Below are 105,825 nucleotides of genomic sequence, written 5' to 3' on the forward strand. Positions count from 1 at the left end.
CTGGGAATGGCAAATGGGATTCTGCTGAAGGACCAGGAATTCCAGGGATACAGGAGCCCAGAAGCCAGGGACACTCTGCACATCATCTGGCACCGACCTCTCCAGAGAGCACAAGCTGTGCTGTCACATTCCAGGGCCAACCACAAATGGGAATTCTTCTCACAAGGAAGAATTTCTTCCCTATGTCCATCCCTGCCCTCTGGCAGTGGGAGCCATTCCCTGTGTCCTGTCCCTCCATCCCTTGTTCCCAGTCCCTCTCCAGCTCTCCTGGAGCCCCTTCAGGCCCCTTTAGCCCTCTGAGCTCTCCCTGGAGCCTTCTCCTCCCCAGGTGAGCACCCCCAGCTCTCCCAGCCTGGCTCCAGCCCTGGAGCATCCCCAGGGCCTCCTCTGGGCTCTCTCCAGCACCTTCATGTCCTGCTGCTGTTGGACCCAGAGACTGAAGTTGCCACCACCTAATGTCATTTCCCTTTTTTCACTGCTCCACTCATTTCCAGCTCTCTGCAAGTTTTTCTAGCAATACCCCTCTCTTTTCCCCTCATGCCTCGATAAAGATGTTTAAAGGGGTTTGGGTAAACAGCAGGCTCCTTCCAGCTCCCACCAGGAAAAGCTGGTACCTCCTCTCCCAGCTCTTCCTTTGCACAGGGCTGACTTGAAAAGCCCATTTGTAGCACAAGTCTGTGGGCAAGTTATGAAAGTACTTAGAAAAATGGGGACACAAAGTCCAAGTCAATGAAGTTATTTTGTGCCTCTGCTGCAAGAGCAACAGCTGAATTCAGGACTGTAGATCCTGGCCCCACATCAGGGCTAAAACTTATGGGAAAGTTCAGGCATGTCCTAAGTGCAGACCCAGGAAATAAAGGCCAGCCTTGTCAGGAGCAAGGTGCTGTGTTACATCTCTGTTGGGTCTCATAAAGAATACATTCACCCTTTGGCAAAACCAAGGCTCTTTATCTTCATCTGTGAAGGAATCTGTCTGACAGTTCAATACTGCCAACATCAATCCATCTGTGATCATGAATCGGGCTCCAAAAACCATGGCATTGGCCTGCAAATAACAAAATATGGGCGTGTTCTGTTTGTCTTCTGGTTCCTGAGTCTTTAGGTCAAACTCACTTTATGTTTTCTGGGCAATCAAGAAGACAAGACAATTCCTTTTTTTTTTTTTTTTTTTTTTTTTTTTTTTTTTTTTTTTTTTTTTTTTTGAGAATGAAAACAGAATCTCCTACAAACTACTGAGTAAATAGCATGGCTCCAATAACATTCCCCACCTTGCAAGCCCTGTGGCTGGAGTGTGAGCTGGCCGGGCTGCAGGCTGGAGGAGCTGGCTGCACACTGCACCTTTCCTTGGACGTTTGTAGCCCTGCGTCCCTGACGTTTGATCCAGCGTGGGCGAGGAGAAATGCACATGAGAGGGATGTCAGCTGCAGGCAATGGAGCTGGAAACCCGCAGGACTCAGAATTGCTGGAAGCTGGTCTGCAGGAACTGGGCTGCAGGAGTAAGTCCTGTTCGGGAATGGAGGAGCTGCTGTCCTCCTCGGAGTGAGGGGCCCGGAATTGCCCCCAGGATTCGAGGTGCCAGCACCAGGACAGGCAGTGCCCTGGTCCTGCTGCCCCCCTGGTCCTGCTGTCCCCCCCGCTGCTGGGACAGGCTGGGATGCTGGTCAGGCAGCTGCTAATCCTGTTGTTATCAGCGTGCATCCTCCATCACCCTGCAGAGAACACCGCAGAAGAGCTGAACAGAGCAAAGTCCACATTTTCCTTGTGCCACACCTTCACACAATTCCCATCCTAAGCCTGAAGCCTCGTGGGTTTCCTCTCCTTGCGTGGGGATTCGAAAACTAGAGGGCAGGATTAGGTGGGCTATTGGTAATTAGGAATTGTTCCCTGTGAGGGCGGGCAGGCCCTGGCACAGGTGCCCAGAGCAGCTGTGGCTGCCCCTGGATCCCTGGCAGTGCCCAAGGCCAGGCTGGACACTGGGGCTGGGAGCAGCCTGGGACAGTGAAGGAGTCCCTGCCCACATGAAGGGGGTTAGAATGAGATGAGCTTTAATGTCCCTTCCAGCCCAACCCAGCCCACAATTCCCTGCTCCCATCCTGCCGGGTGATCCAGCTCCTCACGGAGGTCTCCTGAAGGTGACTGTGTTTGGGGAATGTTCATCAGAGTGTTCCCGTGGACTCCTTTCCAATGTGTGAAACTCCACCTTGCTGGAGAGCAGGCAGGTTTGAAGAGCTCTAAAGCCACACCTTTTTGAGGGTTTAAGGCAGTCAATGGCTGGTGAGGCTTAAGAAGGTAATTTACCAATGGAAGCATGTAGTCCAACCTGGAATGGGAAAACTGGTCATTTTTTTAGAGTCTGAGCATGTTGCCAAGCACAAACCCAAATAAAGCCTGTAATCTGTGCAAACCAGCGATACAGAGAGGACAGTGGCAAGTGATTCTCCTCCAGGCATGAGATCAGCAACCAAGCAAGAGGCAGGGCTGAAGAAAGGCTGACTAAAACAAGGGGGAAGGATAGAGAGGAAAAATGGGAGAGCACTGCGCCATGGGCCCGTCTGTATCTCCTGTATGCACATGACACGTCCCACCTGCACCCCGGGAAGAGATCTGCCTGGCTAGGGCCAGCATCATCGCTGGGAGGAGAAAACGGTGGTGGCAAGACCCTGCCAGCTCCTCGGGAGAGGCGGGAAGCAGAGAAACGTTCCCTGACAGCCTGGGCAAGGCTGAGGTTTTGGCTGGGGACGGCAGGATTTGAGGCTGGAGCCTTGCACGGGCTTAGGATTCCCTCTGCAGGCCAGCCCTGAGCTCCGCACATCCCGAGCCGCAGAACCACAGAGGGCAGTGGAGCAGGAGGAACCCCAAAGCTCCCGCAGTGCCGCCCCCTGCCCCGGGCACCTTGCACTGTCCCAGGCTGCTCCAGGTCCCGTCCAACCTGGCCTTGGACCCTTCCAGGGATGGGGCAGCCACAGCTTCCCTGGGCAGCCTGGGCCATGTTGGGATGATTCTTCTTGTAAAATATTTCTTCCCAGCCTTCCATTTGATCCTGCCCTCTGGCCGTGTCAAACCATCGCCGCCTGTGGGGCTTTGGGCTGGAAGACAAGCTGGAGACACAGAAACCAAGTTCTGTCCAGGGCAGGCTGGATGTGCAGAATTTGGGAGTACAGCTGGCAGAGATCCCTTCCCAAACCCAGCGTGCCTAGGACTCTGCAGAGGGCTACAGCTCTGCACAGCTCTTTGTCCTACACGTGCCTTTGGTGGGGAAGCGTCTCCTACTGCCACGTTCTCTGTCCCTCCCCGGGGCTCCCCAGTGCCCAGCTCCCGGGCCAGGCTGATCCCGGGAGCAGCAGCGTTGTGGGGATTTCAGGAACAGCACTCTCCATCTGGCTCTGGCCAGCAGCAGCATCCACAGGACAGACACACAAATTGCTGGACTAAGTCCAGTCCCAAACCGCTGCCATAATTTGTCTTAATAAAGTCAGTACGAGTGCTTTGTTTCACGAGAAGCAACTTTTTTGTCAACTGGCGTTTCGTGGAGCCCACAACAGCAGGGATCCACATGCTGGTATCCTTCTAGTCATTCAACAGCCAGAGACAACTAAAGATAGACGTGTGGGTGAGACAGAAAGTTAATGATATCCCCCAGCGAGTTCCTGGCACAAGTGCAGAGGCTGTTTCTTGGGCATGAATCACCCCTTCCTCTCTCCAGCCAAGGAGAGAGGAGCCTGCTCAGGGAGGCTCAAAGGTGTAGGGCTTCACCTCTGCCTCTGCAGCCACATTTTCTCTTCTGCCAACCCAACGTAGCTAAGAGGCTTCACCAGAGAGGGTGCTAAAACATGATGGATAGACAGATTAGTTTGGTGGCCCAGTAAAGAGATGAAAAGCAGAAGAGAAGTGCAAGAGATTTCCATAGCAACTGGTGCAGAGGCTCTGCCTCCTCTGGTTCGCTCTGAGTCACCATCCATGGTGGTTTAACTCTGGCTGGACGCCGAGTACCCACCAAAGCTGCTCCGTCACTCCCCTCCTCAGCTGGACAGCGGAGGGAAGACTGAACAAAAGGCTCCTGGGTCGGGATAAGGACGGAGAAAGACCAGGCACCTGCTGCAATCACGGGCTGGCAGAGCTGGAGGTGTTCACGTGGGGAGAGCTCAGAGCCCCTTGCAGCACTTGAAGGGGCTCCAGGAGAGCTGGAGAGGGACTGGGGACAAAGGGTGGAAGGACAGGACCCAGGGAATGGCTTCCACTGCCAGAGGGCAGGGGTGGATGGGATGTTGGGAAGGAATTGTTCCCTGGGAGAATGGAAAAACCCTGGCACAGGTACCCGGAGCAGCTGGGGCTGCCCCTGGATCCCTGGCAGTGCCCAAGGCCAGGCTGGACAGGGCTGGAGCAGCCTGGGACAGTGGGAGGTGTCCCTGCCATGGCAGGGTGGCCCTGGGTGATCTGTAGGGTCCTTCCAACCCAAACCATCTGTGATTCCATCCTTCGTCCTCAGCAACCGGGCGGCCGGCCCGTCCCGACAAAGAGCGGGACCTTCCGCGGCACAATGAATATTCATGATGGGCGTGGCCGGCGCGGAGGCGGGAGCGGCGCGCGGCGCTCATTACTATGCCCCGCGGGGGGCGGCCCCTCATGAATTATGCGGGAGGGGCGTGGCCGCCGCGGCCCTTCAAAGTGTGGGAAGATGGCGGCGGCGGCGGCGGGTGCCGGCGGCCGGGCCGCGGTGCGGGGGCGGCGACGGCGGGGCCGGCCCGCGGCCGAGGAGGAGCAGGACGCGGTGGTGCTGTCGGTGGCCGAGTGCCCGGTGTGCCGGCAGGCGCTGGTGGAGGCGGTGACGCCGCCCTGCCGCCACTCGCTCTGCCTCGCCTGCTTCCAGCGCTGCCTGCAGGGCCCGGGCCTCTGCTGCCCGCTGTGCCGCAGCCGCCTCTCCACACGGGCCCGGCGGCGGCAGGCCGAGCCCGCAGCCAGCACGGCGGCCGGAGCAGCAGGCGGGGAGCAGCGGCCGCCGGACCAAGGTGCGGCTGCGGCGGCGGCGGCGGCGGCGGCGGCGGCACCTGCGCCCCCCCATCCCGGAGCGGGAGGGGCGGGGGGCGCGGGGCGGGGGCGGGGCCGGGGGCGGGGCTCAGCCCGGTGGGTTCGCGGGGGCTCAGCCCGGGGGGGCGGGGCCGGCGCGCGGGAGGTGCGGTGAGCTCGGCCGGGGGGGGGCGTGGCCGGCGCGGGACGTGCCGTGAACCCGCGGGGGACGGGGCGGGGCCTCTTCCCGCGCGGGGGCGGGGCCTGGGCCCGGGGGCGGGGCCCGGCGCCGGGGTGCGGTGAGCCGGCGGGGGCTCAGCCCCAGCGCCCCCTCCCCGCTCGGGCTGAGCCACCCTGCTCCGGCCTGTCGGGAGTGCAGGGCACGGAGAGCATCCTCCCCCGGGGGGAATGCCGGCCGCGGCGGGGGTTTCCCCACTTCCTCTGGTCTTTTTGTGGTAACTTTGGCCCAAAAAGTGAACGGTTCCGACGGCGCTGCCAGGAGTTGGGCAGGTTGGTGCAGCATCAAGACAGGAAGGGTTTTGCACCACGGGAAGTCCTAGTGGCTTGTTGACATAAAAAAAGTCCATCATCCCTGTGTTCATGGCTTTTAGCTGCACGTTTCCTCCCTGCCTCCAAAGCCAGGCGCCTTCTCAACTCCTCGAAAACTGCTCCTTGTGTTCCCTTCAAAACAAATCCTCGTCTGAGACAGTGGCATTGCTCTTTCCCGGTGGGAGCTGCTGGCGATGCCCACCTCGCTTCTGTCAGAACTCGGGATGCTCTGGGATCTGTTGGTTGGAGAGGTGTTGCAGCACAGCCCACTTCAGCAGCATAGCAGTGCTGAGGGGAACGCTGTAGGGCAAACAAGGATTTAAGCTACAGATAAACATCCTTTTAGCCCAACCCGTTCCTTTCCCAGCGTTGCTGGTCTCCCGCCTCATGCTTGTGTCAGCACCCTCTAATTGGCTGTGGGAAGAATTGGCAGGATGAGCTTAAACAGCTCAAATTGGTGGTTTGAACTAACCCCACTAACCTGGAAGAGATTTGGGAAGCCTTCACACGGAAGGATTTGCTGAATCCATGAACAGATGAGCCATCCAGGGGCAGCTGAGCTGCAGCGCTGGGAGCGGTTCCTGCGGAGGAGGGACAGTGGGAGCTGCCCCAGTCACCCTCTGCTCCAGGGCAGTGGTGCCAGCCGTGCTTAAATGGACTCCTTGGATGAGAGTGTCCAGCCGTGCTGCAGGAATGCTTGTGCAGTGTCTTAGCTGGGCTTTTGAAAGCAGAATTAGTTTTTATTCTCTCCTTATCTTGAGCTGTGTGAGATGTGTGCGGGACAAAGGGGAATGGCTTCTCACCAGGTTTAGATGGGATGTTGGGAATTAAGTTCTTCCCTGTAAATGTGCTAAGGCCCTGGCACAGGGTGCCCAGAGCAGCTGTGGCTGCCCCTGGATCTCTGGAAGTGCCCAAGGCCAGGCTGGAAGGGGCTTGGAGCAGCCTGGGACAGTGGAAGGCCCATGGCAAGGGGTGGAATGAGGTGATCTATACAGTCCCTTCCAACACCTGCTGCTCTGTGCTCATCCACTGAGCCAGCCATCTCACCATGGAAGACATTATTATGTGATTCTGTTATCAAAAACTGATTAAGCTCAGGTATTTAATTAAATCCCTTAAAATGTGCAAAGTCTTTAAAACTACTCGGTATGGCCAGTTGACATACCTTGATTATTCCAGCTTAAACAGGCTCATTAATCAAGGTTTCATGTCCCAGTTTTTGTTATTCCCTTTGGGATTTCTTCCACAGCAGTGGGCTCAAGGAGCTCTCAGAGCCTGGCTGAGGCTGGGGATTCTGCACTAGGTGGCCAAATAGGTGCAGAGTCAAAGTCCTTGTCATGACACTTGTCAAACAGAACTGGGTAAAAATCAGCAGAGAAACACACTGCCTGGCATGGGCTGGTTTTGCCTGAGAGCTCCTGGGCATCTGATTCCCTAGGAGCTGTGCTGCTGCCTTCAGCCTGGCCCCAGCTGCTGCTCCAGAAGGAGGCAGGTGGCCCACGGCTCCCACGTCCCCTCTGTGGGCATCCCCAAGTTCCGTAGAGCACCTGGGAAGGCGCCCTAGGTGCTGCTGTAGGGCCAGACTTGGAGCTAAAGCTGCAGTGCTGGCTGCAATGCTTTGCTCAGTGAGGTTCCTTATATTAAAACAGTTGCTTGGTGAAATTCTTGGAAGGCAGAGAGGAGCAGCAGATGGGAGGCTTGGAGACTGCGGGTGTGTGTTTGAGGATTCGGCTGGCCAAGGAGAAGGAGCAGAATATGTTTGCAGCGAGGTGCTCAGCCTGATTTGTGAGAAAATGGGTGCATTCACATTTCAGAGAATCAGATTTCTTTTGTTTCTCCCCTGCCCAGTAGCAATGCACAACAATCACTAACTGACGCTCGTGCAAGAGGGGTGGCGTGTTTTTGCCAGACTTGTAAAATTACTTCCCCCTCCTTCCTCCCAGTCCTTTTTTGGCAGTGGCTTTCCCCTTTCCCCGCTGGACCAAACCAGTCTAGTTCTTGAGCATTTCCTGGTGTTTCCTTAAGTTCCTGTCATTTCTGTTGTTCTGTGGCCTGTCACTAGTTGTGTTTTTGTTTCAAGAGCACAGCGCTACAAGTTTGGAAGTGGCAATCCCAAAGAAGCCTTTCCCTGTCTCGGGAAAAGCAGTGATTTGCTGCCCACATCAAACTGATTAAAACTGACACCATCCCTTTTTTCCTCCTTGTCACGGTGTTGTATTGCTGGTGGGATGAGTTAAATTTAAGATTTCCTAGGAAGATAGGATAGGGTGCCTCTCTGGGGGCAGTAACTGTGCTGTGAGGCTGTCAGAGGGCTTGCACCTCCATCTTTTTTCTCATTGTCCTCTCTCCAGCGCACCACAATACTTAAATTATCCCAGGGCTAACCTCAGTGGTCAGTGTGAGAGGCATGGCAGTGGATCATTAACTCTTGGAAAACAATTTTCCACTTGAGTAGTGGTTAGACCTGTGCTAGGGTCAGAAAATTCCTAACTTCTTGTTTTGTGTTTTGAAAACATTTAAGATTTCATCCTCAGCTGCAGGTGTTAACTGCCAGGAGTTAAAAGGAAAAGCAGTGAAAAGCTCAAGGGAAAGGGAAGCTGCAGAGCCTGCTGAAAGTTTCCGTGGAAGCTGGGGGCGAGGGGGATTCGCTCCTGCTGGTGGCAGAGCTGGGACTTGCCTGATGGCATCGGTTTGGCAAACCCCAGGAGCTTCTGAAGGACTGTCAGGGACCCGAAGGGTTCTGAATCGAGTTCAGCTTTACTTTTAGTCAGCCCATGTTGCTGAATTCGCCAGATGGAGGTTTCTGAGTCTCCTGCCAGTAAATTTAAAATGTGCCGGTCAGGAGTGCGGCTCCACGGAGATGGTGTGTAAGACACACTTCCGAGCTGGTGTGGAAAGGATGGGCTCATTCAAGGGGATTGAGGCTGCAAGTCAGATGCCTCTTAAAAAGAAAACCAGTGTTAAATAATTAGAAAATCCTTTGTCCTCTCAAATAGTGCAGAAATCAGTTATTTTTTCCAAGACTGAGCACAATAGGATGCAACTCTTGACTGCCAGCATAAGAAAGCAGGATGCCAGGTTTGATCTGCTACCATGACTGTTTTGGTGCTCTCACCAGGCTGGGAAGGAGCAGCCCTCCCAGCAGCCCTCCCAGCAGAGTCAGCTTCATTCAGGAGCCAGTTCTGTTGACCCACAGATCACTTGAGAGGAAGGGCAAGCACGAGATTTGCTGCAAAATCAAGTAAAAAGCCTTTTCTTCCATGGTTTTGCCTGCTTTGTTGTTGTCCTAGGCTGTGGCACACATTGAACCAGCTGAGCAGCCTTGTCCTGGACCTGAGCATCCAGAACAGGTAGGGAAGGTGTGCCAGAGGTGTGCCAGACATGCGATGCTCTGATCACCTCAGCTTCCTCCCAGTTCAAGGACTGGTCCGGTTCCACTTGGAATGGTTCTGTGCTGACAGAAGCATCCTTGGGTGCAGCACCCTTCTGCCCTGTCAGCAGAGGGGATGCTGCCCCTGTGCCCAGCCCTGGAGGCACCTCTGGGTGCTGTGTCCAGCTCTGGATCCTCAGCACAGCAGGGCCAGGAGCTCCTGGAGCTGAGCAGGGGCCTGGAGCATCTCGATGCGCAGGAAAGGCTGAGGGAGCTGGGGCTGCTCAGCCTGGAGAGGAGCTCCAGGGAGAGGGGCCTCAGCCCTGGCTGTCCCCGAGTGTCCCTGGCTGTCCCTGTGTGCAGGAGGGGCAGAGCACGGTCCAGGCTCTGCTCCAGGCCCAGCAATGGCACCAGAGCCACAGGCAGGGACTGAGCCCAGGAAGTTCCAGCTGGACATAAGGAAGAACTTCTTTCCTGTGCAATGACCAAGCACTGAACAGACTGCCCAGAGAGGGTGTGGAGTCTCCCTCACTGGAGATATTCCAGACCCCTCTGGACACAATCCTGTGCTCTGGGATGGCCCTGCTGGAGCAGGGAGGTGGCACCAGGTGACCACAGTAGTCCCTGCCAGCCTGACCCATTCTGGAGTTCTGTAGAATGCAGGTGTACATCACTGCATGCATTTTTGTTTTCATCTCTTCTATACAGAGTTGGAAATTTGGGGCTTATCTCTTTTTGACCCATCTGTAAAATATACAAGTTGGTGCATAAAGATACTGTTGATAAAGTTGCCTCCACCTGGTGTTGGGCCCCTTTAGCTCAACCACCACAACTTAGACATAAATGTTACTCCATTATTTAAAATTTCCTCCAGCTTGCTGAGCCCAAGTGAGAAATGAGAGAGTTGAAGTGTCTCCCTCGGGTTAGCTTGTGCCCTGGAGGGGAAAACTCCACCTTTTTAGCTCTGGAGACAAGCCTTAAACATCGAGGAGTAATCGAAGTTTGCTGCAGGCCAGTTACAGATTGCTGCTGCTCTTGGGACTGTCTCTGTGGAAATTTCAGCTTGATAAAGTTCACCAAGAACTGGAACTGCTCAAGGACACAATTGAAAAAACATTTTGGGAAGCCAGTGGAAGGTTTCCAGCATGGCTGGTTGCGGGCGCAGAAGCAGGAGCAGGAATGCAGCCTGGCCTCCCCAGCATCAACATCACTTGGGATTTTTATCACATGTGTAGGGACACTTGGGATGTTTTCCTTTGAAAACAAGCCTGGCTCGTGCAGGCATGTGGGTACAAGGAAACAGCAGCTCTTTTATGAGAAGAAAGGCCTTATGATCTATAATGTTTGCTTCCCTGAGATGCTTTTTCTGCCTCTGAATGCTAAAGAAAGGCTGTGTGATTTGTGCAGCTCCGGCATTGCCTGCGGAGTTTGCACTCACCCTCGCCGCAGGAGGGACTGCAGTTACAGGGCTCCCGTGGAATTTTGGAAGGGGAAAGCAGGACAAACGGGATTTCATCAGTCTGGAAGTGGCATGTTTGGGCACCGGGGCTGTCCCCAGGGACAGGGGAAATGTGGCCGTGAGCCAGAGGATGCCCAGCAAAAGTCGGCAGCTGGGTGTTGGATTCACCCACCCTGGCCTCTGCCTTTCACTTGGAGCCAGACAGAACGTAAGGGAAGTTCTGTGAGGGGGGCTCAGCCTGGAGAAAAGGAGGCTCAGGGGAGACCTTCTGGATTTCCACAGTTCCCGGACAGGAGGGGGCAGCTGCAGGGGGGTTTGGGCTCTGCTCCCAGGGAACAGGGACAGGACAAGAGGAAACAGCCTCAAGCTGTGCGTTCACTTTGGGAAGCAGGAGGAATTTCTTCGCTGGAAGGGTGGTCAGGCATTGGGGCTGCCTAGGGAGGTGGTGCAGTCCCCATCCCTGGGGGTGTCCAAGGAACAACTGGATGGGGCGCTCAGTGCTCTGGGCTGGGTGACAAGGTGGGATTGGTCACAGATTGGACTCCATGGCCTCAGACGTCTTTCCCAGCCTAAATAATCTTGGGATTCTGTGAAAACATGTAGTGGAGCTGCTGGTTTATATCCTTTAATTTTAGCAGGGAAAGGAGGTACCCCTGATGTTTCCTCCTTGCTCGAACCTGCTCCATCCTGACCTGTATGTAGTACGTTGGGATGATGAGCTGTGCTCCACCCTGCCTGGAATACTGATATGGACAGAGCCAGGATGGTTGTCCAGGGGTTGTTGTTTTGTTCTGGTTGTTCCCTCTTGCCTCCAGGCTCCTCCAGCTGAAGTGCAGCTTGCCCAGACTTGCACTGCACGGAAGTGGGAGGGAGCTTTGAGGCTGATACAAGCAAGGGACTCCTTTGGGAATAAGAGACTGCAGGGATGGAAGCTGAGCTATAACCCTGTGCCAGTATGCTTTTGGTTTCTGGCTTCTCGAGGGGAGAGGGAGGGAGTGGGAGCAGGGCAGGGAGCTCCTGCCAGACAGAGCATGCTGCCCGCTCAGCTCCAAAACCCTGATCTGGGAGTGCCCTGCAAGCGGGACAAAGGCTGTGCTTGCTCAGTGCCCTTGGCACAGGGGGATGTGGAGGAGGCATTCCCGAGCAGACAGGGAGCGTTCCCGATCCCTGGCTTCAGCGGCACAAGGGCAGTGCTGTGAATTCGGGGTGCGCTGCTGGCAGCCTGTGTGCCGGGGGTGTCTGCCTGCAGCAGGCACCTGAATCCTGGCTTTATACCCGGGACTCGGATTCCCTGTCCCTGATGCCCGGCTTTATTCCCTGTCCCTGAAGCCTGGCTTTATTCCCTGTCCCTGAAGCCTGGGTTTATTCCCTGTGCCTGAAGCCTGGGTTTACTCCCAGGACTCGGATTCCCTGTGTCTGAAGCCTGGGTTTATTCCCTGTGCCTGAAGCCTGCTTTATTCCCTGGACTCAGATTCCCTGTGACATCTCCGGGCTGTTACTTCATCCCTGTGTTTACATCCTCCCCGTGCTCCCTGATTGCTTAACTGCTTGTCAAGGACCCTTGAGAATCTCAAAGGAAACTCGGGAAGTGCAAAGTGGGATTACTTGGCCATCCTCCTCCTCCTGATGTTTCTGTATGTTAAACAGAGCTGTGATAGCAGTGGCAGAATATAAGCATCTGGGCTTGGAAAAAGTGCTGCAGAAGCTCTTGTGCAGCCTCTGGAGATCTCACCCTTTTTGGGAAATAATGGCCAACACCAGTTATCCTGTATTAAAAAAATATTTCCTTTTTTTCCCCTTTTCTTTCCAGACTTTATATTCAGAGCACCCATTAAATTAAGCAAAACAGGAGAACTCCGAGAAGAATATGAAAGCCAGCTAAGGAAGGTCAGTATTTTGGCTAATTGTGTTTCTTCTTCCAGAACAACTTGGATTTCCTGCAGGAATGCCATCCTACCTGTGGGGAAACCTGAAGGGCTCTTTTTTCCTGTTCTTTAACAAAAGTCATTTATTCTCTTTACACCGTTCAGCCAGTTCAGGAAATGGCTGTAATTGAGCATGTGGAAGCCAAATTTTGCTGTCTTAGTCTGCCTTCCAGAACATGGAAATGTACCTTCTTTGGAGTGACTGTGTGGTTGTGGATGTAATTCCATAAAGGCTTCTGCAGCATAAGGCACCTCCTTCTCCTCAAGCATTCTTCTCCTCAAAAACAAACTATTCCAAACTAGAGCTTTCTATTTTTTTTTAGCCAAGAATAAAATGTCAAAAAATGAGAGAATAAAGGCTTTTCAGCTGGTTTGGATTTAAAGTCCATGAAATTTTTTTTTAGATTTTTGATCTTTGTGATCTTGTTTTCCCTTGAGATGGGTCCAACCCCTCACTGGTTATTTTACCTGCTGGGCAAAAGGAACCTGAGGGGTTTTTCGTTGTTGAAGAATTTTCTTTGGGTTTTCATTTGTAGATCTCAACAAGTTTAAAAAGAGCTGGGACACTGATTGAGTTAGAAAAACAGCCTTGTCTGAGTAGGAAAATAGGTGATATTTCAGGTAAATAACTAGTCTGGGAGACGCATATGTGTGAGGAGAAAGTTAAAAAGCACGGAAGGGTCTTCCCTTCTGCTTCTCCAGGTATGGAATTAGCAGTGACACTGATGGGCACTGTCACTGCAGGTTACTAAGATAGCTTTGGCTGACCATTTCATTAACTGATTATAGGAATTGCAAACTCTTCTCCAACTGAGGTGCCTTGCCAGGAGGGCAGGGACACTTTGTGTGCAAAGTCACGGGACATGGGGCATTTTCAGCAACAATTCTCTTATCAAATTTAAGGAAGCACATTTGCAGCATGGTCTGACTGCAGCTGAAAAGATTTTTACATCTACAGCAAAAAGATACCATGTGCAGTCCAGTGCCAGCCCTTCTCCCTTCCCTTCCAGTCAGAAGGAAATACTTTGCCATGTTTCTAGCATTTGGGCATGTTTTTGTCTTGTTCTTGTTCAGCCTGCTGCCTTCCTCTTCTTGCCCCCTGCCAGATGGGAGATGGGTTTGTTCCCCCTGCCAGCTTACACTTGCTTTTTGTGAAGCTCAGCTGGAAGAGCCATGTGGGAGGAGATTCTGTGAATTGCCATCTAAGAGGAAATGGCAGTGAGATTTTGCTGGTAAAATGACAACTGATGACGCAGTCACACTGTTTCCTTATTCACAGAATCAGAACAGAATCACAGAATCCTTTAGATGGGAAAAGCCCTCTGAGATGGAGTCCAACCGTTCCCCCAGCACTGCCAAGGCCACCACTATCCCTTGTCCCCTCATGCCACATCCACAAGGCTTTTAAATCCCTCCAGGAATGGGGGCTCCATCACTGCCCTGGGGGCTGTGCCAATGACTGACTACCCTTTTAGGGAAGGAACTTACCCTGATACCCAACCTAAGCCTCCCCTGGTGCAATCTGATGCCTTACTTCTTGTCCTGTCACTTTTTTCCTGGGACGAGAGACTGACTCTCATCTGGCTCTACCCTCCTGTCAGGAAGTTGTAGGGAAGCTGATCTGAAAATTGTCACTGTTGCTACTTATCAAGAGATTCTCTGAACTTCTGAATCAGGGAGGACTCAGGTTTGGGAATCTAAGCTTGTGTATGATTTGATTTCCTTCCCTGTCTCAAGACACGGGGTTTCATCCCAGCTTCCCTGCCCATGGAGTGGGGATAACCTGGGCTTTCCTCCTGAGGAAGGGAAAGGAGCATTTCCAACCCTTTTTACATCTCCCAGATGTGAATTGTTTCATATATCTGAACTCTTGACCCGCTTCCCCACTTTTTGCAGTTGAAAACAAAGTGGTGCCATAATTATGTACTGAAGAGATTTTATTTGACATGGATTATCTCATAGCTTGATTTCCTCAACTGGCTTTCAGAATGAGATAGATATTTGCTGTCTGTGCAGGACAGCAGGATTGGGTTTTCCTCTTTTGTGCCCTTGGTGCTCTTGCATGTTATGTTTTTCCAGAGGAGGCTGTCCTTTCTGTGCACTAAAACCCTAACTCATCCTGTCCAGCTGTCTTTCTATCACAAGCAAGCGTGTTGCTTGTAAGCACACACAGGGGGAGGGAAACTCCTACCTGAGGCATGTGCTGACATGCAGCTTCCCAGAGCCAGGGCAGACGGAGCAGGCAGCAAACCCAGACAGCTCGTGGAGGGAGGAGAAGATACCAAACGTGAGTTTGCCAAACTTGTGGGATTAAATGTTAGTGTCAGGAATGGTGGTCCTGAGTGAGCAATTGCTCGTACAGCAGTTTTCCCCCCTGCAGCTGCTGTATCCAAAAGAGCTAAAATGAATTTTCTGAGAAGTGTGCTGTTCACAGCAGCTGCTGGTCCTGCATCCAGTATTTCAGAGATGCTGCTCAGATAACATGAGGTCCTTCTCCCAAGCTACCTGTTTCACACTGCATTGTTTCAGTTTCTTGTCCTCCTATCTCAGCACAGCATTGCCATGTCTGGAAGGAAATTCTCTGGGAGACAATTTACATTAAGGCTACTTCAAATTATTATTTTTTAAATTAGTACAGATTTTATCAGTAGAGTTTGGTTTTTCTTGCATTAATTCTGGACCTATATTCTTTTTTGTATTTGTTAATTAGGATTAGGATCCTGTTGTTGCCTTTTTGACTTCACTGTCAGCAAAGCTTGGGTTGTCACCTCACACTAATTGTGCCATGAATTTTCCCAAAATCCTTAAATATTCCTGTGTGTTGTTGCGTATTCTTGAGTCTTTTGGTTTTATAATTTAGCCAGAAAAGTGAATTTTTCCATATAACTTTCTTCCACATGAGAAATACAGGGGGGACATGAGTGCTGGGTGGTATTTCAGCCAGCCAAAAAAAAAAAAAAAAACAACTTTATGATACATTTTGATGTGATTTTGTTTTTCAGATGCTTCAAAAAGGCAGAAATACTGTTGACTTAGAGCAGACTACTCATCATGTCTGCATCATGTGGTCACAATCTCTGTTAGTCAGACATTGTTGTAGTTATTGCTTGAGATTATTAATAGATGAGGAATTTAAAGATACATCTTAAAACAACTCTAAGCAAGGAGTCAAACCGGTCTTTGAAAATATTTGCTGAACACCCACAGTCAGCCAAACAGTGGAGTTTTTTCCTGGTTTATGCCTTTTTTCCTCCTTGTTTTCCTCCTTATTTCTCTCTTCCTCATCTCTGGGGGCTTGGATTCAGTAGGATTTGGGTCTTTCCCAATCTGAAAATCACAATGTGCTTTTCCTGTAACGCCTCCTGAACTCTGTTTTCTTTGTCACCCTCATGTCCATACTTCTGAGGTTTTCCCTTCCTCCAGCAGGGAAGAAAAACACCAAATGTTTTTGGAAGAATGAGGAGTTGTTGCATCATCCCCCACTGCCTTTTTGAGTTAGGGAGCTTCTTAAGCACCTGAGATGCCTATGCCCAAATATGAGGAAAAGCCCAGGGATATGAATTCCTGGTGCTGTGGTTCATGAGCAGGACAAAGAGGTGTCAGTCAGAGGTCTGGATAGCTTCTGCATGGAGGGAGGATGGAGGAAGGAGGGAGGGTCTGCTCTATATGCAGGTACATGTAGACTTTTCCTGGGCTGTGTCTAAGTTAAGGAAGAGGCAAGACACAAGCTGGGAAAATGGCTGGGTGATGGAGGGAGAAGGGATCTGGTTACCCTGGGCAGGGACAATCAGAGGTGCCAAGCCTGTTCCTCAGGAAAAGGTAGTGGAAAGGAGGAGAAAAGGGGTCTTGTTGGTTTTCACAGCAAAGTGATGACAGCAAGTCTGAAAAAAAAAAAAAAAAAAAAAAAAAAAAAAAAAAAAAAACAAAACAAAAAAAACCCACCAGCCTGGCAGAAAAGGGGAGTTTGATTCCTTAGGTGAGGAGCAAAAGCAAAATAGTGCAGCAGGACAGGCAGCCCATCAGAGTCCATGTGTCCCAGATCCCGGCATTCCCTGTTTGAAACTGAATTCAGGCTTTGAGCCTGGAGTCAGCTGTCAGGGGAAAGGTGGCCTCTCTGGATCCCCTCCATCCCAACACATTGGTGAAACAATGGCATTTCATCTCTCATGTAGCTTTCAACATGGGAATTGCTGCACCTCACCTTTTATTTTAGATGCTGCTGCTTGTGTGTCTGCCAAATTGTGTGTGCTGCATGTCAGGCCATTGGAAGGCTAAAACTGAAATATCACAGCTTGCTTGGAACTAATGTTGCACATTTTTATGTGTAGTATGATCACCTACAAGTCGAGAAAAGCTTTTGTCTCTCTATTTTAGAAATTCAGTGGCAGAGAAGGCTTTGCCCAGCCCTGGGCCTCATGGTGCCTTTGTTGTTTTACAAAGAAGATAAAATCCATGATACTTCTGTATAAAACACAAATGTGGTATAGAAGCAAACCAGTCTTCACATTATTGTCAGAGGGAGGCAGTGGCTCTACCCTGGAGTAGAGAAATGAAGGCACAAAATTAAATGATATGACCAAACTCGTGGTCTTTACACTCTGCAAGTGTAGGACTTCAAATTACAACTTCTCTACTTCTCTTGTTGTTATTTCCAGCTGAGAGAAGAGAAAATACAAGAAGAAAAGACATCTGAGGATCTGATTCACAAGTTCATCCTAGATGACATGGATGTAGGGAAAAGAAAAATGGAGGAACAGCAGAAAAAAGATGAATCTGTAGTGCTGAAAGGGAACCAAGACTGTGTAAGTGAGCTCATGCTTCTCCTTCCTGCCCACATATCAAAATTTTCATTCTTTGGCTTTCCAGGATTCCTTGATTGAGTTTTTATAGTTTATTAAGTCCATGAGCTGGCAGATTATGAAGATCCTTGTTAACGAAAACTGTCTTCTGAGGTCTGTTATGACTGCAGGTGGTGTTCTAGAGGTTTCTGTCCCCCTTTTTACCCTCTGCTCTGTGACTCTTCCTAACACAGCAGATCCCTACAGCTTTGGGGGTGTCCTTGGTCTTCAGGCTTATATGCATTTCCATGAATATTTCTCCATGAATCTTCTGCAGTGAAGTTGTACAACTGAAGTTCAACACATTCTTCATCCTGACTTCTGCCTATTTCCCATTTCATTTGGGAGGCTCTGCAGGAAATGCTCTTAAAATTTCCATTTAATAAGCTGACCCATGGGGGCTGAGTAACCAACACTCTGTAGTAACCCGTATTTTAGATTTTTCCCACATTTTCTTGATCAATAAATTACCTTTATTTGATTACTAACAGCTATATATGGGAGCTATGTGCTTGTTTTTGTATTATTTATGCCTTATGACCTCTCAGTATAATCAGAAATGGGGCATTTGGGGATCTTCAATGCTTTTGCAAGAAAGAGCTTTATTTTCCAAGTTATTCTTTTTGTTGTACATGTCAGCTAACTGTTCCTTGATTGACTCCAGTTTCCTGAACGTCTCTCGGATTCCGAGAATGAAGAACCATTCCAGGGCAAGCAAACACATCGGTCAGCTTTTGTTTCCAAGACCAGTGCTTACTCCTTTGCTTTCCTTTCAGGGTAAGATGCTGAGACTTTATTTAATGTCCTTTAAAGATGTTCTTCCCGTTTGTTCTAAACACGCCTGACATGCTCTAATTCAAATGGTGGTTCCAATCTAAAATAAGTGATTTTTTTTTTTCTGGAATTTTAGAGCAGGCTCATTGGTAGAACATGGTGTCTGTCTGATTACTTCCTACCTGGAAGTTAAGGAAGTTAATGTTCATCCCATGAAGGAGAAAAATCATTGCCTGTAGATTTAAACCATTAGTCAGAAATCAGAATTCTGTAGGATGAGCTCAAGAGTGCTGGTTCCCTTCTGCAGCACAGATATGAAGGGACAGCATCAGCCCCAGACTCCCCGGAGGCTGTTGCTTGACACAGTGGAAGCAGCTGAATAACCAGGTGTGTTTCCACGTGAGAAGCAGAGGTTTCCCCAGCTTCCTCCTCGGCACTGACCCCAGTTCACTGTGGGCCATGGGCAGAGGTGTCCGTGTTTCAGTGCGGAGCTCCTGAACGCAAATCCAGGACTCCTGGATCCCTTTTCTCTGAGGGCACGGGAAGTGTCTCTGCCAGCCAGGTGCTGCCAAGGCTGATGCCTCTCCCACAGGTAGCAACTGCCAGGGCTGTTGAGCTGGTTGTTCCCAAGGTCACGCACAGTCTCCTGTTCTCACCCGTCTGCTTTTCAGGAATTTAACTTCCAAGGTGGAGAGGAGTCGGAGCTGCAACGACACCATTCAGGAGAGATCCAAGAGCAGGCAGAGATCAGCCCCAGCCACCAAAACAAAGGTACAGGCAGCGTGTGGAAACAGGTTCCTGTGTGTAAATGTTCTTATCTGAGGTTACACAGCACCAGTAATCTAGAGATATAAAATATGGGCTTTGTGGTGCTGTGTTATCGCCACGGGGCCAATCGCCTCCTTGTGGCTCCCAATAAAACCTGCTGGGTTAGGAATTGCTAAACAGAAAAGCAGGCAGGTGTCAGGGTTCTTGTGTAGCATTGGAGGCTAATTGGAAATTGAAAGGGTTCTCATCAGGCTTTTGTTTTGTGATTCATTTTCTTTTCAAGGCTGAATCCCCAGCCAGGTAAAGAAATTTTTTTTAGATGTTTAGGAAAATAATCTTCTCTTCCTTTCCCTTTCTCTCCAAAGCTGTTTAAACAGAGCAAAACTCATTGCTTTCCTGACATCAGGGTACATTGGCACTTCCATACTATAGCAAATCCAAAGGCCTGGTCTTCATAGGACCATAGAATGGTTTGGGTTAGAGGGGAATTTAAAGCTCATCCAACGCCTTGCCCTGGGCAGAGAGACCTTCCACTATCCCAGGTTGCTCCAAGCCCCATGCAGCCTGGCCTTGAACACTTCTAAGGATGGGGCAGCCACCCAGCTGCTCTTGCTAGGATGTTACCTCTTCTTGTGCTGACACCCCTCCTTCTTGGGATCGGTTTCATCCCTGGTGGAGAAGGAGAGGGTTCAGATCCAGAGATCCCACAGGGAACAGACACCTGTGCAGTCTGCCACCTGAGCTGATGGGAGCTGGACTGAGCCCAAAGTGAACATCCATAACTTACCTTCCCTCCAAGGACTGTCTTCTTTTTTAAGAGGATGCCTTATGGACGTGACCAATTAGATTTCCAGCACAGGGTATTCCAAAAGCTTATTTTGACCTCAAAATAAATGTATAGAAAAAAGCTTCATTCAGACTAAGCATGGAAAGGCTGTTATTGTACACACTAGCTGCTGGATAAAACTATTTCATCTCAGTGCTAAGAAGACCATTTGCAGTTGTGTGTGTTGTCTCCTCTGTGATTTATTTGTGCCAGGATTATGCCCAAGTGTAGCAGCATGAGATGACAAGAAATGTTGCTCTTAATCAAAGAATCATCCAGGTTCAAAAAGACCTTCAGGGCCATCAAGTCCAACTGTCAACACAGCACCACAATCACCCCTAACCTGCATCCCCAAGGGCCACATCCAGGCACCTCTTATACCTGGGCCAAGTCCTTATTCTTTCTCTCCCACAGCTTGGAAGGGAGCAAAAAATAATTTGGAGATCATTTCCCTTGAGGAGCATGGTTTCCTTCAGCCAGGGCAGTGCAGTGCCTCCTGGCTTCTCCTTGTCTTCACAGAATCATCCAGGCTGGAAGAGACCTTTAAGGTCATCTAGTGCGGCCATCAACCTAACACCACTAAATGGGCAGATTCATCCAGGTAAAGAGAAAACACATTTCAAGGCCAGGTTGGACAGGGCTTGTAGGAATCTGGTCTAGTGGAAAGTGTCCCTTCCTATGGAAGAGGGTGGAATGAGATGGCCTTTAAAGTCACTCCTCACCCAAACCATCCTGTAACTGTGTGATTTTCACAGAATCACAGAACAATGAGGTTGGAAGAGACCTCTAAGATCATCAAGTCCAACCTGTGCCCTAACACCTCAACCAGACTATAGCACCAAGTGCCACGTCCAGTCTTTTTTTAAACACATCCAGAGATGGTGATTCCACCACCTCCCTGGGAAGACAATTCCAGTACTTTATTATTCTTTCGGTGGAAAATTTTTTGCTAATATCCAACCTGTACCTCCCCTGACGCAGCTTGAGGCTGTGTCCTCTTGTTCTGTCAGTTTTGCCGTCAGAGTGGTTGTTACCTGTGGCAAGAGCAGCTCTTAGACGGAAATAAATGTGGCGCCCAGCTGGTGCTGGACTCGGCAGTCTGCTGCTCGTGTCCCGCCTGGGCCGGGGCAGGTGCCGCAAGCAGCAGAGGCCGTGGGGCACACGGACAGCCCCTGTTCTCCCGCTCTCCTCCCGCGCGCCGTTCCCAGCCGTGCTGCCTTGCCTTGCAGGTGCTGCCCGCCGCGGGCGCGTCGACGCCGCTGCTCGGGGTGCTGTCGTGCGCGCAGAACAACCGCTGCCTGTCCGCCCCGGACCTGACGGCCGAGAAGCGCCTGCTGCTCAGCGCCGTGTCCTCCCTGTCGGCCCTGCACCGGCCGGAGCGCTCCATCAGCCCCGAGAGCAACGACAGCATCTCGGAGGAGCTCAACCACTTCAAGCCCATCGTCTGCTCCCCGTGCACCCCGCCAAAGAGGCTGCCCGACGGCAGAGTCCTGAGCCCCCTCATCATCAAATCCACCCCCAGAAACCTGAACCGGAGCCTGCAGAAGCCAACCACCTATGAGGCCAGTCCTAGAATACTGAAAAAATGGGAGCAGATATTTCAGGAGCGTCAGATCAAAAAGACTCTCTCTAAAGCAACCCTCACATCCTTGGCTTCGGAGCCTGGGGAAGACGTGGTGGTTCCTGACATCACGAACTCCGGCAGTTGCACTAAAGAGCAGCCACAAGCGCAGGAGGATCACCTTCCACCTGACACAACAGGAGAGCCTCGCCCTGAGCTGGATTTCTTCCCTTCAGTCAGTGAAATGAAGCTGGGAAGGGGAAGTGAGAAGAACAGGGGTTCACAGGCCTTAACCGCTGATGACGGTGCTGCTGAACCAGATGTGAGATCAAGTGTAACCTCCCTAAACACACGAGTGGCTGAAGTCCCTGACCTAAAAGTGAATACATTCATGGACAAATCCTGTCTTAGTCTAGGCCCGAAAGTGCTGAGCAGGAGACTCATGGGCATCAGCGCATCGCTGCCTGACAACAGCGCGCTCGCAGTCCCCATCAAGCCACCGGGGAAAAAGCAGCTGAAATACCTGAACAACAGTGAGCTGATCAACGTGCAGAACAGCACCTGCAGCTCCGTGGAGAACATCATCGGCGAGCAGCCACCGCTGCTGCGGCGGGGCCGGAAGAGACGCTGCAAAACAAAGCACTTGGAGCACAACGGCTCCGTCAAAAGACTGAGGCACGTGGCAGGGGAGGTGGGCCTGCCTCCGGAGGTTCGGGACGTGGAGCAGAAGCTCCAGCAAGAGGAGGAGGACAGGAGGTTGGCCCTGCACCTGCAGCGGATTTTCGACAGCGAGAACAGGACCGTGGATAGGCGGAAAGTCCGTGTGGATCGGTATCTGCTGCGGTCCAAGAGCACTCTGGGTGCCAAGTAGCACTGCTGGACGATGTTGCCTTTCTAGAGGACGATGCGGTTTATCAGATTATCTTATAGGAAAACTATTTTTTGCCCTACTTCACCCACGCAGTTGTTTTTTGTTTCAGTGGTAAGACATTTCTAGGTCCAGTTCAGAGAGAAGCCAGCGTCCTTTCAGATTTAAAAAAAAAAAAAAGAGAGAGAGAATGAGGAAAAAAAAATCCTCCAGTCCTCTCTGGTCCGTTGGTCTGAAGGAATTGTCTGTTGTCCCTGTGAATACACTGCAAGGCCTCCACAGGCAGTCAGGCACACCTGGGATCCCCAGCTAGGAGGGTTGTGAACGTGGGGTATGAGGAGCATCCCATGCCAAGAGAAATCTGAGCTCTGCTCATAGAAATTGTCTGAGAGTCTTCTCCTCTTTGCCTGACCCATTTTCTCCCTCAGGCTGCATCTGGTTGTGGGGTCAGCCTCTTATCCATGCTCTATATTTCTCCTGGGGAGTCCTAAACAGAGCCCCCCTGTAGTATTTCCAAATGAATGTATCTCACTGTCTGCAGCAGCAGTACAGATCATTCGTCACTTTCTTGAAGCAGAAAGCCAAATGCAGTGAAAAGAAAGACCTAAAATAAGGATTTTACTGAAAAACCTGATAGGGGTTTGTAATTTCGTGTTCGTGACAGGGGAGAGAGCTCAGGTGGAGCAGCTGGAGCCACACGCTGAGCACTGGGACCCAGGGAGCTTTTCTCCCAGGTTTCCTGTTCTTCCCTATAGAATTGAAGAAAGGGAAACGCTGGCCAGGGAGTTTCTGGAAGGATGTCCTCCCAGCTGCCATGTCCCTTGCTCAGTTGAGAGCTGTCTCAGCACAGCTGAGGCCTGTCCTTCCATGTCCCAGAGGAGCACATTGCTGTGCTCTCCAGGCAGCCGAAGGGATGGGAGCCCACCTGTCCCAAGGGCTGCCCTGCCCTGCTGCAGCTTCCTGGCTTCAGGCTCAAACCACTAAGAAAGCTCAGGTGAGTGATGCACTAAAAACTTCCAGGCATGAAGCTGCCTGGAGCAGAGCTGGCTCAGAGCCTGGGCTTGGTGGAGCGTGTGTTCTGTGCCCAGATGCGGCAGGCCCTCTTCCATGGATTAATTTCATGGATTGTTTCCAGTAACGTAGCTCCAAAAGTACCCTTCCCACTCAGTCCTTGGCAGCTGCCTTGCAGGGTATTCACGGGGACCCTCGAGGCCCATGGCAACCCTTGTCGGGGGCAGGGGTTGTGGCATTACCTGTCCTGCCCCCCCGTGTCCCAGGTGCAGGGGTGTTCTTGGGATGAGCCCAGTGCAGGGGCAAACTTCCCTATGGATCCTGTGAAGGGAGGGCAGCCAGTGCACATAAATAGACGGATCTGATCTAAGGCAACTGCATTGCCCAATTTCCTCTATCTAAAAATGGTTGAATTTTCTCCCTCCATCTTAAACAGTCAAAAAGAAAACAGGAACTGGTTTTCTTTTTCACTGTAAGGACCCTGGCAGGATTTTTTTCCCCTAATTGAACTGGATTTAAAAAAAAAAAAAAAAAAAAAAAGGAAAAAAAAAAGAAATCTTATATTTTATTGGGTAAAATTTATATATTTTAAATACTATATTTCAACAGATCGACACTTTTGTTTTGAGAAATCTTATAGCAATGATTCCATAATATATATCTCTATCTCTGTATCTCCTTGCCACACAAACTTCTGGATGGTTCAAGCTGTACCTGGGGCTGGTGACACCCGGCCTGCTCTGCCTTCCTGGCACTCCGGGCCCTCTCCTGCGCCGCAGCCTCAGCAGGTGCTGCTTGAAGCAGGCGCTTTTGACCCAAACCAAAACCTGCTCCTCTGTCCAGCTGTGAATCAGAAGGAAATTATGGAATTAGAGCCTTGACTGGACCCAGAAGAACAGCACAGAGAGAAGTAGTGATGGCCTGGAACTGCCCTCAGAGCTCAGGAGGGAAAGCCACAGCTTCAATTTGGAATCCGTGCTGATTTTCCCAACGTTTTCAGCTACAATATGCACTTCCCGGGTGCGTTTAGATTTAGAATTATTTTTACAGGCCCCCTTTCCTGCGGCTCATCCCTGGAGCCCCAAACAGACTTCCCTAAACAGTTTCCTTTTTTTCTCGTGGTGTTTGTGGGGGTTCAGCTGGGCCTGGGCTGCTTACACCACAAAAAAAAATAGATTTACACACTGAATGTATCTTTTCTTTCCCCTCTTAAAACAGATTTCACAGCCCAATGCACTATGCCAGTGTCTTAAATACCTTCTTTTGAAAAGATTTCATAAATATTTAGGGGTTTGTGCGTTAATTTCCTGATCCCAAATCCAAGCTGGGCAGAAGTGTAGGAGGCAGTGCCTGGGCTGGAGCTTGTCCCCGGCCAAAAAAAGCTTCATGGGACCCCTCATGCTCCCGGCTGCCCCCAAAACAGAGATCCCCACTCCCCAGGCATCACGCACAGGCCATGGCATCTGCGTTCAAGGAGACCTTTGGATGTGGAATCACAATCATGTTGTGGAAGGGTTGCGGCGATGCAAAGCCAGGACGAATGTTTTATTACTTTAACACTCTCCATGTTTGTGTAAGCTTGCAAAAAGCAACAAAAATTGTAAATAATTACACTCAAAAGAGCAGGAGTACCCAGCCTCTCCCCTGTAAAGGTCAGGAATGACACCACCTTTGCCAGAAATCATGCCAGCTGAGAAGGAAAATGCCTCCTGCTGAACGGTGGATGCAGCACGAGATTACACAAAGTATTTATTCACACTCCTCTGAAAGTCCTTTGTAACCCTCAGCTGCCTTCCCTCCGGGATGAAGGCATTCCTTGCTGGCTGTGGGACAGCACGGGCATGGGAGTGTCCTCCCAAAATGTCTCACCCGGAGGGGCTGAGGTTGGTTCCGTGATGGAAGGACCGTGTCTGCCAAAGGTGCCACCGACTCCCAGAAAGTGGCTTTCTGACCCTCTGGAGCTCTCTGCCCAGGAAAAGCCGTACAGAAAGGTCCGTGTTCGGAGTCAGCGAGATGAGATAAATGAAGGAAAAGTGCCAAAAGGGATCATGCCAGGTGATTGTATGACGTTGTTCTATATTGTCAGTATTTCTCTTCCAATGCTATTGTACATGCAGTGCACAGCAGTCACCAAGTGTAGCTTGAACAAGCGCTTCTTTGTATTTTCTCAGCAAAAGCAAAGGGGGAGATCGAAGCCTTAAAGACTCTCACTGAATTTAGAAAACAAGCCTTTAGCAATGCTGCGGGCCCTCGGACAGGACAGCCCTGTCCCGCCTCCCGCTTGTCCGGCGGGAGGTTGGCCAAGAGCTTGTCGCACAGCTGGGGGGAAGCGTTCCGGGAGAACCTGGACCCTCTGGCCCGGTGGGGGACGCGGGACGGAGCCCCACGGGCCGTCCCGGGGAGGGCAGCGCGGAGCCGGGCGATCCCCGCGTGCCACGCGCGCCTGGCAGCGCCCTGTGCCCTCCCAGGTGTGCGGGACGTGGAACACCGCCACGCGCCGGGGTTAGCGCTCACTATGCAAACGGGAGAACCTCCAGCTGGTCGCGGGCGGACGGGTTCCCTGGGACTCGCTGCCGAACTCTGCAGCGCCAGCCTGGATGTCGCTGCCCTTTCCCTCCAGTAACGCTTTAAGTCGTCGTGCTTTCGTGTTCTCCGCTCGCCAGCTGAGCGCCGGCTGGCTGCAGACCCCGACGGTCGTTCTGGCCTCCGCTGAACCCCCGTGGCTTCGCCTGAATGTGTCACAAAGCCATGGAAGGCACCAAAGGACCGCTGACTTGCATGTGTGAAATGTGTGAGTGGAATGACATGCGGGCATCTGTCATGTTGTTGCTTCTGTTGTTCGAAACAGAGTAAATCCTGCTTGTGAAACAATTGTCACAAACCAGAAATATGCCAACAAACGTGTACAAATAACAGTGTTTGTTTTAACAGCAATCAGGACTTGAACTGCAGGGCAAAGGCCGAGGTTCAAACAGAATAAAACCAGATTCTGACAGTGGAACTCCCTGCTTCTTGCTGTGCTTGGAAACAAGCAGGATCCTACTGCTGCTTGTCCCAGACAGGTGACACTTGCCTCTGTCCGAAGGAGGTTATGGAGTAATTGTAGAATCACAAAATCATTTAGTTGGAAAAGCTCAGAGACCCGAGTTCCACTTCCTCTGGAGAGAAATCCATTTCAATCCGAGGCTGATCTCCCAGCAGCTGGGTTTGGGCTGGGGTACATCCAGCTGTGTATCCCGGGGAGCCCAGCAGGGTCTGTGTGGCAGCCTGGCAGCGCTGAGCCCTCTCCCGCTGGAGCTTTCCATGTGGGCAGGGAGCAGCAGGTGCTGCCCACCCATCCCGATCCTGTCCACATCCCTGGCTCCTGCAGCAGGACGTACTGAAGCTGCCCTTTCTCCACTTCCAGCTGCACTGGCAGCTCCGTGTGACCGGGAGCGCTGCCAGAGGCTGCTCCCCTCTGCTCTCACAAACACTGAGGACCCTGTGCAGTTTCCTCCGGGAATGTTGGCACAGCCAGGGCAGCAAGCCAGACCCGATTCCCGCCAAAAGGAACAAAGGTACAAAAGGCTCATTAATAATAGGCTCGAGCAGACAGGTGGAAACCCCTCATTTGCTCTCACTGTAGGGAGATGCATCTGCCAGGAGGCCGGACTGGGGCTGTGGTGGATTCTTTTGACATAAAACTGATATCCCGCATCAAAGCAGCTAAATTGGATCGGTCCCAGTGGCCATCTAGCTTAGCATCGCATCTCCTGCGATGGAAAACGGGTTCCTTGTCATGGCAGCTGGGGACAAGCTGTACATGAAGGGTCTGATTAAGGAGGAATAAGCAGCATCCTCACATGGCTCAGCCACACAACAGGGCTGCTGTATCGTGTTGGAGATTATAGAACCATGGAATAGTTAGGGCTGGAAAGGGCCTCCAAGGTCATCGAGTCCCCCGGCGCTGCAAGGCCACCACTAACCCGTGTCGCCAAGTGCCACATCGACATGGCTTCAAATCCCTCCAGGTGTGGGGACTGCACCCCTGCCCTGGGCAGCTGTGCCAGGGCTGGACAGCCCTGTTGGGGTCGGACGGGGCTTGGAGCAGCCTGGTCCGTTGGAAGGCTCCCCCGCCCGCGGCAGGGGGTGGGACTGGATGGGTTTTAAGCTCGCTCCCAACCCAAATCCTGCGGTTCCATGATGCGAGCACCTTCCGCACGTCGCAGGGATGGCGGACGGGGCGGACTGCATTTCCCAGCGTGCCGCGCGGCGCGCGGAGCCCGGACTTCCTCCCGCGCCACCAATCAGGAGCGCCCAGGTGTCGCGGGCGGGGCGGGGGCGGAGGCGGCGAGAAGATGGCGGCCAAGAGCGGCCGGAACGGGCTCCTGGACAAGGTACCGTGCGCGGGGCTCCTGAGCCGCCCCGAGCGGCCCCTGCCCCGGCCGGGGCCCCGGGCAGCGCCCCGCCAGCCCCGCGCATTCCCCCGCCGGCCCCGGGCTTCCGCCTTTCACTCCTGGGTATCCCTCCCTCAGCCCTGAGCATCCCCATCCCTGAGCATCCCCATCCCTGAGCATCCCCCCTCAGCCCTGAGCATCCCATCCCTGAGCATCCCCATCCCTGAGCATCCCCCCTCAGCCCTGAGCATCCCATCCCTGAGAATCCTCATCCCTGAGCATCCTCATCCCTGAGCATCCCCATCCCTGAGCATCCCCCCTCAGCCCTGAGCATCCCATCCCTGAGAATCCTCATCCCTGAGCATCCCCATCCCAGAGCATCCCCATCCCTGAGCATCCCCCCTCAGCCCTGAGCATCCCATCCCTGAGCATCCCCCCTCAGCCCTGAGCATCCCATCCCTGAGCATCTCCCCTCATCCCTGAGCATCCCCATCCCTGAGAAGCCCCCCTCACCCCTGAGAATCCCCCCTCAGGCCTGAGCATCCCCATCCCTGAGAATCCCCCCTCAGCATCCTCCCTCCAGCCCGGGTCATCCCCCTCCAATTGCTGTAGATGTTTGTATAAGCAAGAATAAATAGTGGGAAGAATTCGACCCTGTCCTCTTACGGCAAAGGCTGTGGCTTCCAATTAGCATGTGTGCTAATTAGCCCTGGAAGAAGATGCTTCAGAAGCAGCCAGCTAAAATATTTGGTACCACAGGCTGGTGTGCGAGCTCTGTCCCAGTTCTCCGTGATTTTTAGATCCTTCTGGCCGCTGCTTTTGTGCCCCATGGAGCTGGTGGACACGCAGCGACATTCACTGTGTGCCTCAGAATTCCCACGTGCCGGGCCCGGGGGAGAGCCGGGCTTTTCCCTGCGCGGCTGCAGGGGAAGCAGATGGAGTTCTGCATCACATTTTAAGTGGTTTTGCTCCTTCCAGAGGAGGGAAAGGAGCTCTTTGGGCTGGTAGTTAATCAATCCAGCTTGGGAGCTTCCGGAGCAGGGAAATAACACCAGGGACATTGAGGGTTGCTTTACTGGCAGCTGAGATTCCAGCTCCAGTCACCGACCCGTTTGAAATACGGGATGACTTGGGATACTCAGGGCTCGGACTGATGTGCCACCAGAAAATAATGTAGCTCAGGGGAAGGTGGGCCCCTTGGAAAAGCTGAGCTGTACGTGGGCACTGTTACTGGGGAGGGACCCATTCCTGCAGAAGATTTGGATAAATGTGAAGAGTGGCAGAGTCCCCTGCTTTTGTTCCGGAGAACGGTTTTAACTGAAATTCCCTGTCTGTGCCTTTTAAATCTCCCCTTGTACCAAGATAGTTGGGGGTTCTCAAAATTTTCCTCCGTCCCCCAAGGGTCCGTGCGTAGCAGTGTGGCTGGAAATCAGGAGTACATCCAAAGGCAGGAATCCAGCCCAGCTGTCCCTTCCTGGGGAGGGCAGCGGGAGCAGCAAATGCAGAAGCCAAGTGAAACCTGCTGCCAGGTTGTGGAACCGAATGAAACCTGAGACAAGGTGTATAGGCTGAAACCCGCCCAGCAACGGTGCTGCTCAGGCAGCTTTTGGCTGCAGATTCCCTCTGTCCAGCCAGGCTTTCCCAAACAGGCAGGTGCTCTCTGGTGTGCCCCTGTCCTGGTGCTCACGGCAGGAACAGGCAGTTGGGATGAAGGTGCCCTCACCCCACACTTTCCGTTGCAGTGGAAGATTGATGACAAGCCAGTAAAAATTGACAAATGGGATGGTTCAGCTGTGAAAAATTCCTTGGACGACTCTGCCAAAAAGGTAGGTGCTCTCTCTGCTGAGTTGTCCCTCCTGGGAAGCTCTCTGGTGTTCTTTCCTGCTTTTTGGGGTTGGTTGTGCCCGTAGCCATGCTGGGTCTTTAGTGTCTCTTGTGATTCCCACATGTTTGTGCCTGACAGGGATCAACTATCAGGGTGCCTGATGCAGACATTAACTCCCCACAAACCTTCTGCTCAGTTTGCCTGTGCCACTGGGATTGCTCCCTTCAACCCCTTCCCAAATTCCTGAAAAGCTTGCCATGGGCTCAGCTGCCTGTTTCTCCCACAGGTGCTCCTGGAGAAGTACAAATACGTGGAAAACTTCCGTCTGATCGACGGCCGCCTCATCATCTGCACAATCTCTTGTCTCTTCGCCATCGTCGCTTTGATTTGGGATTACCTGCACCCTTTTCCTGAGTCCAAACCGGTTCTTGCCTTCTGTGTTGTCTCATATCCTTTGCAGATCTTGTCGTGGTTATACCAGAGGGGTTTGATTTTCCCTTCTGGATATTCCCATCTTCAGGCCTGCGGGAATTGTGCTCCTGTCGTGTGGAGATCAGCTGACAATCAGTCAGTTTTCATGTGACAGGAAAATTCCTGCCTGTCTGGCTGTAATGTCCCTAAATTTGGGTGGTCTGAGGCAGATCCTTTTTTGTTATTCTATCCACAGTCTGGTTACAGACACGTTTGCATTTCCCTAATACCACAGGTCAGATACTGAGAGGGGAAAGAGGAAATTCTTGCCTCTGCAGAGGGATCTGGACAGGCTGGATCCACGGGCTGAGGTCACTCCATGAGGCTCAGCAATGCAAAGGAGTACTGGTGGCCTGGACTGGAGAAATGGTTGGACTCAATGGGCTCAGAGATATTTTCCAACCTAAATAATTCTGTGATCCTAAGGAATTTCATTGTTCCTGGCTGTTCTGGGTGGCTTTCAGAACAAATGGGTGACTTGTCTTGCAGCACTTGAAATTACTGAATTCCAAAAATGGGAAAGAGGAATTGCTTGGTCTGTGCTTAGGAGGAATGCCCAGCTACTCCTTCTGTGGCTTGTTCAGTCTCAAGTTTTCCCACTATTTCCCAGCAAATGTCAGAGAATCCCAGACTGGTTTGGGTGGGAAGGGACGTTAAAGCTCATCCAGTTCCACCCCCTGCCACGGGCAGGGACACTTCCACTAAACCAGGTTGCTCCAAGCCCCATCCAACCTGGCCTTGGACACTTCCAGGGAGTGAATAATAAATTATTAAATTTATTACTTAATTTCTCATGCTGATGAAGCATCAGCCACACATCCCGTTTGGAATCAAAATGTTAAACCACAGTGTCTGAGGGGATCCGAGCGACTTCTCTGCCTAATTTCTGCTTCTCCTTGCACCCTCCCAATTTCCTTAACTTCCTGTGCACGTATTTTGTGATGATGGGAATCCTGACCATTTATACCTCGTACAAGGAGAAGAGCATTTTCCTGGTGGCTCACAGGAAGGACCCGGCCGGGATGGATCCCGACGACGTCTGGCAGCTCTCCTCCAGCCTCAAACGGTACCGCTCGCTCCGGCAGCCCGGGCTCCCTAGAGATCACCCAAAATACTGCCTTTTCTTCTGAAACCCACCAACCCACGCTGCTCCATCAAAAACCATGTCCTGCTCCAGGAACAGGAGCAGCTCCACGTGGTTTTCTGGCACCAGTGTTGATGTTTCACTTCTCTTTAAAGCGGGGCATAAAGGCCTTTAGCTGTGTTCATTGCGAGTGCCCAGGCAGGGAGCTCCAGCCCGGGAGGGTTTTCCCCTCGCACAGGAGGGGCTTTCTGTCCCGGCTGGGATCTGCTCTGAGGTGTGTCTGCCCTCCTGCAGGTTCGATGACAAGTACACCCTGAAGCTGACCTTCATCAGCGGGAAAACCAAGCAGCAGAGGGAAGCCGAGTTCACCAAATCCATCGCCAAGTTCTTCGATAACAACGGCACGTTAGTCATGGAGGCCTACGAGCCAGAGGTGTCCAAGCTGCACGACAGCCTGGCCCTGGAGAGGAAAACAAAATGATTTCAGAGCCCACCCGCCTCCCGGCAGCCTGCTAAATTAACACCAATAAAGTCAAATGGCAAAGAAAGTGAATCATGGCCTCTGTTTTTGTCCTGAAGTCCTATTCCATGTTGGAGAAGCAGGAATTTTAATCTTGGACCCAAGATCTGTTGAAGCCCATGGCTAAGCTTGGTCTCTGTGCCTGCCTTCCAGGCTCTGAGGCAGACTCTAAAATTGGATTTTGGGGACCCTCAGGAGGGGAAACACATCACCAATGCTGCCCCAGCGTCCTCTGCTTTACCTGGCAGTGCTTTATCCCATGGCTCTGTGTCCAGGGGGCTTTACCAATCCCACCTTTCCGTTGTCTGGTAGGAGTTCAGGACAAAACCCTTCTGTGAAACAACCATCCCCTCACAAACAAGTTTGCTTTATTTTTGTATTTATCTAAGTGGGAGTAGAGGATTGTTTTAACCTTTTGTGTGTCAGGGGGAAGAATCAATTATGCTACTTCTGTGTGCTCAGCCACGAAGCTTCTCAGAAAGTGTAAAAGATTTTCCAAGCTGTGTCTGTCTGTCCCATGGTTCCCTTCTGGCATCTCCCGTTCCGTGTGTCCCTTCTATAAGCTGGCATTTTTTAAAAGAGAGATTTTTTTGGGTTGTTTTTTCAATAAAAAGGAAGAACAGACATCAAACGTGTCCTGGAGCATCTCTGGGGTGTCTCACGCCTGGGGAGGGAATCCCACTGCACAAAATCCTCAAGGCTGGAAGAATCCCGGCATTCCCATGGCACCACAACAGTCTTGTCACCTAAACCTCATCCCCAGGTGCCACCGGATGAAGATGATTCATCTTTTTATCTTGCAGAGCTGGTTGGGCTTGGCTGCCTCACCTCAAGGAACCCCCAGATGCACCCTCCTGGTTTTCCAGCCCTCCCTCTCCACACGCGTCCCACAGGGGCGCCCGGCAGGGGATTCTCCTGGCCCCCCAAGCAGGGTCCTGCCTCCATCCCCCTCTTGGCTCCCCTCCCACCTGCTGGGGAGAGGGTCGGGACTTGGCAGCGGCTGCACCGGTGAGTCTCCTCCTGGTATTCCACCGCTCCACCTCCCCCGCAGGAGCGCCGCAGGAGGAGCCCATCACCCGCTCACACCTGCACAGGTACTGTCCCTGCTGTCCCGGCACCGGCGCCAGGCTCGGGTATCCCGGCAGCGGGATCCCCGCCCGCTTCCTTGGCCCGCCGAGCGCCTGATCCGGCCCCCCCGGCTCCGGGACCTGCAGGAAGAGGCGGAGCGGGGCGGCCCCGGCGCGGCGGCGGCGAGAGCAGCGGGGTCTGCGGGGATGGGGGGATGCGGAAATGCGGGGATGGGGAGTGCGGGGGATGGAGGAGTGCGGGGGGGCCGCGGCACGGAGGGGATGGGAGGGTCGGTGTTTGTGAGGTGCAGGGCGGTGCAGGGGGATTGGGACTGGGACTGGGACTGGGGGGGTCACCGGGGTGTAGGGGAGTCGGGCTGTGGGGGTGTCGGGGGGTACAGGGCGAGAATCCGGGTACTGCAGGTGGATGGGGGGCGATCAGTGCCTGCGGGGCCGCAGGGGGGTCAGGACATGTGAAGGGGGATGCACGGAGGGGGTGTCTGTCACTGCGGGGGTCAGTGCATGCTGGGGTGGAGGGGGTTTGTGCTGTGGGCGAGCGTAGGGACGTGGGGGGTGCAGGGTGGGATCCAGCTGGGAGGGGTGCACGGGGAATGGAGGGGTGCACGGGCACAGGGACTCTGGGCTAGTGCCACCGGGGGAGCTTAAGGCGCCGGGAGCTCGGGGGTCCCGAGCAGGAGATCACAGCCCTTGGGAAGAGCCGGGAGGTGGCACCGTGGGTGGAGCAGGGGAGCCTGTGCAGTACAGGGCGGCAGCACAGACGGGCAGGAGGGCGGCTGTGACCCCGCCGAGGGGCTCTGCTCTCACCCCACTCTCCCACCCTGCTCAGGTCCCAGGGGGAACCTCCGGGCGGCCACCATGTCCCAGGCCACCACCTGCCTCAAGGTGAGCCTTCATCCCTATCCCCCCCGTACAGGTCACCCTCTCCTTTGCCGGGATTTAACCCTTTACATCTGGCTTTCCCACCCTTGCAGCAGCAGGGGGACGGCGGGGAGAGCCCTCCACCGCCGCCACCACCACCAGGATCCCCGCACGTTTTCCCTCCGGAGACGCTGTTCCGGCAGGCAGGTGGGGTCACCTACCGCATCCCAGCTCTGCTCTACGTCCCCCCGGATGATTCCTTCCTGGCCTTTGCCGAGAAGCGCTCCTCGGCCCGGGACGAGGATGCCAAGCACCTGGTGCTGCGGCGGGGCCGCCGGCACGGCTCCTCGGTCAAGGTAAAATCCCCCCGGGCTGTAGGAACAAGAGATGGGCGCGATGCCCGGTGGCTCCAGGGTGCAGCGACCCCGTGGCTGAGCCCCATTTTCCTTCTTGCCGGCAGTGGGGTCCCATGGAGGAGCTGTCGGCGTTGGCGCTGCCCGGCCACCGCACCATGAACCCCTGTCCTCTCTACGACGCCAGGAGCGGCACCGTCTTCCTCTTCTGCATCTGCGTGGAGCAGGGAAAGACGGAGCGGTGCCAGATCTGGAGCGGCTGCAGCGCCGCGCGTCTCTGCTTCGCCACCAGCGCCGACGGCGGCCGCGGCTGGAGCGCGCTGCGGGACGTGACGGACGAGGCCATCGGCGCCGACCTGTCCCGCTGGGCCACCTTCGCCGTGGGGCCGGGCCACGGGCTACAGCTGGGCTCGGGGCGGCTGGTGGTGCCGGCCTACACCTACTACGTGCACGGCTGTCTGTGCGGGGCCCTGCGGCTGCCCTGCTTCACCCGCCAGCATTCCCTCGTCTTCTACAGCGACGACGGCGGGCGCCGCTGGCACAAGGGCGCCCTGCTGGGCGGCGAGCGGACGGGCGAGTGCCAGGTGGCCGAGGTGGGCGGCCCGCGGCAGCCCGTGCTGTACTGCAGCGCCCGGGCGCCGCGGGGCTGCCGGGCCGTGGCGCTCAGCACCGACCGCGGGCTGCGCTTCCAGCGGCCGGCGCCGTGCGCGGCGCTGGGCGAGCCGCCGGGGGGCTGCCAGGGCAGCGTGGTCAGCTTCGCCGCGCCCGCCCGCTCCGCCGGGGCGCCCCCCTGGTTGCTCTACTCCCACCCCACGGACCGGCAGCGCCGGCGCGATTTGGGCCTCTACGTCAACCCCTCGCCGCTGGACGGGGCGGGCTGGCGGCGGCCCTGGGTGCTGCGCGCCGGGCCGGCCGGCTACTCCGACCTGGCCGTCTGCCCCGGCGGCCTCTTCGGGTGCTTGTTCGAGTGCGGCGCCAGCAGCGCCTGCGAGGAAATCAGCTTCTGCCTCTTCACCCTGGACCCCTCCGGCGATCAGGACCTCAAGGCTCCCTAAAATAGACCCGTTTTAGGCAGTGCGGTCACGCCTGAGCGTCGGCAGCCGGATCCAGTGAGCGCGGCAGTGCCGGGAGCTCACCAGGATATTTCAAGTGCACCAGAGGCTCGTCGTCATGTACCTTTTATTTAATTATGTCTTTTTAATCGCCCGTCAGATGTTGTCGGTGACCTGCGGCAGTGGAGGATCTGGCTTGGCCAAGGGGGATGCCAGCTCAGCATAGGAAATGCCGCTGCTTCTCCAAAAATCAGCATTTTTCACCTGGTAGCAGCTGAAAAGCAGAAGGTGCCAGCAAGAGCAGCTAATTCCCTGAGGGAAAAGTACCCAGAAAGCTTGGTTTAGTTAAAAATATTCCAGTTCCTGTGTTCCTGCAGGTGGCAGAGGATTCCCAGTTTTTACCATTTTTTATCCTCTTTTCTTCACTTGCCTGCTTTAGACTGAGTTTCTCCCTGCCTCCTGGGAAAAAGCTCTCAAATCTTGTTTGAGTGGGGGGAGAGGAGTGTTGGGGGGTGTTTCATTCTGCTCCATAGGGAACAGCTTGTAGCATCCCGACAGTGACAGTGACCTCACATCCCCGTGCTGCTGTCAAATAAAATTCTCCCAAAACACATGAAATCCAGTCAATGCAGGGAAAATCCCAACGGAGCTGGCCCTGCTCCAGAAAGATGCAGGATGGCCCCAAGCGTGGCACCTCCCACTCCATCCTGGTGCTGTGTTTTGTGTGTGGAGAGGCGGGATGGGGGCAGACAGGATGAGTGCAAGGCGGGACGGGCACTATCGGGGCGGGCACAGGCAGGATGTGGACAGGGACGGGCAGGAGGGGGCCAGACAAAAGAACGACAGAAGGTAAAATAGGACAGACAGAAGCAGGCGGGCAGGATGAAGCTGAGGACAGAGCAGGATGGGGCCAGGACAGAACAGGGAAAGGGGCAGGGACTGGCAGGATGAGGCTGGGGCCGGACGGGGACAGATAAGAGGGGGACAAGCAGGATAGGGACAGATTGGCGGGGCAGATTGGAATGGGGACAGGGACGAGCAGGACGGGGACCAGCACCACACCGCCCTCCCCAGCCAGCGTGGCGGATCCGGGGCACCCCCCACCCCTTTTCCCCCCAAAGGCGGGGCCTCTCCGCCCCTTTTCCCCCGGCTTCTCCCGGCGGCGGCGGCCGGATGCGGGCGCTGCGGCTCGGGGCACGGCTGACACCGGGAGTGCTGGGGGCACTGCTGGGGCTGCTGGGGGCTCGGGGGGCGCTGCTGGGACCGGAGGTACAGGGTGTTCTGGGGTGTTGGGGACACTTGGAGCACCGGGGCCACTGAGCATAGTGTGGGTGCTGGGGCCACTGCTGGGACTAGGGGCGCTGGAGGTACTGGGGATACTGGGAGCACTGGGGGCGCTGGGAGCACTGGCGGCGCTGGGGGTGCTGGGGGCGCTGCTGGCGCTGCTGCCGCCCCCCGCCCCGGCCGAGACGTTCTCTGCGATGCTGAGCGTGCGGGGAGCGCTGGGCGCCGAGCGCCGCCTGCTCCGCCGGCTCCGCTCCTACCTGCGGGACGAGAGCTCCCGCCTGCGCCTCCTCCGCAGGTACCGGGACCCCCCCAACCGCGCCGCGGCCACGGCTGGGGCGCCCGCAGCATCCGCTCCCCTCCAGCCACCCATCCCGCCCCCCAGCCCCAGGCGTGGGCGATTCCCTGGCTATGAGGAGGGGTTATCCCATCCCCACCTTCCCCGCAGCACCCCATTTTTGGGAGTGGCCCTAAATAAGAGCGTGGTGGGAGGACGGGAAGCTGAGACTGGACGTGGCTCAGGCCCCCCCTTCCCCCAGCTGTGTCCCAGGAGAGGGACATGGCCCCTCACCCACGGGGATCTGGGTGGCAGCATCCCCAAGGCATGGGCCATCCCCACCGTCCCACCAGGGCTGGGTCGGGCAATCCCTCAGCTCTGGCTTGGCCAAAGAGCGGATGCTGAGGCGAAGCTGCCCAACAATGGGGGCACTGAGTCCTCACCCGGGCGGTGTCAACACCGAGGAGCATCGAAGTGTCCTGCTGTGGGTGCCCTGTAGGTTCTATGAGAAGGTCCAGGCACTGCACCAGGACCCTGAGGCCTCGGTGGACAACCCCTTGTTGGCCTTCAGCCTCATCAAGCGCCTCCACTCTGACTGGCCCAACATAATCTACAGCGACGAGGCCACCAGGAACACCCAGGGTACGGGGAAGATGCTCAGCCTTATGTCCCCTCTGGCACCTAGGCCAGGAAATAGATGGAGGGGCTGGGGAACAGGTGGAGAAGCAAGAAGATTGTTGGAGGAGCAGAACGGATGGAGGAGCAGGATGTGGGGTCCCCAGGGAAATGAGCTGATAAGGGCGATTGCACCTCATAATTTCTTTAATTTCACCTCTTTTCCACCCTGCAGCACTCCATGCTGGCCTCAGGGAGGTGGAGCAGGAGCTGCCTGGAGCTGAGGACCTGGACGGGGCGGCCAGGGCGCTGATGCGGCTGCAGGACGTCTACGCACTGAGCGTCAAGGGCTTGGCCAGCGGCGTCTTCCAGAGAGCCGGGCACCCGCCCCTCTACAGCCCCGGCCGGCGCGCCTCCCTCTCTGCCGACGACTGCTTCCACGTGGGAAAGGTGAGGGAGAGCCCCCTAAGCCTTCACAAAACTTCTCTAGCCCGGGGTGTTGCTTCCATAGGGATGGACATGGAGGTTTCTTTACATGAGGTGGAAGTGAAGGTGGAAATGGGGATGGAGACTGAGGTGGGGATGGAACAGGAAAGGAAGGGATGGGACAGGTTGGGGACGATGTGGGAGGCAACAGGGATGGAGATGGCAATAGGAAAGCGACAGATGCAATGGTACAGGATGGGCAGGAATTGCAGTGGGATGGGATGGGATGGGATGGGATGGGATGGGATGGGATGGGATGGGATGGGATGGGATGGGATGGGGATGGGATGGGATGGGATGGGATAGGGTGGGATGGGATGGGATGGGATGGGATGGGATGGGATGGGATGGGATGGGATAGGATGGGATGGGATGGGATGGGATGGGATGGGATGGGATGGGATGGGATGGGATGGGATGGGATGGGATGGGATAGGGTGGGATGGGGTGGGATGGCCCAGCTGGCAGGTGCAGGTGACGTGTTGCCCCGCAGGTGGCCTATGACACAGGTGACTATTACCACTCCATTGCATGGCTGGAGGAGGCTGTCAGCCTCTTCCGCCTCTCCTATGGCAGCTGGAACCTGGAGGACCGGAGCAGCCTGGAGGATGCTCTGGACCATCTGGCCTTCTCCTACTTCATGGTACAACCACGAGTCCCCTCCCCATCCCCAGTGTCCAGTAGAGCCAAACCGTGGGTGGGAGGATGGATGCTTATGGGGTCTCCACTCCCCCATCCAGGCTGGAAACATCTCTCACGCCTTGAGCCTCTCCCGGGAGTTTCTCCGCTACGGTATGTGGGACAACCCTGAATGCAGCAGGAAGAGGGAAAAGATTTTGGGATGTCCCCATCACCTCTGCATGGCAACAGCCTCCCTCACTCAATTTCTTACCCCCATCTGGGGTAATTCTCCAGAGACCGATGCCAGGGAAGGGGGTTGATGGGGATGCAGCATTCTGGGTGACACCACCTCCCCAGCAGATCCCAGCAACCAAAGGGTGTCGAGGAACGTGGCCAAGTACAAGAAGCTGCTGGAGATGGGGACGGGGGCAAGTGCCAGGCCCCTGCAGCGCCCCAACAGCACCCGCCTGCAGAGCCGCGATGCCTACGAGGAGCTGTGCCAGCGCCCCGGGGGGCAGGTGGGACTGGCAGGGGTGCCGTGGTCCCCCACCACCGCTGTGCCCCCCTCACGCCTTCCTTGCTCCTCTTCCTCCCCAGCCAGCCCCAGAGCAGCTCCTGCACCTCAGCTGCTCCTACGAGACCAACGGCAGCCCCTTCCTCCTCCTCCAGCCTGCCAAGAAGGAGATGGTCCGGATCCAGCCCCATGTGGCTCTGTACCATGATTTCATCACCGATGCTGAGGCTGAGACCATCAAGGGGTTGGCAGGGCCCTGGGTGAGCCATCCCCGCCACCAGGGATGTCCCTTTCCTGCAGCAGGGTGTCCCAGGAGATCATGATCCAGGGTGAAGGCAGAGATAGGAGGGGTTTTAAGGCCAAAGCCTCCTCCAGGGAATTCAGATGGGACGGGGCTTGGAGCCACCTCATCTAGTGGAAGGTGTCCCTGCCTATGGCAGGGAGTGGAACTGGATGATCTTGGAAGGCCCTTTCCAACCCAAAGCACTCTAGGATTAGATGAGACCCTGGGATGATGATCCCTGTTCCATGTGAACCCCTCAAAAGACTTTTTGGAAGAAACCAGGTCCACAGATGCACCTAAACCACTTCCCCACCAGGCTTGACTTGGTGACTCCACCCGCTGTCACTGCTTCCCTCACCCCACCACCCTTGGGGTGGGACATTTGGCAAGCAGCTGGTACAAACCCACCAAAATGGCTCCTGCTCGGTGTGAGGGTCCCCGTGTGTGGCAACATGCACCCCCCCCATGTGTCCTTCAGCTGCAGAGATCCGTGGTTGCCTCTGGGGAGAAGCAGCAGAAAGCCGAGTACCGGATAAGCAAGAGGTAGTGGCCACCCCTCGCTCGTCCTCCAGCCAGTGGGACCTGGCCAGTGGCTCCATGGCCACCTGTGAGGTGGCAGTGAAGCCGTGCTGGGAGGCCTGGCCCCTCCAGCAGTGCCCTGAGGGTGAAGCCCAGCCACAGGTGAATTCGGGGGCTGACGTGGGGTGGTCCCGCAGCGCCTGGCTGAAGGACACGGCCGACCCCGTGGTGCGCGCGCTGGATCGGCGCATCGCCGCCGTCACCGGCCTGGACCTGCGGCCACCCTACGCCGAGTACCTGCAGGTGGTCAACTACGGCTTGGGAGGCCACTACGAGCCACACTTCGACCACGCCACGGTCAGGGAGCTGCCAGGGTGGGGGACCGTGGGATGGCACCCGGGGGGGTTCCTGTGGTGCTCCTGGGGTGGACTCAGGGGTGGTCCCTGGTGTATTCCTGGGGATGGGCCCTGGGTTGGCCTTTGGGGTGATTCCTCAGGTGTTCCTGAAGGAGAACTCTTGGGTAGCCCCTCAGATATTCCTGGAGATGGGCCCTGGGATGCTCCTCATGCTGCTGCTGGGATGGTGCCCAAGGGAAGACCCCGAGCGGTCCCTGGGGGTGTCCCCATGGTGATCCCTAGGTTATTCCCTGAGATGTTCCTAGTGATGCAGCCTGGGATGGCCCCTGGCAGGGGTGGGATGGATGGTCCCAGGATGGTGATCCCTGGGTGGGGATATTCCTGGGAAGGGAGGGGAGGAGGGACAAAAAAGAAGGAAGAAGGAGGGATTTTCTGTGGGGGGAACAGTGTGGGGCAGCTTAGAGCTCCTGGGGTGTGAGGGGCCTCTGGGCTGAGCTGTGCCAGTGCAGGACTGACCGTCCCCACGGCACTGACCGTGCTCACCTCCCCTTTTGGAGCAGTCCACAAAGAGCCCCCTGTACAGAATGAAGTCGGGCAACAGGATCGCCACAGTCATGATCTACGTGAGTCCCCCCTCGTTTCCAAGCCTGGAGGGATGGCACTGGCTTGGCCCTCACGGGATATGGCGTGGGTGAGGGCAGCCCTAAAACACTGGAGTGCGTGGGAAGTGCCAATGTCTGTGGAGTATTCGGGAGCTTGTGCCGTGCCAGAGTGAGGGGAACAGAGTTGGGGCCCAAGGGAGGTTTTGTGCCTCAGTTTCCCTGTGCAAAGGAGCATCACAGGGAAGGGGGGATCCATGGCTCCTATTTTTGCTCCTTTTCCAGCTGAGTGCAGTGGAGGCTGGAGGCTCCACTGCTTTCATCTATGCCAACTTCAGCGTGCCCGTGGTCAAGGTGAGGGGTCACGTGGAATCGCTGGGAGCCGGGAAGGGAGGGTGCTGCTCTCTGTATCTCAGCTCTCGCAGGGAGTTTTGGTCAAGCCTCTCCTGATGCCAAACCCCAGCCCCAGGCTCCCCACTCTGTTTTGGGGTGCCAAAATTCAGTCTTGGGGATCTTAGCTCTGTTTAGGGTATCAAACCCGTCTCTGCCCCACAGAATGCGGCTCTTTTCTGGTGGAACCTGCGGAGGAACGGGAATGGTGACGGGGACACCCTCCACGCCGGCTGCCCCGTCCTGGCTGGGGACAAGTGGGGTGAGAGATGCTACCAGGTGTCACCCCGGGGTGACACGGGGCTGAGGGACAGCCCCACCAACAGGGAGGCAAGAGGGGCTGGGAATGCATAAATACCCTGGAAAACAGGGAAAAAGTTCCCTGATAGCAGCACAGGATTAGAGAAAGGTGCAGAGGGAAGGGAACGGACAGGGGTCTGTGTCCTTGTCTGTTCCAGTGGCGAATAAGTGGATCCATGAACACGGGCAGGAGTTCCGGCGGCCGTGCAGTGCTGACCCGCAGGACTGAGCCGCCGTGGGACCCCAGATGTGACATCTGCAGGTGGCAAAGGCACCCCAGATGTGACATCTGCAGGTGGCGAAGCCGCCCTGGCACAGCAGAGCGAGGAAGGGAGGGAAGGGGGTAGCAGCGGAGCAGGGGGCGATCGGGAGGGGCGCTTGCTCAGCCACGGCCAAACTGGGTGGATGGAAATAAAGTCAAAAGACACTAAACCGGCGTCTGTCCTGGGGTGCCAAGCCCTATCCTTGTGGCTCCCATCTGTTTTGGAATGCTAAAATCCAGTCTCGGGGAGAAGGCAGCTCCTTCCAGCCGTCCTGGCCCCACGCCTGCCTGCCTGCAGACAAGCTCCCTTTCTGCAGCGTGACCGCAGCCCCGCGGTGACTGGCAGGCGAGCGGCAGAAAGCAAGCAGCCGGGCCCGGGCAGCGCACGGGGGCCGGGCAGGAGCCCGCGCCCGGCCGGCACCTCGGTGGGCGGCTGCCCGAGAGCAGGGAGGCTCGGGCTGCGGCACAGCGGCTGCCCAGCTCCGGCCAGCCGCATGGTCCCGGCGGCTTTCCTGCTCCCTGCTCCCTGCTCCGTGCCCAGCCATGCCTGCTGTGCCTCCAGGGAGCCTCGGGGCTCTCCGCGGCCTTTCCCAAAGCCTCCCTGCCCGGCGGTCCGCAGGGCCGTGCGGCCCGGGCGCCCTCAGCCTGCTTCGCTAGCTGCTGGGGCTTTGTTAGCCTAGGCCAGCGGGTTGGCTTTGGGTTTTTTTTTTTGTTTGTTTTGTTTTTTTTCCTGGCCAAGGAGACTGTGGGAGCAATCCTTCGGCCGTTTTGTTTTGTTTTTTCCCCCTCCGAGCTATTCGGTTGAGTTTTGGTCGAAGATCACGGAGGCCCGGCGGGCGGAGCACCGGCCGGGACGGGAGGGGCCAACCGGAGACAGGACACCAAATCCAACGGCTTCATAACTGCAGTGAGGAGGGGACCCCGCCATAAACTCAGCAGGTTCCCTCGCCTCCGTTTTGCCCGAGCTGCTGCGTGCACCCTTTGCACCCTTTGTGTTTCCCCTTCCCTCAGACAGCAGCCGCCGCCATTTTTTCCATCCCCGGGAGGTTGCGGCCGTTGTGGGCTTTTTTTCCCTTTCCCTGGAATTCTGTTTTGTTTTGTTGGGTTTTTTTTTGTTTGTTTTGTTCTTGTTCTTGTTTTTGCTTTGATTTTAGTTTTGGTTTGGTTTGATTTTGGTTGGTTTTGTTTCTATCCGGCTGGGGTGGTGGTGGCGGGGGCGGGGGGTGCAGTGGTGTTAAGGTCGGACAATTCAATATTTAGCATTTGTTCATTTTCTTTTCCCACACCGTGTGGGCACTCTGGGAATAAACTATTGGAGTTTTTTCACTTTCATCCTACTACTGTTAACCTCCTGTTGGCAGAAAGGGATTGTTGGAACTCTTTCTTTAGAGGCAACACTCATTTCAGAGCATTTTTCTCCTAAACTTGTCTCTAAACAGAGACACTCATCTAGTTGACATTTGGAATGAGATTCAAATCCTCCAGGATGGAAACCCAGCTTTCCAGGGAGGTCACCATATCCCCTCCTGGCCTTGCCTCTTTCCCGGCTGGAAGGGAAAGGACAGAAATAGGGGAGGGGAATAGAAACAGAAGGCAGTCCTCTCCCGAGGCTCTCCTTGCTTTGGGGCCAGAAATGTGTTTATCACTCCATCCAGCCATGGATTAACCCCTCCACAGGCACACAGGGATAGGGGGTGAGCTGCAGGGAGCATTTGGGCAGGCCAGCAGGAACTGGAGCGCTGGGAAGAGGCTCCAGCAGCCCCTTGGGGCTGTTAAACCTGCCGGCATGTAAAACAGCCTGGGAGACTTCCAGTTTCTCCCAGTTTCTGCTTTTCAGTCAGGAACAAGCACCGCAGGATTCAGAGAAGGCTGAACAGAGCACAGGTTACTCACCAGCCCCAGTGCTCCAGTTTATTACTTCCAGATGTTCCTGTACATATGGGAGTCATTGGTCACAGAAAGGAGGGGGAAAAGTGAAAGCTGTGGCTAAATTCCCCCTTCCTCCCCACACTGGGGTGCAGGGAAGGGATGGAGGAGCATTTTGGATGGCAAGAGGCTTCCGTGAGTCACCAGAAAAATCCAATGGTTGGGTCTGGTGCAGGAACAGCTGGACCAACCCCCTTCCTCCACAGGCTGCTCCAAGGAGCCCAGGTATCACAGCTAAAGGGAAAGAAGGCATTCCTACTGCAGGCTTTTCACAAATGCTTTATTTGTAGGCAAGGGCAATGGACACAGAACAAGACAAGACCAGGAGGAGGCTGACACGGGACACAGTGTGTGGTCTCCAGAGAACTGACACCCACATCCACACCCACTCGCACCTTTTCCTTCTGGAAGCAGCAGCACGTGGCAGGAGGTCACCCTGCCACACTGGGAAAGCTCAGCCACAACTGGCCAAGCACCCGTGGGTGCAGCAAAACGTGGAGCAAACACCCAGTCCCATTCCCGCCGTGTCGGATGCCACATGGACACGGTGCCGAGGGACAGACAGACAGACAGACGGATGGCACAACCCAGGGACGCAGGTTTGGGCAGCACAAAGGGCACTTCCAGCCTGTGAGCAGAGCACCAGGCTCGGGGATAGGGGGGAGAATGCACTAGGGACAAGAGTTCTTGGAAGTGAAAAGCCATAAACTCAAGTTTTTGACCTTGCCTAAAGATTCAGGTCTAGATTTCCAAGAGTGTTGACTACCAGTTCAAACCAGTGAACAGCTGGTTGCCAGGCACCTCCACACAGCCCTTTTCCCAGGCCTTCCTGCTCCCAAAAGAAAAGTCAGTAGTGGAGAAGAGGAAAAATGTCAGTGCTAAAGTCACAGAATCAGAATAATTTGGGTAGGGACCAACCTTAAAGCCCACCCAGTGCCACCCCTGCCACGGGCAGGGACACCTTCACTATCCCAGGGTGCTCCAAGCCCTGTCCAGCCTGGCCTTGGACACTTCCAGGGATCCAGAGGCAGCCACAGCTTCTCTGGGCACCTGTGCCATGGCCTAAATTGTAAAAGAACTTCTTCCTAATACCCAGTAGACCCTCCTGGGGGGGATTCTCCAAGGTCTGTGTTGCCCAGCTCTGCCTTTTTCTTGCAAATCACAAACACATGGAAAGCAGGGCTGGAATAGGCTTCCTCAGCCTTTCCCTGGTGAAAAGGGAAAAAATAACTTTACCTATTGCTGCATCACCTCTGCAGACCCCATCACAATCTGAGGGGAAAATTCTGGCTGGACAGCCCCAGGCCTGAGTGTAATTCCTTACTCAAGGCTTGATTTATTCAAAGCAAGAGTACCTGCTTTGGCAATACAGGAAATAATCTTTTTCCAACAATCCCAATGCTCCAGTCATCTGTAAATCCCTGATGGCTTTGTCCAGTACACATAATCTGGCAAAACTCATCTTAGGTCTTAGACATTTATTTATTTAATTTATTCAATTAAAATGAAGCCTGCAACAGACCAGCATCCCAAAGTGCATCTCCTGCTCCTGCCAAACCTTGGGATCCTCCACTGGGAAAGTTACCACTGATCCTCAATCCAATAAGTGAAACAAAACCAAGAGAGGTTTCTAAGTACTCAAAAGGCTGCAGGAAAAATGCAAAGCTGGGAGTTTTGGGGAGGAACTTCTGTGTGTCCCTGTATCTCGTGAGCCAAAGAGAAGACTCCTTCTCTCTGCAGTTACTCTTACCACAGCCTGTGTATCCTTCACCAAATGCCATTTATCCCAGCTGCAGCCCCCTGGAAACTGCGGCAGGAGCATTAATACTTCTCAGACAAAAGTACAGCCTCAAAAATGTGCATGGCTTGACAGAGCTGAAAGGAATTTCCCTTCCACCCACCCCCACAGTGCTGCTCTGTCCCTGGAATCCGTTTTTTTTTAATCCAGTACCACACGAGTCCCTGAACAGGCACCTATCCAGGGCAAGGCAGGGCTGGGAGCTGGCACGGAGCGACGCACCATTCAATTAAATAGGCTCTTGAAATATTTATTTTCTTTTCACTCACTCAATGTTAACAGCAAAACAGAATCCCAGGCAGCCCACAGGATTTCAGAAATAATTCCTTTTCCAGTGGTGCTTCTACAGAATACAAAACTGACTGGCTTTCCACGGAGGGTTCTGTTTGGTCGGGCTTTTTGACGAGCTCACAAATCAAAGGGATAACGCGAGGAATCACTCCAAGTCAGACTCTCCAAGTTACTTCAGCACGGAGGAATGTGACTTCACCACGATCATTCACGAGTATGATCCCGGGAAGTGAGACTCTGGGTAGACACGCTGGATTAGTTCATCCCTAACAATGTGAACAAAGGGGTCTCCTGCAAAAGAGAATTTTGGCCATTTTGGGGACATGGCTGGGGAAAGAACTATTTTGCATCCTGACTACTGAAGATCCACTGAATCCATCAGGAACTAAACCAGGGCGGACACTACATCATATTAATGCACTGACACAGTGACTCACAGAGGGAAGCGCAGAGAGCCAGCAATTGCTCTTGTAACACCTGAGTGCCACGGCCAAAGTGCCAGGAGGGCATTCCTCTCTGGAATGAGGCCTTCCTGTCTCTAATCCAAGCACTTCCCAGCCTGATGTGTCAAGGAAGGGACAGGGAGCAAGGCCACCACGGCTGCTGTGCCCGGTGAATCACAGCTAAGTGGAGCTCCACCAGGCCCAAGGCCATGGTTGAACCTTTGCCCCATCTGCACTTCTCAAGTGCCAAGAATTCCTGATGGCTCTTGTCATGGGACGCATGGGGCAGCTCCCAAATCACCACAGAACTTTGCCTCAGCAGAGCAGGGTTAAAATCATCAAACAGCAGCAAGGGGTTATGGACACCAGGCAAAAAAAGGGATTTCACACATCCACCAGCAAAATATTGAGGAAAACTGCTCCAAAACATGTCTGCTCTTACACTCAAAAGTGACTCTTAGGTAAAAGCAAGCCCAGGAACTGTCTGTGGATAACTGAACCCTGAAGAAAAGTTCTCTGTGCACATGGAATTCTGGAAGGCAGGCAACAAAATGATCTAGGAAGCAACAGTAGAAACAAGATCCTTCCTCTAAAACTGGGGAGAACAGCTGCCTACACCTCTGTATCAACATCAGCAGGACCGACTCCAAGCTCTCCCATGGTTTTTCCTACAGCCCATTCCATGTTTTTCCATCCCAAAGGCGCTGATCTCTGCCCAGCTGTGTGTGGCAGCTACAAGAAGGGAAGAACAAACACATTCCAGGGGCAGAAAACAGCCAAACTGCCTGCTGACCACATTGTCCCTGCTGCTCTTGGGTCTTCCCCGTAAATGCAGGTTCAGAGTCCTCTGGCCTGGGATGTGTCTGTAGTAGATGGAGTTATTCAGGCTCTTCTTCCCAGAGAGGACTTGAAACGAGCACCTGAAAAGCTGCAAGACTCTGAAATGGAGCTCACAGTCCCCCCCTCGCCTTTTTGATGTACAATCCCATCCAACTTTGCCCAGGAAAGTGGCCTCCAGGCTTTTCCCACAGCTTAACCCCTAAGGCTGGCGCTGGTGAGATGAAACCTGAGCTTCCAATGAAGCCGATTCCTCGTCTGCTTTAGGGGAAAAAAAAAGTGTATATATAAAACCCAAATCTAAGGGGCACTTCCAAGATGATTCTATGATTCCACGGAGAAATCCTGAAGCCTTTGGCTGTGCTGCAATGCCCTCAGTGGATCTGGATTGCCAACAGCTCTTCTGCATCTGGGTCCAAGAAAGCCTGAGAATTGGTGGAGATTGGTACGATTGACTACATGGGATTCCAGGAGGTCTTTCCTTGTGGCAGCAGAGAAGAGGATCCCAGTTCCAAGGGCCTGAAGAGCTTTTCATGGTCTTCAGTAGAAGCTGCTTCCCAGCAAGGAAGTCCCTAAGAATTTAGATATTCTGGATAGCTAGTTCTAGGGGATGAATCTCACACCAACTTCTCACTGCTGCTGGACTGGGAGATGAGAGGATATGGATACATCACAGTGGCCTCTGGTGCAGTTTATTTACAATGGGAATCAGTGCTGGAGAACACCAGGATATTAACAAGCAGGAAACACACTAGGAGGCAAAAAAGAGAATGGAAGAAAGACTCCATGTTAGCATCGAGGTATTCTCTGCAAACTCAGCGACAACCTAAATTTAGCTGTAAAGTCTTTAGGTCATCGCCCTCCCTCCCTATTTACACATCAACCTACACTTTCAAGCTTATCAATCACACCCTTCTCTCACTGCCTGGCTGATCACAGGGGCCTGGCTTCCACAGGCCACTTTGATAAGACGACACATGAGATAAGTATGGAAAGTCTGCAAAGTGAAGCACACAGCTTTACCTGCCTGATCTCACCAGTATTTCTTGGCCAAGGGAGTGTGATGCAAGTTGCTTCCACAACACAGGGCCTTGGTTACTTAATGAAATATTATTTAAGCTAAATGCCATAAAATTTGTCGTTTTGCTTTCTGGCAGGCTCTAAAGAAAGAAATCTGCTTTGCTCCTGCCTTCCAAGGAAGGAGGTTTCATCAGCACATGTACATACGTGAGAAATTTAAAAGGAACACAAACACCGAATGTATTACTGGCTGTGATTCAGAGCTGTTTGTTTATCTGTGGTTTTTAGCACCATGCTAAAATTCCAGCCTCCCACCTCGAGAGCCAAACAGGCAGTGAGAGCAGGAGCTCTGCTCAGGGACACAACTCCATGGAGCCTTACCACTGGAATCCACCAATGGGCTCTGTAAACCTGTGACGGATCAGGAACGTTGCAACAGCTTCAGCAACCTGAGAGAAGGGAAAAAAATAGCTCAGGATTTAAAGGGACACAAAGAGAAGATGAAATCCAGTCAGTTTTCAAAGCTTGCAGTATTTCCAACAAGAATTCACGTCCTCAGGAGTCTGTTGCTGAAGCGTCTGCTCCTTTAAAACAAGAGCTCTGTGTAACACACCTCCAGCTTTACTGCAACACTGAGTCTGCCATCAAGAAGTGACCAAACTTTTTCTCCACCCACTTCAGTAATTCTTAAAACAATGTCTAAGTTTAGCAGGGAGAAAAGGTAAATTCAGGATGCAAGACAGTAAGCTGGAATGGTTTGGGTTGAGAGGAACGTTAAAGCTCATCCAGTCCCAATCCCTGCCATGGGCAGGGACACCTTCCACTAGACCAGGCTGCTCCAAGCCCCATCCAGCTTCAGCCCCATCCAGGTCAATATTGCTCAGAATAAATAAAAAAGAGTAACAACTTAAGAACTCAGTATGTTTAGATAAAAACACCTATTTCAGACTGGTAAAGTGAAGCACAGAAAGGCTGAGTTTTATCACAGCTGTCAGTGCAGAATGAGCTTTAAAACCAGATGGGCACCCAACCACAAGCTCCACTGGCTGCACCGCATTCCTGGTTCCGTCTGGACACAAACTCCAGCAGTGCCCAGAAGCAGCACTGCCCTGTCAAAGCTGCTTCAGGAACATTTGGTTTCTATTTGGAAAATGTGAGCCACCCAACTCAACAAAGTACAGACCAACCCCTAAAGCTGCAGCTTAGTGCAAGGGATAGTGGGGAACTGCATGAGGAAAAGGAAGGGAAGAGAAATCCACACTCCACATGGGTAGAATTAGGTACATCACCACAGGCCTGAGAGTTAAATCCATAGCCCAGCCCTGTGGCATGTAACATCTTAGCCAGGGCTTTCTAGACAGCTAAAAAACCCAAGCTCTGCTTGTGAAAGCCAGTTGTGCCAAAAGATGCCCCTGAAGTATGATCTCTCCTGCATGGTAAGGTGGGGCTCACCTTGTCTGGAGCATCTTCATGGACTGCGTGGCCACACTGTGGAAGGACCTGCATCTGGAACTTCCCTGTGGATTGAGAGAGTCAGCACATGGATCTCACCCAGGACCAACTGACCTCACTAAATGTAGCTGGAAAAGAGGCCCCAGGGATGGCAGGAAGTTTCAGCAGACTCCACACCATGCACAACCCATGAGCTCCAAAGAAAACATGGACCAGCTGCTTAATTCACCTTCTCCAGGTGTAACTAGAACAGGTTCCCAGGAGTTAAAATGAACCTGAACTTCTAAGAGGTTCTCAATGCAGGCAAGTGTCAGAGTTAGAACTCCTACCAGATTTACCTTAAGTTAACAGTTACCCTGCTATCCAACACTACTTTCCAGTACTGGTTGCTCTGGAAAGTAAGGATGGGGGGAAAAACCCAACCCAAACCCCAAAACATGAATGAAGGTGCTTAATCTTGGTCTGCTGTCTGTCAGAAACACTGGGAGATGGGACAGTTTTGAATGGTCCCAAGTGTTCTAGCTAGGAACATCAGGAATGTAGCTAGAAAGGGAAAAAATGGATTAGAAAGAAGCCCTCACAGACAATCATTCTGATCCAAGAGACATATAGCAGCTCCACTGCTGGGAGCACTGAACACTAGATTGAACAAAACCCACAGCAACAGCCCTTCAAATTGAACCTTTCCCTCCTCACCTTCCCCACCTTTCCTTGACCACAGCAGGAGAACACTTCAGGATGGACGAATTCTTTAATGCCCATCTGTTTGGATATTGACTGTACCCATAGCAACAAGCTGTCATGCAAAAAGAGCATTACAGTAAGGCTGAAGTAACAATTTTAAATACTTACCTTGCATCTGTCCAATGGTCAGATCTTTATCCAGCCTGTCAACACCTACAATCAAACAAATGTTTTGGAGAAGAGCCAGAGAGAACACAATTCTCTGAGCCAGGCTTTATTCCGTATTTTAAAAGAGACATTAGCTTGAAAAACAGAAAATGAACACCTCTGACACCCACGACATTTCACTGCTGCACCTTGAGTGAGTAAAGTTGCAGGAAAGAAATACAGCCAAAAAGTGCATGAGCACAGCCCTCCCTAAAACTTAAAAGGGTATTTACACACTGTATTTGCTATTAAGGTACAAAAAGGGCTTAAAGCTGTATTTGAGTTTCACTCGAGAAGTTCAAATCACACCACGCTATTTTAGGAGACACAGAGAAGCCCAGGTATTCCCAGGAAACACTGCAGCCCAATGCTGACCCCGTTCTCTAAAATGCACATGTGACATCACTGAGGTGCACACCAGGACTGGAAGAGACAACGTACCAGCTAAAAGCAAAAGCTTTGGAGTGGGACAGCTTAGGAAGAGGTTGGATAAACCCCTGAACCAGCCATCCCAGTACTTTTCTGTTTTGGCCAGTTCGATTCGCCACGTGTATAAATGCTCCTTCTTTGTCTGCAGGGAGGAGAGAGAGCTCTGCATTAGTGATCAGTAAAACAGCAGAAAGAAAACCAACTCAGGGAGCCACCTGGAAATGCATAAATACATAGATATAAAAATAAAAAAATACTGGCTCCCTCTGGTGGATTACACACTTCCAGGGATGACCCTCCTTGCTTCTAAATCTCTCTCCAAATCAAAGTACATGAGTAGGGAACAAGAAAGTCAGAAAGAGCTACACCAAGAAGAGAAGAGCCTTCAGGAGAAGACTGCAGGATTCAGGGCAATCAATTTGCTATTTTTTACTGACACAAATAGCTCACAAATTGTCTGAACATTTGAGCTTGGCTCTCATCCAGTTTTCTCTCCCTGGAGTGGCTCCCTTTCATATCAGAATGATTTGGATACCACAGGTGACAGCTCTTGCAGGGGAAGCTGAAAACGCAACAACAAACTCCCAACCTCTGTGTCATCCTCTTTCTTCCTTTTGTTGACAGAGCCTCCTCCTTCCTCATCCTCATCATCCTCCTCCTCTTCCTCAATAATTCCCTCTACTATGGCTTTAGGGCATTCAGGACTGGCAGTCCCTTCACACCTGTGAAAATAAAATCAGAAACTGATTCCCTGACAAAAGAAGGAAATCCAAACCAAAACACCACCCAGGATTAAACCATAGGTGTTCAGCAATTTTGCTTGAAGAAATTTTCATTTTCAAGTGCACTTATGTAGCAATGGTATTGTAAAACAGAAAAAAGGATTTTAAAATAATAAATGAAATAAACCAAAGGCCACCTACTGTTTGACTTGACCGACCATAGAAACTCTGGCAGATTCGAGATTTCTTATCTGTCCACTTTTTACACTAGGGGAAAAAAATAATCATAAGACAGAAATATTTACTGAAGAGATTCAAGAATCAGCAGGCCCACAAATGAGTTAAACTCCTCTACAGCTCAGGATTTCCCCAAACTGTTCCCAAAGCTCCTGCTCTCAGACTGAACAGAGTGGCTCAAGCTAAACTTACGTGACCCTCCCGTTGTCACTGTAACTGTGAGAAAGAGGGAGAAGTGCTGGTGGGGAAACAGTGAAACAGGGTTAAACCCATGGCAAGGGGCTGGGACAGGGCCTGTAAACAGCCAAATTATATAAACCTTGTTTCCTTCGGGAGTCAGGCTACAAAGACAAGTGATTTGAGACTGAGCCCAAGCTTTACCTCCACTCAATGGCATTCTCAAGCGACTTGAATGTTTTGGGACGACTCCTTAGGAAGTTCTGCATGCTGTTCAAGGCATCCATGGCTGTACCTAAAAGCAAATGGCATCATCTTCATCAACTTCATGGCATCTGATGAAATTACTGCCACATCCCTCTGTACAAAACTGGCTGCAACACCCTCACAGAGAGCTGGAGCTCCCCAGTGATTTAATGCTGCTAAGGAAAGTAAAGATTAGTATTTCTAAGCCAACAGTCATATTGGAAAATTACTATTTGAATAGGTAGGATGTTCAGACAGCAAGAGAAAGCTGCAATCATTTATAAGCACCAAGCATTACAGCAAAAGCCACCCTCTTCCCCACCAAGAAAAGTGTTTCAAAGACAGTAGTGCCATGGTCTGCTTGACATGGTGGTGTTAGGTCATAGGTTTGACTCGGTGATCTCAAAGGTCTTTTCCAATCTAGCTGATTCTCTGGCTCTGTGACATTAGCAGGAAAAAAGTAAACAGAGAGTACACATGGGAAAAGGAAAAGGAAAAAGGAGGGGTCACACTGGAAAGACTTTTGTGTGAGCAGGATCTGTAAGGAGGGTGGAATGTGTTTAAAACTGGGGCAAACCCTTGTGTATTCAGGGATCTGGGGCTAAGAGAAGAGCTGGGAGCCTCGGCAGCAGCCACACTCACCTTCCACCACGTCGATCATGCAGAGCCCCAGCAGGCTGGGCAGCAGGTTGGCCACGGCCGTGTGCACGGCGATGGCCCCCCCCATGCTGTGCCCGATCAGCATGATGGGCGGCGGCAGGTCCCCGTACAGCGCTTCCACCACGCTCCCCACGTCTCTGCAGAGGGACAGCAAAGCTGGCATGGCACCTCCACCTCTGCCAGGACCGGGGACACGCCCTCAAAGCCTCCTCCAACCCGCAGGCAACAGACAAGATTACTCTGCTGTCACTGCTTCATCCCTGCACCAAAGCAGGAAACCCTGCCAGCAGTGCTTCCCTGCACATCCATGTCATATCTCTTTCTATTTATCTCTCTATCCTCATTTAAAAGATACTAATTTAAAAGTTATTCAAACAACCTGGTCTAGTGGAAGGTGTCCCTGCCCATGTGGATGAATTTTACAGTCCCTTCCAGCCCAAATTCTGTGATTCCTTGTAGAAAACATTTTAGGCTGACACTTGCTGGTGGGAATGTTAAATAAAAGGTGAGAAAAAGCTGTCAAATCATCTTGCATGGAAGCACAAACCAAGAAATTAATTGTTCTTAAAAGAAGAAACTGGAATTAGAGAGAGAAAAATAACTGGGCCCTGCTGACCATGGTAAAGATGAACAACATTGAGCACAAGCAAAAAGACTGAGACTCTCTGTGAGCACAGACAGGCAAGGGGCAATTTCCCCACCCTTCCCAAAAGGCACCTCCTGATACACTGAAGCTGTCACTTCTCAACACTTCTCCCAGGATGGGAAAGCTGGCTGGTATGATTCTCAAACCCCAGAACAGCAGCAGAGCTAACAACTGAAATCTCCTGAAGAGCAGTTTAAAGACACCCCCCCACCTGGCTTTCCTGACTACAACCATTCAGAGGAAACTGAGAACTGAGCAGTATTGAAAATGGAAAACAAGTGAAAAAAATGAACAGGTTGGCCAGCTTGTCTGCTCTGCTAGAGAAAATTGTTTGAGGACTTGATTTAAAAGAATAAACAGGAACACCAGCTATAATTTAAGGCTCCTATTTAAAAGATACTCAGGACTAAGTTTCAAGCTCATTGCTAAGAAGAGGGGAAGGTTTCAAAACAAAACGAACTTGCTTTCCCCCCAGAGCAGTGCTGCTCCAGATCTAAAATATTCTAATTATTTAATCCAGCATCTCCTCAGGACAGTTACACATCAGGATCTGACAAGGCATAAGCAGCAGGAATAAGGTATACAATGGAAGTCAGAATACATTTCACACATGGCCTCCCTTCAACAAACCAAGTGGATTTGTCCATGGGAAGGTTACAAAATCCTTCATCATTTAGTTGTAGTCACAGCAAAGAGTCTCTTTGTACTAAATATGGGCAGAACATAATGTGCTTAGCAGTGGGTATTTGCTTTTCTTACAGTTTTGTCAAGAGGGGGATGGATTAGCATGCCAAAGCAGGTCATGACAGTTTGAAAAAGCAATTCTATGCTTGAAAATCCGGTGTCTGTGACCCAGACTTCGGGGGTGTTACCAGGCCAATGTGGGCCCGCTCTGAGCACTCACTCCAAGGGCTGAGGAAGAGTCAAACTGGTGATTTCAGGCCAAAATGCCCCATGGATGTCTAAGGGAAGCATTCCACCTCCATCAGGAGCTCTTCAGCATGTGGCAGGTTCGAAGTGCTCACTGTTTAAAAACTCAGGATACTGGGAGAACAACTCCAGTCCTTGGAATCTGGCTCAGCTGGGAGAGACATAATTTCAAACTGTCCCAGAATGGAAGGAAAGCAGGGATAACTACCAGAGTCATGTGAAATTAAACTATCTTCCAGCTCCTTTGAATGAAGGCTGTGTGCCCTCAAGTCGTTTATTGTTCAGCCAAGGAGAGAATGGGGAGGTTTGTGAAAGGGAAACAAGCATAAGTTTCCTTACTTTGACATAGTCTCTGCAGACAGATCTTCAGGATTCCTTACTTTAGTTTCTCCTGAAAAAAACCCAACCCAAGTTAAGTTCACTTAAGCTGAAAAACTTCAGGCCCCCTCAGGACTTATAGCAGTGATGGTACAAAGCTTTTAGGCATAGATATGAAGAGCAAGCCTACTGCAATGAACATGAATAATTAAGAAACACAGAATTAACAGGAACCCTTGGTACTATGGGTAGGAAACACTGCCCATAACTGTTCTTTATGGATCTTAAAATGAAAGAAGAGCCTTATTTCTCATGGCAAAGACCACTTAAAGGTTGTGGAAATATGAAAGATGGCTTGGTGGAAGGAAGTAGTCCAGCACTGTCTCAAGCAAAAGTTCAGGGGGGTCTCAGCTTCTGACAGAAGACAGTCTTCCATCCCTGCTTTTGAATCAAAATTGGGATGCCTTAAGGATGTTTTCCTAGTCATCCTGAGAGGAATTCATTGCATCTCCTTTAAAAAATGGGAGGTTGTAGCACACTAATTTGACTCCAGATTTATTTCTTTGACTTACCATGGCCTCGGAGGTCTAAGGCCACAATCCTACACTGGATCCTGTTAATGATTGCAGACTGCAAGGAGAGACAGAGAGAATATTGTTTGCAAAGTGGGATTAGCAACAACAAGCACTCCCTAAAAACTGTTCATGGCCACCAAAAAGCTGAGCCTGGACTGGATGGGGCGTTACAGAACGCAAGCAGAAATATTCCATAAGCCTGTCCTTAATGGGCCAAAGCCCCATCCTTGTGAACATCCCACTGCTATTGAGAACAGTTCTTGCACTGTGTGGAAGACATGACGTGGCTTTCCTGGGATCACCAATTCAAGCCCTGCAGCACCTCTGAAAACTGGAACAGCAGTGGGATTACGGACACCAAGGGGATTCTCTTGCTTTTCAAGTCCCACACGGTACCAAATTACTCTTGGCTCCATGGCTGACATGGAGGGGAAGCAGCTGCTTTGCAGTACATGTTCAGTTTGCTCTCAAAGAATAGAATTCTACAGGCTGAAGTGTATCAAAATTGATTAGTCCAAAGAGGTCAGGGGGAATAGCTGAGGAATCTTTTTAAGGTAAGGCAGAGCATAATAATTGCAACACAAGTATGCCTCAGTTTCTCCCAGACATATCAATTTAACTAAGTTATTTCAGGCATCACAGGGAAGTGGCATGTTTTGTTGACAGGAAGACTTCTGTGTTAAGGAATCATTGATTATTTAAATAACAGCCCAGCAGAAGTGGGGGAATTTGTTGAGGGATTCTTAAGAGAACCACCTACACAACTGGCAAAAGCTACCCAGACCTCAAAGCTACCCAGTCCTCTTATTTTGATTTTTCAGCTATTCAGTTCTCAAATGACTGGAGCAGTTAGTTGCTTTCCCCAAACCAAATGAATCCAGAGATTAGTATTTTCCAGCCCCTAAAGACAGCCCAAACCCTCCATCTGCAAGGTGCCCTGCACCTAAGCGAGAACCCCAACCACGCAAAGATAATATTGTTGTCTTTTAGAATACTGTTTTCCAGTGTTTACCAGAGGTGCATGGATAACTGCCTTCCACACTCAGAGAGCTCCATCTCCACACATTTATTGTTACAGAGCAGCAGCCTTACTTACAGTAAACACAGCCCAGGACAGAGCAGAGTGGCCTCCACCGTGTAACAGCAGCAAGACAGGCCCCTCCAAGCCACTTTTGTAAATTCGAAAAGTGTATGAACAGTTAAGGACATTTCACTGAGTTGCTTCAAGGCAGTAGAACGGATTTTAGAGCTTGCAATACCAAACAGTATTTTATTTCTACCCTTCATTTATCTGACCAACAGGAATTTTCAAGCGTTACGTGGACAAAAATGTAACACAATTTAAGCTTCAAGAGTTGTATTCCTGCTGCCCAGGTTTTCTTCCCCCCCACCAATAATTTACTCATCTCCTTTTCTCCCTGGGCACAACAGGGAAGTGAACTAAGAGAAAACTAGAAATCTATTAGGAAAAAAGATGGAGTTATTTCTTACACAGACAAAATAATGAGAGGGCAAGGGAACAGTTTTAAACTAGAAGAGGGGAGATTTAGATTAAATGTTCATAAGAAATTCCTCCCGGTGAGGATGGTGAAGCTCTGGCACAGGGTGCCCAGAGAAGCTGTGGCTTCCCCTGGATCCCTGGAAGTGTCCAAGGCCAGGTTGGACACTGGGGCTTGGAGCAGCCTGGAATAGGGAAAGAGATCTCACACCTCCCAGTGTGTTTGGAGAGAAGTAACTTGGAAGTTTGGTCTTCCTAATGGCATTCCTATCTTAGAGAGGAAACATCTGCAGAAAAATCTCTGGCTGGTACTGCCAGAAGACACTGATGGCATCACAACCTCTGCCTTGGCCAGAAATGTGGAAGTATTTATTCACATCTACATGTTTCTGTCGAGGTTTATCTGTTGTGCTGCTGCTATTAATCCTGAGCAGACAGTTCACTGATTGCCACCTAACTAACTGTAGTTAATAAAAATCAATGAACAGCTTTGGGCCTGACATGGTTTGAATTATGAGAACCTGATGAGTGTTTCCCTGCAAAATATGCTATTGGACTGTTGGAAACACTTTTTAAAATTAATGCTTACTAAAGAAGCAATATCAGGAACTGGCCTTGCTAGGTACAGTTTAACTGTCAGCCTAGAAGGGATAGTTCCAGTTACTGACATTGAACCCTGCAGGAGACATAATGGAAGACGAGAAGGAACACATGAAAAAGCTGAAGAACCCCAATAAACTAAACAAAACATGATACCTCCCCAATCTCTGAGATTATGACCAATTCAATATGGGAAAAAAAAGGATATATCCTTGCCAGTGTCATTTTCTACCACAACATCCTCCATAGACTCAAAGTACTGGCTCCAAAGCACTGGTGAAAAATCACGCTTTCTTCCAGGGCTGCAAGACAGAAAAAATTCCATAAGAAGGAGTTATTTTTAAAGTCTTCCACTGAAATTGGCATCCAGGCCTCCTCTCACTGAAGAGAACATGCTGGTGTTACACAACAGTTCAGACTAGAAGCAAACGACGCATCAGTGAAATTCCCATACAACCACAATATTCAGAATTTTATTGTCAGTGAAGAAATCCTCCCCTTTTTCCCCTCCCTAATTGCTGCTCCTATTGAGGAAATGTAATGGAAACAGAGAAAAGAGTATTTTCCTCATCAAGCAATTCCAAGGAAGACTGAACAATGGTGATTTAGACTACACAGACCCAAGCCAAGGGAAAATAAACAGAACAGTGATACTGTCCCAGTACAACCTCTGAGTTTGCAATGACCCACAGACAAAAGGTGCCCAGCTGACAAAACAATTTATTTTTTGCTTCCTTCAAAAGGTGCAGCTGTGCCCTCTCCTTGTACCCCCATTACTGACAAAAGGCTCTGTAATCAGAATTTTCCTGATGACTCAGTTGATGCAGAATTTGTTTCTCAGGCTGGTATTTACTCAGTAAGGCTAAAAGAGTAGTGCTTAATTTTGGAAGTGGCATAATTAGGCTCAATTCGAGCCCAGGATACAGGATGAGTAACAGTGCACCATTTTAACCATGTTTTTGCACTTCAACTCTTCTGGGGGAGGCAGGCAGGCAGCACAGAATATTAAAATCAAGCATGGGCGTGAGGGGTGAAAGACCTTCACAGCAGAAAAATCCCTGCTGAAGAAGTTTCTCCTGAATTCTTGGCTTCCTAAAGAAATAGAAAATAACAGACAAAGCAGCTTTTCAATTTTGCAGGAACAAAATTTCTGTTTCCCCTGGTGTTTCTAGGCTATGAAACATAAACAGCCACCCTCTGAATGGACCAAATTCCCTCCTGTGGGTTTTCCAGACTTCTTGTCAAATCTCAATTAAATGAGATGTCACACACCTACATAAATCCAGAAAATATTAATCTCTTTTACCGCCTCAGCCTAATCTCATTCTCTGATCAAGGAAAAAAAATATCACATTCAAAGCTTAATTTTTCCCTGGAAGCCATCCCAACCCTGATCACATGCTCTCTCCATACCAGTTCTGGTTCTTTCTGGAGATGAAGAGAACTGCCCACAGCTTGGATGATTTCCCTTCTCTGGTTTTTGAATAAGTAGGATGTGCAGTTAGCGAAAATAAGTTCCATCACCCTTTCAAAATGCAGCATTTCAACTGCAGTCAGACTTTTGCACAGCATGTTACAGCTGCTTTTGGGTTCCACTGCCCTGAGCAATTCCAGGTGATCAGTAAATGTTGTCATCTGCCTGTCCCTTCCCAGATAATCCATAAATCTGGTGGCCAGCAGGAGCTCCCTGGTGACCCAGCCCTGGCACTACTGTGAGTCCAGAAATCTGTAGGGGAATTCTCCTACCTACAGGGGAGGCAGAGCACAGGGAAGTGGCTGACTGGTTGTGGCACGCTGGATGAAGAGCTTTGGCTGTGTGCCAAATGAGCCCATTTTTGTGGGAACAGGGCTGCAGGATGGACAGCCACTGTTACACAGGGGAGCACAGCAGCCTCTTGGCTGGTGCCCAGAAATCACCTTTCACCAGACCAGGCCTCTCCAAGCCCCATCCAGCCTGGCCTTGGACACTTGCAGGGATGAGTATTTCTGTGTCTCCTTCAAATGCCACTTCTGAGAGCAGACACCCAGTGCTAGGATTTTCATGCAAGAGGCAGGCAGATGCAAATACCGAGGCAGATCCATGGAGAGAATCTCATGGCCTGCAAGAGGAACCCATGGAACCAAGGCAGAGCCCTTCCCCAGGAGCTTGCCACACTGATGCATTTAGCAAAGCTTCAAATTCAGCTTAACAAGAGTGAACACCTCCAGAGAAAATGTTAGTAGTTGTGTCACACGTGAAGTATCTGGGAAAAACATACAGCAGAACTCCTGTGCTGGCAAGGGAATTGGAGCAGAAAGTGAAGAGGAGCTGGAAATTAAAAACTATCATCACCTCTGATGCATATACATGTTGATCGTGATTTAAAACAAAATACTTGCCTCCAAACAATGCTGAGGAAACATGAGTGACCTCAGGTTTAACACTGAACCCCCAAAAGGACAGAATACATGTGCAGTTTTCCACAAAATCCCAGATGACCATAGAGGGTTGAGCAAAAACATTTATCCAAAGAAAAGAATCTTTGATTTTGAGTTTTTCTAGAGATGCTTTTTTAGTGAAGCATCAACACACATTCAAAATTGTAAGCGTGCCCAATAAACAGCAGCTGTGGTTTTTGCACCTTCCTATGTTGAAGCCATATTTGACTGACCAATATTTAAGCTGACTGAACTAATTACAACTTTTTAAAGTATCCAGCAAACCAAAACAGAAATGGATCTGACATAATAATTTTTCTAGACTGATCTGTAAAATCCAAGCCAGCCAGACAGCCAGCCAGCATATTAAACTGGGATTACAAAACAAATTCTGGGCACCCTCTGTTTTATCCTATTGTGCAGTTTGTCCTCTTTATCATGTCCTCCATCCTTAGGATGCCCATGTGGCTCAGCAAATCTCTCCCCAATTTTTGAAGGGGTTTTCTTTCAGGTATTTTCCTAAAATTAAAAAAAAAAAAAAAAAGGTTGCACCAAGCAGAAGGAACCATTTTCAGAAAGTCCTTTTTCTGCTGAGAGGCCCTATTTAAAACTACTAAAGCAAATATAGAACAAGTGTATGAATCAGGAGATTTCATTCTCGCATCATATTTGAACCCAACCAAATCAAACATCATCTACAAGTAAGAACTGCCACGGCTGACAAGTTGTATTTAGAAATTCTAAAAATTGACAAGGACAGTATCTTAAGTTCTGCCTTAGAGATGCTGAATACATAAAATGCTTTTTCATTAAAAGGATTCCAAGGGGAGAAAATGGATTAAAAAGGAAAAAATGAGTAGGAATTGCCATGATTGAACTACACAGATCTGATCCAATCATGGCCTTCTAGATAATTAAAAGATCTTCAGAGATTGTACGTGATTTTTACTCACACATTGGAAAGGAACAGCAAACTGACTTTCACTTTTAAATCCCATCTGGGTGCTTAACTCTGAATGAGCCATTAGCCAAAAACAAAAGGCAAAAAACAAGACAGGAAATGCAGAAGCTGCTACAGCTGTTGGGATCTGCTGCCGTGGGGCCTCTTGCTTCACCGGTGACTTTACAAATTGTATTATTTTATTTCCCCATAGAACACAGAATCAGGCCATAAGCCTGACTTTGTTTTGTTTTGTGATTTTGACTTTGTTTTTGATTTTCATCATTTGAGCAATTGGAAGGAATCACTTGCAACACACAGGCAATTCCCAACACAGCCTTGGCGCTCCTTAAAGAAATGGACACGGAATTCCTCCAGTGGCTGAGTTTCACCAGCTGCTCGAGCTGAAGAGAAGCTCCAGCTTCCTTTGGAAAGGGCCTTTTGCAACCATCATTTCTGTTGGAGAGCACCTAAATCCAGGGAGGAGAAGACTGTGCTAGCAAAGCAGGAATCGATGCCACGTGCTGTGAAATACAATGAAATTCTAGCACACGTCCCATGCTCCCGCAAAACCCACTCTAGACTATGTCGCAGGAGCCACGTTGGGTATCAGGGAGAATTCCTTCCCCAGAAGGGCTGTCCAGCCCTGGCACAGCTGCACAGATCCCCATCCCTGCAGGGACTCAAAGCTGTGTGGCTGGGGCACTTGGGGATGTGGGATACTGGGGCCTTGGCAGTGCTGGGGGAACAGCTGGACTCCAAGATCTTAGAGGGCTTTTCCAGCCTGAACAATTCCATGATTCAATTTGCTTCGGCCAGTTTGACTTCTCAAATGAGACTCTCCCACAGAGAGACATAAGGAAGTGATTGTACTGAAAAAATAGCAAGAAAATAATAAATTTTAAAGAAAAAAATAGAAACAAGTTTATTTTCACGTACTTAAATGCAGCAACAGGTGCCATTTTTTTATGAACTACTGAAACACACATTAACCTTTTAACAGCATATTGCCAAAAAAATCTAAGACTTTATTTTGGTTAAGAAGTTCTCAGTAAATTCTATTTTTCTGTAGCAATCTCACACACTTGACCCTCTGCTTCTCAAGATCTGCTTTCAGCTACACCACAGTCACATTAAGATGACCTGCATGGTGGAAAAAAAAAGGGAATAAAAAGTGCCCAAGACACCAGTCAGAGGATTTAGCTGTGGAAAAATCAAGTTGCTGGTATTCTTGGATATTAAGGTTAAACCCATTTTTTTAAAAGCCTGGCTTGCAATTCAAGAAATTGAAAGCACAGAAATAAATCACATTTATAAATGTGAGATGCTTAATGCAGCAAATAAATATTTTCCTAAGTTTAGTTATTTTTGTTCCCTGTAAACTTTGAATTTTGAAGAACTATTTCGGTGCAGCCCTGTACATCTGCCAGCACTGTAAATCACACAGTGTTTTCCCTGTACAACTAATCCCATTCTCTTTTGGTGGAATTCTCTTCAGGGGGAATCTTGCACTTGTTTGTACTGAACTGAACTTTGATAAGGATAAGCTCAGCTTAAGTTAAAACTTTCTATCCCACTTCCTTGTCTCCTTTTCACAGAAGCCTCAAGCCCCTCTGGATGAGGCCATTCCATGTTGGATGTGCAGCGCCTCCCACAACAGGAACATCACCTGTAAAGGGATTTGCTGGGTGGCAGAGCAGTAAATCAAACCACAACATTATTATGAACTACTCCCCACTGCTTCCAAGGGAAGAATTCCAGGGGAATTCTTGATCCTTAACCGCAACACTGGATTTTGTTTCATTCATAATAATTTCCCTGAGAGAGTTTAAAACCCCTCCAATGCATGGTAAGAGAGGAAGAATTACATAAATGAATACATGTTACACCCTTAGACTGGTCAAACTTCTCCCACAGCTCACAAAATGTGCTCTCAACCCCTGCTTAAAAGATTAAAAAGTATCCCAGACTTTTCCATCATCTCGAAATGCAGATTTAAGCAGGGATTAAAGTCACTTGGCAGAGAGCACCTACTTCGCATGGGTGAAATCCCGTTTCACAGAATCATGGAATATTCTGATTCAGAAAGGGACCCACCACAAGGATTATCAAAGTCCAGCTCCAGCTTAGGAATTCAGATCCTGAGAATTTCCACACACCTCTCCCCCCAGCCACACTCTGAGGTACTGCCCAGACATGGTGCTTGACCCTTCCTCCAAACACTGATGGCAGAAGGACTGGGAGATAAGGGCTGGAGAGTTGATCCCAGCCCCTGCCACCTTCCCCAGCCTGAGGATACTCTGGGCACTGACAGCTTTGTGGCTGGAGAAGCCTGATCCAGATGTCACTCTCCTGGAGCACTGGGAAACAGGACCAACCCTTAGGCCCCCTAAGAATGACCACCCCTCGCTCCAAATTCCCCAGTAGTGACCATTCCCTGTCCCGATCCCCCAGGACGAGCTCTCCTCTTCCCAGATCTCCCGATAATGACCATTCCCTCCGTCCAGACCCCGGAATAACGTGCCTCCCTTCCTTGTAGATCCCCCCAATAAAGACCACCCCGTCCCTCCAGACCCCCAGCACGAGCCCCCTTCCCTGCAGAGCCTCCGCTCCGCGGTTACCTCTCCCCCCAGACTCCCCCCCGATCTCCGCATCCGCCCCTGCCCTTCCTCCGCCTACCCCATGCGCATCTTGGACCCCGACTGGCCGCCGCCGCCGGGCAACGGGGGCCGAGGCGGGAGGCGGCCCAGATGCAGCTGCTTCTCCAGGGCCGACATGACAGCCAGGGCCGCAGCGGGAGCGCCGGGAACACCGGGAACACCGGGACCGCCCCGCGCCGCCCCCGCCGGAAGCGGCTCCCCCAACAGCGCCGCCGCGCGGCACCGAGCGCGCCCGCCCGCGTGGCACCAAGGGAAACGTAGTCCGCGCCCCCGTTGCGCCCGGCGGGGCGCGGGGCACGACGGGAGCTGTAGTCCCCCGCCGCGGCGGCGGTTGCCGGGCGGGAGGCGCGGGCGGGATGCGGCGGCGGGGAGGTGCGGACGGGGACGGAGCGGGGTCTGGGGGGTTACAGCGGGGACAGAGGCGTGCGGCGGTGGGACGGGAGGCGGCGCGGGGGCTCGGGGCGATGTACGGGCCGCTGACGCCGCCTGTCCCCGCAGGTGCTGGCGACCCCGCCGCCACCAGCCTGCCGCCGCTGGTGCAGGGCCCGGCGCGCTGCTTCCTGCGCTGCACCGTGCCCCGCGTGCTGTGGGCGGCCCCGCAGCCGCCCGCCGTGGTGCGCCTGCGGTGGTGGGGCGAGACGAGCGGCGGCACCGTGCTGCAGCCCGCCTGCCGGGCCGGGCAGCCCGCGGGGCGAACCAGCGCCCGCTTCGCCGTGCGCTGCGGGCCCCGGCAGCTCGCCGCCTACCTGGCAGGTAGGGACCGCCGCGGCAGCCGCGCGGGCTCGGGTTAGGACGGGAGGACGCAGTCTTAAGCCTCGGGTCGGGCGTCGGGAGGAGTTTCTTCACGGGCAGGGTGGTCGGGCTGCCCAGGGGGTTGCCCTCGAGCAGCGGTAAGCATTTCCCTTTGTCCCGTTCCTTCCTGGTAATCCTGTACTTATTCATCATCATTTAGTGCCAGTAATAATGTCTGTGCTGCCCCATTATTGTCATTTCCTTGTAGGACATAACGTAAATCTCTGGCATTGCTGTCATTTTGGCCAAAAAGTGTCAGTTGTGACCATGGGACTGACATAACGTAAATCTCTGGCATTGCTGTCATTTTGGCCAAAAAGTGTCAGTTGTGACCATGGGACTGACATAACGTAAATCTCTGGCATTGCTGTCATTTTGGCCAAAAAGTGTCAGTTGTGACCATGGGACTGACATAACGTAAATCTCTGGCATTGCTGTCATTTTGGCCAAAAAGTGTCAGTTGTGACCATGGGACTGACATAACGTAAATCTCTGGCATTGCTGTCATTTTGGCCAAAAAGTGTCAGTTGTGAGCATGGGACTGGCCTGAAGATGTTCCTGATTTTTGCAGATATGGGTGTTCTGGTCCTGGAGGTTCTAACCAAGCTTGACCACCTCCTCCTTGGCAGAGCACAGATCACTAAGCTGTCCCAGCTCTCTCCCAGCCATCCCATCAAAGGGTCTTTTGCTGTGGTGTCACCTACGTCGGATAAACTTGGAGAGCTGCAGGTATCTTGATGTCTTTGCTCATTGTCATAAATTATGTGCTGTGACACTGGTGTCATCAGGTGCAGGGCCAAGCTGTACATGGCACACTGCAGGCTTGCTCTCTGTCTAGGGCATTTCTGAGCTAAGGTAACAAATGAAAAAAACAAATACTGGTGGTGTTGACTTTGTTTTGTTCAGAGGGATGTGGGGTAGTTGAGCTTAATGAGGAACATGTGGTCAACTCTACACCGAGAGTGACTGTTAACAGTAGATTTAAAATGGATATTTTATGGATATTCTTACACTTCACTGGGCTGATAATAGAAGATTTGACATCTGGAATTAAGAAAATTCTGTCTTGCAGCCCTGGCTCTGGAGAATTGATTATGAAAGGCAGTTGACTGGATTTGAAAGCATGGAACAAGAAACAAGTAGTTGTAAATATGTGACATAGCTGTGTAATGTAAATATTACTTCATGTAGAAAAGCAGCAGTTTTCCATTGCACAACAGGTGAAGCTGAATGCAGTGTTTACTGCACTTAGTTAGGAAGAGAACAAAGTAATATTTCCACATCTTGTCTTCCAGGTCTCACTGGTTCTGGAACCCCTGCCAGAGCTGTATGACACCAGCAGCTGTGTGCCAGCCACACAAGGAGGTTCAGGTGCTGCTGCTGCCCAGGGGAGCAGCAAGTCCCAGCTCCCTGCTCCGTCCCAGCAGCCCAGGCACACAGAGGTGACTGTTGAACAGGACTCTGTTGACAACAGCAAAGCCACATCTCCTAGGTACCCGTTTGTTTTTTTTTTCTCTCATGACAAAACTGTGGCTTATTTTGCAGTTGACACAGAATTTTTAAGCAGTGGCAGTACACTTGTGAGTTATGGGATGCTTGATCTTTTCAAACATCCATTTTATATGAAATCCAGGATGTTGAGGGTTTCCGAGGTGACAGGGACAATTTCTTGCCTGATAGAAATTTGCTTCTTAGGTTGACTTAGTTCAAGTCATGCAAGTTCACACAAGAGGTGCCTCAAATCATCGAATCACTGAATAATTTGGGTTGGAAGGGATCTTAAGGCTCATCTCATTTCAGCCCTGCTGCCAGAACACCTTCCACTATCCCAGGCTTCTTCAATCCCTATCCAACCTGGCCTTGGACACGGATGAGGCAGCCATGACCTCTCTGGGTAACCTGTGCCAGAGTCTCTCCGTGCTCAGCAAAGAACTTTCTCCTGATAGCTAATCTAAACCTAATTCCCTCTGGCAGTGGGAATCTGTTCCCCCTTGTCCTGTCACAACATGCTCTTGTGAAAAAGATCTTTTAAAAAGCTTTTTTTAAAAAAAACTTACTTGCAGCTTGGGTCAGTTTCTGATGGTCTCAGTGGCAGGTGAGGAATCATTAAAATAAATGTCATGTTTCCTGTTGGAGCATGTCCTGAAGGGAGAATTTGCAGATCTCTGAATCCCTTTACCCACCCTCTCGAGCTGTCACTGAAATAAAGTTTAATTTTTCCCTAGAGGAAAGGACGGTTTGCTCTACCAAGAGAACTGTGAAAACATGAAGGACACCTTTTCTGCTTCTCGTCACCATGTGATTTTGCCAGATGAGCACTTGAAAATGGATCCTGCCAGTCAGCCCCTGTGGTTTCCCAGCAGCACCGACCCCAAAGCGCTTCCCAGGAGGAGCACACGGGTGCTCTCCGTGCACAGCCCGGCTACAAAAGACCTGCTGTCAGGTTTGTGTGCAGCTGCCTTCATCTTTCAGATTTCACTGCAAACAGCTCTTGGTGGTGTTTCGTCTGCCTGTCTGGAGATGAGGTTTTCTGAAGGGAAAGACAGACTTCACACCCTCTTGCTGCATTATGCCAAAAAGGCCTTCTCTTCAAACCCACTGTTGCCTGGGCTGGGTTGAAATAAGCTTTGGAGTAGGGCACGTTTCCGTATGTGCTGTCTTTAGAGTTCCATATTTACAGAAAAGAACAAAAATTAGACATCTTGAAGTGGCAAACTGCTCTTCCCTAAATCAGTTCTGCTTCTGTATCCTGATAATGCCCTTCCAGTACCTGACCCTGTGTGTGCAGAGAAATTCCCTGTGCAGTGGAGTGGGAGACCGATGGAGGATCACTCTCCCTCACTCCCAGCTGAGCTGTTTTCTGGTGTATAAACCACATTTAATCCCCAGTGAGTCAAGATTTCTTTTTAACAGCAGAAGACAAGTTTCTTGACTGTAGCTGACACATTGATTGTGTCTACACATTGCTTTTAAAATGCATTTGAGTGCTGAAATGTAATACTTCTGCTTGTTTCCCAGCTCTCTTGGATCAAGGCAGTAAACTCCGTGATGCCATGGTTGTTTCTGCAATGAAGTCCAGCCCAGACATGGAGATTGAACTGAATAAAATATCTGATTTTATAGGGAAAGATGATTTTAAAGCACCAACAAAGTGAGTTTGGACTGGGGGAAGTGAGATTCAAGCTCCAAACCATAAATTTTGAGGCTTTATCCAGAAGACTGTAGATACTGAGATTCATAGGATGTGTTTTAGGATTTATTTAGGGTGAAAGCAGCACATCATTCAAATGTGAGGTTAATTTCTACCTGTGAATAAATGCCCAAATTTTGTGAATTCATTTTAATCTTCATGTAGTAAGTCTTGATTTAAGTGTTTGATTTTAATTTCATTTCTTAGTATATTTGTATTTAGTTCTAAGTTATTTGCCAAGGAAATATTACATGTTGGTAGGGAATAAGAGTAGTGCATGACAGTGCAAGTGAAATGGCACTGCATCACAAGGAACAGTTTTTCAGAGAAGTGTAAGTAATTGATGACCTAAATGCATTTTTTTTTTCTTCGGAGAAAAGAAACTTAGATTTCTTGGTTTTCCTCTGGAAAAATGTGAATATTGCCTGTTGTTCTGTGGTAACCAGAAAGCAATGTAATTGTCTTTGACAGTCAGTGATGCTATTGCAATCTCAATTTCATTTCTTTCTGCCCAAATTATTTGTATTTGTGTTAAAGTGGATTATTTTGGACTTCACAGAAAAAAATGATAGTCCAGTTAATGGATTAATCTTGAGCATGCTTTAACGTCTTTATTTTCCCTTTTTCTGCTGTCTCTGCTTCCATTGCTGTTACCCAGGAGCCCAAAAGGCTTGAAGTCCAGTTTTGTGCCCACTCCTGAAGATCTCCATCACTTTGGATCTGAAGTTTCAGGTCAGCAGCTTGACCTAAACTCTGAAGAAAGAGCAATCCAGTTACTGTTGGGCAGGTGAGTGTGATGCACTGGAGGCTTCTGCAAAATTGTCTTGATCTGATCATTTTGAAAAATGTCTCCTGACCCTTCAAGTTGTCCACATTTTTGGGAATGTCACCAGTGACTCCTGTGCAAGTGATGGAGGTGCTTTATAGCTCAGCTTTAATGCTTGATGTCCTGGATAGCTCCAAGTCACTTGGTGTGAAAGTGACAGAAAGATTGTCAGAAAGATTAACCACGATCTTTCTTAAAACTGAGTTATCTAATAGTTGTAAGTGTTGTGGCCTCAAATATTACATAAAGTAAATACATAAAAGAAGTGTCATGTTTCTTGGAAGAGGAAACACTCTGTTTATTAAACTATAGCTATTTTTAATCTTTCTCCAGATATTAAATGGACCTTTTCCTCTCATTTTGTGTAGCAGGAGCATAAATGATACTTCCTTTGTGTCCACATCTGCACCCTGAACACACAGCTTCTGTGTCAGATATGGTTCAGAATTTATGGTTCATGTTTCTTGTGCCTTGCACTTACTTTTTCACTGTGGTTTATCAGTGGATAACACTGTAGTGTTGCAGATCATAAAATGATTTTAAACTCACAGCACAGAGGAAACCCTTAAACCAAACTAACCCCAGCTTGTATTTAAAGATACTTGCATTTGCACCTACTCAGGTATAGCTTGGAGGTTTTTTTAATTAAAGTAAACTGTCCTTAGGTATTACTGGTATCTTAAAGCATTCCAGAAGTTATAAAGTACTGAAGGGTAAAAATTAGAGGTTGATATTCATGGGTATATTTTACGATGAAAATCATCAAGATCTGCAGTCGGTTGCCCAAAGAGGCTGTGGAATCTGCAGCTTTCAGGACACCCAGAATCCAACTGGAGAACTTTCTGTTTGCATCCCTTCCCTGTGAGCAGGGTTTGGACTGAGTGGTCTCCAGAGATCTGTTCTGACCCGAGCTGTCCCGCACTTGACACGCACTGCTTTCCTGCTGGGGCAGAGGTGTTGTCCCGAGGCAACCCTTCTGGCTGGCTCACAGCCGTGCTGTGTGAGCACAGCTTGCCCCTGGCTGGAGCCAGCGTGGTCCAAAGCCAGGATGAAATAGGCAGTATTGTCCACATGCCTTAGAGTCTGACTGCAGAACCTGGAGCGCTGAGGTGTCTCTCTCTCTCTTGTATCCGTAGCGCTGATTTCTCTCCGGGGCAGTTTTGGGATCGAACAGGATCCCTGTGGGATTCTCTCTCCCTTGGCAGTGAGGTGTATGACAGCGAACTCGGTGACCCCCATTATGACCAGAGTCTGCTGGAGAAGCTTTTCTACGCAACTCCTGTAAGTACAGGTCCAAAGGAAAACGTGCCTTCCCTAATGTGCAGAACAATGGAAGTTTGCACGATCAGAAAAACTACAGATGTCAGTATTTTAAAGCTGAATAAGCACTAAGTATGATACAGATGCTTGTGAGTACATGTGTACATTGCTTAAAATTAATATTATTAAAAGAATATTGTTATGACTACAGTCAAGCATCGAGTTTGGAAATTGCTGTGGTTGAGGCTGTCCAGGGAGACGTTTTGTTTTTTCAATCCCTGAAATTTTGACACCATTTTAATTGTTTAATTGCACAAGTTGTTTTCCATTTATGTATTGTGACCATTATGGAATTCTCTGTACAATGACAATTAACTTCTTATTTATGTGCATTATTTCTGCTTTAGAAATCTGATTCCAGTTTGAGCAATTTCCTCAGTGATGATGATGTTAAATCCTCAAAAAAAGCATCCAAGACAGAAACTCTCAAAAAAGCGGGTCCAGTGAGTCCACAGAAGGATTTTCATGCCTTTGATCCGAATGTGACAGAAACTAAACCCAGGTAGTTACATCAGTGACTTTTGTTCTGACCTCATCTAAATTGTACTCCCTTTTTTTCGTATGGAACCAATAAAAGTGTCCCTAAAGATCCAGTTATTAAGCTTAACTTTTACAATACAGTTAATGTAAAGGTTTTGTGACCAATTTTTTTCTGTTTCAGCTCCAAACAATTATTTCTGATTATTTTTCTGACTAACACTGCTGTTTCTACAGCAGGTAAAATTCATATCCCCAGAGGAACCAACACAAAATCATTTGCAATTCAAGTCTTGCAAATTACACAAATGAGATTTTAAACTATGGCAAAAATCCTGTTACTTTTCCTCTGCAGCAGAGACTTGTCCTTGTGTATAACTGTATCATCTCCCTGCTTTTGTACATGGCATTAAATGAAGCTTTTCTTTTTGAAGAGTTAGGATAAGATGTTTTCAAATCAGCAGTGTGGAACATGCACTTTCTGGGTTGGTTTTTTTTTTTCAGTTATGGACCCCAGATACTGTAAGATTTTTGTTACAGAGAATTACAGAGACCACCAAATTTGTTGTAAAAATATGTAAAAAATGTATATTTTAGTGAACATTGGGCGGTTTTTAAGCAACATCCCACCAAGTTACAATTCTCCCTTCATGTGGTTATGTCAAGAATGTTTCTGCAGTCCTGAACCTCAGTTTTGTGTCTCCAGCTGCTCTCCCACTGCTCCTCCAGAAGACCACAGAGAAACAGCTCTTCTCACATCCTTGGGTGCAGACAGGTTGGCATTGCTGCAGCAAATACACCTGGCCAGAGTCACCATAGAGAGCTTGAAAATCCCTCCTGAGAGCATCCAGATCTCCCCCAGGAGGAAAGGTTTACTGGGGAAACCTCCACGGCCTATGTCTGTTCATAAGTGGTAAGGGGGATTGTTTCTTCCTGGTTGGTTTACTGTGCCTTCAGGGGAGATTTCCCTGAGCTCTCCTGTCTAGTGCAGCTTCCCCAAGCTCTCCAGGCTTCTGGGGCCTCTGCTCCTCTGAGGAAATTGTATCCCATGAACTTGGGAAAGTTAGAGGTGTGACTGATTTATCCTGATGTGGGCTCACTTCAGGCTGTGCCTTTCCCAGGGTTTTGGGGAGGTGCAGATGTACTTTGTGCCTGGCAGTACACTGAAAACAAAAGGGGGTTTATTGGAGGAGAATCTGGCATATATGTGATCTGTGGAAGGAATTCATAGAATAGGTGTTTCAGTTATCCTAAAAAAAGTGTTAGCTGTGAATCTGGAACTTGCCTGCTGTGTTCAGTTTCATGACTCACGTCAGATTCTTGATGGATTGTGGTCACCCTTCCACTTTTTTTATTCACAGCACCTTCTTTGTGGAGTACCACTTTCCTGTGAGAGTCTCCAAGGATGGAAAAGGACTGGTCTCCATAGCAACAGAAGCAATTCGAGTAGCCTCAAGTAAAATCACAGATGATGGTAAGAGCATCATTTTTCCCCCTTAGATGTAGTTTTGTTGACTCCATCTCTTAGAAATTATTTAGTAGTGTTTTCCTCATATTTCCTTTGCTGCCTGAAAATCACAGTATGATTAGTGGCACCTCTGTCCCCAGAGTTGCCGTGCTGCAGGTGGGGGAATGATCCTCTCAGGGAGAAGGAAGCCAAAAGGATTTTTTGATTTTTTTTTTTTTCCTTCCAGGAAGTATTTTTACTGGGATTTTCAAATTTCTTTTCCTAAGGAAAGAACAAGTTAGTAAGCCCATTCCTTCATTTGAACATAAAGCCAGTATTTTTTCTGCAATAGTGGGAGGATGATCAAGTACTTTTAGAAATGTCAGAGATACTTATAGCCAAATAAATAATTTCCCAGATGTTGAAGTATGTCATGTAGTATCTCCAATGGCTCACATAATCTGCTGGATCCGAGGGATCTTCAGTCCTGTGCTCAAATCAGCAGAAATTAATCTTTGTACTGAGAGTCATTTGTGTTTGTATCCCTGAGAACAATTTCTGTTTCTGTTCCCACTGAGAACAGAATGCTGGATGAGCAAGATGCTCCCTGCCCAGTCTTCCCAGAAATTGGAATGCCAAAAAGGGTGACTTTCAAATGTCTCTCCCATGTGGTCATTCATTGGCTTTGCAGTGGCGCACTTGAGAGATTTTGAGTTCTCTTGAATATTCTCCATTTGTGGCCAGAAAAAACATCTGTTTCTTCTGAACCTTTGTAATACAACCTTTGTAATCCAAAACTCATCCATCCTCCTGCCCTTTGCCTTGTGTAGAGTCCAGCTCTTTGGGACCTAGAAAAATAGATTGGACTGAAAATAATTTGAAGAAGATTTCATGTCAATCCACTGTAGCATTATCCTTCCTGAGAGTCCTTTATGTCATTTACTAAATATACCTAATGAGGAAGATTCCACAGCCATCCCAGACAAGGTGGGGAAGAGCAGGGCATCCATTTGGAAATTTCCTTACGTGTGTGTAACCTGCATTTTTGTCATCACAAGAATACTTCCTTATCCTTTGTGAGCACTGTTATTGTACTTCTGGTACTCCTTTCCAGACTGAATGTGAATTCATTCTGTCTCTGCTTTCAGATACTTCTGTTCTCCTGAAGCTGTGATTTTTCTTGCAGCTCAGCTTTGACTCCCTCAAGAACCCTCTTGAACCCTGTTAGTTAAAATGAGGCAGGCTTCTCCCAATGAGGAAGGGCAGGCCTTACTGCATGGTGGAATGGCAGAGACTTGGTGTCACCTGAAATCTTTAAATACTGTTATCGTGTTGGTTTACATTAATGTATTTCATAATTTATTTATTATTTTAAAATTCATAATCTTAATTTTGTCCTGCTGACCTCTTGCTGTTTGCTGGCCTTCAAAAATGAAAACCAGTCTTCTTTGGCCTTGGTGTTAATAAACGATGCAGAATTAAATGATTGTGTTTGTGACAGAGCACTCTACAGGGGAAAGTTTATTTATATCAGGTAATTTTGGATATTTGTTCTCCTCTCTTCCTTCCAGTGGTGAAATTCCAGCAGCAGTCTGTGTTCCCTGTGTGGTTCGGGGGAACAATGATTGAGCACTGGTGGGGCTCTGACCTGGCTTTTAAAATCTACATGAGAAAAAGCACACAGAAAAAGGTATTTACTAGAGGTTGTTCCTTCTTTGTGTAGTGAAAAGCAAAGGAATTCTTTGCATTTCCATTTCCCACAGACACTCAGTGCAGACAGTCAGGTATTAGGAGGGGAAATGGCATTACACTGATTTCTGTTCAGTCTTCACAGAATCACAGAATACTCTGAGGGACCCACAGGATCACTGAGTCCAACCCCTGGCCCAGTCCCACCCTGTGCATCCCTGAGAGAGGTGTCCAAATGCTGGAGCTCTGGCATTCTTGGGGCCAGGACCCTTCACTGTTCCAGGCTTGTCACTCCTGTCACTTCATTAAAGGACTTTCTGAGATTGAGAATGGCAAGCAAAAAAAAATTGTACTTCCCTCATCTTCAAGACTGCTCTCTTGTTGTTTGAGCACATTGGATCAGTTATAAACAGTATATCCTTCAATGAGGACACAGCTCCTTTAGCAGTGTAGAATGAGTTCATGTGGCTGCACTTTATAGCTTTACCCTGCGCAGCGTAAGGGAAGTAATGTGAGCTTTGAAAAACAGCTGTAAATTGTGCATTTTGGGGGGGAAAGGTATATTTCTATCTGATAAGATTATTTCCATAACCATCTGCCTGTGATGAAGACGGTGAGAGGGGTTAACTCAGCTTATGTTATTTTAATCAACACCAAGGATATCTGCCTTTCTTTTAATGGGGGAGTAAATTGCATCTTTCAGTATGGAAATTGTGCTCATTTACTAGGATTTAGGTTATTCAATTTTTGCATTAATCTGGAATTGTTTGCAGTAGGTTCCAGGAAAATTTGTCTTACTGTTCTAGTGAGACTTGAAATTGGAAGTAAAGAAGATTTCCCAAATTCCTGTTGCTACAACTGATGGTGGGAGTGGGAGAGTCTATGGCTGCTCATGGCTTCCCAGAAAGCTTTTTTTTCCACAAAAATTCTTTAAATCTGATAGAAATCTTGCAAAATTAACTCTTTGCCTCCCCTCAGGCTGTGGCCATTGGCTCAGCAGCGCTTCAGCTCCGCAGGGTGATTGAGGCTGAACTTCTCAGTGTCAGCTGGGATATACCCGTGGAAAAAGAGGGAGATCACACACAAGTTGGGCCACTAAAGGTATGTGTTTTACCATCTCAGGCTTGAATTGTTACTAATTTTGGCTGCACACTCTTATTTTTAACTCCTCTTTTCTCTCTTTTGTTTCAATTTACCACGTCTCAGATACAAAGGTTTGCAAGACCAGTATAAAATAACATGAACCATTAGGGTTTTGGAGAATTATTTTGAAACTCCTGCATGTCTAGGAATGTTGTCAATAAGCTGGGACTTGAATACAGAAACCACTCTACAGGCAGATTTTGAGTGGCACATATTCAGGGCTTGGAGCTTTGGATTCTTCTTCACATGTGGCATGAGCTGAGGTCTCTCCTGCCATGGAGGCCTGGTCTTCTCTGTCCTTGTCACTTCAGGGATTATCTTCTCCAGGCAAAGTTTCTACCAGCTTGCTCAGCTTCTGAATGAGAAGCACTAACAGTTTGAAAGATTGGACAGTTCTGAGGATAAACAGCTCTCTGTATTAGCAGGTGAAAGGTTAAGAATGGGGTGAGCTTTAAGGTCCCTTGCAACCCAGACCATTCAATAATTCATCTCTAATTGTGTGGTTTTGCACTCCAGCCTGGACTTTATTTCTTAAAGCCACATGTAGTTTATTTAACAGCAAAAGCTGTAGCTTGCAACCAGCATAATTCCTCGGGGTGAGTTCTGGAGCAGAAGGTGTGCTGTGTTTTGCTGAGTGCCTGTTGCACCCCTTGTTTCTGGAGGGGCTCACCTGGCCAGCTCTGCCTTGCCTTGCAGGTGTCCCTGCAGCTTGCAGCCAGCAGCAGAGGCTTGGCCCGCGCCGCTGCCGGGCCCCCAGCCCCGGCTCACGCCCTGAGCGGTGCCCAGCTGGCACTGCAGGAGCCCAGCAGGACGGGTGTAGATGCAGCCAGCCCCCTCTGCTCCACACGGAGCCCCCAGGACTGGCAGGGGCCAGGAGCGGGCGGCGGGGACGTCGCGCAGCCACCGCGCCCTGCACCGGCCGCCGCAGCCCGGGACGCGGAGACATGCAGAGCTCCAGCTGAGGAGGATGGGTTACTGCTGCACGTGCTCCTGATGGTGCCTGACGGAAAGGACTTCCTTGCTGAAGGCTGTGGGCTGCCCACGTCTTGCAATGTGTATTTAAACTGCAAACTGCTCAGCACTGAGGAGGCAACGAGATCCGCTGTCGTCTGGGGCACAGCGCAGCCTGCCTTTAATTTTTCTCAGGCAAGTCACATGCTCTCCATTGCACACTGCTGCAAGTGTGGTGTTCCCCACTGACAAACACCTGTCGTAGTTATATATACACATAGAAACGTCTCTGCTTGGCTCTATTGAATGCACGTTCCATTTTTAACTTCTGTCTCTAAAAAGCACAATTCTGTAGACTGGAATAAAGTAGACTTACCAGAATGCTGTGTGCTGAGCCAATACTTTCCAGTGTATTCTGTATACTAAATCTGATTTTAGACCTTCCAGGTGATACCTTTTTCATTGACTTCCAAACACTGTGTACTAATTCTGATTTTAAACCTTCCAGGTGATGCCTTTTTCATTGACTTCCAAACGCTTGGAGCAGCTGAAGAACAATGTAATGATTATTGAAGCTTGGAACAAGCTGGGAGGCCCTGGCTGTGACAAATTGCTGGGATTAGTGAAACTCCCTCTGCATCAGTTTTACATGTCATTCAAGTAAACTTGTTTTTTTCCCCATTTTCTATTGGGTTGGGAAGTATCCTAGCTGAAGCTTAGAGAAAGAAGTCAGTGATGCTGTGTGGGGGTGGTGTGGGAGGGTTCTTAGTTATACTTCGTAGCAAAAGGCATTTTTCCCCTGCCAAGCTTCCTATAACCCTTTCCTACAGTGAGCAAGGTGTAAGTTACACTGTCCTTGTCCAGAAGTACAGATAGAGTGTGAGAAATCAAGTCACTGTGGTGCATCAGGGTTGGTGCCTGCATAACCTGTGGTCCTATGATGGAATAAAACCAGAAGAAATCAAAGTGACTGCACAGGAGAGTGAAGTGTGGCTTTCCATCAGAGATTTCCCAAGATTGTGACTGATTGGGTTTGCCCCTAATTATGCAGAGATCCTGTAGGGATGCTGTTGGTTTGCACAGCCTGGGTATCAAAAAGTCTCCAAAACCTTCATGCTCTTATCCTATAGGTTTTATAGCACAAAACCTATTGTGCTCTTATCCGATAGGATTCTCCAGAGTTCTTTGTTCTTTTGGAGTTTAATCTATTGACTTCTTGTTCAGTTAAGTAATATACCTGCTTAAAACAGTTTAAATTGCTGGAAATACTGGACAGAAGAAATTCTTCCTAGTGCAAAGGATTTATTCCTTTTATTTTGGTCAGACCTAGTGACATATGGAAATCAGGTGGTGCTGGAGCTGAGTGGCCACTACTTTGTTAGTTATTACTGTGTCATTTGTATAATTTTTTTTTAGTAAGCCACTGTAGTTTATTTGTGTGTATCTTAGAATCCCAGAGTGGTTTGGCTTGGGAGGGACCTTAAAGCCCATCCAGTGCCAGCCCCTGCCATGGGCAGGGGCACCTTCCACTCAACCAAGTTGCTCCAAGCCCCATCCAACCTGGCCTTGGATAATTTCAGTGTATGATTGGAGATTTTTACATCTTTCTGGGAGGCTGTCCCTGTTCCTTCTTTTCTTCCATGCCCAAAGGCACGTAACTACCTCATAAAAGTATAATATGGCTACAGGGTGTTAATGGGAGTCTTGTTCCCACTCATCCCTTCGTTCACAGATCTCTAGACTGGCTGATAATTAAGGTGCTGTTAGGTTTTGGGAAATTGCCCTTTGTCATTGCTGAAAATAGCTTCTTGCACCCAGCAGCTCATGGATCTCTGCTGAGTGAAGACGGAATGTAAGCAAGACAAATTTCAGAGGAACGGAGATAGATTAGTTTTTATCAGCATTGAAAGTCCCATCTAAAATGAGTTCTGTGTGATCCTGGTCCTACTTAGATGGCTCATGCTGGGGCTTTTTTGTTTGTTTTGGGTTCGTTCTGTAGGGATCCCAAGATTTCCCACCTGCTCCTGCAGGCTCAGTACCCGGTGGTGGCCGTGGATGGCCACGTGCCCGTGATGGACGTTTTCACCGGCAGCACGAGCGGCCGCCTGAGGGTCACCCTGGCCATGGGCTCAGCTGATCAAATAGTGGCACTGCAGAGGCTCAAAACTGGAGAAGGAATGGCACCTCCAGCCACACCACGTCCTCCCCACTCTCTGGACCACCCAGCTACAAAACCCACAGTGGTATTTACTCTTCATACACCCCATTTCATTCTCATACACCCCATTCTCGCTGTTAAGAACATGTCAAAAGGATTTACCAGTGGGTTCATCAACAGATGAATGATCCCCAATCTCTTCCTCAAGCTGTAGCCAATTTTGTTATATTCTGCAAACTGTACACAGAATTATATTGTTTATACTCTTTTTTTTTTTACCAGCTTGCTCTCACCAGTCTTGACATTATTGCCCTTTTTATTGCCTTGCATATCCACTGTTTCTATCTTCACAAGTCCAGTAATAACAAAAACAAAAAAAACAGCAAAATTACAGAAAATCTTAATTCTCACAGCCTTATTGTGGAGGTTTTGCCACTACCTTGGAGTTGGATAGGTAGGAACTTTTATGCATTTTATATACTTTGCAAGAAAAAAATTAATTTTCTTTCAGACTTTCAAAACATCTTTTCAGATGTTTCTGTGAACTTTAGGAGGAAAATAGTAGGTAATTTATCGGTCCCCCATCTCAGGCTTCTTAGATCCTTATCACATGTAATTGTTTAGATTGGAAAAGGCCTCTATGCTCATTGAACCCAACCACTAACCCAGCCCTGCCAAGGCCACCATTAAACCATGTCCCCAAATGTTACATTCACATGGCTTTTAAGTACCTCCAGGTACGACTCCATCACTTCCCTGGGCAGCTTGTTGAAATGTTCCCACTTTCCTAAAGACATCCTTTCCATGTGGCTTCCCTTTTTTTTTTATTAGCAGTTGGAGCCAGAAGGGGAAGACCTGATGGAGCATGTGTTTGAGATCCACGTGGAGAGTGTGAAGGGACTCACTCCCTTACAGTCCACGGTCTGGGGAGAGGCTGACTGCTACATCCAGTACTATTTCCCAGTTCAGGAGGCTGACTGTGGTGCACTGCAAGGACCTGGATTGGATGAGGACGGTAAGTTTGCTTTTTAATTTTCCCTTATTTAGAGCATTGCTTTAATTAAATATCATCCAGTTGTGTTCTCTCTGCCTAAGTAAGAGGAGGCATGTTTTTCTGAGCTGTCATGCAGCCAACGCTTGTTTTCTTGGAAAAACTGGACTTGGGCTGTGTCACTGGATTCAGAGCCTTGTTTGTCTAAGGCTGGTGGCAAGTTCCCAGTGGAAAAAAGAGACTTAATTCCAAATCTCTTCACATGGTGCCTTCTGTTAAAGGTGCTAGAGGGCTGTGCCAGCTGGTCCGACAAAGATGCAGGAATAGGTCTGCAGGGAATAGAGATTGTACACAGTGAAACTCAGCAAAGGCTTTACATGCACAAGCCTTTCAGGGTGCTTGGTTTGCTCTCCACAACTCCCTGACAGGAGAGTGCAGCCAGGTAGGGATCAGGCTCTGCTCTCAGGTAGCAAGGGACAGGACAAGAGGAAATGGCCCCAAGTCATGCTAGGGGAGGTTTAAGTTGAATATTAGGGAAAAGTCTTCATCAGCCCTGGCACAGCTGCCCAGGGCAATGGTAGAGTCACCATCTCTGGAAATGTGTTCAAATGTTCAAAAAGTGTTTGGATGTGGCACTTGGATACGTGATTTACTGCGTGGCCGTGGCAGGGCTGGGTCAACAGTTGGACTTGAGGATCTTAGAGGCCTTTTCCAACCATAACAATTCTGTGGTTTTCATGGATACACCAACAGAAAAGTTCCTTGGTATAGATCACTAAGATTAACATAGAATGGTTTGGGTGGGAAGGGACCTTAAATCCCATCCATTCCCACCCCCTGCCATGGGCAGGGACACCTTCCACTGTCCCAGCGTACTCCAAGCCCTGTCCAGCCTCGCCTTGGGCACTTCCAGGGATCCAGGGGCAGCCACAGCTTCTCTGGGCAGCCTGTGCCAGGGCCTCACCTTCCTTTTGGGAAGAATTTCTTTCCAATATCCAATCTAAACCCACAATTTTTCAGATTATAAAAGAATATTTAAGGAATTGTAATTGTAGGAAAGAACATAGTGTTGAGTGCTTTGCATCACTAACGTGTTCCCACTGAAAAATGACAGCCAGTAAAATGGTTCCATAGTAAGTCCTGTGGGATTTCTGTGCTGCCTTTTTAGCAGTAGTTCCCAGCCTGTGGCTCACAGGGTCATGGGGCTGCATGGATTGCTTGTCAGAGCTTTGTGAAGTGAAGCTCAGAAGAACAAGCCTTGTCCTAGGAGGATTTCACTCCTTGTCCCTGGGTCCTACCTCCTGGAGGATTGCAAGTAGGAAAAGCTCAAAAGCTGCAATTGCAACCACTTTTAACCAGTTCTGCTTGACTTCTAGGTATCACATTAAAGCCATTTAGAACAGCTACCACTTTGTGTGTTCCTGATCCCGTTTTTAATGATGAACATCATCATTCCCTGTTGGCTCCTGCTGATGTCCCAGTCCAGAGGCTCCTGGTCAGTGCATTTATGGCACCAGGAGCAGCAGGAGGAGGAATCCAGTTTGAAGTCTGGTGCAGGTACAGAACAAAGTCCTATTCCTTGTAGATAGCACAGCAATACTGGTAGAGGTACCTCTGATTTTGAAAAATCTCCAGCTCTGGAATGGATATTTCATAATATTATTTAATAATAGCTCTAAAAACAGGTAAGCTCATCAACATTTGATGATGAGTATCTGCACTTAAAACCTGTGAGCCTTTTTCCCCACCAAGACTCCTAATTACTCCTTTTATAACTTAAAAAGTGTGTGTTATTAGTTTGCTTTCTTCCATCTTTTAATCAGCATAACAATCTAAAAGTAGTTCAAATGCTTGACACATCTAAATTTTACTTAATAGAACCCTGAAAGTATAATTTCATTGTCCTGGATTTGCTCTTTTCCCTCATACAAATTACTGAGTATAAGAGAAATAATATAAAGTGTTTTGTAAATTCAAAATGTTTCTTTGGCTACTGAAGCTAATTAGTAATGGAGAGCAGAAGCCATGAAGACAAATAGCTTATAAAAGGATAATAATCTGTTCATTCTGCAGTAAACAAGTCAGGCTTTTTAAAATTTGCAACGTCACACAAGAATTACTATGGGTTGTTCGTAAGATACAGCACCAAAATTTGTTTTAGGATGAAGCTGAAGCCAAGTAATGCACTAAGAAAAGGTTTAGAGTAATTTTTTACCCTCACAGTCTGGTACCTCAAATCTGTTCTGCAAGAGAGGTATTTTCATTTATTAATGAGAAGTAAGAGCAGAGAATATTTGGTGCCAGATCCTTCTCTTGTTTTTCTTTGGGATGCCAGTTTTTAGTGGAGTTCCAGCTTGTTGACTTGTTAGGACTAGTGCAAGTATATATTTGTAGCATCATCTGCTTAAGCACTTAATGATTCTTTTCTTCAGTGGAAATACATTTATTTTTCTCCCTTAGCTGGGGAGGCTAATTAGGCTTTGAAGACACTCAGAGCTGATTTCTGTGCAGTTTGAGAGAAATGTTGATGGTGTTTTTTTGTGTCCTGCCAGGTATTATTACCCAAATGTCAGAGACCAGCTGGTTGCCAAAGGGGCCTTGCCTTTGTCACGGCTCTGTGCCATGGTGACTCTGCAGCACCGCGAAGAAATAGGGATCCAAACTTTTAATCTTCCCTTGGTCCCCCGGGCTGACTCCTCAGAGGAATTTCATCTGCGGTCTTCAGGTGAGCAAGGCTTGTGGGCTTTCCCTTCATGTGGAAAAGCCAGGCTCAGCTGAGGAAACCTCTGGGCAGCACAACAATGTTTGATGGTGTGTTAGCAAAGGACAAAGGAAATAGACTCAAGTTGTGCCAGGGAGGTTTAGGTTGGATATTAGGGAAAATATCTTCCCCCAAAGGGCTGTCCAGTCCTGGCACAGGCTGCCCAGGCCCTGGTGGAATCCCCATCCTTGGCAGGATTTAACAGCTGTGTGGATGTGACACTTGGGGATGTGGGAGAGTGGTGGCCTTTGCAGTGCTGGAGTGCTGGAGGAATGGTTGGACTCCATGATTTTATGGATCTTTTCTAGCCAAACCAGTTCTGATTCTGTGTAAAATTCTGTCAAAATAAAGTCTGTTTGCCTCCAGGGCAAATAAAAATATGGATTTGTGTTGGCAATTGAAACCAACCAGTAGTGGTTTTCCTCCCAGTTTTCACTAACATCATAATGAGTAAAAAAAATCAGTGATTAAACATGGGAAACTCAAACTCTCAAAAAGTTCAGTCGGTCCCCAGGTTTGCTGTGCTGGGGGGTGGCCACAGGAGGGCGCCACTGCCGGGCTTGCTGTGCTGGGGGTGGCCACAGGAGGGCGACACTGCCGAGCTTGCTGTGCTGGGTGGTGGCCACAGGAGGGCGACACTGAGGCCCCCAGGTTTGCTGTGCTGGGGGGTGGCCACAGGAGGGCGACACTGAGGCCCCCAGGTTTGCTGTGCTGGGGGGTGGCCACAGGAGGGCGCCACTGCTGAGCTTGCTGTGCTGGGGGGTGGTCACAGGAGGGCGACACTGCCGGGCTTGCTGTGCTGGGGGGTGGCCACAGGAGGGCGCCACTGCCGGGCTTGCTGTGCTGGGGGGTGGCCACAGGAGGGCGCCACTGCCGGGCTTGCTGTGCTGGGGGGTGGCCACAGGAGGGCGCCACTGCCGGGCTTGCTGTGCTGGGGGGTGGCCACAGGAGGGCGCCACTGCCGGGCTTGCTGTGCTGGGGGGTGGCCACAGGAGGGCGACACTGAGGCCCCCAGGTTTGCTGTGCTGGGGGGTGGCCACAGGAGGGCGAGACTGAGGCCCCCAGGTTTGCTGTGCTGGGGGGTGGCCACAGGAGGGCGCCACTGCGGCCGGCGGTGGCGCTGGCAGGATGCGATCCCGGAGTTTCCCTCTGTTCCCCCCTGGATCCATCTGTTCCCCCCGGATCGGGCTGTTCCCCCCCGGATCCATCTGTTCCCCCCTGGATCGGGCTGTTCCCGCCGGATCCATCTGTTCCCCCTGGATCCGGCTGTTCCCCCCAGATCCATCTGTTCCCCGCTGGGTCCAGCTGTTCCCCCCTGGGTCCGGCTGTTCTCCCTGGGTCCAGCTGTAACCCCTGGCTGAAGCAAAGCCTCTTGCACCTCCAATCCCAGTGGATTAGTGGAGTTATTTTTTTAGAAAAATACTCATTAATAGAGTAAGCTTTGTATTAATAAGTATAGCTAAACATTGAGTCTGTTGGATGTACTTGCACTAAGGGCTGAGCATTTCTTTCCTCCCTTTCTTTCATTTAATCCAGGTTTGCTCGATGTGAGTGTGAGGTACCAGCGATCCATGAAAACAGCAGCTGGAATAACTGCTCAAGCTGTGTCACTTTCTGTACGAATACACAGGGCAGCTGGTTTGCAGGCAGCAGCCAGGTAAAGCCTAAATCAAAAAGGACAACTTTTCACTTAAAACAGCTTTATCTGGAGGCAGCAGACTGAGGCATGAGTTTAGATCAAATTCTTAGTGGCCAATTTTCCATCTGCAGAGACCAAGATTCAAAGTGGATCCTGCTCCAAAGTGAAAATAGCTTCATAAAAGACCATCAGCAGTTATTCTGGTCCCTGAAGCTGCAGTACAGGGTGGTAGCATTTGTTCTGCAGAAGGATGCAGGTTGGAAGGATGTGTTTTCCTACATTTCCACATTTTTTTGCACCAAAGTCTGATACAAAAATGGGCTGACATAAGATGGTGCCTATTTTGGCATTGGATCCTGGTGCTGCTGATGCTATTTAAAATCTAGCTGAGGTTGTTTTCTTGCATTTCACTGTGAAAACCTCAATGAGCTGTCTAGGAAATTAAACATGTTCCTTTCCACCTTAAGGCTTCTGCTGCCAGTGTGTGGTATCAGCTGGACATAGTTCCTGAATACGTGACTTTCCAGAGTCAGGAAAGGGCTAGAATAGAGGGAGTCAGTTCCACAAGAGAAGGATAGCTCCTGTCATTCCAGAGCCTTTCTCAGTGTTGCTGTGAGACCCTGGTCCATCTTAATTCAAGCAGACCCTGAAAGGTGAGGATCACTGTTGTGTGGTGCTTGGAGAAAACAAGGGAATGGAGTGACCTCAGACCCCTCATCCTTCAGGTGTATGACCTGAGTAATGCCTGGCTCTGGTTTACTTGTAAATTATTCCATTTGCTAATTTCACCTCCCTTTGCTGGTCAGTTCTGATGTGTAAAAATAATTTGGCTTGGCCTTTGGCTTCTTTCTGGAGCAGGTTCTGTGGGAAGTTATTCTGCAGTACAGTGTATCCATAAAGGTGCTGAGTACTTTCTCAAGCACAGATAAGAGCACAGCCACCAGTGATGAACTCCTCTCCCCATTTCATGTCTGTTCCTAGTATGTTCAGATGGAAAGAAAAGGTGAAAATGCAGCCAGAACACACATGCCTTTTGACTCGGAACGTTCGCTGTTAGTCCCATCTTTCCACCTCTGTTTTAAGCATGTTGGTTCCTAGATTCCTGATGCATTATCTGCGTTCTCTTCCTTCTTTCCTTTTTTTTTGTTTTTCCACGTGGAATGAAGAGCTGTGGCACAGAAGAACCCCTCTGTCCAGTACTATGCTGGGGTGGGAGTGAACACCTACGTGTGCGTGCTCCCGTCCTTCCTGCCCCGGGCGCAGACGCGCAGCACACGAGCCGTGCCCTGCTCCTTCTGCCCCGAGTTTGAGCAGCACCTGGAGTTCCTCTGTCATCTCGTCACTCAGAAAAGCAGTGGAGAAGCCTCTTCTCTGGGGGAGCTCTTGCACTCTGCCAGTATTTTTTTCTCCATCTACCATCAGAGCACCAAGTCAGGTAAGGACAGTGGGCGATTGCAAGGATTGAATGCAGGTGCAGAAGTCCCCTTAATTTTAGTGTAGGGAAAAAATACTCATAGAATAATGGAATTGTTTGGGTTGGGACTTGCAAAAACCCTCCTGCAATGAGCAAGACCACCTTCCAGCAGGTCAGGTTGCTCAGAGCCCTGTGCAGGGACCTCTGCAGTTGCTAATAGATGTAATTATCTAAGTTGTCTTTGGGGGAGATTGTTCCCCTTGTGCAAAGAGTTTTTGACACTCCCAGTGATGAAGATTTCCTCTTACCAGCTGTCCTCCAGTCAATCACTTCTAAACCTTACGTACCGGTGGGGTGTATTTACAAAATTATCTCTTTTCCAGCCACTGACAAATTGGCTGACAGAACATCCAGAGATTATCTTCTTGGGACAGTCACGATTCCAACCAGAGACCTGCTGACAAGAAGATCAGGTAACACAGCAGTGCTATGCTGCTGGCATTCTGTGTAAATGCTATTGTAATGCCTTAAAATTATTTCCATTCCTGTTTTGGGGGGGGTTGTTTTGGTTTTGGGGAGAGTTTCTGGGTTTTTTTAGACCAAACTTCTTTCAGATGTTCCCCATGTATTCAGTAAAAATCCTGTATTAAGAAAGTCACATAAAGGTTATTGTTTGAAAATCTGTTTTCAGGGTGTAGGATGTTTAGTGGCTGAATGAATATTCTGGAGCTACTATGAAGAAATTTAACTCCATGCCAGCTGAAACCAGCACCTAAAATCCTTAGGACTTTACTCAGTGCTGTTTATTTTCTAGATAGAAAGTCCAAAAAGGATGTTAAGTCCATGAGTTGCGATGTTTAGTGCAGGACCAGTGACTGCTTTTCAGATGTCAAAGCTGGAAATAAAACTCTTAGATAATTAGAAAGTAGTAGGATTAAGTCTTTTTTTTTTTTTTTTTTAACTATGTATGAAATCTCAGTGGTCTTTTTGGGTCCCTTCCATTTCAGAATATTCTGTGACATTTCTGTGAAGAAATTATTCACATATCTGTCCACTAATGATTTCCTCTATCTAGTATTAGTTTGGGATTATTAAACCTTGTAATAATTATGTTTCTATTATTGCCTTGGTTATTTCTGCTTTAATTTCAGTGAAGTTCTCATTTTCACCAGCCCAAAATTTTGAGGTTGTTTTTAATGGGAAGAGAGTAGGAAAGAAATGAGAATACATAATTTTATAATTTGATATCCCAGGGATACAGTTACTTTGTAAAATGGGTGTTGTTAATGAAATGAAAATCCTTTGGGATCAGAACTGCTGCTGAGGTTTTTAGAAGGCCAGTAACTTGCTGCTCTTTCAGTTTAGAAATTATTTAATACAATTCCAAACAAGAAACAAACCCTTGATGTTCTGGTCCCTGATTGATGGCCAGGGAGGTGGCCGTTCTCCAGGGACATTTTTGGAAAGCTGGGACAGGTCTAACAGGATCTTTCCTCCCGCAGGCATTTCAGGCTGGTACCCTGTGACCCTCTCTGAAGAGCCGACGCCTCCGCGCCGCGCAAACGCCGTGCAGGCCGTTGTGGGAGGGCTGGAACTCTCTGTTGCCTTTGCCCGTCAGGGCGACAGGGAGCGTGTTTTGGAGGCTGCCAGGCTCCTGGGCTGGAGCGGCGAGGAGCTCCAGGAGGACAGCGAGGGCGGGAGCAGTGACTGGGAGCAGAGTGCCGGCCCGGTGGCCGTCACCATCTCCACGCCGAGGGTGTGGCTGCCGCTGCGCTGCGTGCTGCTGGCCGGCCAGACACACCTGCCCAAAAGCACCTACTGCTACCTCAGGTACAAGCTGTACAACCAGGAGGCCACCTGGACGTGGCTCAAGCAGCCCAAACTGAGTGACGACGCAGAGAACGTTACGGTGAGCTTCAGGAAACCCAGCAAGGTGACTCTCCGAAGGAGCCAGGGGCTGCTGTGGTTCTTCAGAGAGGAGAAGTTAGAAATCCAGGTGTGGTGGGCATATGGCAAGGAACATGAGGTGGAAAGACCCCTTGACACAGATCGTCTTATTGGATCTGCCTACGTCGACCTGGCAGCGTTAGCAGAGAGATCAAGGAGAACACTGAGTGTTAGTGGTGAGTGCCTAAAACACCAGGGTCACATTTCATTCCTCTTGTTGGCAGTTTAACGTGGTTCCTTCTCTAGTCGCTTCAAACAAAGTGTTCACAGCTTTGTTTTGTCCTGCACAGAATCCCAGGGTGGTGGGGTTGGAATGCATCTCTGGAGATCACCCAGTGCCACCCCCTGCTCAGGCAGGGTCACCTGCCTGGCTGGCACAGGAACGTGTCTACGTGGGTTTGGGATGTCTCCAGAGCTGGAGACTCCAGGCCCTCCCTGGGCAGCTGCTCCAAGGCTCTGCCCCCTCCATGGAAAGAAGTTCTTCCTCACACTGAGGTGGAACTTGTGTTTTAGTTTATGGCTTCTGTCATCTACATGGTACTCATCAGTTTTGTGGACTGATAGGCTCTTCTTTTAGATGCACTCAGGAATGGGAGAAAGAACAAGAGTTAAAACAAATTTTTATGCAGGGTATATTTTGTATTCTCCATATATGTATATAAAATTATGCTGAGTCATTGTTCCAGGGCTTTCATGAAGTTGATGTGCTTTAATCTGAGTTACTGGGGAAAATGAAGCTCTACCAAATTTGGGGGATTGGTTGTGGTTTTTAATGTTTCCAAGCATGTATTTTGGATAGCAACTCACATAGAAATTACACTGAAAATCAAAATTTGTTCTGCTGGGCTTATGTGAGATCTCTGCAGCAATGAACTGTAGCAGCTGTTCTCCAGGCTCCTGCTTTTCCTTTGGCTCAGTTCCTGGTTGTTTGTAATTCTCCTGCAGGCGTTTATCCATTGTTCAGATGCAATGCTGCAGACCTGGCGGGAGCCGCTGTGCGTGTTCACGTCAGCCTCGCTCCCTCTCCCACTCCCACTGCCCTGCCCAGACTTCCCTGTGCCGAGGAGTGCAGCAACAGTGAGGATGAAGGCACAGGGGGAAGCCCTGCTCTGAGCCAGCAGGGCTCTGACAAACAGCAAGTGGATATTGCAGGTTCAGGGATCACCAACGGTGAACCACAGGAAGAGGACGTGATGTTTCTGGAAAACACAGTTCCTGTCAACATCCTTGTGGAAAGAGCAATGCATCTAAGTTTAAAAGGTAACATCTCGCACACACACCCTTTCTTTTCTTTCTTTCTTGCCTTTCTTTTTTCCTTCTTTGTTTTCTGTTTCTTTGTTTTCTTCTGAGATCTGTTCCTGCTCCAGCACAGTGAATGGCAGAGACGGAGTTTGAACTTGGCTTTGTGGTGTCGCAGCCCCAATCACTTTGTACAGGGAGTACAAAGTACAGGGAAAGCAGGAGGCTGAACTACACAGCCTATCTTCATGAATGAACTCCAAAAGATAAATAACTTGATGTTACCTGTTAGAGGTGACAGCTGAATTCTGAAATTAAGCACTGTCTGAATAGCTAAACTCCCAAGTTAAGCATTGAATTAATAACTAAACCACAAGATGCCCCTATCTCACAGACTCCTACAAATTAGCACATAATAAATTTGTAAAGCTGGCTCACTGTACTCAGCTTTTCTTGCCCTGATAACACAGCTAAGAGTCAAATGCAAGCCATGATTTAAGGGTATGTAATTCTAAAAGATTCTGAGCCCTGCAGATGGATTTTTATAATCATTCTAGAATATTTTGGAATTCATAGTCTTTGGAAAACTGATGCAATTCTGTTTGTTATTGCAAAGTTTTTGATGCTGTAAATGTTTCTTTTGAGTATTGCAGAAATGTTTAAATATTTCTGTCTTGAAGCATGGAGAGTAGCTCAAGCACTGGAATAGGGTCCTCAGGACCTGGATTGTTCTTAGTTTTACTTCTGATTTCTTAGATGATCTTGGGCAAATGGTTTTTCTGTTTCTCCCTTGAAGAGTCCATTTTCTGCTCTGTGAAAGGTTTATGTAATATTTTCTTCCATTGCAAATATGCTATGAGCTCCACCAGTGAAAAGGAGTGTTTTCTAGATGCTGGATTTCTTTGCCAGCTGTGTGGTCTTAATTGCTGAACTGCCTTCAGATTTCGTTGTTGTTGTTGTTATTAAGTAAAAAATCTGTATTTAATTCTGTATCATTTCAGGAAGTCCCTTGACAGAACGTGAAGTAGCAGCCCCCAGCAGCTGTGTGTCATTTGCTGTTGCTGGTGCAGATGCTCCAGTGACCACTCCAGTGATAGGAAATACAGACTCACCAGTATGGGACTTCCAGCAGCAAGCAAGGTGAGAGATGGGGATTCACACAGATCTGACAGCCAGGCCAGGTGGGAAAAGGACGTATGGTTTGGGGAGTTTTAGCTCAGACCTGGATATCTGAACTTAAATTAAAAAAGATTAACTGACTGCTTCAAGGAACCTCAGCAGACCAAGTCATACATGGCAGTATTCAGGAAATAACCTGTGTGATCCAATCTTGTGTCTCCTCCAGTGTTTCTAACATCTGAATCCCTTCAAACAACTTAAAAACTGTTCTACATTTAACATTTCATTTTTACATTTTTTTTTTATCTCCAGCAATGAACTTCAAACATGACAGCTTTGACCCATAACCCCAGTGCTTTGCTGTCACTGTGTTATTGAGTCATGAAATAAACTGTATTTCTGTTCCTTCACGGTTTCTTTGTCCTATCTTTTAAATGTACAGCAAGAGTGAGGAGAGGGAAATACTTCTTGAATAAGCAGAAGCCCAAACTATGTAGAGATGTGTTATGCTTTGAGGCTCAGTAATTTTGGGGTTTGTTTTGTTCCTGCCCCCATCAGTACAGAAAGAAACTGGTTTGTCTGGGTAGATAAAGTGGCATTGAAACCTCAGAAGCATTTTACTGGTTTTTTCTGCTTTGCATAAAATGTTATTGTTTTTGTTCCTAACAGGTTATCCAAAGAGCTTCTCCTGGATCCACAGCAAACCTTGGTCTTCAAAGTGTGGCATAAAGCAGGTAAAGTCTGTGGTGCAGTATTAAGAGGAGTGTGTTTTCTGCATCCCCTTCCTTAGGTTTCTTGTATTTCATGCAAGGAAAATAAATTCTGTCAAGTGAATAGGAGAGTAGAATTGTAATGCCATCTTTTGCCTTGCACAAGAAGAATGCTAGAGATAAATACCTATTGATTTCCTGGTCCTTAGCATCCTCCTTTTCCCATTAATTATCTTACAAGATTTGTTTCATCCTTATTCTCTCAGTTTTTATTTTGATGGTGCTTTAGAGGTTGGGTCTTCCTGGTGAAGGAAATTCTTAACTGCTTCCTTCATGTGCTGTTTGTTGTTGCTGCAGTTGGTTGAAGTCTGGTTGGCCAGTTGTAGCCAAACACTTTTATTTCTTTCTTTTTACATACTGAAATTCAGCTGCCTGCTTTTTGCTTCAAAAATAAACTTCCTGTGTGTCCAGAGTACTGTGTGTGCACAGTGGTTCTCCTGCCCATCCCTCTGGGCTGGGCTTTCACTGCCCTGGGCTTTCACTGTTCTGCAGGGACATTTTTAGCAGAACGTAACCAAGGTAATCCAAATTATATCCCTCTGTTGGACAGGATTGTTCTGGACCTCGGGTCAACTTCCAAGCCATAATTCAAGGGCTGTGTTTTAGCATCCCTGAAAATGATTCATATCAATGTATGTGTGCTTTGTGTCCTTCCTCCCCAGAGGCGGAGCGAGTGATAGGATTTGCATCCGTGGACCTTTCTCCTCTGCTCTCTGGCTTCCAGCTGGTGTGTGGGTGGTACAACATCACAGACTTCAGCGGGCAGTGCCGAGGGCAGATCAAAGTGGCCGTGTCCCCTCTCCAGAATGTAACTCATCTCAAGGAAGAAAGGCAGGCCAGGGCCCGAAGCCAGCCGGAAAGTTCTTCTGTATGTCCTTCCATTTCCTCCCCTCTCACACCTAACTGGATTGCTAATAATCAGCACTCTGGGTTCCTGAGCACATTCACCACCAATTCACAGCACTGTCGTGGAACAGTCTGCCTAAATGCACCAAAATCACCTAATTCCTTAGGAATTCTGCTCCAGGTTTCCATACCAATGCTAGTTACACCACCTCAACCAAGTCATGAGCATCCCCATTGACTTCACTTTGTGGTTGCTTCATGGTTGTGTGGGATTTTTTTTTTAGGAGAATATTCTGTGCATTTGGATGTCTGGGAGCATGGCATAGTTCTGTTTGCTGCTTTGGGTGACAGCTGGTGCTCAAAAACAGACAGTAGGTTCAACTTTTCATTGGTTAGGAAGCATCTAATTTGGCAGGAATCTGTTTTTCTGCGATATTTGCCATTTTTTCTGGGTTTTTCTTTATTCTCTAGACTTCCCAGATATGCTCAGGTGTGTTATAGACATGTAATGCAGCCTTTATCCTATTTTCCATCACTTTACTCTCTGATAGCATGGAGGGAGTTAACAAAAGTGTCTGAAATTAAAGTGCTGTGAAACAGTATCTTGGCTCAGTGCTTGGGAAATCATTTGAAAATTTAAAGCTATTTAGAAAGCCTGAGGTTTTGTTAGATCAGCAGGATAATACCTTAATTCCTCTTATTTTCTTATTGTGAAAGACTCATGTACAGTGTTCCTTTTTCCTTTTCATCCTAGGTGAAGGTCAGCTTTCCAGCATGTCCTAGTAATTCTGCAAACTTGTCCAAGCAGATGTTGAATTCCTTGTCAAAGGAAGTCAGCGTTCCTGCTCGAGAGCAGTAAGTCCACAGGTTGACAACCTTTTTGGTTATTTTCAGGTCTCAGAAATATGTCTCTAAAGCCAATTGACCCTACTGGGAAAATGGTACACCCTGTCCAATTGTATCCACTGTGTTTGGGCTTAAAAATTCCCTTTCCCAGTGAGAGAGAGGTGCAGGAGGTAGCAATCCTGGGGAAGGTTCCTTTTGGCACAGCCCAGGTGTTCTTTTCCTTGTCATTGATACTTCCTGATTTGTTTCATTTTCACCCTGGTAAATAAGGATTTAAACGGTGCCATGGTTAAAGTTGGCAGGTAGTTTTTCCAGGCCCTGATAAGAATGAGGGTTGTGTCTGTATTTGGTTTTATTTTTAGTAAGTGTAAATTAGAATAGAGTATTCCTGATGCATCCCCTTTATTTTGCCTTAATTTCTGTCCGTGGCCAGTGAATGACAGCTGGTGAAACGCTGTAGTATTGCATATTACAGGAGTAGGACTGTCAGATATCCTGCAGTAATTCCTGCTTTCTGTACCTACAAATGAGTGAGAGTATTTTAGTTTATTTAGCCTACAGAGGTGATCCTCTTCCCGTATGTGTCTTTGAAGTTTAGAGGGACTGTGGGCTACCACTATGGGATCTGAACAACCTGGGAGCTGTCAGCAGGCATGGAAAGCTCCCTACCAGCCCCACTATTAGCCTGACTTTGGTATAAATCTGATACAGTAAATGACATTCCTGTGCACGTTTGGAAGAACTGGTTTCATCCATCAGTGGCTCTTTGGTGGATTTCAAGACATCGGCCGTTCTTAGTTGGCAGACTTCGCACAGTTAGAGGTCCCAGCCTGGTTTTTGGTTATTAAAAACCAAAACAGTGACGGGGCTGTTTTTAGCAGGGTTAGCCCCCCCGGCACGCAGACACCTCGGCACCAGGAGCACATGCAGAACGTGCGCAGGTTCCACGAGTCCCTGCAGCAGGCGGACGGGAACGCGCGCCGCGCAGCCAGGCCGGACCCGGCACCGCCGTCCTCGCGCGCTGCGCTGCTCGCCGCCCTCAGGTAAAGCGGGGCTCTGGCCAGCAGGGCAGGCCAGGCCTAGGCTAGCAGGGAAGGGCTTGGGCGTGAGGGATCCATTTCTGAGGAAATGGAAGTGAACGAGCACGATAAGAGATGCCGGCGTCATTTACGGCGGGTTGAGGCGTGGCTGGAAAGTCGGGACTGGATGGGGAGCTCCACAGCAGGACTGAGGTGCTGTAGCAGGGTGGTGAGCTGTTGAAGGGGAGCAGCAGCAGCAGTGTTTCCAGAGGGAGGGAATGCTTGGATTCTGCTTGGATTGCTGCCAGTTGGATTTCTGGAGGGAATGCTTGGATTTCTCCATCCTGGTGCTGCTGTCTCAGAACAGGTGCTATGGAGCCAATAGTCCCTTCAGCTGACTTCCACAGGTACAAGGACAAGCCTGTGAGCACTTCTGGGGTGCACGGAGCAGTGTATCCTCTCCCATCAGGATGTTTTTTTTCTTGCTAGAAGCACTGTTCTCTTGACTAGATTCTAGGTTTAAATGAGGTATAAATTTAGAAGGATAGTATTTATTATCTTAGGAATACAGGAATGAAAGAGACTTCCTGAGGTGTTTCATCCCTTCCTGTGCTACCACAAGCAATATATCTTAAAATCCCTAGATCTTAAACACATAGAAATCCTTGGATTTTTATCTAGCTCAGCCATAAGTCACATAATATCCTTGGCTTTATGACTTTAATTGGAAGGTCATCTCAAATCAAACTCCTTTGATTAAGTAAGTTTAGAACTAGCTCTTTTTTAGCTTCCAGCCCAAGTTTCATAGCCAAGTCAGGATTTGTTCTGGAGTGTTATCCTCTTGCTTAGAGCAACCTCAGCACTTGCCTACTGATCTGCTTTTCAATAAAAACCTTTCATCTTTTTTTTTGCATATTTGCATGTTGTTGACTGGAATGATTCAACTTAAAGCCCAACTGCCACAGGCTTATTTTCCTCCCTCTGACCAAATTTCTGACCACTGCTTGCAGAAAAAACTTGAGCGAGCTGGATGAGGTTCAAAGATACTTCAGTGAGAAGCTGACCAGGTCTTTTCCCGACTTCAGCACGTCCAAATCAAGCCGTGAGGAGTGGGAGAGTGGCCATCAGGGCTCGATGAGCAGAGAAGGGCATCCCAAAGGCTGCCATCTTTTGGAAAAATCTAGTCAGTTGGTGTCTCAGGTCAGCAGCCTAATCAATGGTAAGTTGTTGCTGTGAGTAGCAAAATGACAAGGAAATCAAATCCCTGCTGGTGCTTTTAAAATAACTTACCAGAGTAGAGAATAAACTGGAGCCCAGAGCTACAGTTGCTGCCAGTTGGAAAGTTATTCTGTGCTTTTTTTTGCCCATGGCTTCCTACAGGAAAGCAGCATTTCCAAGAGATGAAGGGCACATCCCTTTTATGTCAGAATTTGCCTTTCTTCTGCCACTTTGATCTTCTATTTTTTCCTGTTTTTTATTCTCCAAGGTTTTGCTCTTTTTATGTCCTTTCTCATCCTTAGCAATTGTTTTTACTGCTTTTTTACATGCCTTCCACTACAATCTGTTCCAGACTCTTCCTTCTCTGTTTCCAAATGTCTCCCACCATTCCCTTGGTGCAGGACTTGCCTCAAAATAGTTGCTCACTTTACCTAATACTGATGAACTCAGTTCTCAGAGGATGCAGGCAATGAATCGGCTCTGCTCACTGGGAAGCAAAATAAGTGATTGTGGGTTTTTAAAGAATTTGTAAAATTTCCCATTTATTTCATCCTTAATGCTTCTGTTTTTTCCTTAGCATTTCTGTTCTTCTGGCCTTGTCAGTGGGAAGCAGAGTAGAACATGCTCACATCAGCAGCATTTGCAAAGCTGTGCGTGTTTAGTTCCCAACCATCCTTACATCTAGGACTTTCTGCCAAAAACTCAAATAAATCAGATTTAAGCTGAATTGTTGCTCCGTGCATTTACTGATGCTCTTTTTTGTTAACCAGACTTGCAGACCATAACTAAAAATAGCAAGGAAGCCTCTAACGAGCATCAGGACAGCAGCAGGAAGCTGGGTGCTGTGGATGTACCCAGCTGGAGGGAGGAAGGAGCCAGACCTGGAGTTCCTGGAGGCCGGCTGGAGCCAGAGGCGCCCGGCGTTCCGGGTGACGCGCAGCAGCCGCGCAGCGCTGGCAGGTCTGTCTTTGAGAGACACATGCTGCACCAGCTTCTAGGCCCCATTGTCCCTGAAGACGAGCCTCCAGTGGGTTGTATCCAGGAAAACGGAGGTGCTTTTGCCATCCAGCCACACAGTGAAGAAGAGTACGAAGAAGATGTGATAGAACCACGAGCTCTCAATGAGATAACGACCGCGACAGACATGACGAGCCCCTGGTCCAGCGTGCTCTCCGAAACAGGGCAGGGGGCTGAGCAGCATCCTCTGGAGCCCAGGCCTGAAGATCAGCACTCCACAGATGTAGGTTGTTTCCAAAGAGGGAACAGCAGCACCTTGTCCAGCATGCTGCAAGGGGACAGCCAGAGCGTGCTCAGCGCCCTGAGCCCGCCCAGGAGCCCCCACGCGGGTGGGAGCAGTCCCTGGGGAGCAGCAGGAGACTTCCAGACCTTCAACAGCAGCATGGGAACAGCGGAGAAGGAGCTGCTTCTGCCAGCTATGGGGAGCCTCTGGAACAGAGCACTGAACACTGAACCCATAAAGAAAAGTGTGGAGTTCCATGCAGGCTCCAAGGAACTGCTGCCATCCCCAGGAGACATGGGCTTGACCAGTCAAAAAACCACTGAGAGAGAGGAGGAGGAGGAAAATGCTGAGGTTGTAAATGTAGATCATCAAGGCAAGGAAGGAAGTGGTTCTGATGAGAACTGTGTTCGGAGTGTATCAGCCCAAGCTGGCTCGGAAGGAAATAGTGAGAGCTTCCCTGATGACAACAATGAAGACCCAGTGGAAGACTCCGAAAACCCCATCAAACAAAAAATGACTTTGTATCCTTTGCATTGGATGACTCTTCTGCTTAGTTAGACTCTACCTGGCCTCAGGACAGAGAAATTTGCTATGCGAAGCTCTTCCCTGGGAAATGAATCCAGAGCTGGTGATCTAGGAAGGTGTTGGAGGACCCCATTACACTGTTTCACACACTGTACTGGTGTCTTTCCTGAAACTTGTCACCAGCAAATTTTGTGATTGGTGAGAGTCACTTCATTTTGTGTACTTCCGACATGTCTTGTTGCATTTTCTCTCCATGTTATTTTTCCCCATGTGTGAGAGCTTTTGTGTTTCTCATGTATTAAAAGAAACATGCTTTACTTTGCTTTTAAAACACTTCCTAATATTTCTTGCACAAATTACAAATCTTGGATTAAGTGTTGGACTCTTTGCAGGATGAATTCTCTGCAAATTTGTGAGGTGGTGTTTTAAAGCGAGTTGGTGTCCCATGCTCTGTGAGCCCAGGATAGAGAACCAAGTGTTCAGAACAATGGAATGTTGATTAAAACAAATGAAATTTACTGTCTGGGACCTGTTAACAGCTGAGGCTTTTTTTACATCTGGACCTCTGTGCAACACAGCCAAAGGTTGTTCCTAAACAGTTCTGCTCAGGTCTGATCCTGTTGTTGTTCCCAACTTCTTCCTTCCACCCGAGGAGATGGAAGCCTCCATGAGACTGCTCTGCACTTCTTTTCATCCTTCCACATCTCCAAAAGTAAGTATGAGATGTCTTTTCCTTTATTGTCCAGCTTAGTCCATTCCTTAAAGCAGGAACAAAACTTCTCCTTCCTTTGCCTGCCAGCACTCAGCTTAGATGTGATGGCTTCCAACAGAGTCAGGGGAATCTTTCTGACACCTCTTCTCTCCATGAGGATGGTTTTAAACATCCCTGGCCACGTTGTCTGTGATCCTTAGGCCTTTATATCAGCCAGTTGTTCAGCATGCTCAGAAAATGCTGCTCCATCAGGGTCAGTGGAAGTGGCAGGTTCTCACTTTGCACTTCCCTGTGCTCTCATGTGAGGTGACACGCTGAGTTCTGAGGAGTTCTGACTTGGAATTAGAGCTTCAGTTATCTCTTTTAGATCAGGATGAAATGGGGGAGTTTGCAGCAGGAGGGGGTTCCTGGAGAGGTGTCTTGTGATGGTTCTGCCACGCAGGCAGTAGTAGAATGACTTGAGATTGTTCCTCCTGCACCAAAGCTGTGGATTGCTGAGGTTTTGCCTTTTTTATGTTCATAAGGATTTATTTACTGCAAGAAGTTTGTGGCTCAGTTGTTTCAACATCTACATATTTATCTTCTTTTCAGTTCATAAAGAGGGGTTATAAAAAAGAGAGAGTGTGACTTTTTACACAGGCATATTAGTGATGGGATAAGGGGAAACAGTTTTAAACTAAAAGAGGGGAGATTTGGATTGGATATTGGGAAGAAATTTTTCCCTGTGAGGGTGGGCAGGCCCTGACACAGGGTGCCCAGAGGAGCTGTGGCTGCTCCATCCCTGGAAATGTTCCAGGACAAGTTGGATGGGGCTTGCAGCAGCCTGGGACAGTGGAAGTTGTCCCTGCCTGTGGCAGGGGTTGAAATGAGATAAGCTTTAAGGTCCTTTCCCACCCAAATCATTCTGGAATTCCATGATCCTTCTCCAGCTCCAGCTCTGCTATGGATGTTGATGTGGATCTGGGTGTGCAGCCGCTGGGCTGTTTGTTTACCACTCCCAGATAAGGTGATGCCTTTGTTCCTCTCCATATGACCTATGAAACAAACACTTCAAGGGACATTTATATCACTGGGAACAGCTTGCCTGATGAATCAAAACAGACTCAGACAGGCTCTAACAGCTCTGAAGTCGTAGAAACCTCTGGTTTAACACTAATACCAGCTTTACTGGAATCCCCTCTCTGCATCTCTGAGCTGAGTGGCTGGAACTACAGCCCAGTAAATTATTACTGATTAGGCAAATGTTAGCAAGGCACTATTTGGATATTTTGATCTTAAAGCACTTAATTTGAGGATTAGCTGGCACTAATTCTTTGCTGCAGCACTTGTAGGATGTGCTGAGACAGGATTTTGCCTTGTTCATCACATTCTCTCTGTGAAGAACCAGTTTTTCACTGCTGCCAATACATAGAGGTCAGAAAAAGTGCTTCCTCATAGTTTTGTTTTTAATTGGCCTTTGGAATATCAGCTTCTAAATCTGGACTTGGTTTGGTTCTGCACAGGTCAGCAAACACCAAGCGTGACAGCAAGGCTGAAATCCCAGCTGTCCTCTGGACATCCCCAGAGCCCTCTCTCACTTGGCAGCTGGAAAACCTCTCTCCTGGCCTTCCTAGTGCTCCTGCCACCTCTCCCTGGCTTGTCTGACTCCCTGCTTTCCCCATCTTCCTGGAATGACAAAGCAGTGGTGAGGTGTGGAGCTGGGCACTCACAGCAAAGGAGCTGGCAGCCTTGGAGACAAAAATGTTGTCTCAGCTCCTGCTGTGAGAACATGGGGCCCTGATGAGGTGCTGCAGCAGGTCAGGCTCAGAGTGGATGCTGTGACCACCTTCCAGGGATCAGGGTTTTGTAGAGCCTCTCAAAATCTGTTTGTTTTTTACTTCCTTTTTTTTCCATTATATCAAACTAGCGCTTCCCATTCTTGAGGTCCTTCCCGGCTCTTGTCTTCCACACTGCTCACCTGCTCTGAGTGGGGGTTAGAGGATAAGTTTGAAAAATCAGAGTGTTAATAAACTTTTCCATAAAATGCCAGAATCCCAGAATGGTTTGGGTGGTAAAGTACCTCAAAGATCCTTTTGTTGCACCCCCTGCCATGGGCAGGGACACCTTCCACCATCCCAGAGTGGTCTAAGCTCTGTCCAGACTGGCCCTGGACACTTCCAGGGATCCAGGGGCTGCCACAGCTTCTCTGGGCACCCTGTGCCAGGGCCTCTCCTCCCTCACAGGGAAGAATTTCTTCCCAGTATCCCGTCAAACCCTGCCCTCTGGCAGTGGGAAGCCATTCCCCCTTGTTCTGGCACTCCAGGCCCTTGGCTAAAGTCCGTCTCCAAATGCAGTGATACTTTTTTCCCCCTCACCTCTAGGAATATTCCAACAGGATAAGAAACTTACATGGAAACCAGTTTTACTCAGAATTATTTATATTTGTGTATACATAGACTTTCCTTCAGTGTAAGTTAGAAATAACACAGCCTTGGGCAGATTGACAATAGCAGGCACTGTATGTTCCAAAAATGCCAAAGGCAGCAACTGCCATAACATCCTTTCTTGGTTGTGCTGTTTCTTCCTGATCTGCTGGATCTGCCTGATTTCCTGCCTGGAAAGCAGGAGCAGGTGCAAGGGCACTGCCAGGGTAGGTTGTAGCCTGTTAACACAGATCTGTTCACCCTCCATCCCAGTGCACAAACAAAACTGCTGGCAAACCTGCTGAGCCACAGTGCTGAAACATCCTCTGCCTCCAGGCTGGAATTCTTTGACCTTGGAAGAGGCCATGCCCCCCACCACGAGCTATAACGTGCTCATGAATCTGCTGTAGTCCAGCCCCTGGCACACAGGCAGTGAGTAATCCTTGGCTGGTTTCAGTGTCGCTGCCATTCCTGTTAAAGGGAGAATGCAGCGTGATCCTCGGTGCACGAGTCCCCTTTCCTCTTCCATCTTCCCCATGGAACACGTGTGCGTCCTGGCTGAGCACCAGACACTTGGAGCCTGAGAAGAGAGGGAGAAACCTGGGCTGGGCACCCTGAGCCTGTTCTGGGGTGAGGAGTGGTGTAAACACGACACTTCAGATGCATGCTCTGGAAACTATGCAGGAGGATCAAACTGGCAGTCAGAAACTGCCTGTGAGATGGATCAAAGGAGGTTTGATGTCCAAAAAAGAGCAAGGGGGCCAGGAGCAGGTGAGGGAGCTGGAAGGGGGCTCAGCCTGGAGAAAAGGAGGCTCAGAAGGGACCTTGTGGCTCTGCACAACTCCTGACAGGAGGGGACAGCTGGGGGGGGGTCAGGCTCTGCTTCCAGGGAACAGGGACAGTCAAGCTGTTCAACCAGAGGAGGTTTAGGTTGGATATGAGGGAGAATTCCTTCCCCCAGAAGGTTGTCCAGGGCAGCAGTGAGTCCCCATCCCTGGAGGGATTTAAAGCTGTGTGGATGGGGCACCTGGGGACTTGTGGCACTTGGGATAGTGGTGGCCTTCATAGTGCTGAGGGAACAGCTCCATGATTTATGTGTCTTCTCCAACCTCAGTAATTCCATGATTCTGTGATTCTGGTCATCTCTCTGAGCTGGGAGTGTTAATGGTGCTTTTAAACCTCGCTCATTTTGAGTCACACCTGTAAATGTAAAACAGCAGCAAGAACTGGTGTTAAACCTTTCCCACAGCTGGAAGTTCATCTTTAGAAAGGTGGTCAGGATAGATACACACATCTTAACACCACTTCATCCTGCACATTGGGCAGTGGTAGGAAGATGGGAGGAGGTGTATTTTAGCTGCTGATCTCTGAAAAAGCATGCCAGTGGTGTGTTTTCCAAGCACACCTGGTTTCTGACTGTGGGAGCAAACAGACTGCTCTCCTTCACCTCGATGACATCAAATAGCATCAGGCACCTGCTCTTGTGTTGTGGCTCTGGAGAACAGAGCATTCTAGGGGTATTAGATGTTAGGAAGGAATTATTGACTGTGAGGGTAGAGAGACCCTGGCACAGGGTGCCCAGAGCAGCTGTGGCTGCCCCTGGATCCCTGGAAGTGTCCAAGACCAGGTTGGACACTGGGGCTTGGAGCAACCTGGGCTAGTGGAATGTGTCCCTGCCCATGGCAGGGGTGGCACTGGGTGGGCTCTAAGGTCCTTTCCCACCCAAACCACTCTGGGATTCTGTTCCTTACATTGAAAAAGGGAGGTGCTGGCTCTCCATCCCTGACTGTGCAGGACACGTGGCATATGGGAAAGGGGAGCTGTGGGAGGCAGGAAAGGCAGTTTCATGCACTTTTCAAATAGGGTAGGTCAGAGATTGGGGGAATTTCCTAGAAAGATGCTTTCAGATGCTGTGCAGAACTCAGGGATCAGCACAGAGCCTGGTCACTGCCCCTCTCCAGCCACTCCTGACCTTTTGGCTATTTCTTGGACAGCCCTGTCCAAGGAAGGTGCTTTGCCCACCAAGCAGCTCTTTCTGCTGGTTTTTAACCTTCTGCTGTGGCCAGGTCTGCATTTAATCTCTCTTGGCTCCTTGTATTTTGGTTTAGGAAATTCAACCTGGAGAACTGTTAAGAAGAAAGAAGAGCAAAGCAAAGATTCTCCTAATTATCCCTGTCTATTATTTTGGTGCAATAAGAACAGGAAGTGTTTTAAAGTATTTTACCTACAGGCTGTAATGCACAGGTTACCAAACACAAGGACTCACTTATTCCTGAAAAAGCCATTTCCCTCTCCAAACAGTGCATCTCAGAGTGCACCAAAACAGGATCCTGGTGCTGTTTCTCTTGGGAGGGAGCTGGGCACCTCAGGAGACCTTTCCTGAGGCTCAGAGAAGCAGCCCAGTGATGTGGGTGAAAGGCCAGACTGGCAGATCAGTTTTCCAAAACACCTTCCTGGCCCCCCAGCTTCCTCCCTTAAAGGCTCCCAGGACAGGATGGCTTTTCTCAGTGCTTCACAGGCACAGCCCAGTTCTAAACCAGCTGGGGAGAAATGTGTTTCTTTGTATGCTGAAATTACTCATATTCTGGTGCTGCTGGAACATCAGGGACAAAGCCAGGCTGCTGGGAGGCTGCTGGCAAAGCACAGAGGAGATGACACTGGTTAAACCAGGGCTTTTCCTCTCATGGCCTGCTGCCTTGGGGTCCCTGCAGGCAGCTGAGCCTGGCCTATCCCATTTATCATGGACTCACAGTGATGGTTTGGTTTGGGAGGGACCTTAAAGCTTATCCAGCCCCATGCCCTGCCATGGCTTCCAGTAGCTCAGGTTGTTCCAAGCCCCATCTAGCCTGGTCTTGGGCACTTCCAGAGATCCAGGGGCAGCCACAGCTTCTCTGGGCACCCTGTGCCAGGGCCTCACCACCTTCCCAGGGAAGAATTTCTTCCCAATATCTAATCTAAATCTCTCCTCTTTTAGTTGCCCTGCCTTGTCCTGTTAGCAGGCTTAAAATTTGTTGTTGACAGAGCTTTGCCTCTCCCCTGTGAGATTTGGTCTTCAGGGTTCTGGAAATTATAAAGTAAAATAATAATGGAAAGCCAAAATGCAGTCAGGTCCCAGTGACTACACCACTGTCATTCCTTTGGCTTCATACAGGGAGACTTTGGCTGGGGATTGGCACCAGGAAGTTCAGAGGTCACACAGAAGAGCCCCATTCCAGGGTTCAGATCGTTCTCTTTCTCACTGGGGTGTTTTTTTCTGTATCCAACTTGTCACCCTCTGCACAACCCTGTGGTTTGCCACGACATGAAACCAAGAGCTCTCACACCTGCTCCCTTCTCTCCCCAGAGCAGGAGTGGAGCAGTGCCCGGAGGAATCCCCTACCGAAGAGCAAATCGTCCCAGGCCCAGCCCCGAGCTCTCGGAAGAGGAAGCCCAAAGAATCGCCAGGATCTTCTCTGCTCAGCTCTCCAAGAAGGAATAGTGTTGGCCAGAGACCCTCCACAGCAGAGTTTCCTAAGCCAGGGCCGGATGCATTGGCAAAGGCGGGGCCCCCCAGTAAAGGGGAGGTGGAAGCCACAGCTTTCAGGCCCTGGTTTTAATTTTCCTAATTGGCTAGTTAATTGAAGTCCTCTGTTTAGAAGGGCTTAAAGCCTGTGGTCACCCACAGGGAGCTGCATCTTGTGGGGGCAGGTCCCCAGTGAGACGCACCCGTGTGGGTAACCCATGACCTGTTATCTGCTCTCCAAGTAGCCCAGTTTTAGGATTTATTCCTGTGAAATGGCCCTTTCAAAAATAGTTGGTGGGCAACACAATTCTCTGCTTCCACAGGTGCCCAAAGTGCTTGTGTGAGCACAGGCCAAGGGCACCGTAAAATCTGGTGGGTGTACAAGAGGGTGACTAGAAAGATGAGACTTTTATATTTATATTTAAATTATTTTTGTACACCTTTCAGAGAATAGACTTTGATGCCAGCAGAGCTCAGTTATTTTTTTACTGCTCTCTCCAGTGTTTGTTTCAATAAAATTCCCCTGGTTTCTTGTCAGCCTGTGCAAAGTGTCCCCGTGCCAGGGAAGGAGCCTTTCCTCAACAGTAAATGGGAGTCTCTCCCACATGAGCTTCCAAGTCAGAGATATGCTGCTGGAAGCTGGGGTGGCCAGGAGCACGTGGAAAGATCGTGGCTTTGCCAAGGAGTTAAGTATCACCGTGCAGCACAGCCCCACGTGGGCTAAGTCGCTTCCAATCTGAGCTGCTTTTCAAACCATGTGTGGAATTCAGGATTTAAGCAGCCAAAGGATCAGCATCCCTTTTTTCTCCCACTTTTGCATGGTTGTTTTTCCCAGGGGACACCCTGAATGCGTCAGTCACTGATGGCACAACTTGCCCTGTGATTGTGGCCCCTTTCCCTGCCCTTGCTGTGTCGGGATGGAAGGTAAAGGCACCCAGTGTCCCCTAGCAGGACAGGAGTGACGTGCAGGCTGCTTTCTCCTGGTGGCATCCCCAAAAAAAACTCGGGCAGGATGCCAGCTGGGCTGGGATCACTGTCTCAGAGGAGGTCACAGCAGTGACCGCTGAGCTGTATCTTGGGCATGAGGTAAACAGCGTCTTCCTTTTGGGTCTAGGTCAGCCGTGGAGCTGGGCAGGAAAACAAGGCAGGAGCCAGCTGGAGAGGGGTGTCAGTGCCAGGCAGCTTTTGTCTGGAGCCCGAGGGATGGAGCAAAGCTGGCTCCAGGGTGTCAGGACCAAAGTCCTCCCTGTGCATGGCAAACTCAGGTACGCGTGCCGAGGCTCGCAGCACATCCTGAGGGACCCTTCTGCGAGTGGGGCTAACGAGCACCAAGGGTTAAACACACAGAGTTTTTCAAAAATGGAGGAAAAGGGGCCTTTCTTCACTCCCCCTTGGCCTCCAGCCTGATGTCCTGAGCCCAGTCCCTCCTGGCAGCCTCAGCCCCAGTGCGTGGCTCTGAAGGGTGTCGGGTTTGATGGTGGATTTCGCTCCAAGGTGCTCACCTGGCCCCAGCTCCACCTGAGCTTGGGAAACACGTCCCACCATGCAGAGGCAATCCTGCTGGGAGCTCAGCAGCTGTCTGGAATGGACTGTGGCCCGTGCTCTGTGTCAGGCAACGGGATCCAACCCGCCCTGCACAAAGAGCTCAGTGCTGCACTGCCTCCAAATCACTTTTGAAGCTTTGGGGTGAGGGTTTTCTGCATCTCGTCCTTCCCAGAGTGGTTTTAGGGTAAAACCTTGACATTCCTCCCCTGTCCAATGCAGGGAGTCTGGGCAGGACCCCCTCCCATGCCTGAGCCCCGGGAGGGGGGCAGAGGGCTGGAACAGCCACCTCAATCGGGTGCCAGGTGACCCAGTCCCAGCAACTGAAATGCCACCGGGGGAACACTGTTTTCCTGTCACCCGATCCCTGGCTGCTGGAATGTCCTCCTGGGCGCTATATAAGGGTGGAGCCAGGGAGACGGCTCTCAGAGCACTGTCTGTGCAAGGCAGGAGCTGGAACACTGTGCCGAGGTCCCTACGGTGAGGCCACGGAGGGACATGGCTCCGGGCACGTCACTTTGGGGGAGATGATCCCACCCAGCAACCCCTGTTATGGCTGGGGTGGGATAGGGAAGGGTGGGCATTGGCGAGTCCATGCTGGGCAAGCCCCGTGCCTCAGTTTCCCTGCAACAGGAGAGACAGGGCAGGATATGGTTTTTGGGATTGACCAAAGCCACCAAGAGCCACCATGGCATATCATCACCTCTGTCGCCGAACGGGACACCCACGGGAAGCCCCGTCCTGATGCACCCTGCTGGCTCCCCCACAAACCCCTCCTCTCCTTCCAGCCCCTCTGCCACCATGGTGGGTCTGAAGCCCCCCGAGGTGCCCCCGACGGCCGCCATGAAGTTCGTCAGCGCGGGGATGGCCGGCTGCATCGCTGACCTGTGCACCTTCCCCCTGGACACCGCCAAAGTGCGGCTGCAGGTACGGTCCCCAAAACCCCGTGGGCAGAGGGAGCACCTGGTGATGTGACGTGGGACTCTCCACGCCTCCTCTGCCGCAGAGCTGGTGGCACCTGGGGAGGAGCAGGAGGTGGGGTGATACAGTTGGCACCCCACAGATCCAGGGCGAGGTGAGGATCCCCCGGACCATCAGCTCCGTGGAGTACCGGGGTGTTTTGGGCACGCTGAGCACCATGGTGAGGACGGAGGGAGCCCGCAGCCTCTACAGCGGGCTGGCAGCCGGGCTGCAGCGCCAGATGAGCTTCGCCTCCATCCGCATCGGGCTGTACGACTCCGTGAAGCAGCTCTACACCCCCAAGGGTGCTGAGAGTGAGTGTCCAGGCAGCCCGGACTTCCCTGCGTGCCCCCTTCCTGATGCACAGCCCTGTCCCTGGGGGAAAATCTCCCTGGGGGGCACAACCCCCTGAGATCACCCTCTGTGAGGCACCACGGGCCACTCACCCTGGGGTCCCTGCAGGGCTGGGGGGCCCCGCAGGGCCAGGAGTCCCAATTCCTGCCCTCTCCAGACACAGGCATGGCCACGCGACTTCTGGCTGGCTGCACCACGGGGGCTGTGGCCGTGGCCTGCGCCCAGCCCACCGACGTGGTCAAGGTCCGGTTCCAGGCCAGCGGGGCCCTGTCGGACAGTGCCCGCCGGTACAGCGGCACTGTGGATGCCTATCGCACCATCGCCAGGGAGGAGGGGGTCCGCGGGCTCTGGAGAGGTAGGCGCGGGCAGGGATGGGCGCGGGAAAGGGATGCGGTGGGAACCGAAACGGAAATGGCGATGAGGAAGGGAAGAAGGGTGGGGACAAGGATGGGGGCAGCAGGGCTGGGGCACCTGCCCAGGATGCTCCCGGAGGGGCTGTGAGCAGCAGTCCCAATGCCACCACCCTCCTGCGCAGGGACGCTGCCCAACATCGCCCGCAACGCCATCATCAACTGCGGGGAGCTCGTCACCTACGACCTCCTCAAGGACGCGCTGCTGCGGGCACAGCTCATGACAGGTGAGGACGGCGCGGGGGGACGCGGCCAGGTGCCATCCCTGTCCCCGCAGCATCCAACCCCCGGCTCTTCCCCTCCTTTAGACAACATCCCATGCCACTTCGTGGCCGCCTTTGGCGCCGGGTTCTGTGCCACAGTGGTGGCATCGCCGGTGGACGTGGTGAAGACGCGGTACATGAACGCCAGCCCCGGGCAGTACCGCAACGCCCTGAGCTGCCTCCTGGCCCTGCTCATGCAGGAGGGCCCCGCCGGCCTCTACAAGGGGTGAGTTAAGCACCCGCAAACTCGCTGCGATGACCGCAGGGACCCGCGGCACAGAGCCCCAAATACCCCAATCCCCGCGCGGGGCTTTGGGGATGGGGACGTCCCCGGCACGTCCCCTTCAGCACCGCTTCTGCCGGCACAGCTTCGTCCCGTCCTTCCTGCGGCTGGGATCCTGGAACGTGGTGATGTTTGTGTCGTACGAGCAGCTGCAGCGCACCATGGTGCTGGCACGGCCGGCCCTGGCCTGAGCCCCTCGGCGCCTCTCGCTGGCCCAGCGAGGCTCAGCATCAATTATATTAATTGCCGGAGCGCCGGGGAGCAGGGAAGCCACACGCTCGGGGAGGGACCGGAGAGACGGAAGGAGAAAGGATGCTGTTTGAGGAGAAACTTGGGAGAACAGAGAAGAGTTTTGAGGGACGAAGGAAAAAATGTTTTTTGGCTTTCCAGCCGGGAAGAACAGCGCTTTCCCAAGGGCAGTGGTGTGGGCAGGCGGGACCAAACTGATGGCCAGGGAATTCCCGTTATTCCTTACTGGCGCTTCCAATAAACCGCCCCTATGGGGTCTGATCACAGCGTGGCTCCGGGTTTCTTTACCTTTTTGGGGTGTTCAGGGTCATTGTCCCAGCTCTACATGTGACACCAGTCAAGCTGACATTCTCTATAATTTCTGGTGCACTGAACAACTTCCCATTGATCTCGAATTGTTCAGGTCTGTCACAATCACAAACAGCAGCTCCACCTCTGCCCTGCCAAGGCAGCAGATCCTTGACCCACACCAGCCTCTCTAAAGCCTCAAATGGTCCCTTTTTAGGACAGTAAAAATGTACATCCTAAGCAGGAGAGGACACAGAACTCCTTTTCCCTGTTTTTCAAGCATAAGACGGCTGGGAATTGCTTTCGTCCCACGGGTAACTGTCAGGAACAAGATCTCCTCTGCTATCACTCCACCTGTAGCATCCCCATGTGTCACAGATACTCAGTTCTATTTCAAGGGCTCCCATCAGAAAACTGATCCCTGTTATTAGAAGCAAATTCCCGAGGCGGCTTTTACTCCCTGGAAGCAGCAGGAATGACCAAGGTCAGCCGC

General features: G+C 50.1%; 7 protein-coding genes across 15 annotated transcripts; 6 read left to right on the forward strand and 1 right to left on the reverse strand.

Annotated features, from left to right (window-relative positions):
• The first annotated feature begins 4,675 nt into the window (after nt 1-4,675).
• RNF169 (ring finger protein 169) lies at nt 4,676-25,948 on the forward strand. Its single transcript, XM_053934186.1, has 6 exons — nt 4,676-5,006; nt 12,193-12,269; nt 16,963-17,109; nt 17,810-17,922; nt 18,591-18,690; nt 20,743-25,948. Exons 1-6 carry the CDS (start codon nt 4,676-4,678, stop codon nt 21,943-21,945), a joined length of 1,971 nt encoding a protein of 656 aa, XP_053790161.1. The 3' UTR covers nt 21,946-25,948.
• A 1,282-nt stretch (nt 25,949-27,230) lies between these two features.
• On the forward strand, nt 27,231-31,262 carry SPCS2 (signal peptidase complex subunit 2). The gene is made up of 5 exons (XM_053934191.1): nt 27,231-27,329; nt 29,072-29,155; nt 29,441-29,601; nt 30,557-30,691; nt 31,004-31,262. Exons 1-5 carry the CDS (start codon nt 27,291-27,293, stop codon nt 31,188-31,190), a joined length of 606 nt encoding a protein of 201 aa, XP_053790166.1. The 5' UTR covers nt 27,231-27,290; the 3' UTR covers nt 31,191-31,262.
• A 945-nt stretch (nt 31,263-32,207) lies between these two features.
• NEU3 (neuraminidase 3) lies at nt 32,208-35,193 on the forward strand. Of its 4 annotated transcripts, none has more exons than XM_053934187.1 (4): nt 32,208-32,493; nt 33,144-33,199; nt 33,289-33,531; nt 33,636-35,193. In XM_053934187.1, the coding sequence occupies exons 2-4, from the start codon at nt 33,173-33,175 to the stop codon at nt 34,581-34,583; spliced, it is 1,218 nt and encodes a 405-aa protein (XP_053790162.1). In that variant the 5' UTR covers nt 32,208-32,493; nt 33,144-33,172; the 3' UTR covers nt 34,584-35,193. The 4 variants fall into 4 exon arrangements, with proteins under 4 accessions (XP_053790162.1, XP_053790165.1, XP_053790163.1 ...); XM_053934190.1 differs by having other exon boundaries at nt 33,292-33,531; XM_053934188.1 differs by lacking the exon at nt 32,208-32,493 and having other exon boundaries at nt 32,931-33,199.
• A 126-nt stretch (nt 35,194-35,319) lies between these two features.
• On the forward strand, nt 35,320-42,255 carry P4HA3 (prolyl 4-hydroxylase subunit alpha 3). The gene is made up of 14 exons (XM_053934807.1): nt 35,320-35,429; nt 35,659-36,162; nt 36,641-36,783; nt 36,992-37,206; nt 37,736-37,885; nt 37,983-38,034; nt 38,224-38,381; nt 38,461-38,637; nt 39,139-39,203; nt 39,377-39,536; nt 40,096-40,158; nt 40,420-40,488; nt 40,690-40,786; nt 40,983-42,255. Exons 1-14 carry the CDS (start codon nt 35,320-35,322, stop codon nt 41,051-41,053), a joined length of 2,034 nt encoding a protein of 677 aa, XP_053790782.1. The 3' UTR covers nt 41,054-42,255.
• A 2,789-nt stretch (nt 42,256-45,044) lies between these two features.
• Nucleotides 45,045-63,039, reverse strand: PPME1 (protein phosphatase methylesterase 1). Its single transcript, XM_053935681.1, has 14 exons — nt 62,820-63,039; nt 56,991-57,084; nt 55,781-55,873; nt 54,682-54,739; nt 54,131-54,182; nt 52,198-52,352; nt 51,514-51,604; nt 51,097-51,162; nt 50,763-50,895; nt 50,186-50,315; nt 49,706-49,750; nt 48,854-48,918; nt 47,783-47,850; nt 45,045-47,132 (listed from the first exon to the last, which is right to left on the reverse strand). The coding sequence occupies exons 1-14, from the start codon at nt 62,915-62,917 to the stop codon at nt 47,114-47,116; spliced, it is 1,167 nt and encodes a 388-aa protein (XP_053791656.1). The 5' UTR covers nt 62,918-63,039; the 3' UTR covers nt 45,045-47,113.
• A 319-nt stretch (nt 63,040-63,358) lies between these two features.
• Nucleotides 63,359-101,520, forward strand: C2CD3 (C2 domain containing 3 centriole elongation regulator). Of its 2 annotated transcripts, XM_053935673.1 has the most exons (32): nt 63,359-63,553; nt 64,164-64,321; nt 64,888-65,084; nt 65,818-66,035; nt 66,611-66,743; nt 67,441-67,569; nt 68,745-68,889; nt 69,276-69,430; nt 70,112-70,318; nt 70,767-70,879; nt 72,424-72,542; nt 73,520-73,642; nt 74,381-74,830; nt 75,144-75,295; nt 76,635-76,878; nt 77,625-77,808; nt 79,161-79,341; nt 80,337-80,509; nt 82,082-82,202; nt 83,351-83,619; nt 83,982-84,071; nt 85,101-85,721; nt 86,491-86,805; nt 87,786-87,924; nt 88,573-88,637; nt 89,336-89,541; nt 90,274-90,374; nt 91,247-91,408; nt 92,395-92,603; nt 93,373-94,363; nt 94,977-95,079; nt 100,830-101,520. In XM_053935673.1, the coding sequence occupies exons 2-32, from the start codon at nt 64,166-64,168 to the stop codon at nt 101,100-101,102; spliced, it is 6,744 nt and encodes a 2,247-aa protein (XP_053791648.1). In that variant the 5' UTR covers nt 63,359-63,553; nt 64,164-64,165; the 3' UTR covers nt 101,103-101,520. The 2 variants fall into 2 exon arrangements, with proteins under 2 accessions (XP_053791648.1, XP_053791649.1); XM_053935674.1 differs by lacking the exons at nt 63,359-63,553; nt 64,164-64,321 and having other exon boundaries at nt 65,048-65,084; nt 65,820-66,035; nt 91,244-91,408.
• A 95-nt stretch (nt 101,521-101,615) lies between these two features.
• Nucleotides 101,616-105,310, forward strand: UCP3 (uncoupling protein 3). Of its 5 annotated transcripts, none has more exons than XM_053935679.1 (8): nt 101,616-101,668; nt 102,098-102,248; nt 103,314-103,452; nt 103,532-103,799; nt 103,997-104,194; nt 104,375-104,476; nt 104,558-104,738; nt 104,881-105,310. In XM_053935679.1, exons 2-8 carry the CDS (start codon nt 102,187-102,189, stop codon nt 104,984-104,986), a joined length of 1,056 nt encoding a protein of 351 aa, XP_053791654.1. In that variant the 5' UTR covers nt 101,616-101,668; nt 102,098-102,186; the 3' UTR covers nt 104,987-105,310. The 5 variants fall into 5 exon arrangements, with proteins under 5 accessions (XP_053791654.1, XP_053791652.1, XP_053791653.1 ...); XM_053935677.1 differs by having other exon boundaries at nt 101,619-101,907; XM_053935678.1 differs by having other exon boundaries at nt 101,619-101,907; nt 103,589-103,799.
• Nucleotides 105,311-105,825: the final 515 nt, after the last annotated feature.

The sequence above is a fragment of the Vidua chalybeata genome, chromosome 2 (genome assembly GCF_026979565.1).
Source record: "Vidua chalybeata isolate OUT-0048 chromosome 2, bVidCha1 merged haplotype, whole genome shotgun sequence".
NCBI classification, from domain to species: Eukaryota; Metazoa; Chordata; class Aves; order Passeriformes; family Viduidae; genus Vidua; species Vidua chalybeata.

Excerpts from the sequence above, each read along its gene's own strand:
- RNF169 (XM_053934186.1), top strand. The coding sequence starts at position 4,676 with ATGGCGGCGGCGGCGGCGGGTGCCGGCGGCCGGGCCGCGGTGCGGGGG. Across the intron at positions 12,270-16,962 it reads ATGAAAGCCAGCTAAGGAAG|CTGAGAGAAGAGAAAATACA; the intron begins GTCAGTATTTTG and ends TGTTATTTCCAG. Across the intron at positions 17,923-18,590 it reads TCCTTTGCTTTCCTTTCAGG|GAATTTAACTTCCAAGGTGG; the intron begins GTAAGATGCTGA and ends TCTGCTTTTCAG.
- SPCS2 (XM_053934191.1), top strand. The coding sequence starts at position 27,291 with ATGGCGGCCAAGAGCGGCCGGAACGGGCTCCTGGACAAG. Across the intron at positions 27,330-29,071 it reads GGAACGGGCTCCTGGACAAG|TGGAAGATTGATGACAAGCC; the intron begins GTACCGTGCGCG and ends TTTCCGTTGCAG. Across the intron at positions 30,692-31,003 it reads CTCTCCTCCAGCCTCAAACG|GTTCGATGACAAGTACACCC; the intron begins GTACCGCTCGCT and ends GCCCTCCTGCAG.
- NEU3 (XM_053934187.1), top strand. The coding sequence starts at position 33,173 with ATGTCCCAGGCCACCACCTGCCTCAAG. Across the intron at positions 33,200-33,288 it reads AGGCCACCACCTGCCTCAAG|CAGCAGGGGGACGGCGGGGA; the intron begins GTGAGCCTTCAT and ends CCACCCTTGCAG. Across the intron at positions 33,532-33,635 it reads GGCACGGCTCCTCGGTCAAG|TGGGGTCCCATGGAGGAGCT; the intron begins GTAAAATCCCCC and ends TCTTGCCGGCAG.
- P4HA3 (XM_053934807.1), top strand. The coding sequence starts at position 35,320 with ATGGGGGCAGACAGGATGAGTGCAAGGCGGGACGGGCACTATCGGGGC. Across the intron at positions 36,784-36,991 it reads GGCCACCAGGAACACCCAGG|CACTCCATGCTGGCCTCAGG; the intron begins GTACGGGGAAGA and ends TCCACCCTGCAG. Across the intron at positions 38,638-39,138 it reads AGGGGTTGGCAGGGCCCTGG|CTGCAGAGATCCGTGGTTGC; the intron begins GTGAGCCATCCC and ends TGTGTCCTTCAG.
- PPME1 (XM_053935681.1), bottom strand. The coding sequence starts at position 62,917 with ATGTCGGCCCTGGAGAAGCAGCTGCATCTGGGCCGCCTCCCGCCTCGG. Across the intron at positions 55,874-56,990 it reads AAAATGACACTGGCAAGGAT|ACTTTTCGAATTTACAAAAG; the intron begins ATATCCTTTTTT and ends AACTGTTCATAC. Across the intron at positions 50,896-51,096 it reads ATGGTCGGTCAAGTCAAACA|GTGTGAAGGGACTGCCAGTC; the intron begins GTAGGTGGCCTT and ends TTATTTTCACAG.
- C2CD3 (XM_053935673.1), top strand. The coding sequence starts at position 64,166 with ATGGGTGTTCTGGTCCTGGAGGTTCTAACCAAGCTTGACCACCTCCTC. Across the intron at positions 70,319-70,766 it reads CCTATGTCTGTTCATAAGTG|CACCTTCTTTGTGGAGTACC; the intron begins GTAAGGGGGATT and ends TTTTATTCACAG. Across the intron at positions 92,604-93,372 it reads GGTCAGCAGCCTAATCAATG|ACTTGCAGACCATAACTAAA; the intron begins GTAAGTTGTTGC and ends TTTGTTAACCAG.
- UCP3 (XM_053935676.1), top strand. The coding sequence starts at position 102,854 with ATGCCACCGGGGGAACACTGTTTTCCTGTCACCCGATCCCTGGCTGCT. Across the intron at positions 103,800-103,996 it reads CACCCCCAAGGGTGCTGAGA|ACACAGGCATGGCCACGCGA; the intron begins GTGAGTGTCCAG and ends TGCCCTCTCCAG. Across the intron at positions 104,195-104,374 it reads GGTCCGCGGGCTCTGGAGAG|GGACGCTGCCCAACATCGCC; the intron begins GTAGGCGCGGGC and ends CCTCCTGCGCAG.